Source organism: Carassius gibelio, chromosome B20, assembly GCF_023724105.1.
Source record: "Carassius gibelio isolate Cgi1373 ecotype wild population from Czech Republic chromosome B20, carGib1.2-hapl.c, whole genome shotgun sequence".
Classification (NCBI taxonomy): Eukaryota; Metazoa; Chordata; class Actinopteri; order Cypriniformes; family Cyprinidae; genus Carassius; species Carassius gibelio.
Window position 1 is genome coordinate 28716115 of NC_068415.1, and position 144179 is coordinate 28860293.

The window sequence follows — 144179 nt, forward strand, 5'->3', positions numbered from 1 at the left end:
CCCCAAAAAGATGTGATGTGGTTGAGAATTTGAGATTTGGATTTCCTCAAAAAAAAAAAAAAGAATGAAGCACTTTATTCAGCAGAGATCATAAACATGAGTAAGTCTCTTTTTTTAATTTATATACAGTACGTGGACAGCCTAAATGGATATTACCGCCGCAGCACCATAATTAACTAATTCAGTCGCGTGTTAAAATCATTAGCGAAACTACCGCCAGGTGGCACAAAGGGACGGTTTGCAAAATGAATGTAATTGTAAAATGAGATAAAAGGAGGAAGTAAAACAACAATAACATTATGATATAACATTGTAACATCTTTAAAAAATATTAAAACATTTACTGTGAGTTCATTTCAAAACGTAAGATAGTCTTAGGCTACAGTCTACTCATCAAAAATTTAAAGAAGACCTTTACACAAAGGATCATATGCATGCCATTGTTATTAAACAGTAAATAAATATAAGGCCTGTGTGTGTGTGTGTGTGTGTGTGTGTGTGCGTGTATATATATATATATGTGTGTGTGTGTGTGTGTGTGTGTATATTTGTGATATATATTAGGGCCGGGACTCGATTAAAAAAATTAATCTAATTAATTAGAGGCTTTGTAATTAATTAATCGAAATTAATCGCATTTTAATCGCATATAAATATTTGATCTGAGAACAGTGCTAAGTAATTTTTTTTCACATGGATTTATAGTATACCATTGAATAATGACTGAATACATAAGCTTAAGCAACAAAATATTGTTTATTTTTGTTCAACCAAGTCTAGCAGACCAGTGCAATTTTTGCCATTAAGTGTAGCAATAGCATATTTAGAAACAATTTAGAAATAGTACATTTCGGAAATTCAGGTAGCTTATAGGTGCTGGAACTTTCTGTAAAGTGTTTTTTAAGTAATACACAATACTGTCAATTACATTCAGAACATTGGAAACACTGACTATTAGAAAACTCTGTTGCTTCAGAGGCCATAACATACTAAGTCCAACTCTCAATAACCTTGGCCAAAAAAATAATGAGTTTAACATAAACTGCCAGTTGCACCAACAAAATAATAGCCCACGCTAGCTGCTATATGTTTTGCGTTGAGGTGATACTTGAGGTTCGATCATGTGCTGCGGTGATATGCGAACGCTAGTTGGTGCTTCAGTATAATCGGTCCGCCGAAACTCATCCAGTGAGAAACGTTCCGCGGTGCACAAATAAGTTATTAAAAATGCTTATCATTTTTTTATCATTTTTAATTTATAAACTTGAGATTTTAATGTTCGTTTAAAAGTATTTAAATTCAAGTTTAAAAATAGTTTTTAACTGCTTAAATTATTTCTATATTAATTATTAATATTTGGATTTGTACTTCAATATAATGAGCTCCAAGTTTAAGAATAGCCCCAGACTAGTCTCTCTCTCTCTCTCTCTCTCTCTCTCTTTAACAGCATTAGCTCAGTGAAATACATCTTCCTTCCGTTAGAATGAATGTTTTCCAGCCTTGCTCAATGTTGGGCTCCTGATCAATAAGATGTATTTGCCTCAATCTGATTTAGTAAAGTCAAACCGCAGGCAGTGAAGTTGCGTCAGTGAGCAGAGTCCCGTGCGCTGTGAGGCGGGAGCAGAGGATTCCGCTTGGTCTTAAAGCCTTCCACAAAAATCCATGATCACAAATAACAATGATTTTCATAAAATAATTATTAATTATTTATTGATCATTTGTTTTTCTATTTTCTTATTTACATAATCAAGTCTTAATATATTCCGCGCTCAAGCACATGCATTAAGTTTGCCACAAAGCACATGCAGAAGTAGCCTAATATTTGTGAAAAATTAGACATTTTAATTATTAATAAACAAATGTTTTCTTGTTGGCTGCAACATGAAATTCACAGTGCTGGCGCTCTCCGGCGAGAGAAATGCAACATTCATAGATTGCTGAATGTTGAATATAAATGCGCCCTGCAATTAATGTGCATTAATAATTTTTGCACAAACACTTGAATATGAATATTAATTCACATTTTGCCTATGCATTACAACGTAAATTATTTTTTTTTTTATATGCAATTATCCAAAATAAAACGAAACAAGATTTGTAATGAAGATAAAACAAATAAGAATAAATGCTGGACATCTACCATCACACGTGCAGTGCAAATCTTGCACATATTTTACTGACTGCATTTAAATGCATCTGCATTTAAAAAAAAATAATAATAATAATTAAAAGGGCTCAGTGATAATCGATTTTATTGATTAACTTGAATTTGTAATTTACATCGGTTTGTTTGAATGAAAATCTGTTTTCTTTTTAACATCCACCGACGCACCACTCAGGGCTCCCGAAGTTCTGAGTGGCTCAACCCTCCCCCGTGCGTCTGACAGAGACACGCTGCCAAGCAGAAGATGAGCGGAGCAGTGAGATTCTGACTGGAGCGAGGAGAGGATATTAAGAGTCTGAGCGTCGTGATTTTCACTTGCTCCAAGAGCCTCCATCACGAGTAAAATCATGCCAACGGCCCGTAATATAACTGCATATTCAGCAAGAATTCATGTTAAACATATTTGGTTATGGCTTGATCAGGTTGTAATGACTGCAAGAGTTGAGTGGGATGTTAAAGGCTAAGGAGTTTGACTGTTTCTTTTACTGATTATTTTCGGGTTAAAGCATGATTTAAACAGATACAGCACATTCGCACGCAATCGCTTTAGCAATGATGCATTCAAACAAACGTAATCTTACAGTGCTACTACATTATGAGTAGGCTATTTGATTTTGAAATCTTGAAGAAATTCATCGATCTGTTTAGATAAAATAATTGACAAAAATGTACTGTTATTTTCCTCACAAACTAAATTTTCACATCAGAAAGCAGCAATTAAAGATTTAATGCTTACAATGTTATTAGTTTGGCATGTGATAGGGAAAAAAGTTTACACACAATAGCCTAAGCCACTTTGAAACTCTCCTTTTATTTTTGTTCTTTTTTTAATTATTTTTTTTTCATAGGCTACGTTATGAACATACCATATCAAACATACTAAAATACTTAATGCACGGAGTGAAGGCGGAGCGGTGTTTCTGGTATTAGTGCGCGCAGAGTTGATGCTCTGAGCGCGGAAGGAAGTTGTTGCTGCTCTAGCCACTCTCACAGACTCTGCTGCAGTAAATAATATGATATGACAATGCAGTCAATACAGATATTTAATAAAAACATTAAAAACAAGCAGGGCTGTAACATAACCAATTAAAAAATGCACACCAGGTCTACATCGGACACCAGATGTGTGATCCGACAAAAGACAACAGAACACAGTGATGGATACACTGGACACGATCCCCATCAGTGAACTGATGCCTCATTCTGTTTATGATGAAATGTTCTGACACTGAGTTCAGATGATTTGACACTGTAGTGTTATGTCATCAAGTTTAGACACACTTTTAGCGCAGTGGGGCATGGATGACAACTCTCGCGTCCGGTTTAGACACAGACAGTGACTGCTCTATTTACAAATAAGGTATATAAGAAAAAAAAAAAAAAAACAAACCAGCGGCATAACGAGATGGAAATATAGACTAGAAAATATATTTCCACTTGCTCTGTCCTCCGTCCATGACACTGGCTCACTGCGGAGCTGCCAGGTTTAATCTGAACAGCTCTTAATGCTGAGTGGATGGTTAGATGCATGATGGGCTAGTATAAACAAATAATAAAAAAACATTAATAAAAATAAAGGTCTTTCCAGCATTAGGGTAAAAACATTACAGTTTTTTTATCATCTGGTCTCAGTTATAAATTTATAACTATATTTAAACTTGTTTTGAAAAATTTCTTTGTCATGTGAATATTGATTTTAAAATCAATTTAAATCATAAATCTGATTTTTTTTTTTAGGCCATATGCTATCGTCCACAACTAAAAGCAAGTAAAGAAGGCTCCCTTTAAAATCACTTAAGATGTCAATTAATAAAGTTATTTTTTACATCGTGTGCATTTTGTTGATTATAATGAGAGAACTTGAGTTTAATCGTGAGGACGGTTTATTAATCCGTCCAGTCTTTAGAGTTTCAAAGATTTAGCTAAATCATGCAGGTTTAATTTATTTGTTTCTTATTTTATTCTAATTAGGCATAAATAATGTGAACGAAATTATACAGTGCTTCACATTTAAACATTCAACAATTTCTGTTCAGTTTACAGACAAATGTCTTTTTCCCCAGAAATTATCTGTCAAAATAAAGGACATGTAACGAATAACAAAATTGTATGTTGTTTTATTAAAGGATTTTTAAACTATAAATTAAAATATAGGCATAATATATGAAAATTTTGACATTTATATATTAATCCATGTAGCACTTTTAATGCTCTGATGCAAAGTAAACCATAATTATTTGAGTAATATAACACATAATTCATTTAATATAAATAACACTGCACACCTTTTAAATGTATCAAAACTGAAATATGGTTTAGTACCATGTAGCTTAGAGAAAATATAAGCACAGGCTTAGGCACAGGCTTGATATTTATCCTGCTTGAATTCGTTTTAAGAAATCCACATAACTTCATAAATACCAAACTTTCATCTGTGAACATTGCATATTAAATATATAAAATATGTGAAATATTTTAACTATAGTGTTTTTCTTTCATTTTCCGTGACTGAAGCCGTCAAATGTAACACATCAGCGAGGGAAAACTGACATCTATTTGCGAAAAATGTGCTTTGATGCGCTTGTTTGATAACTCAGTGGTCAAAAACTGCAAATGCACTTCACAGACGCGGCGGCGGTTCGTGCTGCGGTAAAAGGGCCTTTAGGCTGTCCACCTACTCTACTTGTTCCTAGTTTTCACATAATGTGAAAACATTTTAAGCTGTAACAAATGTAACAAAAAATGCTGTTCTCTCAATTTATACCCCCTAAAAAAAACTGGAAAAAATATTTTTCAGCTCTTTTTAACATTAATAATAACAATTATTATTATTAATAACAATAAATGTTTTTTTTTTTTTTTTTTTTTTTATAAAATAAGTTTGTTAAAAGGATTTCTGAAGGATTGTGTGACTGGAGTAATGATGCATAAAATTTAGTTTGAAAGTCAGCTTTGATTGTTTCTAATAAACTGTTCAACTGCACTCCCAAGTGGATATTAAATTATGTTATGGAATAATTAAATATATTCTAAATAAACTACAAACATAAAATTATATAGATTTATTTTGTCCTCACATTCTTTCTTGTAACTCCTCCCTCTCAGTGGCACAGATGACTGAAAGGCTCATTATGCAGCTCATTATGCAGGCCTTTGTCTTCTCAGGTGTAAATCACAATGATATTCATGATAGTTGATGCCTACTCACATATGACTTTTACAAACAAAAAGTGTCTTAGAAAATTTAAATCAATATATTGTTTTCTGTGAGTGAGTAAACAAGATGATTTTAACATAATTTAGAAAGAAAAATTCTAGGCTACAAGCTCCAGTTCTCAAAAGTCCCGCGAACCAACGTTCTGTATGTGTTTTATGGCCTTATTCAAGTGATTTAAAATTTGTAGTTTTTCACTAACCATGCATATTTTTTTTTTCTTCTCAAAAACACAATCATGTACATAAATGCTGCTCACATATTATTATAGCCCAGTTTGTGCAGATTACAGTGAGATTACACTTTTAGATGTTTAGATGCCATTTAGATGTTTAAAAACTGAAAAAAGCACAAATGTCAGGGCATGACAAAACTTCTCCAGGCCCCAAAAATAGCCTTAGTCCTCAGAGGGTTAACTGTACAAACTATATTTTATATCACTTTACCCTAACCCACCTTCTAAACCTACCTGTTTTAGATTTTCAAAAAAAAACTTAATCATTTATTATTTATAAGCTGTTTTCCTAATGGAAACCAAAAAAATGTCCCCACAAGGTTAAAAAGTACTGTTATTGCTATCCTTGTGGCATGGCATAATGTATGGAATACCAGGTACACACACACACACACACACACACAATCTCCTCTGTAGTTGGTATTTTACTTGCAAAACCTTCATGTAATCCTGCATGCACATCAGTTGTCCTGCATGTGGTAGCCATGTAATCACAACATTTTACCCCTGCTTGTGTGCATGATTTCAAACCTCACCCACTGGGTTCTGCTGTGTCACAGAGGCACCTGCTAACCTGCCTCTATTATGCATCAGTCTCCTGAATCGGCTTTAGAAGAACAATAGGACACAGCGTCAGTAAATACACTTTAGACAAATGTTAGAAACCTAGTGTTAGAAACCTCCAGAACTCACTTGAACAGAATGTCCTGTGTCTAGTCAAGTCACCTATTTTTTATTCTTATTATTTTTCAGGACCGGATTGTAGATCTTGAAATGGTAAGCTATTTTGTGTCACTATTTTGTGTATGCTTTTGTTGGTCTGTGTGAACATGGTCTGTGTGAACAGCATCTGAAGCACTGGACCAATGTAATACATGACCCAAGTAATACATAACAACGATGAATGTGAGCCACAGATGCACCCCACCACTGAGTTCGGTTATGAGTACAGTACAGTTTATACACTAAAATGTCCTAAAAGGACTTTGGTACTACTAATGGAAAATATTGTGGCACCGCCAGTATTTTAAGGTTTATGGAATTTTATGCTACCATAGCACTGGTATATTATAATGTACAACCATCTATACTTATCGTCTGTCTATTGTGTCATTATTGCGTGCAGCTTCTAAAAGATAATAATGAACTATACCTTAAGATCAACAGACATGGACTAAAAGACACAAAATGATTATTGCTGAGTCTCAAGAAAGTGGCTCTGACGAAACATTTAATTTACATTAAACAAAAACCTAATACCTAAACTTACTAAAACTAAAATAGTATTCTTCTGGTGCCTTAAAAGCAATTATGAAGTGCAGTTGTTTTAGCTTTGGGAGGCTGATTCATAGATACCCTTTCTGCATTTTGGTGCAGAATGTTCTGTTTGCAAAGTTAAATTGCTGAAATGTTCCACACCTCAGTACACTATTTGCAAAGGCTTAACGATTTCTGTTAAATGTTTGAATTACAAATCATTACTTGGATAAGAAATATGCAGCCGTTTGTTAAAAGTATTGATGCTTGTATTGACTCAGCAGCATTTATGCAGTTTGAAAAATAAGCTATCTGACGCCTACCACATCAATCACTATTATGTGCTACGGCTGGCTGACGAACATTTAATGAGCTCCTGAACTGCTTCAGCCTTTACTCACAGCTCAGATTATTTACATCATTATCCACAATGCTCTGGTGTCCGGAATTGACCTTTGCCTCTTCTAGGTGATACACTCATTTAGATGACTTCCAGCAACAGGGTAGAGATACTGTACTGTATGATTTTAAATATTAAAGACAGAATAATTCCACCTTTTAACACCATTCTTATTTTCTAGAGCACCAGGCTGGCTTTGGATCATCTGGAATCAGTTCCTGAGAAGCTCAGTTTGCTAGAAAACTTCAAGGATCTCGAGGTTGGATCATAAGTGATGTTTTGGTTAAGATTTGACTTCTCTCTATAGTAAATATCATGGTTGGCTTAAATGGTTTCAGGAGTCACAGAAGCAGAGAGAAATGGTGGAGCAACGTTATGTCAAATATAAGGAGATAGTTGGTAACCTACAGCATCAGCTTGAGGAATCTAAGAAGAGGATTCAGGAATACAGGGTATGAATGTTTGAGTGGCGAGGTCCACAGTCCAGTTAAATGTTCTTACTGTGTAAAGTTAGATATTAACTTTCAAATCTTGAATGATCTCTTTCTGTTAATTTTAGGATGAGAAGTTGGATGCAGCCTGTCGAAGTCTTCAGTTTACTAGTCTGTCATCATCTGTACTTAGTCAGAGCAATATCCTGAATGATACCAGTCTGTCTACCCACACATGTGAGTACAAGAGAATAGACGTTGCAGTTAAAAGTTGTTGAAATCATGTTCAAAGGTTGTTGGACAAAAAAAAAAAAATCACTATTTTGATAAGATCTAGTTGATATAGTTATAATTTCTAATTTCGGTCTAATAAATTTAAACAAATGAAAATTTGCATTTAACCTTCACCCTCATAAACTGAAAATGAAATATCTTAAATTAGTCTTGTGACAGAACCAAAATGTCAGAAGTTGGTGGTATTATAGCAGTAAAATTTCACAGTTCTCAATTTCGGTACCATAGCAAAAAGTATAAAATGTAGAATAAATGAAATTAATTAATTATTAATGCTATTCAAGTTTTCAATTCAAGTTTATTTGTATAGCGCTTTTTATAATACAAATCACTGCAAAGCCACTTTACAGAAAATATAGTTTCTACAATATGATTCCACAAAGTGGTGACTGTCAGTTTGTGTGTATATGATAGTAATTGTCTGAAAAATAAATACAAGACGTAGTCAACCAGATGATGAACACTGTTAATAGCAATTATTATATGATGCAGTCACACTTATAACAATATTTGCTTTAGTTATCTATGTTGTTTCAGGGTAAGTATTTTCTGAGGTCTTCTGAGGGGTTGGCATCATCTCTTCTCAGGTGTTCTGGATCCAGATTGGAGATGTAAATCCCGTGGCAAAACAGAGAAACGAGTAGAGACATAATTAGCATAGCTGCTGTTCCAACAAAGTAAAATTTATTTGTTTAACCCAAGCTAAAGAATAGTAATGCAGATTTGATCAGACACAACTGCAGTCACAAATTACGAGATGCATTATTTGAATGCTTTTCGAAAAAGATGTGTTTTTAATCTAGATTTAAATAGAGAGAGTGTGTCTGAACCTCGAGCATTATCAAGAAGGCTATTCCAGAGTTTGGGAGCCAAATGCGAGAAAGCTCTACCTCATTTAGTGGACTTTGCTATCCTAGGAACTAGGGGTGGGCGATAGCTCTATTTAAAATATAATGAGATATTTTTTAAACTCAATATGGATTTTGACACATCGTATATATGGATATATTGTTTATATTTAATTCTGATTTTGCCTCTTTGCTTGTTTATCTTCTCTGTGCTGTGCTCGCCCCTGCCTCCTTGATTTTGTTCCCCCTCCCCTCTCATTGAAAATGCATGATGCTCGCGGTCATTTCAGCATCTGTCGTCTCACTAAATGAGGATGTGAACATATGAACAACATCTCTAGAACTGCACTGAGAGTCCCTTCATGAGCATTTGATCGTTTGATTTAACTAGCGTCATATATCACATCTTAGACTGTAGTATCACAGAACCGTAAAGGTACACCCGTCAAAATAAGAGTTTTTGCCAGAAATCTATTACTATTGTTCAGCAGAATGTACATAGCCTACTACTACTACTATTAAAATGAAATGAACATAATTTAAGGAATAATCACACAACATTTCTTCCATGTTTTATTTTTAATAGTAAATCCCCTTTGTTTACCAAAAAATAAAGATTGCTTAATTTTCAATAATTAAAAGATATATTAAAAGAATGTTTTATGCCTTCATTTAATAACCAGAAAAATGTAAATATACAGAATTTCAGAGGGGGATAAACTTTTCACATAAGGATATTTTAATATTATTATTATTATTATTTTTTTTACAAATTAAGTTGTTTTTATGCATTTACATAATTACACAGGCTAAAACACAGAATTAGGTAACAATAAAACATATGGTGAAGAAAAAAAGAAAACATTTCACAGGGCCCTAATCATGTAATATTTGGGATATTTGTTTTTGCAGTAGGTTTTGGGGAGTTATTTTTTCCTCTAAAGATATCGAGATACATATCGTATATCGAGATATAGCAAAATATCACCAAAAAACTACCAAAAGTCCAGCGTTTTGTGACCTTAGGGAGCATGATGGATTGTAGCGCGGTATAAGGCTAGTTAGGTATGCAGGAAGCTAAACCATTTAGGACCATTTAATTTGTAACTGATACAAAACTTAATAACCGCCAGCTTGAATGGTTTTGGGACATGACTTAAAGATAACGAAGAGTTAATAATACTGAGAAGTGATTCTTCGACTACAGGTAACAACTCTTTCAGTAATTTAGTGGGAACATGATCTAATAAACATGTTGTTGGTTTAGATGCAGTTATAGGTAGGGCTGCAACTAACGATTATTTTGATAATCGGTTAATCTGTCGATTATTTTGACGATTAATCGGTTTATGAACTTATATTTTAGTTTTGCCCATTTTTTCCCCAAGTAAATTATTAATGAAGGGTATTTATCATTCAGCATAGATTTTTAAGAGATTTTAACCATTTCGCATTGTCATATCCTCCTCAAAAATATACCTGGAGTTGTTTTATTATGTGTTAGTAATCCTTTGTCGAACTCTTCTGCAATCAAAACACTGACCCATACTCTAGCAAATTTCACAAGGAGATTTCAAATAATGTTTTCACCCTGGCAGTCCTTAGAGCTCCTAAAGGAGTTTAACATCCTGAACAAAGCTTACTAAGGAATCTTTCAGAACATATTTTCATGAAGAATAAGAATAAAATAATTATATTAATAATAAGAATAATATATTTAAACATTTACCTCTCTCATTCAGACATAAGCTGCACGACTGAATTATGAACTGGTAAACGACAAACTGATCACAGAACATGCTTGTAAAGCTTTAAATGTTAACTGTTAAAAAGCAATGTTATCAGCTTTTACGACTAAACATTTGCAATCAACATTGTACTGGAGAATCTGCACAAATAAAAGTCTTAGTGGCCGTTCACATATCGCGCCTAGGCGTGCCGCTTTCTCCTTCTTTCCAAAGCACTCAGGCAGTTGCGCCTCTGAGGCCGACGACACACTGGATGCGTGGCACAAGCATCTCAGCTGCGTGGCGTGTCTGTTTTTAATTCGGCTCCCATGTTAACAGGTTAGAGCTTGCAGACTGCCTGCGTGAGACGCGCATCTCAGGCGCGGCTCGAGCCACACGGAAAACGTGTGCATGCTAGAAATAGAACCGACGCCTATTTTTCACAAGACATGCACGTGTTGGAAGCGTTTCCAGGCAAAATATAATAGGAAAATATGTTTATATGTCATTTTGTACACAAATACATAATTCACAATATTTTGATATTTGAAAGTCTATATGTTGACAAATTCAGATATAAATGTAATTTAAAAAATAAATAAATCTCGAATTTCAAATATTGCACCTATCAAACATAGTCTATTTTGCCATCAATACTGTTTACGGTGTCCTTTATCAGTAGGCGTAGGTGTAGGTGTGTAACAAAAACGCTCCTAACACGCAGCAGAGAAGCCACGCAGCCAGTGTGTCACCGGCCTGAGGCGCCTGCCTTTGCTAAGCAACCATGACGTGCTCTCTCCATGAAGACGCAGAAATTTCAGCAAAGGATAAATGGATTTGCAGCTCAAAAAATCGCTTGCAGTAGCTCGCTTGCAGTAAAATGGCAATCCATATACAACTAACCTTTTTAAATTTAATGGGGGCAACAGCTTCTAATGTATTGGAGAAAATAGTGCCCATGTTGCCAGTCACTTCGTCTAGTTCATGTGTATTTTTGGGTACACATAGCAGTTGAGATAAATCAGGCAGGTTATTTGCGAATCTGTCTTTGGTGGATTGAACAATAGTTCTGCCCAGATGGTAACGCTGAGCCATATAGTTTAGTGGTTCCCAAACTTTTCCATTCCACGACCCATCTAGACAAATGTAATCTATTTATCGACCCACCAAAATATTTGAGAAAAAAAGAAAAGAAAAGAAAAACGGTTGACATTAAGCCTAATTTTACTTAAAAGTTTGATGACAGAAATGAAGTATTTAAGAAAAATAGCCATTTTATTTTAGAGTACACCTGAGTACACTTTGGCAATTCTTTCTCTAAACAGAGATGATACGTCAAGGAAATATTGCGAACAGTTGTATATTTTGTTATGTGGAAATGTTTAAATCTTGTAGTGTTACAATTAACCCTACGTTTGTGCCCTGCTGTGCTCACCCAGTACTTCTGAAATGCTTTTACAAACTGTTTCCCGAACGAAAACAGTGCAGAGTTCAAACGGACGATAGAATTTAATGAACATGGCCTACCTGAAACCGTTTTAATAACTTTTGAATTTTCTGGTATATGCAGTCTCATGCAGAATATAGTGTATTGAAGTGAGCAAGTTTTTTCTCTTTTAACAATGCAAACCGATTAAACCTTTTAATGACATTGCTCTGAGACCTTCACTGTTATTAAAACTCCTGCACGCCCGCGCTTAAAAAATGTGAAAATTTGAAAATCAAAAATTTGAAAATCACACTAAGGATATTGCAGTTCATTATTAATGATGGTGTTATGAGTGGGTTCCCGGTTCCCGCCTCCTCCATCCCATGATTGTGAAGTTTTTAATGTGTTACACTGGTGCCGAAGCCCGGGAGGAAGGAGGGACGCGCTGCCAAAGGTCCCTCGCTGCTGGGGTGAATCCGCTGTGCCATCGAGCAGGGCGTTAAGAGTCTGCCGCTGAGGATTCTCGAGGCGGTGGGCTGGAGTGAGTTGCCGGGGGGGACGGAAGAGCTCACTCCAGCCCACCGCCTCGATGACTCCTTCGGGAAGGAGGCGGGAACTGGCGGATAATCATACAAAGTTTTAATAACCAAAAAAACACAAAACAGCGTGACAGCCCTTCGCGGACGACTGCCGCGCACAAATAAAAAACAAAGACAAAACCCAGGCCTGGTCCTCTCTCGTCCTTCACTGTCGTCACTCCTCTTTTGTATCCTTCCTATCTCCTTCGTGGTTCTCGAGACCGGTGAGTGTCGCAGGTGTCGCTCATTTCCCAATCACTCCACCGGCCTCGCTCCGTTCCCACGGCTCTCGGCCCCACCCCACTCGTCACATTCATGCTGCCCTAGACTGAACTGTGTGTGTGTGTCATTGAAATGCAAATTTAGCTGCAGCCAAGCGACTTTGTGCGACCCACCTTGTTCCATTCTGTGACCCACAAGTGGGTCTTGACCAACAGTTTGAAAACCCCTGATATAGTTTATATAAGTGATACGCAGCATGCACAATTCAAGGAAATGGTCAGTAACATCATCACTTTGAGGTACGATATCTACACTCACCTAGAGGATTATAAGGAACACCTGTTAAATTTCTTATTAATGCAATTCTCTAATCAACCAATCAAAATTGGACAGTTGAAGACTGGAAAAATGTTGCCGGGTCTGATGAGTCTCGATTTCTGTTGAGACATTCAAATGGTAGAGTCAGAATTTGGCGTAAACAGAATGAGAACATGGATCCATCATGCCTTGTTACCACTGTGCAGGCTGGTGGTGGTGGTGTAATGGTGTTGGGGATGTTTTCTTGGCACACTTTAGTTCCCTCAGTGCCAATTGGGCATCATTTAAATGCCATGCCCTACCTGAGCATTGCTTCTGACCATGTCCATCCCTTTATGACCACCATGTACCCATCCTCTGATGGCTACTTCCAGCACAAAGCTCGAATCATTTTAAATTGGTTTCTTGAATATGGCAATAAGTTCACTGTACTAAAATGGCCCCCACAGTCACCAGATCTCAACCCAATAGAGCATCTTTGGGATGTGGTGGAATGGGAGCTTCATGCCCTGGATGTGCATCCCACAAATCTCCATCAACTGCAAGATGCTATCCTATCAATATGAGCCAACGTTTCTAAAGGTTTGAGAAGAATTCTATATACGGCCTGGTGATCTATACACAGTACCCAGAGCAAGAGATACAATAGATTTATTTTGCATATGTGACAGTGTAACATTAAGCAGAAGTATTTTGAATGAGCCTGTATACTGTTTTCTGGGTAACATTGAGAATATCACTCCTATATCGTTGCAACACCCCCCCCCCCCACTACCAGTCTGACATGGTTATATCAGTAGTTTGGTGGAGTAGACTCATTTAGACCAATATAATGGTTTTAGCCAGATTTCAGTCAAGCAGAGTACATCAAAACTGTTATCTGTGATCATTTAATTTACAATAACTGCTTTGGATGTGAGTGAACTAATGTTTATGAGTCCCCAACCTTTACAAATAGTTTTTGTTCATTTATTTTAAATTGTTTTGGTCACGATAAGATTTTTTCTGAGGCCTACATAAAATTTATACTTTGACCCTACTATTCGGGGGACAGACACAGTCTTAATAGATTGGACAGCGCAAGTGCTGCTATCATTTAACCTTTTGAGCCATACGGTCCCACAGAATTTAGAACGTTTGGTGACGTCACATAACTGTCAAATTCAAACTGTGTTTTAGCGCGTTGTCTGGCGCCGACCAGAGAGAGATGTCCACTGCTCTTGTCATATTATCACAACTATGCAGTGTTATTAAACACATAATGCATATTTTAGGTTTCAGACATTAAAATACACATAAGTACTAGTAAAACAATACATTTAGAGAAAAATACACTTATGTCTATGGAAGCAACGATAACAATCCATTCAAAAATTGTATTTGCAGATGTACTTTATTCATATCAGATAGAAATAGTGTAAGTAACTATAAAGTTCACTCTATTCATCACCCAGTTCATCCGCCACTTATAACTTGTATTCCGGCAGAGATTGCTGAATTTACATACTGTAAATCCGACTGACGGGACTTTCTGAACTGCAGCACGAACAAACATGGCGCGCCCATCTCACATTACAGATCATGATTAAGATCATTTAGAAAGGTTTTTAAATGACAAAACACACTAATTTACTCATATTTATGGATCAGAATATCAGATTGTTCATGACATAGTATGCAAGTTTGTTAATATTTTAAATAAAAAAAGGAAAAACTAAAAAGCGCTTCATCTGCCATTCAGTGTTATTATTGATGCGGTGTGTCACGAGACAAGCCTGACGCGTCGCCATGGAAACAGTAAGGGGAACTTTCTAAAATAACGGTCGTCTAAAAAATACTTACCCTGGGGGGACCGCTGGAATATTTTAAACTCACCACTGAAAAGGTTAAGTGAGCAGAACAAAAGTCATCATAGTAGTTATTTGAGAATTGGCTTACTAGTCATATGGAGCGAAGTGTCCTGGAGATGATGTCTGAGAGGAGTGTCACTCCGACTCTGCTGGGGTGCAGGCCATCAGCACGCAAAAGCCTAGGATTCTCCCAGAAAAGATTCCAATTATTAACAAATAGCAGTTTCTGTTCTTTACACCATGCAATAATCATTCATTTAAATCAACATATCTACTGAACCTTTCGTGTCCTCGTCGATATGTGCGGAGTAGTCCTGACACGATGATTGTAGCCGATGCCATCGTACTGTTGACCTTTCTTCCTGGATAATGGACCATCAGCTTCAACTCAACCTTGCCAAGACAGAATTGCTTGTGATTCCAGCAAACCCATCGTTTCATCACAATTTCACCATCAAGTTAGGCACATCAACCATAACTCCTTCAAAAACAGTTAGAGTTATGATTGATGATCAGCTGACTTTCTCAGACCACATTGCTAAAACTGTCCGATCCTGCAGATTTGCTTTATTCAACATCAAGAAGATCAAGCCCTTTCTTTCGGAACATGCTGCACAACTCCTTGTTCAAGCTCTTGTTCGGTCCATGCTGGACTATTGCAAAGCCCTCTTGGCAGGTCTTCCAGCCAATTCTATCAAACCTTTACAATTAATTCAGAACGCGGCAGCAAGATTAATATTTAATTAGCCAAAAAGAATACACGTCACACCTCTGTTTATCAATTTACACTGGCTTCCCATAGCTGCTCGCATAAAAGTCAAGTAATTGATGTTTGCCTACAAAACTACCACTGGCTCTGCACCCATTTACCTAAATTTGTTACTTCAGACTTATGTGCCCTCTAGAAGCTTGCCTTCTGCAAGTGAACTTGATTGTCGCTTAATTGTGCCATCCCATAGAAGCACAAAGTCACTTTTACGGACTTTTAAATTAAATGTTCCCTCCTGGTGGAATGACCTCCCCAACTCAATCCAAGCAGCTGAGTCCTTCAAGAATCGGCTTAAAACACATCTCTTCCATCTTTATTTGCCCCTTTAACTTTAACACTCACTGTTCTAATTCTATTCTTAAAAGAAAATCTAACTACCTTTGTAATCTTTTTGTATTTTCTTTTCTTTTCATTTATTATACAATTGTGTGTGTGTGTATGTGTGTGTGTGTGTGTAAAGACCAATAATACTAGCTTGCTCTATTCTTTTTTTTATTCTGTTTTCTTTTTATTTATTATATTATTTAAAATCCCATGCTACGTGTACTGTGTTAACCTAACTGAGACTAGTTATAGCACATATATATCATTGCTCTTTTTGTTTTCGATTGCTTCCACTTTCCTCATCTGTAAGTTGCTTTCGATAAAAGTGTCTGCTAAATGAATAAATGTAAATGTAAATATATTATGTGTACTACATTAAGCTAACTGAGACTTGTTATAGCACTTGCAAATGATTTCTCTCGTTGATTTTGAATGCTTCGATTGTTCTAATTTTAAGTCGCTTTGGATGAAAGTGTCTGCTAAATGAATAAATGTAAATGTACTTTGCTATACAGTATGTGTTTATTTATTTATTTATTTATTTTTAATTATTATTATTATTATTATTATTTCAGATTATGTCTGTATTCTGAATACAAATGGGAATATACTAATGCATATAAACAGCAACAATTTTTCGTTACATATCTGTTCCTATCTCTTCACTTACATTTTTTTTCTGTTCTATTTTAAGCTTTACAGAAGCCACTTGCCAGTCCAGATTTGGAATCGAGTCTGACCCAAGAGCACTTTTCTACCTTCAATGGAGCAAACTCTAAACACACAAGCATATAGCACACAGCTGAAACTTTTGGCGGTAAAGATAAACTCATGATAAATACTCATGTATACCTCTGATTTCCACCAGATCCTTAAGCTTCGACTGATTAGATCACTATAACATGCATGAATCCATATATTTAGAAAAATATATGAAATATTTGAATTTCGAATATTTACTGTTATCATTTTCCCTTATATTTGTAACATCAAGGAATGGTTAACAAATTATGTAAACACGTTTTTGTCTTGTTTAGTTTTTTACTATTTACATTTTAGTTTTTTATGTGATGAAATGTGACTGACTGCTTAATTACAGTGCCTTTTTAACTTTTTTATTAGTATTTTTATACTGTTTTATGTAATAAATTAATGCTTTTTTTTACGTCTAAAGAAAAACATCTAAAGGGCACAAGTCTGGAACTGTAAAATAAATGTATGGATGAATCAACTGGATGAATGTGAAACCAATTAAAACATGGTCACTACAGCTACATACCTCTTGCAATCTTTTTTCTCAAGATGCAACAATGGATATGACATATTCTGCTTTCATATTCAGTGCAGATACACCTTTTTACATAATTAATATAAAAGGACACGGTTTCCTTAATTTTAATGCAGGTCGTTCACACTTTAGTTTTATAGATATTTCCAAAAATAGGTATAGAAAGTGGGAGTTTTCAGATAAACAATACACTAAAATAGATTGATGGAAATTGAAATGTGAGAAGAACTAATTATTCATTCTGTTCGTATGAGGTGGTGATTTTTCACCCGACTTTTATTGACATTGTTATGCTAGTAGTTAACAACTTTATTGGCAGGTTATGAGTAACTTTACTGGTAAAATAAGTGTAAGGGCAACCTTGAAGTACTGACATAATTAAGATTAATTGATGTCCAATTGAATTAATGTATAAGATGTCGGCGCTTCCACACGCAGCGGCTTCTCTCTGTCCCGACAGAATGGTGTTTTTGTGTATTTTGTCTTGTGAGTCGCAGTGTTTTTGTACGTCGTCATCACGTCTACCTGTCTGTAAGCGCACATACAGTCGCGAGTTTCTGCTCGATGTCGGCAGAACCACATTTTTTACAGTTAAACTCTGCACACGCGGAACAGCTGCGGGATCTCGGTCTGCTACGGAGGCCTTCACCATCACCGACCCCCACTACTGCATTTCGCCCACAGCGGAGGCGCCACAAGCGGTGTGTGAGGAAGCAGAAGAGGGGTAAGCACGGAGATATCTGGGCTAGGCTAATGGCTAACCCACACAAGCCATCTATCCCCACAATCGCACTGGTTAATGTACGCTCGTTGGACAATAAACTGGACTACATTTGATTACTACGTTCAACTCAGAGGACTGTAAGAGACTGTTGTTCTTTTGTGTTCACGGAAACATGGCTCAGCAACAGCATTTCAGACTGAGTTATTTAGCTCGACCAGCTGACATACTATCGAGCGGACAGAGCTCTCGTCGCGGGACGAAAAATCCGCAACGGCGGGCTTTGTGTTTACATCAATGACGCGTGGTGCCGCAATACTTTTGTGATCAGCAAACACTGCTCACCCCCTGGTGGAGTTTATGATTATTAAGTGCCGGCCGTTCTATCTGCCAAGGGAATATACCGCTATACTGCTCTTTTCGGTGTACATTCCCCCGATCAACATCATCAGCAACAGGAACGACGCACTAAAAGAACTGTAACAGCACATCAATGAGCAGCAGACAGCACATCCCGATGCTTTTCTTATCATAGCTGGGGATTTCAACCATGGTGACTTAAAGAGTGTGTTTCCAAAAATACACCAACACATTAACTTTCCAACACGAGGTAAAATAACATTTTGGGCTTTGTTTACTCCACACAGAGAGGAGCTTACAAAGCCCTCACCTCAGAACTTCAGACCACATCACTGTCATGCTAATGCCTACATACAGACCGCTCATTAAAGTCACCAAACCAGTTCACAAACATATTAAAGTGTGGCCAGAAGGATTTGATCATTGACTTCAGTTTAGCATTCAACACAATCATCCCTCAACAGCTCATTTACATACTGATCCAACTGGGGCTCAACACTCCGCTGTGCAACTGGCTGTTGGACTTTCTGACTGGAAGACCTCAGGCAGTACGGGTCAGCAGCAACACATCCAGCACCATCACACTGAACACTGGGGCCCCCCAAGGGTGTGTGCTGAGCCCCCTCCTCTTCACTCTGCTGACCCATGACTGCACACCGTCACACAACTCCAACCTCTTTATTAAGTTTGCAGATGACACGACTGTGGTGGGTCTCATTAGCAACAAAGATGAGACAAACTACAGGAGCGAGGTGAGTCTCCTGACCGGATGGTGCAGTGACAACAATCTCTCTCTGAACGTAGAAACCCCCCCCCACCTCCACTAATATATAATGGCATGCACCAGTCACTTTTTGCAGCATTGGTCTGCTCACTACCTCATTCAGAATGGAACTGACGTCATTCCACTACCTCATCAGTCAGTTAACTAACTGCTCTTGAGCCCTTTGTCACTTTAAACAGACTTCATAATCCTTTTTTTTTTTTTTTTTTTTTTTTGCCCTAAAAATCTGTTGTTCACTTCATTGATCTTTATTTTTAATTTTATTATGTCTTTTTTTACATTCCCTTATTGTATAGTTGTATCCACATTTTATATATACACTGGGGGTCATGCAATGAGAGTAATGCAATTTCGATTCTCTGTATGTATGTACTGTACATGTGGAAATTGACAATAAAGCAGACTTTACTCGACTTGACTTGATTAAAAAAAGGCAACAAACGAAGTAAGTTAAATACACAACTAAATGAAAACCTACTGAACCATAAATAAGAAAATCATAAGTTTTTTGCCACACGATTGTGCAAATGATGGAAATGACTCTGATCATTTAATTTTATAAAATTTTTTCCCCTCCATTTTGCTCTCAGGTAGATTATTAAATGATTATTAGGCTGCATATAAACTAATGTCAGCCAGGCACTTACCCAAATCCCTTTGCTGTGAAAGACATTGGATGCTGGTTGAAAATAAGGTTTAGTCAAATACATTCAAATATGGATTAGTGATATACAATTGAGTCATATTCAAAAGACTAAAACCTGAATGATGAACCTTTTCTCGTTGGATTTAGTCATTTCAGTTGTCTTTTTTCCTTTTTTTTTGGCTCACTCAGCTGAAAGATATCCTGGAGACATCAAGCTGGTGCTGCAGAGTGGTTTGTGATTTGTAGCTCCACTTTTGTTGAATCTCTTAATATCTTACTATCACCCTCTGTTGTTTAAAGTGATATAATATAACTTAATTCCCACCTTATTTTTGATATAATACATCAAACTAATCAGACTAATTTAATCATTCACTTTTGTTCTAAAGCCGCAAGTGCAGCGCATTAGCATTCGGGTGTTTTCTTCAACTAGAGGCACTTTTAGCCTTGTGAAGTTTAAAGCTGTGGTAGGTAACTTTTGATGCTCTAGCGGTTAATAAACAGAACAGCTTGCGTCTTGCGGAAGAACATCGTAGCCGGAACTACTTCGGAACTACTAGATAAAAATAAGGATTTCTCACACTCTGCTGCTCTATGTTTCACGGAAACTTGACTGAATGATGCCATACCGAACAGCGCGCTCTATCTGCCACACATCACTTGTCCCACCAGAGACCGTAATATATTGGATCACTGTTACACCACAATAAAGGATGCATATCGCTCTGTTACACGTGCAGCTCTGGGATGTTCTGATCACTGTTTGGTTCATCTTATACCGACCTACAGGCAGAAACTAAAACTATAAAAAGATGGACTAATGAAACAGAGCATGATTTACAATCTTGTTTTGACCTCACTGATTGGAGTGTTTTTGAAGCTGCTGCCACCGATCTGGACGAACTCACAGAGACTTTAACATCTTAAATCAGTTTCTACCAGTTTCAATTCCTACCAGGACTCAACTAAACTGCAACAATGAAAAACCGTGGTTCACTGCAAAACTCAGACAGCTCCATCAGGCCAAAGAAGATGCTTAGATGAAGGTGGACAATGTCCTGTATAAACAGGCTAAATACACACTGGAAAAGGAGATCAAAGTGGCAAAGTGGAATTATTCTGGAAAAATAAGGATTCACTTCCAACGACTCCGCATCAGTGTGGAAAAGTCTAAAGGAGATCACCAATTACAAGATACCACCACTGTGGAGAATCAACTACTGGCAGACGATCTGAAAGAGTTTTACTGCAGTTTTGAAAGAAGAACACCCATCACCTGCCCTGAACGCTTCCCCACACAACCGTTCAAACCATTCACAACTCCTGCAACCCACCCTGAACGCCTCTCCAAACAACCATCCACACCATCCACTCCTGCAACCCGCCCTGAACACCTCTACAAACAACCACCCTCACCATTCACAGCTCCTGCATCCCCCCTCTTCCCCACACCTGCTATACAGATAAGCGAGGATGCTGTGCACCAGGTCTTCCAGAAGCAGAAAAGGAAAAAAGCTCCAAGGTTGAAAACTGGTGCTGACCCACCTGAAGGACATCACTGGACCCTTGCTGGATCCTCTTCAGTTTGTTTACAGAGCAAACAGGTCAGTGGACGATGTAGTAAACATTGGACTGCATAATGTTCTGCAACACCTAGTTAGACTGGGGACTTGTGTGAGGATTCTGTTTGTGGACTTTAGCTCGGCCTTTAAAAAGATCATCCCAAACCTCCTCCAGCCCAAACTAACTCAGCTCTCTGTGCCCACCTCCATCTATCAGTGGATCAACAGCTTCCTTACAGACAGGCAGTAGCTAGTGAGGCTGGGAAAATACACATCCAGCACACGTACAATCAGCACCGGGCACAATCTCTCAGTACCTGAAGTGGGACATTCACATTTACTCCATTGTGAAAAAGGCCCAGCAGAGGTTGTACTTCCTTCGCCAGCTGAGGAAGTTTAATCTGCCACAGGAGCTGCTGAAACAGTTCTACTCCACCCATCACTGAATCCATCCTCTGCACCTCAGTAACTGTCTGGTTCAGCTCAACTTCTAAATCTGACCTCAGAAGACTACAGAGGGTAGTCCAGAATTCTGAGAGAATCATCGGTACAACTCTCCTTTCTGTTCAATAACTGTACTTATCCAGAGTGAGCAAAAGGGCTGGCAAAAATTACTCTGGACCCCTCACATCCAGCACACTTCCTCTTTGAACTGTTGCCATCTGGTTGATGCTACAGAGCACTGAGCACCAGAACGACCAGACAAAGGAACAGTTTCTTCCCTCAGGCAATCCATCTCATGAACACTTGATAATAACTGTGGAACACACTACACTATTTATATTTACATACAGATACACTTATTTATCTAACACACATACTTAGTGTACAATTACATTTTTTTGCACATAATATACCTGTACATACATAACTGCTCATTGTAATGTACCTGCCATAAATATATACATACATACATACCTGTCAATTTGTATATTGTCATTCCTTAACTACTTATTTGTATTTTTTGTATTTTTTATTTTTTATTATTTTATTGTGTTTTTTTCTGTCGCTGTCATTGTTGCACTGCGGAGCTTCTGACAGGAAAACAAATTCCCAAAAATGTGAAAATACCTGGAAATAAAGCTCATTCTGATTCTGATACAGTGCATACTGCAACGTAACTCACAACTGATGGCAAGGCAAAAGTATAAGCAATAAAGGACACATCAAAATTTCAACATTGTGAGATAATTATATTATAGGCTATATAATTGTGAGAGTTTGAAACCGAAATGTTCTCATTGGTTTCTAAATTGAACAATCATCTTCTCTGAAGAGTTACTGCATTTGTGTGATGTGACTCAAGGCCAAATCTAATGAAGTGTTTCACAGATTTATTTCCAACTGACACCAACCCCGATTGAGTCCAACACGGCTCATAGTTTTAACCAGAGCGCCACTGTAGACATGAGTATCCTGTATGATGCCAGGATATATATCTCCATTACACTTCACAGCACACCCCTGCCTAATGAGTACCATGTTCAAGTCTACAATGTGCCGCAGACCTATTTGAGGTGTGTTAGGATGCAATGTACTGGTTGATGGGGAAGCTTCATCCCAATGCTGGAACATAACTGTTTCTGGATTGAAACATTTGCAGTCATGAGGTACAGAGCAAAAGCAACTGAGAATTCTCCATGACATATGGCTTGGGCAAGCAGAGATTATCTGAAAGGAGAGTAAATCTGTTAAGGCATGAACTAAGTAACAACAATTATTTATTTGAAGATGACTGTCAACCAATTACCTGGTAAATTTAAATTGTGCCACAGATTGTTTGTAGCTTGGATGGCACATGAATCTCCATACACTCAATGTCTTCTAGCTCAACATAGAAGAGGTCTGTTGAAGACTTTTGCTGCTGAAGGTCCTCAAAGAGCACCCAAGCATTTGGTATGTCCTTCCTTCTAGCTATGATATCATCATATTTTCTCTTCACTGCTGCTCTCACTTTGACAGAACTGCAATTGCTTTTACTACTCCTTTTTCTTTTTTTTCCCTCCGATATCCTTCCCTTTCTCTTTTAAGTCTTTCTTCATATGTTATAGGGTCACCTTTTATTTTGGCCCTATAGACCTGTGACCTTTCTTTTGTTGTCTTAGGTTGCATATTAAAACAGATAAAAATTAAATCAAGTAATATAAAAGTAATATAATTATATATATATAATTTTTCTTAATTTGTTATAGATGAAAATGTTATATCCAACATGTGTTCTGATGTCACTGAACATTTCCATAGAAACCACCTAAACAATCTTTCACACAAACTTGTTAAAGGGACATTACAGTGTTGTGGTGGAAATGACACCAATACTATGCAACAGCTATATTTTGTATAAAAAGTAATATTGATAGTGGTCTCAAATTAAATACTATGTATTTTAATTATTTTAGAAGTGCTTAGTTCAGGTACATTAATAGTTCCCAGATAAGTCATATTTTTAAACTGTACTTTCATTCTTGAAGTTTAAAAGTCTGCATGAGCGACAAGGAGAAAACAGTGATTTTGACCACTTGAAACATGTACAAGTTGAAACAAGTTTATCTCTCTTTGTTGGTGTTGATACATGTGATACATTAATTGTTTCGGTTCTGGTTAAAGTGCCGCCACAGCAGGGCAACTGGGTGATTGGCATGTATACATGATACTTAGTGAGCAAACGGTGCCTGAGACCTCCCCGAGCTCAACAGCGCCCCACAATTTTTTTCAACGTTTATCTGTTCAATAGATTCTCAATAGATTGAGAATAGAATAGCCCTCAATAGACTCAATAGATTGCAGCCTGCCATATATCCATAGAAATAAAAACATATAAAAAATAAATATTGAAAATATAATTAAAGTGCAAAATTAAGACAAATAATTTAAACATGGGTAAAAAGAAACAAAGGGAAACCTGGCCATTAGTTCAAATCTCTGTAACTGTATATTAGGCCTAACGTTACTGCACAATAAAAAGAACACTATCCAACTCTTTATGATGCGTTCACACCAGACGCAAATAATAGAGCAAATAGAGCGTCTGACGTGAGTGCTTTCAATGTTAAGTCAATGCAAAGACGCGAATAGACAACCTCTGGAAATCAGCAAAACACATTTTTAAAAAGACGCTGTCTTTATAAATAAACCGCATATTTGAGTTTAAAACAACTACATTCTCGCATGGAATACTTTTAAAACTACACTTCATAACACGATAACAGTAATATTTAGAAAATTATCAGAATAAAAATGGAGGTTGAAAATGCTGCGTGAACTCAACTGGCAGAAACAACCCCGCCCCCCCCCCCCTCAGACGCGTGACATCGTTTCGAAATTAATTTTACTTCATTTCGAATTAAGCGCATTAACTCAAAATATTCAAGTGTCCAACTATGCGTGCATAACGCAAGTCACGTCTGATGTGAACACAGCATTACCTATTAAGTAGTACAGTGACATGTTAGCATGTGTTGATGTGAGGTGGTTCATAAGATTTAAGTTGCTTGAGGATGTGGATAAAGTCTTTTTTCCTGTGCATAGTGGGCATGTCAAAGAAACATTCTTACCTTTTAATTTCAATTAACGAGACGTGTAGTGCTGGTGACCGGTACTTCCAGTTCGAGAACACCATTAACGCTGACACCGTCTTGTGTTTAGTGGTTGTCAAAACGTGCACCGCCTGCCCAGCCAATCATCATCGGATTTGCAACGGTGTCAGGCAGCTGATATGTAGCCACTAGCCAAAGCATGACACCTTGCGCTTTATTCAACAAAATTGTAGTAACGCGACACTTTACATTCTCAGTAAAGATAATGAGAATTTGAATTTGTATTATGGCAAGAAAAAAGCAGCTAAGTACAGGAAAACGAGTGGCCATCATTACTTTAAGAAATGAAGGTCAGTCAGTCCGAAAAATTGGGAAAACTTTGAAAGTGTCCACAAGTGCAGTCACAAAAACCATCAAGCACTACAAAGAAACTGGCCTACATGCGGACTGCCCCAGGAAAGGAAGACCAAGAGTCAACTCAGAAATCGCAGGTTAACAGCAGCTCAGATTAGAGACCAGGACAATGGCACATGGAGTTCTAGCAGCAGACACATGTCTAATACTACTGTTAAGAGGGGACTGTGTGAATCAGGCCTTCATGGTAGAAGATCTGCTAGGAAACCACTGCTAAAGAAAGGCAACAGCAGAAGAGACTTGTTTGGGCTAAAGAACACAAGGAATGGACATTAGACCAGTGGAAATCTGCTTTGGTCTGTTGAGTCCAAATTTGAGATCTTTGGTTCCAACCACCGTGTTTTGTGCGACGCAGAAAAGGTGAACAGATGGACTCTACATGCCTGGTTCACACCGTGAAGCATGGAGGATGAGGTGTGATGGTGTGGGGGTGCACATCCCTTAGGTTCTGCTTACCTCCACGTGACCCACGATTCCTCTTACCCCTGCCCACAGGTGGGGGATGAGTGCGAATTGCGACTCTAGCCTCCTGTGCCCATCTTTGATCCTCAGATCGAGACTGGCCAGGACCCCTATGTTGTTCGGGCTCGGACCTGGACCTTTGTGGAACGAAGGATCTGAAAGCAGCCGAGTGTGCCTTCGTCTCCCTGAACTTCTCGATCACTGTCTCAACAGAAATACCAATAAGTTTAGAAGGCGAAACTTGAGTATTGAGAAGAAAGCCTTCCTGATGTCTGCCAGATTCATCCACAGACGTCTCTCCGCTGCCACCATGGCTGCCCTAGTCCTATTCGGCTTGGCTATCTGATCAGGAGAAATTCCCTTGCCTCCATCCAGGTCTCTTAGCAAAGCCACTGCTGCTGCATATGCCTTTGCCATCTAAGCCAGATGAATTTATTAGATGGCAAAGAGGGAGCTTAAGAGAGGATGTCTCCCCCGCAGAAATATATTTTTTTAGCTCTTTCTTCAGGGGGCATCCCCTCATAGCCAATTTCGCGCATCACCTCGATGTCGGCAGATTTACTCTAATGCCGAAACCGAGGGATGCGAGAATAAAACTGAATCTTTCATTTCTTTTTGATATCTGTATGGAGATCATGCAGAAATGGAAGGCTCACCTGAGCTGGAGGGCTATGGTCAGAAAGAAAATGCTCATAGAGGGGTTTATTTTATATCTATCTATCTATCTATCTATCTATCTATCTATCTATATATATATATATATATATATATATATATATATATATATATATATATTTTTTTTTTTTTTTTTTTATTTTTTAAAAAAAATTTTTTTTTAATGGCCTTACATCGTCATCTTGGTAGCGCATTTTCATGGCAAGTCCAACTTTGCCATGGCGTGATCCATACCTCTAACAGCTCTACATATGCAGGGCAGGAGATTTGAGAAGGCTCAGCCTCAGCTTCTTCACCATCCTCAAATATCTCCTGCTTTCCCTGGGTAAAAACACAGCAGAGCACTAACCTCAGTATCAGATAGTGTTAAAGATATAACATCATCCTCCCGAGGCTCTCTCTCATCCGCCGCCATTACGAGTGTGAAAGGGAAAATCTCTCTTTAAAACATTCAAACAGATCCACCTGTATTCTTTTTTTCATTTTTTTTCAGAAGAGAGATGAACGAGAGCAGAGCTTTTTTTTTCTTGAAAAAAACACTTTAAACAGAAAAGTAAGTGAAGACGAAGAAGAGAATGACATGTTCTTCCGGTGCCTGTTTATAGTCGTGCCGGTTGTGACATCGGAGGCTGTAGCCAGCCAACAAGTTGGTGTTTTTTCAATGTATGCTTCAGACACTGGTCATGACGAGGTGTTCCCCATAGCGGCCCCTAGTGGACGTAATGTCTTGTTCACTTGAAAGGGAACTATAGACTCTCTCTTTGCTAGCATTTTAGATATGGTTTCTCCTTTATGCTTAAGGAAGATTAGGTAGAACAGCTAGAGAGACACCGTGGTATAATGAGCTCACTCGCACCCTAAATAGAGCATGTCCGGAAAATGGAGCGTAGCTTGAGGAAAATAAAACTAGAGGTATTTCATATTGCTTGGCAGGAAAGTACCATATCCTACATAAAAGCATTAAAAACTAGGTCTGATTACTTTTCGTCTCTTTTAGAAGAAAACAAATATAACCCCAGGAATTTATTTAATACAGTGGCTAATTTAACGAAAAATAAAGCATCAACAGGTGTTGACCTTTCCCAACAGCACAGAATTAATGACTTTATGATCTACTTTAATTCCGAGATCGATACTATTAAAGATAAAATTGTAACCTTCCATCAGCTACAGTATCACATCAGATAGTATGCTATAGATCCCTTAAAGTAAAAATATCCAAAAAATGACCTACACTCATCAAAAGAATGAGAAGAAATAAGGGCGATGATGTCATTAAAAAATGTCGTTATAGTGCTGCAGAGATATCAACCTTAATTAGCATTAGCATTACTAGCCCCGGCCCGACAGGTGTTGTAATATCAGTTTCGGCCATGGGAGGCGGTATGCGGGCAACATAACCACCAGCCAACCTGAAATACACGAATAACTCACACGGCTTGTGGGCGTACTTGAACCTGATGTCAATCATCTGTAAAGTACAGCCCACTACTTCATTTCAGTTCAGGGAAGAGAGCGGAAGGATGAATGAAGCCCTTGGCAAGAGACCAACACCTGCTACAGGGAAACAACCGTGCTCGGAATCACAAATCAAATCCGATAAGAAAAGGAGCCGAACCAGAGTAAACATCGGCACTGCTTTCAATCGCTGGAGACAAATGATGGACCTGAAAGAAATTAGGTTCGACTCCGAACTTGCAACATTTCTTTTGGATTGGTAAGTTAGATGCTGTTAGTATTTCGCTAGAAGTTTGTTTTATACGTTTGTGTATTTTTTTTCGGGAAGTTATAACATAGAAATGTATCGAAGGCTGTTCGATAAACTTGCTAATGTTAGTGATGGCTAACCGTAGCTGCGTTTGATAATTAGCTAGCTATAACTTACCCATTTTTTTATATCATAACTAACCTGCTCTGTCTAGTCTGTTGGTCTCCGTGTCCTCTTTGCTCCGTGGTTTTTCTGTGCGTGAGAAAATTTATGTGTGGCGTGAAAGCATTTGAAAAGAGTAAATTGCGTGTGTCTCATGGTGAATGCTTGAGAGTTGGCAGCTCTGGTTACGTTGGTTGGTGCTAGCTTGGTCAACATCAGCTGTCTGATGTTGACCAATGATGTTGACAGAATGCTGTCTGTCAAATTAATTGAATTCAAATGTGTATATACAACTGGTAAAGGTGAAGGGGAGTAGCTTGAAGATGTCATGTTTCAAAATCACTTGACATCACCCAACGTTCCTCCCCTTACGCTGTTTCTCGTTTGTTACTCTAGAGTAGACCAATTCACTTTATTGAGGCATACTGCCCCCATCTGGTATGGAATGTGGAGTATGACTTGATTTTTTTGCCAGACATGACAGATGGCACCTTTAAGGAGCAATTCCACTCATTCTCTACTAAAGGAGAGGAAGAGTTGTATAAACTTATTAAATCATCTAAACCAGGGATCAAACACACCTTACCATGCTAATCAATGTCTTCAGGAACATTAGAAAATCACAGGTAGGTGAGTTTGATCAAGGTTGGAGCTAAACTCTGCAGCACATTGGCCCTCCAGGACAAGTTTTGAGGAACCCTGATCTAAACCAACAACATTTATGTTAGACCCTATTCCATCTAAGCTCCTAGAAGTCATAGATCCTCTTCTGACTGTTATTAATTTGTCATTGTAATTAGGATATTTCCCCAAAACCTTCAAACGACCTGTTATTTTTATTTATTTTTTATAGTGCTTTTTACAATACAAATCATTATAAAGCAACTTTACAGAAAATTATGTTTCTACAATATTTAGTAGTAGCTTATAAGTGGTGAACATTATTAACAGCAATTATTATATGATGCAGTCGCACTTGTAGCAATATTTGTTAGTTCTGTTTGTTGATTCAGGGTTAGCATCATTTGGGGTCCTCTGAGGGGTCAGCATCATCTCTTCTCAGGTGATCTGGATCCAGACTGGAGCTTGTGTAAATCCTAGTTGACACAGGATGTAAATCCCATGGCAAAACATAGAAACAAATAGAGACACCATTAGCATAGCTGCTGTTCCAACAAAGTAAAAATACATTATACGAATTCTTGGTGAAAGAGATGTGTTTTTAATCTAGATTTAAACAGGGAGAGTGTGTCTGAACCCCGAACATTATCAGGAAGGCTATTCCAGAGTTTGGGAGCCAATTGTGAAAAAGCTCTACTTCCTTTAGGGGACTTTGCTATCCCAGGAACCAACAAAAGTCCAGGGTTTTGTGACCTTAGGGAGCGAGATGGATTGTAACGTGGTATAAGGCTAGTTAGGTATGCAGGAGCTAAACCATTTAGGGCCTTATAGGTAAGTAATGATCATTTGTAACTGATACGGAACTTAATAGGTAGCCAGTGCAGCGACTGTAAAATTGGGGTAATATGATCATATTTTCTTGACCTGGTAAGGACTCTAGCTGCTGCATTTTGAACTACCTATAGCTTGTTTATTGAAGATGCAGGACAACCACATAGAAGTGCATTACAATAGTCCAGTCTAGAGGTCATGAATGTATGAACTAGCTTTTCAGAGAGAGCTGAGGACTTGTGGGGACTCAAGCAGGAACGTGGAAAGCAAGACTGTGAATTGCCCAGCTGTTGTTTGAATTAAGCGAATGCGCAGGTGGCGTGACTTTGTTTTATTTTTGTTGATTAATAAAAAACCCACGAGCCTCAGCTTCCTTCTCTTACATAAGAACTTTATCACACTGGTGCGAAACCCGGGAAGGAAGCAGAATGACACCGCCATGCAAACTCCGTCAGGATCCTCGGGAACACCGTTTGCGGAGATCAACACACTCACCCGGTGCGGGTGATTCCGCTGCTGTCAGGGGAGGCCCAGAAGGCTGCTCAACAACTGCCCATCCAGAACCTCCTGGTTTATGAAGACTTAAAAAGAGCAGTGCTCCAAAGGGTCGGCCTCAGCAGCACCATCAGCGCTTCCGGTCGTAAGAAGTGGCTGAAGTGGGCCGACCCTTTGTCTTAGCCCAGCAGCTCCGGGACTCATGCCGCAAATGGCTGTTGGCCGGAGGAAGCGACGCCGAGACCATCATCAACAAAGTGGTACTGGAGCAGTTTGTCTCGCGACTCCCAAAGAGAACCGCCCAGTGGGTCCAGTGCCACCGGCCGGCTTCGCTGGATCCGGCCATCCAAATGGCGGAGGATCAGCTGGTGCCGTGTTCCGGGGTCGGCGAACCCCTTCCATCTGCCCCCCCCTTTCTTCCCTTTCCTCAAAGCCTGTCCCTTTTCCCTGGACCTGATTCGCGGGGCCACCGAGGGCCGCACCCCGTTAGAGAATGGGGACAGAGCCGGCTGCTGTGTCGCGGGGCCCTGCCAGAGGAATGGTGCCGCTGCGCCGGGAGGGACTCGATGAGCCACCAGCTGCTTCCCCACGTCAATCACCTGACCCACTTCCGGCCACTAGGGTGGCGTGGAGACCTGAGACGGCCTGCTGGTGTTTCGGGGACGACCCACAGGCTGCCTCCGATCAAGCCGGGTTGTACCAAATACCCGTGAGTATTAAGGGGGGTACCTATCAGGCTTTGGTGGATTCAGGGTGTAACAAGACCTCCATCCATCAAAGCCTGATACAATCCGGGGCATTGGATACAGGCCGCATTGTTAAGGTGAGGTGTGTACATGGGGATATAGTGGAATACCCCATAAAAGCCATAGCCATCAAATTTAGGAGACAAAAGCATTACGTGGAGGTGGCCGTTAGTCCACGCATCCACTAATCTTGGGGACCAATTGGCCAGCTTTTGAACAATTATTGGGGTGTTTAACAGTGGATGCCTCTGGGAAGAAGAGAGGGCCGGAGGGCGGGGTGAGCACTCAGGTGGGAGAATCTGTGCCAGGACTCAGTGGGGAAGCTTCAGGGGAACAGAGCGATTTGGCGAGGCTAAACCTTTCCAGTCGCGATGACTTTCCTCTGGAGCAGTCCCAGGATGAGACCCTCAAACATGCATTCGAGCAGGTCTGTTCCATTGATGGGCAGGTCCTCCATCCTGACCGCGCACTCTCTTATTATTAAGGAATGGTTGTATCGAGTGACCCATGACGCTCAGACAAAGGAAGACACAACCCAATTATTAGTACCTCGGAGCCGTCGGGAAATGCTTTTCCAGACGGCGCATTGTAATCCAATGGCAGGGCATTTAGGTATGACAGCCACATTAAATCGTCTAATGACATAATTTTTTTGGCCGAGCATTCACGAGAACGTGCACAGATGGTGTGCGTCTTGTCGGGAATGTCAGTTGGTGAACCCACCGGCCACCCCATGATCAGCACGGGGGCATCGTTTTGCGTTAGTCATAGTGGATTACGCAACACGATATCCCGAAGCAGTGGCACTCTTCAATATCTCAGCAGAGAGTGTGGCGGATACCCTGTTTCATTTAATCTCCCGCGCGGGAATCCCAAAAGAGATTCACACGGACCGTTTATGTCACTCACGTTACACGAATTATACGAATTGTTGGGCATTAACGCGGTACGTACCAGCATCTATCACCCACAAATGGACGGACTGGTCGAACGATTTAAACACACTTTGAAAAGAAGAAGACTCGAAAAATTGGGATAGATGGATAGAACCCCTCTTATTCGCTGTGTGCGAGGTCCCCACAGCCTCCACGGGGTTTTCCTTTTTACAAATACAAGCCTTTCTGAAGATCCAAGATAAAAGAAAAATTGCATCTATAACAGTTCACTGGCATATTAAAAGTGATATTGTCAATATATAATGTAATATTTTTGAGTTATAAGATTTTTTTATAATACTGCTATGTCATAATTATTCAACCCCTATTCAACATTGCTGTTTTTAAATCACTTATTTGCATGTTGGGAAATGAAACAGTCTCAAAACACAATTAAGCCTTTAGAAACTATTAAAAACAGTATTAGCTTGAGCTGTTACACATACTGTTAGCCCATGCATGTGCTGAAGTTGAGTAGCAAAAATGTCAACAGAGATCTCACAAAAGCTAAAGAGAATAAATATTGTATTACTTTAGAAAGACTAAGGCTATATGAAGATTTCCAAGACATTGAAGGTTCCTAGAAACACAGCTCTCAGCCTTATTCCCTAAGTTTAAAGTGTGTTTTACCAGAAAACCTTTGAGGGTGTTGAAGAAAAAGCACAATATCATAAAACGTTTAATTAGAGCAACTGAGAAAAACCTGCAATGTACAGCCAAAGACTTGCAAGATGACCCGATGAAAGGAGGGAAACCATTTCAATGCAGCATGTAAGAAGAACACTAGACAAGTATGGCCTTCATGTTAAAACATCTGGCAGAATACCACTCTTGATCAAGAAGAACAAAAGGCAGACTTGAACATGATAACATTTATTTGGAGCTCTGGAGGAATGTTTATGGGGTGATGTGACCAAACTGCAACTTTTTGGACCCATGGATCAGCGTTATGTCTGCTGCAAAACAGGCAAAGCTCATAAGCAGAAGAACACCATCTCCATCATCAAAATTGGAGGTGGATCAGTCCTGTTATGGGGTTTCTTTACTGTAGCAGGAAGTGGAAATCACGACTGTATGAAGGAAATCATGGATTCTTTGAAGTATTGACAAGAATTGTGATGCCTTTGTTGCAAAGTCTGAAGCTGATGATCAATGGACTTTCCTGCAGGACAGTCATCCCAAAGTACACATCCAAATCTACTACTGCTTGGTTCAGAGATCAGTCATAGAATGTACTTGAGTGACCTGGTCAGTCTCCAGGCTTAATTCTCATTGCAAATATCTGATTGAATTTGAAGAAAGCAGTGGCAATGTGAAAACCAAAGATTATCAGTGATCTGGAATCTTTTTCATGCGAGGAATGGGTCAAGACTGTTGTAGAGAGGTGACAGAAGCTTCTAATCACTTACAGACAGCATTTATTGGTGATTTTAAAGAATAAAAGATTCTGCACAAAGGGGGTTGAATAAATTTGAACATGAATGTTTAGAGCCATCAATGTTCCATTCTCAGAATCACTCAAAATTCTATTAACAAACTTTCTCTAATACTTTACTGATGCATTTGTTGAATTGATTTCATAAAATGTTGTTCACTGCAACAAAATGTCTTGCAGGTCAAGGGGGTTGAATAATTTTGATTGCAACTTTAGTATGAACAGACAGAGGCGACTCGCGGCAAATTTACCACCTCAACCTCCTAAAAAAATGGAGCGAAGAGGAGTCAGTGTTGCTAGCGATGGCGGTGAGCGGAGAGGAAGATCTCTAGCCAAAGGGCGGTCATTAAAGAAAAATCCCTCGGCCTGCCCCTGGGAGGGGATCACCTCTCACCATCACAGCTCACTGACATTGGACACTTACAGTCCGAATTTGCAGACGTGTTTTCGCCTCTACCTGGTCATACTAATCTGATTCAGCACCATATTGAGACGGAGCTGGGAATGGTGGTTCGCAGCCGGCCATATAGACTACCTAAACACAAGAAAAAAGTGGTTCAGACAGAATAAGAAGCGATGCTGGGGTTGGGAGAAATTGAAGAGTCCCACAGTGATTGGGCGAGCCCGATAGTTTTGGTGCCTTAAACGGACGGCTCGGTGCGGTTTTGTGTGGACTATTGCAGGGTGAACGCAGTGTGAAAATGTGATGCTAATCCAATGCCGTAGTTTGACGAGTTGCTCGATCAGTTAGGTACGGCTCGTTTTTACTCTACATTGGACTTAACAAAAGGATATTGGCAGATCCCCTTATCTCCCATGTCCAAAGAAAAAACAGCCTTCACCACGCCGTTTGGATTACACCAATTTGTGACGCTTCCTTTCGGCTTGTTCGGGGCCCCCGCTACGTTCCAGCGTCTCTTGGATCCAGTGCTGCGACCCCATGCTGCATATGCCGCAGCCTACCTGGATGATTTCATCATCTACATATGGAGCATGTGAGGGCTGTCCTCGAGGTGCTGAGACAGGCGGGGCTAACGGCCAACCCGAAGAAGTGTGCGGCTGGGCGGGTGGAGGTTAGGTATCTGGGCTTCCACTTGGGTCACGGGCAGGTTCATCCCCAAATTGACAAGACGGCATCGATTGCGACCTGCCCCAGACCCAACACCAAAAAGGAGGTGAGGCATGGATATCCGGATGACTCCCCGGCCTGAGTCGGGTGGTGGGGGTATGTGGCAAGGGAGGCATGGTTCAGCGAGGTCTGTGACGGGAGAGAGAGTGAAGAGATGAGCGGTGGTAAATGGGTCAAGTGAAGAAAGAGTGACACCTGCTTCTCATTGCGGTGATTGGCGTGGGGAAGCGGTATTTAAGCCGGCCGTTAACCGGTGAGGGCAGAGAGAGCTGAGGACTCGGGGGACTCAAGCAGGAATGTGGAAAGCAAGACTATGAATTGCCCAGCAGTGGTTTGAATTAAGCGAATGCGCAGGTGGAGCGACTTTGTTTTATTTTTGTTGATTAATAAAAAACCCACGAGCCTGAGAAATGCCGACCCTGGTCTCCTTCCTTCTCTTACATAAGAACTTTATCACAAGACCATTCTCCAAGCCAGAGCTCCCTCAACGAGGAAACTGTATGTCCTGAGGTGGAAACTATTCACCTCATGGTGCAGAGAAGACCAGCTTGACCCAGCTAACTGCCCAGTTGGTACAAATCTGGAGTTTCTACAAGCCAGGCTCTCTGCAGGGTTGACCCACTGCACGCTGAAGATGTACGTGGCGGCCATTGCGGCCTACCATGTCCCTCTCGATGGTCAGTCTTTGGGAAGACACCCCTTAGTTACACGTTTCCTAAGCAGTGCGCTGAAGCTGAGATCTCCAGTACGGTCCCGTTTTCTCCCGTTGGACTTGGTTGGAGTGTTAGAGGCTCTTTGCAAATCTCCATTTGAGCCGATTCAAGATATCTCAGACAGACATCTGACCCTTAAAACCACCTTTCTGTTGGCTATTACCTCTCTGAGGAGAGTAGGAGATTTACAGGCCCTCTCAGTGTCCCCTACCTATCTTGATTTTGCACCTGGCATGACCAAAGCATTCATATACCCTTGAGCGGGAAATGTTCCTAAGGTTCCCTCTGTCACACCACAACCTGTAGTGCTGCAGGCCTTTTGTCCTCCTCCCTTTCAGGAGCCCGGCCAAGAGATGCTAAATTGTATGTGTCCAGTTCGAGCGCTGGATGAATACGTCCACAGAGCTGCCCTGTGGAGAAAAATGGACCAATTGCTTGTATGCTACGGTCCCCCCAAAAGGGTCTTTCCTGCTTTTAAGCAGACTATTAGTCATTGGATAGTTGAGACTATCAACGCCACCTATGAGTCCTCTGGTCTTCCCCCACTTTTGGGATCCAAGACTCACTTTACACAGTGTATGGCGGCCTCCAAGGCCTTTCTAGAAGGTGTGTCCATCCTGGACAGCTGCAATGCTGCGGGGTGGTCCACGCCTTCCACTTTTGCAAAGTTCTATGGCTTAGATATGCCAGCCACTTTTAATGTATTAGAGAAAATAGTGCCCATGTTGCCAGTCATTTCGTCTAGTTCATGTGTATTTTGGGAAACAAATAGCAGTTGAGATAGATCAGGCAGGTTATTTGCGAATCTGTCTTTGGTGGCTGGAGCAATAGTTCCGCCCAGACGGTAATGCTGAGACATATAGTTAATAACAGTGATACGCAGCATGCACGATACAAGGAAATGGTCTGTAACATCATCACTTTGAGGTATGATATCTATATCAATAAGATCAATTCCATGCGATATAATTAAATCTAGTGTATGATTAAAATGATGAGTGGGTCCGGTGACATTTTGCTTGACTCCAAAAGTGTTTATTAGGTCAATAAACACAAGTTCTAATGCATCATTTGTTTTATCAATGTGAATATTAAAATCTCCCATGATCAGCACTTTATCAACTGTAACCAGAAGGTCTGAGAGGAAATCTGCAAATTATTTCTCAAGAATTCTTTATAAGTCAGAGCAAGAGATACATTAGATTTATTTTGCATGTCTGACAGTGTAACATTAAGCAGAAGTATTTCAAATGATTTAAACCTGTATCCTGTTTTCTAGGTAACGTTGAGAATATCACTATATATTGTTGCAACACCTCTGCCACGACCAGTCTGCGGGGCTCTTGCTTATAACAGTAGTTTGGTGGAGTCCACTTATTTTGACCAGTATTTTCATTTGGTTTTAGCCAGGTTTCAGTAAAGCAGACTACATCAAAACTATGATCTGTGATCATTTCATTTACAATAACTGCATTGGGTGTGAGTGATCTAATAATTATGAGCCCAAACTTTAAAAATTGTTTTTGTTCATTTACTTTACATTTTTCTGGTTTAATTACGATAAGGTTTTTTCTAGATCCTACATTAAATTGATATTTGACCTCACTATTCAGGGAACAGACACAGTCTTAATAGATTGTACACCGCAAGTACTTTTATCATTTAAGCGGGTGGAACAAAAGTCATCATAATAGTTATTTGAGAATTACTACGGTAGTCACATGGAGCGAAGTATCCTGGAGATGTTGTCAGAGAGCAGCTCCGCTCCGACTCTGCTGGGGTGCAGGCAAAGTGGCAAACCAGAAAAGATTCCAATTATTAACAAATAGCAGTTTCTGTTCTTTACACCATCACAACAACCATTCATTTAAAGCAACAAGTCTGCTGAACCTTTCGTGTCCTCGTCGATACGTGGGCAGTGGTCCTAACTCAATGATTGTCGCCGATCGCCGATATTAAGCCTTTCATTAAAAAAAACTCAACATGACCCCAAAGAAGTAGTTAATTACAGACTTTTCTCAGATCTTCCTTTTCTGTCCAAGATACTAGAAAAGGTAGTGTCCTCACAATTATGTTCCTTCTTAGAGAAAACCGGTATCTGTGAGGATTTGAAGTCAGGATTTAGACCATATCATAGTACTGAGACTCCCCTTATCATCTGATCGTGGTTTTACCAAGACATTGTTTTGCATAGACTAGAAAACCTTGTTGGCATTAGTGGAAGTGCATTAGCATGGTTCAAATACTTATCTGACCGTCAATCATTTTGTAGCAGTGAATGGAAGAGGTATTATATCGATCAAAAATGCAGTAAGTAATTCCTCAAGGAATAGAACTAGGGCTGTTACTTTTCATGCTTTACATGTTACCCTTGGATATCACCAGGAAACATGGTGTTAGCTTTCACTCTATCTTTCAGATCTATATATCTATACTCAGATCTATATTTCTTCACATCCTGGCAAAACATACCAATTTAAAAATCTAATGGAATGCATAATCGATATAAAAAAAATGGAGGATGAGTAATTTCTTACTGTAATTTCTTACTGTAATTTCTTTTCTGGTTTCTTACAACTACACTTAAATAGTGTCTGTGCATTTATCTGCAATCAAATCAACAATATCGTTGTAGATGAAGTGACCCCAACTAAGCAAGCCAGGGCGACAGCGGCAAGGAACCGAAACTCGATCGGTGACAGAATGGAGAAAAAAACCTTGGGAGAAACCAGGCTCAGTTGGGGGGCCAGTTATCCTCTGACCAGACAAAACCAGTAGTTCAATTCCAGGCTGCAGCAAAGTCAGATTGTGCAGAAGAATCATCTGTTTCCTGTGGTCCTCTGAGACAAGGTCTTTTCCTTTACAGAGATGACATCCCTGAATTCAGTGATGAACTGCCTTTAACTGTCATTTTGCATTATGGACACACTGTTTTCCTAATGAATGTTGTTCAGTTGCTTTGACACTATGTATTTTGTTTAAAGCGCTATATAAATAAAGGTGACTTGACTTTACTTGTCACCTAGTCTCGTCAAACTTTACTTCTATTCTTTTACTTTAGTTTCTTTTCCATTGAGAGTTAAAATGCTCTGAGTTAACTTTTTTTTAACGCCGTACCTCCGTGTCCGACCTCGAGTACACATTCAACTACAACCAGCTCACAACTCTGCATCGTCAACCAACGACCACCACGGGCTTTCCAAGATGTCACTTCAACGGCTACTGAACTTCCTTGGAAAACCCCCTTTCCAGCTACAATAATGGGAACTCCCTTTACACAGGCCATGCAAGTAACTTTACCTCCAGACTAAGCTGAACTGGTATATCTAATATAATTTTAACCTAATTGAGGAACTCATTGCGAAGGTTAATTAAGTGACTGATGGCTGTTCATGCCTATGCAATTTCACATATTGCTGTAAACTTGGAATTTCACATTTTTATTTTCTTAAACTGATTCTTTCCTAACTTTCTATCTTCCTACACCTTGTGTGAATGTGTGAGTGCTTGTGCTTATGTGTTAGATTAGTTTGTCTTAGATTTATCTAATACATTTTCTTATTCATATTGAAAAGAGAAGTATCTTGTGTTTTGTGCTTACAAGTTAATGTCTTAAACTACCGATCTTGTTACTGTGTCAATTAATATAGTTTTCCCTATACTTTGGATATTAATATCCAGTGCAGGGTTGATGTTATACGACTTATTCAACGAATCGCTGGCTGTTTCAGTGATCAGCCGTGAAACAGTCATTCAAATGTTCAAATTCCCTTTAAAATCTTAAATGATTCCCTTTAAGCTAAATTGTTTCCCTTACACATTACTGAATTCAGAGATGAACTGCCTTTAAGTGAAAATTTTGTTTACCATCGTAATTTTGCATTAATGACAAACTATTTTCCTCATTAATGCTGTGCAGTTGCTTTGACAAATGCTATATAAATAAAGGTGACTTGACTTGACATCAGACTAATTTTCTTTAATACACAAACACACATACTCAAAGGCTCTGGCAAATTAACTATCTATATTCCTGTATATGTTCCTGTGGTTTAAGTGGTAGAGCATTGCGTTAGCAGCGCAAGGTTGTGGGTTAGATTTCCAGGCAACACATGTTAGGTAAAAACTGTTAGCCTGAATGCACTGTAAGTTGCTTTGGATAAAAGCATCTGCTAAATGCATGAATTGATTTATTATATTCTGCTGCAACAGTTGTACTCAAACCTTATTTATTTATATTTTTTTAAGTCCATTATTATTCATATAAAGTAGTTGAATTGTACTGTGCTGTGAGTTCTTTAGCCTGTTGCATAGAAGCAGCTGTACAGAAGCTGATGCTTGTGGGTGGATACGTTATTACAGTGGACTCCTGCTGGGATAATGCATTTCTGTCACCTAAGCTGAAATCAACAGGGACTGATTTCAGTGCCAGTTTTCAGCTGCAATGCTTGCAGCTTCATTGGGATTCTCATTGGATCCAATCACACTACAGAATGCGAAACCGCAGCTTCTCAGAAAAAAATATGTCACTGTCAATCCTTACTGTGCCATGACAAATCCTTGAATTTGTTTATTTTTTTCCTTCTCCACATCCTTTTCACACTTTCATTTTGTAAGAATTGCAGAACCTCAGACACTTTGATTTTCTGAGACATACAATAGACACAGAGTTTAATAACATACAGACATCTGTTCCCACATCTCACTGAGGGAAAACACCTCTTATATATGCACTGGTTCCTCCTCATTCCCTTCCTGACTCCTCACACCCTCTCCTTCCCCTCAGGTCTCAATCAATCATATACATTTCACAAATCTATTGTTTCAAGCTGTTTTATGTGTTGTCAATATAAATACTTCAGGTGAGACTGGTCACTCTCGCATCAACAGAGAAGGCAAGAATAAACTAAACAAAACCTGTTCTTCTAATGTGGGAGATGTCCCAATAAATATCTTTGGGAACCATTTTTTTTCACCCCTAAATCTGGGTGTGTGACCTTTTGGGTTATGAGACCCTATCTACCAAAAGGTATTTTATGTTTTTCGACTGATTTGAAGATTTCTGTGTTCTGGTCTGAGAATTTGATATCTTGTATTAGGGTGACCATATGCCCCGTTCATACGGGACACATCCCAGCAAGGATTTTAATATTTAATATTAAGGTTTTGGCTATTTGCACTGTGCAGATTGATCGTTGTGTAACATTCATGAGAGCTATAAAGACGGCTTCTTATGCTTTCGAATCGCTTTCACTTGTTTGTTCATTCATTTGACTTGAAGCATTGTGGAGCCCTGTTTTTTTTTTTTTTTTTTTTTGCATAATAGACATTTACCTGACTGTTAATAAATTGTTACATTTTATTTTTTTATTTTTTACTCTGTAATTATTGACTCTAGTAGATTACGCTGTATACTTGTTACCGCATTTCCTGGGTCAGTTTAGTAACTGATTCAAATTCTGTTGAGATGGAGCATAGGGCACATCAACTGTATCTTTAGAGATCTGTCTAACACTAGGTATTACTTCAAGTGTACTTAGATTGTAAAGGCTTATAGGGAATTTCTGTTTAGGTCATCTGGTTGTTGTTTGACCAATCTAAATAGGGTGAGCCTAACCACTGTTTATTGAAATATTACTATAGCTAAGTGTACATGGTAAACCATGGTGTGACCATACCAATACTACTATTAGGGAAAGTAATGTTGGTTGGCTTATATCTATAGTAGTGGTCGTAAACTCTGACTTGTAATAACGTTGCTTTATTCAAGTTTGTACAAATCTATGGGGGATAATTAAAAGTACTTTTAGAATGAGCAAGCAAGCCGTTTGAAGTATTAATCAACTGCCTCTGTCTAATAACCAAGACTGATGAGAATGTGACCGTAAGATATGCTAAGGCCAAAGCAATATTTTTTGGATGAAATGAGCACCCAAATAAATGAGTACAATAATATTAAAGAATAAACAGAATAATCAAATCTCAGAATAATAATAATTCGAAATGGTCAAGCAACCAATTCGTATGACAATCTAAATTCGAGGTCATGTTAAAATGGAGTCAGATTAGATACTAAAATGGATTCAGATTAGAATTAAACTTTTTGATCGATAACTTTGCATGTGAAAAGGCCGAACATGCAGGAAACCTTCAGCCGCCACTAGATATCTTACCTTGGGCCTTACAGTGTTTCATGAGAACGAAAGGCATTATGCCCAGATACAAATTTAGTTTCTATTTTTAAGACAGTCAACTGTCTGCATTAACATACAATCTATGATTACATTGAAAATCAGGAATTTAAAATATTGGGCGAAAATAAAGATTCTGATGTAAAATTAAGAATAATGTAGGATTCTGCACTACTAACTCATTAATAAAATAAAGAAATTTGTGACATTCAACGTGAAATACTTTGACTTCCTTCAAAAGGAAGGAATAAAAACTACTGAAAGTTGTGTAAACTTTGTTTTGTTGATATGGATCGAGTTGGAATGGATTTTGCCTTATAAATTACAAAAATGCACAATAAAATCTTTGACTTTTTTCATTTTAATCTAATCTGCATATTCTGTCTCTGATGATGTCATTCCTGTTTTACTCATTTTCATTCTGGATTTGCATCAGTGCAGTAGGTTGCAGTGACAAGCAGCAGTAAAGGGGTGCTGAGACTACCTGCAATATAGAGCTAAGAAAGAAAACGTATGGCAGATTGTGGATGTACTTTTCATAAGGTTCCATACAGTATACAATAAAATCATATCAGACAAAAGCATAACATTTAATTAGTTCACTCAAAACAAGCTGCTCTTTTCCTTAGAATGTATAAGTTAATATTTCTGCTTTCATCCACTTTTTAGTATTGAAAAAAATTGGATACGCTGCTAAATATCCCATTTTGTTGAAGGAAGCCATACAATTTTTAAACAGCATAAGAGTGAGCAAACAATTATAACATTTTTAATTTTTGAGTGAAATATCCCTTCAGATTGAAGAATTTTTTTTTTTTTTTTTAATACAGCGTTTGTCTTGAGAAGGGGTGGTAAATATTCCTGTTCATAGAGGGTGTCGACCTTTTCAAAGCCACTAGGTCATCTGCTCCATATTTCAGCTGTCATATTCGATTAGCTCGTTCCAAGAAAAGGCTTGTTTGAACATTCTGGAAAAGGAACAATCTTTTGTTCTAGACAAGACAAAATTGTTCTTAGGGGGTGACAGGCCATTTTGGTGTTTAACAACTGCCAGTTTAAAAGTGAGAAAAGACAGAAAGAGAAAAAAAAAACTTGAACAATTAAGCTTTGTTCTGTCATTTTTAATTCTAAATTATATTCATTGTCTTGGTATAAAGTCTGCGAGATCATTGCATTTTGTGTGTGTGTGTGTGTGCAGTTCTCAATGCTTTTTAATTATTTGCCAAAATGCTGAGGTATAAGTTAAAAAATTATCAGAGACTCCAGGGTATGCAAAAAGAAATGTAGAAAAACATTTACCCAAACTTATAATAAATAATTGTTTTATTAATTAATTTAATATGGCTTGCTATTAAAAAGTTTGAAAATGCTTGGTCTATAGCATGGCTCTTTTGACAACACACAATAACTTCAGTTACACTGCATTTTCCATCTTAAAAATATATCTAAATTACAACCTGTGCTCTCATTGTCAAATGTAGAAACATTAATTCATGCGTTCATGACATCAAGGTCAGATTATATTAATGCTATATCGAGTGGTTGTTCTGCACGCTTAAACAAACTCCCGCTAGTAAAAATGCAGCAGCTAGAGTTCTAGTAAGCTAGAACCAGTACGTATGACCATATTAGCCCGGTTCTGTCAACACTGCACTGATTCTCTATGAAAAAAAGGAAAAATTGACAAATATTTATTTCATATGCTTTCATGGCACTTGAAATATAGAGTATAGTACACCAGTCAAATGAACTTTTATGTTTTGATAGTACTTTGCCTTTTTAAGCTCAACAGCAATGATAGGGAAAACATCTATGTATATGCATCTATTTTATTCCATAAAAAAATAACTTGACGACATGAGGCGGTAAGTATATAATAACTGAATTTTCATACTGGGGTGAACTATTTCTCTAGTTAATCTCATCAGTCTGAGATGTCATTACTTAAGTGCTCATAATTGCAGCTTTCCCCAATTTTGGCCAGCACTTGTGAAGCCAACGTTTATTAGTGGCGTTGAGAGCTCATCAAATGCTCCATTTGGGCTCCAGCTGCAATATGATGAGGAAAGATGATTGCATGCTCTCATTTCATTCATCAACATTAGCCACAACACTGATCAGATATAACTTAGTTCACATGACGCACCGGCCATGTATCATTTAATAATGCAGAGGGTCTGTCAAATAAATCAGGAGATAATGAAAGAGGGAATAATATAATAGCCTAATGCTTTGTTTCCACTTGGGAAGTGTTAGATTTCTAAATGACAGTGTGGTCATTAATTTGTTTTTCAGTTACATTCAGAATAGACTTTAAATTCTAATAAAGACACTGATTGCATCATTGATTACTGGTCTACTCTATGGTGTGCCATTAGCTATACAGTCTAAGTAACTTGACCATTTAATGCAGACAAATTTGTAACCCAGTACCTCTTTTTCACCATTCTCTCCAATGTCTCCAAATGATAAATCTTTTTCTGTTCATTACCAGAATCAGATTTATAATATGTTACTAGTACTGTAGTGCTACCTTTAATAGATGCTCTGCAGGAAATGCCTCAAATATTCAGTAGTACCAGTCCACGTTTTCTTTTTTTTTTTCTTTTTTTTTTTGCCTTAACAGTATTTCAAGCATTTTTCCCCATAGGCAGAAATTCTAAAAAAAATTTAAAATAAAAAAAACCCATAAAAATTCCAACTATAAAAAGTATTTACAAACCAAGAAATGAATAATCATTTGCAATTTCAGGATCCAGTGGAATGTTATAAACTTGGGATAAGAAAAAGAAAATTTCACAGTAGCCTTGAAAACAACTGGGAACATTTTATTGCTGGACATAGCTGTCAAAAGTGAAAACAGTAACTGATGAACAGGAAAAAAATAAATAAAATAAAGTAACATAAAATCAGAATTACAGCACACAACTCTTGAGTGCTGTGATGATAAATAAAAGAATAAATATACATGCGAAACAAATGAGAAGTTTGCAACTACTGCCAGCACAAATGCAACAAACCTAGAAGACTGCACGACAACAGCGCAACATGTTGAAAATCATAAATACACAGAATGAGACAAGACACAGACAAAAATTATTAATTGTGAGTTTTTCAGAAATGTGGTGGCAGTATGAATCCAATCCATCATCCACCGTTATTTTATGAGGTCTTGTAACCTTGTTTAAATAGAAAACAACAAACAGTTGTAAAATAACCAGTTACATGGAGCTTTGATTGTGTGGAGAGTGATTTCTACTAGTTAATGTCTTATGGTTTTCAAAAATCTGATTTAACACCATAGAGACAGAATAACATACAATACTCTTGCAGGTACAGTTGGGTCCAAACGTCTGGGACCACAGATGTAAAATTCTTCTGTTTTGAATTTATCAATTTTTTAATTTAGTTGTCATAAAATAATACAGTAACATAAGCAATTTGAATAAAATGTTAGAATTAGTTTGTGTACATAAATGGACGCAGGGAAATCTGACTCTTTGACAGATCTGAAGTTAGACAAATAGGTTATCTAATTAGCAAAACAGAAATTAGTTTAGAACCTTATATTTTTCGTCTTCATTGCTCACAATAAAGTAATATTTATTTTTCTCCCATAAATCCTGAAACCTTCTGTTAATTTCCCTGCTTATATTACATTTTGAATATCAGATTTTCAGTGTTTGCACAGACTTTTGGACTTCACAGGACAAGCTACAGTGAACAAAGTTGTTTGTTCAATTTGTACAGAAAGAGTATGAAAATGTCAAAATCAACTATTATGTACAATAATGATCTACAAAGTACTTCATCTATGATGTAATATAATATGTAAACATATTTATTGTTTGACACAGATGACTGTGAAAACATGAAATATATACTTTGTCTTTCCCAAATAAATTCATATTTCAGCCCTCCTTCAGTCGTCATGCTATGTTCAGTTGATCCATATGTGAGTTGTGTGTGTGTAGCATATGACTTAAGAAGTCAAAACTGAAATAGGGATTCATGAATTTAATGTTGAATGTCTCATTTTCAGTTTGTAAAAGATCGATGCATTTTTAGTTGAATCTGGCTATAGATGACAGAGCTCAATCAGAATATGAAAGTTAAAGTATATTAGTCCTTGACTGATACTGGAAGAAAAGAATGTACTGTAAAAAGGAGGGAAAAAAAGAAACTAAGGAAAAATATGCATGTTAATACAATAAAAAAGAGGTAATTTATCCACATGAAACCCCTGAAACGCATATAAAAAAAACAAACAAACAAACAAAACAAAAAAACATACAATTTGTTTAATGGAACACTTCTCCAGTGTGGGTTAGGAAAGTACTGTTTTATGGCAAATTTTTCAACTTTGCATCTCCAAAACAACATCCTCTGGTTCTCCTCTTTGCAAAGACATCAGTACTACATCACACACATCACATGCATGTCCAAAATCATGACCATTACCCACGATCATCATTTATTTGTACAGGGTTACAACGGACAAGGGCTGCTTTGTTGTTGTTGTTTTTTTTTTTGTTTTTTTTTTTTACACCAAGGATTTTGTACCTCAGAAAGTCACTTGAGGGATAACAATGTAACAATGAGATATTTTACACTGGCATTGTTCCACAACCAGACAGAAAGTTAGGTATCAAGGTCCCCAGAGTCCTATTTGCCTTCTCACTATGCTTACCATATGCTTAAGTGTGCTTCAAATCACATAACTTGGAAATGGGTTCATTTTGACTCAGTGTGTTTGAGTTCTTAAAGGATTTTTGTGTAAAATTGTTGTTTTCTGTTTAAGATTTCTCAGATGTTGTTCTGTGTATGTTTTTTCATTCAGATTTTGTCTTATACATAGTATTCCTTGTCCTTGTCTTTGGGTCTCTTGTTGCTGGCACCCTTAGTGCTGGGATGTTTGTCTTTGACTACTGTGCCATTATTCTGTGCGGAATTGCTGATGTAGTTCCGTGTTTCATCTACCTGATAGGAGCCCTCGTCCCTGTTCCTGTATTTGTACATGGCATAGAGGAGGATGAGGATGCACAGGGCGGCAGCAGAGACAATACCCACCACCATACCCGTAGTGCTGCTGGACTCACGTATTACCTCTGAGGCACCAGGAGGCACTCTCCTGATACCTGGCATGGTGGGCAGAGCACTGGGGATGGTGCGCAACATGGGTTGGGTGATATACGGCCCCCTGGGTTTGGTGCCGTCCATGTCGAAAGATGTGGGGAGTGGTAGTAGCACTATGCCAGGTTGGGGTTTGATCTCACGGTTGTTCATTTTCCCAGCTGGGATGTTAAGAGCAGTCTCAGACGTGACGGGTGATGCCGCTGAGCTCCTGAAGTCAGGCAGAGGCGGGATGGCCGTAGTCCTGCCTGCCTCAGAGGCCTTGCTAGGTTTAAAGTCCTTTACTTCCCACTTGGGCGCAAGAGCTTTGTAGCCACCTTCATAGGTCGACGTGGTCAAGATCTTATCTGTTACCAAGGAGAAGGTGGTGTAAAAATCTTCATCGTCAGTAGAGGGGAGGCTAGAGTCGAAGGCCTCCCCAGAGCCAAACCCCGATATCACCAAGCCATCACCATCATCATCATCACCATCATCATCACAATCATCGCTGCCTTGGTCCGACAAGCAAGGTACCCCCGCCTCAGTGGCAATTGACAGGGACTCTTTTGTGGTCTCAATAATGGTGAGGACAGGGTGAAGGGTCGGGGGAAGGGGGATGAAAGGGGCTCGAGTGGAAACAGGGGGGATGTCTATGGGATCCTCAACTAGAATAGGGATAACTAACTCCCCTCCTGGCAAGCAGAAGAAAAAGAAAGGAAATTAGTGTCCATTCAAATCTGGCTGCTTGTAAACAGGCAACTGTACATGACCAATTAAAGCAAAGCAAGACCATCAGGAAAGAAATATGACAAAAAAAAAAAAATATTTGTCTAAAAGAATGGCCAAAACAAACCAAGAAAGAACTGAAAGAGAAAACAGAAATGTAAAAAATGCAAGGTAAATTTATCAAAAGGCTTGAAGGGACATGCAATATCTTGAGCTTTCTTTTTGGCAAACTCTGTTTAACCGACCTCTACATATAACACCAATCACTCACAATTACTGCACCCCTGCAACTCAGAGTGACTGATGTTCAGCCATGAACATCTTTGTATTGCTATGTGTAGATTTGTAAGCTGAGCAACTGCTCACGTTGTGAATTCATTTAGGAAATTTATGTCTAAGCATCCTGTTGGATCAATGAACCAATGAAGAGCGTAATATATAGAACTCTCCCAAAAAATAAAATTATTGTTATGAGATTTCTAATTTTCTGAGTGGCTTATCAAGACTGTAGAAAAAAAAAAAATCACTTTATTTATGTTCCCTTTCAAGTCTGTCATTCTTGAGATGAAAGCCAATTGCCTTTTGACAGTTCTTATGAAATTGCCACAATGGCACAAGTCACATGACAGTTCAACAACACCTGAATACTTAATCTCACATGTGAGCACTATGTAGTATCATACACGATTCGCATCACTCAATTTAACAGAGACGGTCTAATTTTGAGAACAACAAACACACTGGACTTAGTGAAACAGACTAAATTTTAGTTAAAATTTTAAATCATATGTATAGACTTATAGTAAAATGTATAGATTTGTTCTTGTGTGTGTGTGTGTGTGTGTGTGTGTGTTTGTATATATATATATATATATATATATATATATATATATATATATATATACACACACACACACACACACACACACACACACATAAGTTAAACATTCAGATGTTGGTTGAATCTGCTCAAACTTGAGCCAAGGTGGCTTTGTTGATTACAAACAGAGGACACTATAAAGCAGCACAGGTCTCAAACAACAGAAAGAAAAGGAAAGAAGAAAAGGAAAGAAAAATTAAAATAATGCAAACAATGGTTGATGGTTAGAGCAAAGCACTAGAAACATTCGCAAACCAAATGCAAAGAGAGTCAGAAAGAGTGTAGTAAAGTACATAAAAAGATAATTAGTCAAAAAAAATGAATGAATAAAAAAATACAATAAAATAATAAATAAATAAATGAATGAATAAAGCCCATAAAACAATTCATCTAAAGGTGGAAGCATACAATCAGTTCTGTGACTTACATCAACAAATTGCCCGCATGATTTTGGCAGGAAGAAAACATTTACAATATATTAAGAAAGTTGTGTAAGAATGCGTGAGGAAAGTATGGTTCATCTGTAATTATTTAATTAGGCAATCAAATTATCATCTGATTTTATCATATATTTTTTTTCTAAAACAAGATGATATAGGGAGGCAACGACACATACATTCACACCATGACATGAAAAATAACTTCACCATTCTGCTCATTTGTTCTTTCTTTTGATGAATAAATCCTTTTCTCTGTAAAAGAAAACTGTACATTCTGTTTTTAAAGATGATTTTGCTTTGAAGTATCTACAGATACATATTTTCTTTGTTATTTTTAAAAAATAATTCTTTAATCAATTGAATGACTGTATATACTGTACCACTGCTAAGAGGAGAAGGGGAGGGGCAAAAGAGAGAAAGAAGGAGGGAGAAAGAGAGAGAGAGAAATAAAGAGAGAGAGAAAGAGAGAGAGAGAGGAAAGCCTAGACTAGGTAGGAAATGACATAGATGGAAGTGAACGTGTACGTCAGTTGCCATGTCCATGTAAGGGCGGTACGAAGCGGTCGGGCGGCAATTGAGCTTTGGGCTGTAAGGAAGGGATGGGGATATACAAACAATGAGCATATACATGCCCATCTACCAGATCATATAGCACTCTCAAGACTGACACTCTACAGACCCTAAGCTGCAACTTCTGTCCCATGCAATTTCCCCTTCTTTTTTTTTTTTTTTTTTTTTTACGATTTCATCAATTTAGAGGTCAGATTGGGAAACTGGGAAAAATGTTGATCAGTATTTAACTGACTTTAAACATTTGGAGTAGATAGTGGTGAGGAAATATATATATATATATATATATATTTGTTAATTACGTATATATATATATGCTCAAATGCTTTGAAATATTAACCAAGCTAAACAAGAAGAAAAAAAGAGAGAAAAACTGAACAAGAATCAGTATAGAAATAATAATAAAACAATATACCAATGTAATATTATTTGAACTTGAGGAGAATTCCATCCAAAAACCTGGACCACTTTATTCCTTACTTTATTAAAATATCAAACAGACAGCTCATGGTCATTTTTTATTACTTATATATTTTTAGGTTTGTTTAAAAATCATAAATAGAACTGACTTGAAATGCAAGTGTTTGCTTATTTGTTTGTTTGTTTAATCTAATTAAGCACAAAATGTTTCAAATGCCTCTAGTCAGTATACTGATTCGTGAAAACTATGGAAATACAGCATTTTGAATAGAATTCTCTTTTGAATAATTTTATACAAAAATATTTAGATATACATATACAGTGGATAGATAAATATATACATATATAAATATACACAAACCAGAGGATATATATATGTATACATGTATAAACACAAAAGCAATAAAAACACATAGAAATAACTGACAATTCTCTCACACTATCAAGATTAAAATAATCAGAAAGTACATAGTGAAGTCAAGGGACACTGTACAGTCACCACCTTCACAACTAATAATAACATTATTCGTTTTCTTTTGTTAATCTTTTGTTAGTAGCTTGACAGCACAAAGCAGGGATGTATTTCAGGAAAAAAAGGGAAAATCACTTTTTTTATTTTTTATTTCACTGCAAGGTGATATCGTGCTTTTTAACAAGTTGCATTTAGGGAAAGTAGAATCACAGCACTGCAAGCTGGGATAAGAAGGGCTGAGAACAGGGTCACAAGATATTGGGCAAAAGGCTGTGGGATATTGTACACACCTGTAACAACTTGAATGATACAGGTGAATCAACAAAATCTCAATACAAAGAAAAAGACTTATCTAGCATCTAGCCAATTTAGAATGGAAATATTTGGCAGAGATCATTTTATAACCAACAGCCGTTCGCTCAACATTAATCACAATAAAGAATGGGAATTCCATAAAATGGTATTATAATGGTATTATAAGACAGAACCCATTTAACTGATATACTGAATAACCATAATACATTTACATAAATATATCCATGTAGTACATGTGAGAAAATAATATTTTGTGTGGCTGACCAGTATGGGTTTAATAATAGTTGATGCTGCTACTGATGATCTAGTAAGCTTCTTATAGCAACCAGCAAAAAGTTTACTTTATCACAGCCTTGCTTACTGATTCCCTGGACCATCGTGAGCTAAATTAACTTATTGATTTAAGTGATTTAAAGGCTGCTTTAGATGACTTTAAGATAAAAGCATCTATTAAAACCACAGGCACAAAAATAGCACCACAGTGGACCCCCATGTTTCTTGGTAAATACTTTAATCTTACATTAGCACTTCAACAAGCAATGATAATTTTCACATTGTTTTAGTTCAGCGCAAACATTGTGTGCTTGTCTTAGGGGACTATGTTTGTTTTGCAGAGTGGAGATAGGAGGAAATGTTATTTGGGCTTAGCCCAATTACAAAGCAAACACTTCAACACTGCATTAACCCTCCAGCTCAGATAGATTGCAGTGTTCTCTGCATTTGCTTACAGGAGTTAATTCTTGTAAACAAATCTGAAGGATCACTCTCTTTCTCAGCTGTTAACACTCTCAAAAAAGCAATGTCTTCTGCACAGAACTTTCAGAGTGGAGTTAATTTGAAACGAAATCAACCATAACAGCTGACATTCACAGCAGTGCTCTCTCTCCTGTGCCCCCAACCAAATCTGAGTGTCCTTGGTTTGGATATCCGTGTCTAAACTCCTTGACCATTTTGCATTCGCTGAGTCTTGCCAAACAGTGATGATGCCGCAGGTGTGTGGGGCTAAACCTGCCTGATCCCCTAAAAGAAGAGTCTGTGTGAGCTGGCCCCTGTGGTTCAGAAAGCTCGCCACAGTCAAATCCTTTTGTGGCTGCCGTGCATTGTGCTCAAACTGCAACTGTTGTGGTTCTTCTCCTTCACCTCAGCCTCTGCTTACTCATCACCAGTGTAAGAACTAAAACATGTGGGAAATGAGAAGTGCTGAGGTAAATAGGAGCAGAGGATCTCCACACAGAGATTGGATACAAGAACTGGCTTTTATGACATATCCTCAAAGCATTAGATTGGGCAATCTCTGAGCTCTGCTCTCCTCTTTTACAGTTAATCATGTATGAATTGAAGTAGTGATCTCTTTATCCAGTTTAAATCTAGATTATAGACCTGGTTTACACATAAAGCACATTTATAATATTCAAATCCGTTAAAGGATTTTTAGGCTGCATTAATTAGGACAACTGGATCTGGGAACTCTTCCAATAACACACAATGTACTCGCTACATCATCAGAAGAATGGCATCTACACCAACATTAGTCTGTTTCTTTCTTATTCCGAGGTTGTTGTGGCTAAGACTGAGCCTGGTTTCTCCCAAGGTTTTTTCTTCATTCTGTCACCGATGGAGTTTTGGTTCCTTGCTGCTGTCGCCTCTGACTTAGTTGGGAACACTTAATATGCAGCGATATCGTCATCTTGATTGCACAGCTACTAGGGCTTTGAATCTTTGGGTAGGCAGCGATTCAATTCACAATTTATAGGTTTTCAATTCGATTCAAGAGTGATTTTTGCAAATAGAACGATTCAATGTGATTTGATTCACAATTAAATCGGATTCTGTTTGATTATAACGATTTGATTCTGCATTCTTTAAGTGCATTCATAGTATTATTAAAATGCTTACCCTAAATTCTTTAAATGCTTAATCAGGGGGCAAATTTCACAGCAGCCTTTATGGCCATAGGTTAGAAAAAAAAAGTCCATTGTTAGATGCTAGTTTAATGATGCTATGTCATGACATGGCATACATGTTGTAAAAATGTAGGTAAGCCAAGATAAAAAAAAAAAAAAAGATCTTTAAAAGTAGGCTATTATGTAACAGCTAACATTTTGTCACACCAGGGGCGTAGCCATCATTTCAGAAGTGACAGAAATGTCAAATACAATCATTTTATGTAGGTAGCCTATGTATTATCATAATTATTTTTATTTTATTTTTGACAATGAATTTTCTTCTTTTTTATTACTTTTAATTGGCTGTAAGAAATCAAATACACAGCTTGACAATAATCATTTGTTATCGATAATTTTTTCCTAATGGCAATTTTCTGATTGTTTTATATAGGCTAGTACATTTACTTAGCTATTATTTAAATTTTCTACACAGAATAAGGTAGAAAATATATAGTTTCTTTACTGTAATAAATGATGTCAATTAGCACTGCATCAATTATAAATTTTTATCGCTGTAGAAGAAGCCACGTCATCAGCTGCGTCAGAGACGAACGGTGCGCGAGTGCAATCCTGTGATAGTCACAGGTGGTAAACAGTGGAGCGCTTGAAGGAGAGAAGCGGTTCATGAACACTGTTCAAGGTCTCCAATAATTCATGCGTGTAGTAATTTAATGTATATATTTTGAAAGCATTGAATCCTATAGAAACTATCCATTTAATTTAACTAAAGTAATAAATTTAAGTTTTGTTTTTTTTAAAGTAGCACAATGAAACTTTTGGCGCTTTAACGATTAATAAACAGAAGCACACACATCCCGCGGAAGAACCTTCTAAACAGAGCCACTTCTCTAAGTTTACATCTATCAGTCCCTCCAGAAAAACGCAGATTTTTTTGTGATTGTTGCGGGCAAAAATCCTTGATTTTGTGGCACGTCTCCTTAAAAAATGTGATGGAATATGTGGGATATTTTTGCAATTTTATGCGATGAAATTGCGTGAACTTGCAAAAACTGCGGTTTGATGAAAAAGAGAAAAAAGGTGATTCCCCCAACACCTTTTTCTCACTAGGCTACTACCTTAATGTAAAGAGTAATTTCTTATCACTTCCTATGATAAGCAAGCATACTAAATCACAGAATATTTAAGTTGCAATCTCTTACTGCAACGTAAATTATTTTACATACTACTAATATAATTACAACTGTAAGTTTTTGGTACTGTTCTGTAACAAAAAAGTGCAATCTTACAACTGTAAAGTTGCATCAACTTCTGAATGAAACTACAACAGTGTTAGTAGCCTAGTAAGAAGGGGGTGTTGGGGGAATCACCGTTTCATCAAACCGCAGTTTCCGCAAGTTCTCATAATATAATTTGGCTCCACTGTCATGTAACAAATCGGGAAACTGCTTCGCGCGTTCTTTTGCGCTTATTTTTGTTGGCAAATAAGAATGATTTGCGCGCTTCAAGTTTCACCCTGGTTTCACCGCGGAGTTTGCAGATGATGTTCACGTCATGTAATTATGTCACTTCATAAGGTTCCCATGGCAATAGGGGGAAAATGGCGCTTTACTTGTGTGCATAAATATCTGATTATGCATTAAATCAAGCGATTGCAAAATCGTGTTTTTCTGGAGGGACTGATCTATGGCGATTCACACAGGCATGTGTTACTTAACAGTGGTGAAGACCTGACCAGGCTTCAATAATCCAAACATAAGCACTTATTTTAAGTGTACTGTAGTGATTTGGGATAAGACATAAACTTGGGGTTTGAAGATTAATTCATGATGTACTTGGTCATTATATACATTTTGCATATGTTGAATATAGAAAAAGTTACATAATGCTGCTTTAAGCATAGGGTAAATTTGTTGGCCTTCCCAGTTGTGATGTTTAGTTGCTGTGGTTTTGTTTTCTCTAGTTTGTCTTTCTGAATGTCTCTCACAGGCATATTTTGGCTTGGAGTGTCACAGATTGCTGTAATTTCATCATGTCATATCCCGATGTGACCCAAGGTGTTAAATTAATATCTTCAGCCAGAGGCATGCGACCACTGTCTTCTGCTCAATTTAATGGCCATTAAGCTAAATGTGTCAACTAAACAACCTTAAACTGATCTGAGAGCTGCTTCATAGTGACAGCCGGTCCAATGAGACCTAACTACACTAAAATTCAGCCTGTGTCAGTGGTTCAGTGACCCATTCCTCAGGGTCTCATGTTCTCTGTGCACCTCTTCATGCTTTACCTGATTGATGTCTTGCTTGTTTTTCTATCTCAATCACCTGACAGCATGATGAAACCTTAGGGATCTTACAGCATCTGTTTTACTTTAAAAGACTCTTCCTTCTTGAACTACACTGGTGCCAGCTTTTTCCCCTTTGATTTAAACATCAAGTACTTGGAATTGTGTCAGTTGTGCATGAGTTTGTCTGAGTTTATTTTTAGTCTTCAGGTAAAGTTCACTCCTATGATCTATTCAGGACATAAACATAAACTTAAACTTAACTTATTGGTTATCCTAAAGCTGAAGTATGGATGTCAAAATTGTTTTGTAATATATATATATATATATATATATATATATATATATATATATATATATATATATATATATATATATATATATATATATATATATATATTAATGTGATCCATGTTAAACCATGTATAGGTGATTACTTTTATACACTGTGGTTGTGCTTCTATCAAAATACACATAGTCTCATTGGAAAAACGTTATTTCCTGCTGAAATGAACACTATCTGCAGTAAAAAAACAAACAAAAAAACAAACAAACAAACAAAAAAACAACAAAACATATGATTACAGTGACAGATTATCAGTTAAGCACAATACTATATTATGACCTCAAAAACACTTTTACTATACTGCATGATTTGTAAAATAAAACATTTTGATATTTATTATCACATAATTAAATGCATATGTACGGCTTTCCGTAGTAGTACACTTGTTTGGTAGCTATTCTTGGTACAGCATTGCACTTGCAAGAAGCTACAAATTATTGATTTGCAGAAATGTCACCACAGGCACGTTTTTCCAATGACCCTAGGTTAGTTTCTATGCAGTGTATTTGTTTGAACTTCATGATAATTGTAAAACCGATAATTTATTTGTTTATTTCATATCATGGCAAACTGGCCTCTATCACCACACTTAGAATCACTATAATATTTTATGGTTTCCCCATCTTCAAAAGTCCAACGTAATCCCTGTTTTTGGTATAAATGTTTTTTTTTAGCCTTTTTGTGGAATTCCCATTAGTTCATTTGTGTTTCACAGAATGTGTTTTACAGTGCAAAAATACAAGAAAGAACAACAACGGCAAGGCATCAGACAGATAGAGCAATCAGCATTTAAAGACAAAGACATCAGCACATAGACAGATGATAACAGCACACATGGTCAGCCTGTTAGCAAACTCATGGATGGAGAAGCACAAAAGATGGAGCCAGTAACACACCCATGCAAGAGTCATGACTGAGATCTATCATTGGGGATAAATTATTTTGCAATCAATGCATGCTTCAAATGCGACTCATCAGTAGCAACAAATAGAAAAACAGATATACTTTGTGGCAATAAAAGTCTTTTTATGCCATCTGCATTCAAACAGACATGTCTATGCAGAAAGGCACAGGAAATAAAGATGTAAGATCAGGGATGGAGGGGTGGGGGGAGTGGTCATTCTTTCACACAACTTTCTTGAGACAGAATGAGGTTGCCTACACAAGGCAAAAATAATAATTAAAACATATGATGGCAAGAAAAGATTTTGTTGCCTTTTATTTCCTGTTGTATAGAAATGGCAATGTTTTATTTTAGCCTAATGGCACAAAACATAAAAATGAGGAAGATAATTATTAAAAAAAATTTCTTTCTTTTTTTTCAACCACCAAAATTCCATGCGGCACAAGATGAGGCAAAACAGGAGGATTAATTTTAATCCTGGAAAATGGAAGGATGAGGACACCAAAGAAAAAGTCCCCCAAGAGGGTAAAAATGAGCTAATTCTTGGAAATACAGCAAATAAACCCAAATCACATGAATGGAATGTAAAAGAGCGGATACAGTAGGAAGATGTTTTTCCACATGAAAAGGTTCAACCAAAACAGAACAAAACAGAAAGTATCATGCAAACTGTCCAAGAAATCTGAACTCAAGGTCAGACTGATTATGTGAATTTCTGTGTCAACATGAAATCATGAGTGTGGTGGTTTGTGGCTAAGAGTACTCGTTTCGAATGTCATATGAGAAGAAATGAAAGGTAACACTGGAACTGTCCCTTGGCATACTTCCTGTTGCCATTGAATTTGAGAGGACTTGGGGATGGTTTTAGATTTAACACAGTTAGGGAGAATTTATCCAAAGCATAACTGTCTGCCATCAGGTTTCAAAACTAGTACAGAGTATATCTTTGGATAATGAGCAGAGTGACCTTGTAAGTTTGAGGAAAAATATAAGGTAAAATTAACAAAGAAATAAATAGGGGCCATCTGTAAAGTCAAAGGTAATGACGGACCATATGGATACTAGCTTGCAAGGTAAACGGGTAGGACACGCTTTAAAATGATAAAAACAAAACATTTTTTTTTTTTTTTGCTGGAATTAATTAATATTTTTTTTACAACTGAAAATATAAACTATCAAAGCATGATGCCAGCAAACATGGTTTTAATTGGTGTATTTAGGAGTGGAAGGTAAAAAAAAAAAAACCTAGTCAATGCAGGACATATGATTTGTATAACACAGGGTGTGGTTTGAGGTAAATTCAAGGGCCTTAATTAGTGTTCTGATGACATTTAGAAGCAATTAAAGGCTCTTTGGTTAAGAAGTACCAGTACAGGTCAGCAGGCAGACCATCGAACTTTCATAAACCAAACAAGCCTTGCATCCATAATGGCCTTGTAAGCACTAAAATCAACAGCAGTGTTTCATATACTGCGATGGCTGACAGCAGGAGTCTGACAATTACAGTGAATCCCAAGTTCTCTGAAAATGATGTTTTATCTTAACTATACTAATTAATATGTCATAGTTATACTGCACAAAATTGTTTGTTTAACCTTGAGGAAACAGAGGCTATGTGTGGAGAAACGTGAGCACAGAAATTCGAAGATATCTGTTCTCTATTAGATGTTTTAACTTAAGGCAAGCCTTCAATGTGAGGAAACAAAGGAACAAACAGGAAGGAGGTTTGCTTCTGTTGCAGTTAGTCCGCTACACATCAGAAATCTCTATGCTCGAAGCATTATTATTATTTGATTTCTAAACAACTCAAAATGTATCATCTGTCAAAGATGCACACACACACACGCACACACACACACTGCAAGAAATCCATTGTGTACAGGATTGATACATTTTGAAGCATCAGAGTGAACAACATGGAGTTTGATACTAATTTTGTACTTTTGTCATAAAGTTTGGCTCTCTGTTGATTGCTGAGAGGACAAAATTAGTATATACACACAACCATGTTAGTGATGTTCGGCCCCATATTCAAGTGTAACTCTGAAACAGCCCATTGCTTCCTGGCTCATTTTATTCTTTTACAATATAATTTGCATGTTAAATGATTTAGAGAAATCAGCCCACAGACTTAAATTGAACAGAATTTGGACACATAGATCAAGTCTTAAAACGTATCAATGTCACTGCACAATAAACAACAAAATATCAAAGCAAATGACATTTATTTAAAGAATTATATATATATATATATATATATATATATATATATATATATATATATATATATATATATATATATATATATATATATATAATTATATAAAAATTAAGAAAACTGTATTCCTTTTCTTTCATCTGCAGCAATAATGTTTTTTTTAACCATATCTTGGAAGCAAATATATATATATATATATATATATATATATATATATATATATATATATATATATATATATATATATATATATATGCGCACTATATTAAATGTAATTGCTTGACAGATGCTTTCTTTAAGTCAGATATTTTTTTTTTTACTTTTACCTAAAAGTTTGCAGAAGCCATTTGGTTTGATATTTTATATTTTAACCCAGTAACATACAGACATTTATTGTAACTAAGTGTCCAAATACTATTGTACATCAGTGATATACTTTATATCACTATAGATATATTTTTAACTGCTATAGTTTTTGAGCTTGAAAAAATGCTTTTAGTGACACTTTTGAAGTTACACTGGGTTGTCATGGGGGTGATGCTTTGAGAGGGAGAACTTAAACAGAAGAGACTGAAAGACCAGATTTAAGCAAGCACAACCGTAACACATTCATCCCACCTGTGTGTCCCCCGTCACACTCCTCCAGATCCTCGTCATCGCTAGAACATTCTGCAGAGGACACAATGTCATCTGTTGTCTGCTGGTTCAACCAGAGGTGTGTGGAGAAAAAACAAAAAGAACAAAGGTTTAAGTATAAAGGTTTAAGTCAAATATACCAATACATAAGGTAAAAACAGTGAAAACATATCATTGCAGCAAGAATTATATTTTACTTCTCTCCCTTATTTCTCAAGGGCAGCAGACCGGGGACTTAAATGTCAGGGCTGTTTTTCTATTTGGGTTTATTTATGGTAGCTGACTCTTCATACATCTCCTACCATCTCCAGCTTTTCATGGGCCGTCACAGATCATCACCATCCCTGGACACTCGCCTTTTGCTCGCTCATCAGCACCTTCCTCTAGCCCACAATTCTGATTTATGAACACACTTGTTCCCGCCTTCTCATTCTATCCCAGCCTGGACACTCTGGCAGTGTTGTATTTCACCTCACATGCACACACAGCCTGTTAATCACAGTGGATCGGTGTCTCGATAAAATAAGCCCTGTCACAAAGCAAGGGTTATGAAATCATAGGACTGATTGAGTTTGCAGTGCTCTGTGAGAAAACAGGCTCTAACTATTATTGAGTTTGACAGGCTAATGAAACAGAATTCGGTTCGAGCCTAGGAAAGCGCCTACATACTTTGATACAGAGGATGCTGTAGGGAAAAGTACATTTGTATTAATCTGCTCAAAGTCTGACTGAGAGACACTTGCCACAAAAATACTAAACATGTTTGGGGATGCTGGTATGCTTATGTTACTATCTTAATGTGATCTAGCCAAGTCTCGATCACATTACTACTGATCAATCATATTTTAGGGTAAGAACTACTGCATAGGTAAATATGTCTAAACTTTGTGTCCTAATCTCACTGCTGGCAAAATGTATGGTTTTCCTCTTTGCCAATAAGCTTTTGGGACCCACCTCTTAGAATGTTTTAGATGTTTAAAACGCCTGATTCAGTTCTTATATCAGCATATAAGAACACACTATTCTAGAAAGGAGACAAGCTTGAGGGGAGTTCAGAATGTGTAATTATAAATGCACTGTATATTTTAAATAATTATTTTGAAAGAGCGTGTCTCAAGATGGAGCTGGACGCTGCTGAAAATGATGTTGTAATCAGAAAATCAACAATGAGGTTGTTACTGAATTCTGAATTTAGTACAAAAATCACATCATGCATAATCATTGTCATGGTTTACATTATCAATCATTAGTGGAACTTCAGAGTTCTCATGCACATCCACTAGTAAACATTAATATGTATTAACCTATATGTAGCTAGTGTTGCGAATAGATTTGTTTTATTTTTAAGTTTTTGTGTTTAAGTTTTTTATATACTGTAATATTCTTAAGAAATGTTTTGGGGAAATACATAATATTCTTAACTTTATTCTTACATTAGAAAAGGAGATGAAAACCGAAGTTAAAGATAACTTTTCATGAATCTGGCCCTATGATCTGGATTTGGTATTGGATTTGAGAGTTTAGACTAGAAAAAAGAAATTGGGGGTAGGGGTTAGAATTAAGGATTGGAGGTTTGGAGAGATTATTTGTTAAAATGCGGGTTAGGATTTGGGTTTAAATTTAAAAGATAAACTTTTTGCATTTCTCAGATATTACTTACCTCACCTTTAATTAGGGATATATTTCAAGTTAGAAATTTAAGGTGCTATCATTTAATTAAAAACTTACAGATTTCTAGGAAGGTAACAAAAGCACGTTGTTTTGTATGTGAGAATTTATATTAATATCACTAATATTATCTTCATAATCAGAATCTCAAAATCTGCTTAATTCAGTTATTTTTTTGCAGGTTAGCAGAATGGCGAAAGCTAGACCAGCTAGGACCAGCACAGAAATTAATTCTCAAAAGAAATATCATATTGCTCTTATAATGGTGCTGTATAACAGGATACTGATCCAGCAAAGTGACAGTTAAATGAGATGTGATCCTGTCACATTACCAGCAGATGTGGCATTGACAAACCTCTTCAAGATCAGAGGATCCTCACCTCCCGTAATTCCCTACTGCTGTTCACTACAGTTCACAGCAGAGATTTGACAGATGCGTTCGTGCATGACCAGTCGCAGAATGGTGTCAAAGGACTGGCTAGTCCATGCCCTGACCATGAAATGACTTTCTGCCATACAGAGCACCACAGAGATGACACTAATGTCCCATCTACTGTTTGTGACCACAGCTAAAATATGAGTCCAATACAAAAGCAATTCCAGACTGCCTAGAGTGAACTACTCAGCTACAGAACAACAAAGTGTATCCTATTTAAGTAAAGGGTAGACTTAATAACAGTGTTAATGTACAAGTCTACAATCTAGTAGAACAAACCTCAGATTTCTTTTAAGTTGTGCTGCTTTGCTGTCTGCTCCCTGCAAGGGCTCTATCATAGCTAAAATGGTACATCCTAAGAAACTGATTTAAAACATAGTAACTCTGTACATCATAAAAGTACACATATGGACAGAAATAGTTACTCAAGAAAAGGAAAAGTAATGTTAATAATTACTTGAGTGAGAGTTAAAGTATTCAAATGAAAAGACTCCTCAAGTAGTAAGTTACCAGTTACTTTAGATCTGATTAAGAACGAGCAATATGATGATGTTGGTGAAGTTCATGAATTGTGCAATTACAATAGGAATGTTTTCTCCTCATTATGACCACATGATGTTAGGTGGTATGTCAAAATCGTTATGTACTTCTTCAAAATGTCATTAAATTAAATTTCAGAAGATAAACTGACAGTATAATATCTGTAACCAAAATGAATGTAAAGGAAACTGCTTTGTGGACATAAAACAAACTGAATTCGCAGTAGTCTACTCTTGTGACATACATGACAAAGTTATTTCAAAAAGTAAATGAAATGGGGAGGTATCGGGAATTAGACAGAATTTACAGCCTGCTTGACAATGATGAGCCTGTTTTCACTGTGATATTAAATCTACTCTCTCTGGCTGGCGTACTTTACAAAAAACAATTTCACAGCTGGCTAAATCCAATTTTGTCACAAAATCTCCATGCCATACAAAAAAATTATTTTGGGAGCAAAATATTCCTCATTTTGTGTGGAAATAATTCTCCATTCTTCATTTCCCGATTCTCTTACAGTACCACAAGTCATGAGGGACTAGACACGAGGAGGTCTAGAATGTACAGAGTGCTGATATGATGGAGATGTGCAATGCCATGGCTATGAGCTCATGTCATGTTTAATAACTGTAACGGCCTGTAATAGGAGCACGCTCATGAGTACAGTGTCATCAGTGCAATGCATCAAAAATATTTAATTGTTTCTCTAATGCCAGTGTCTACAAGACGCCAAAACCCAGAAATATGAGTGGGTGGAGGATATGGAACTGTGAATAGCCAGACACTCATGTGTCTCATTTTCACGCAAATTTAGACTGCATTTTTCACATGTTTACTTTCATCTCTACAATGAAAACACTTCCAGAAACAAATATCAGCTCTCACACTACTGCTCTGTCAATCCCAACAAGATAGCCATCTCACTTATTTCGATTGGGTCACTTCTGATCTGCATTATCATGTCAGATCTTGGCTTTGACAGACGGACATGAGAAAAGCTTGTATTACAATGAATCAATGCCGTCAGGCAGTATCCCTGTCAAAGGTCTGCCACAAGTCTTTTTGCTCAAGCCTGTCTTCAGAATGAAATGCATTGTTGTCTGGCTAATGTCACCTTCACCAAGTGTCCTACAGGACTTTGAATATGTAACACTGCACTGCAGACGTGACAAAGCATTGCATTGTATCCTTTAGGAGCCTGGCCAATGTTCCCTGTTTCCAACGAAACACTGTGTATTGAGAACACTAAATAAGTGCAAATAAATCAGAGGCACTGCAGAATTCATTCTTCATTCCTCAACCCTAAACATTTTGAAAAATGTATTTGTTTAATCTTTATTGTTAACCATATTGATGAGAAATGTGATGTATATGTAAAGTGCATAGGCTAATTTAATTCAGTTTGTTATAGTTTTTTCTGCACACACACATACACTACACGTACACATGAACGCTCTTTTCAAACAGAAGCTTGTAAAGCACATGATATCTGTCACAGCATATAATGACTACTAAAAATTACAAATTAGATATATAATTTTATTTCAGATAAAGGGAAAATTAAAAGTGAGTTTAATCCAAGCATCTATAAAAGATCTTAGAATAGTTCTGCATCCTTCTGAAGGCGCTCTGTCTGTGTTCGCGCTGTTGCCATTTAAACATGTTAATTACAAAAACAATGTATTTATGTATTGTAGACGTCATTACCTAGGCAAAGCAAAATTTGCTGAAATATAGGCTACAGTAAGAGCGCCAGCATTGTTGTCCATCAGATGCCTGTCAAAGTTGAGTTTGTTACTATAGCAAGAGTAAAACTGTCATGTTGTTATAATGAGAAAACTTTATAAAAAAATAAATTATAATGCATGGCCACTTAGAACTTCTGTAAAAACAACAACAACAACAACAACAACAAAATAATTAGTTTTATGCATGTGAAGTGCATTTGTGCACCTTCTTTCATACACAGTACATGCCTGTGACTCCACTCAGCACACTCTTATTGTTCCAAGCCATTGCAGGCAGTTTCAAACAGGCCCATTTATCTTCCAGGGCAAAGGAAATGGTCTTTGGCCTTGATCTTTAATCACTCCCCTGCCGCAGTGTGCAAGGTCATCAGAGAAGTGGTGACAAACAGTCGTACAGAACTGCCCTCGTCGAACTGAGACTCACTGACTAAAATTAGAGAGCGACACTGGCCCAACAGGATGTTTCAATTACAGCCCGAGATCAGGACAGGAAAAAATGAAGCGTCCAGTTACTACATGTGGCTCCGTATGTAATGGAGATGCAGAGGGAAAGGGAAATCTGGGAAGAGACACACAGGACAGAGAAGAGGGGGAGAGGGCCAAAGGACACAGATAATTGGAATCTACAAATATTATAGAAAAGTCTGTTAGCCAAGAAGAAGGGATTTCGCTGCTAATGCTGAACTCTAGGTAATTAGCAATTTGAGGCAAATTTCTGAAAAGATTAAAATGGAAGGATAAGCAAATTTTGGAACACTTTGAAGAAATCAACTGCTAAAATAATTTTTTACTCATTACCTCATGTCATTCCAAACCCATATTGTGCAATGTGCAAGATAAGAAAATGCAGAATGTTTTTGGCCTTAATAAGAGATTAAGGCCAAAAAGATGCTCTTTTCCAAACAATGAAAATCAACTCAATCAAACCATAAAAGTAGACCATATAACACATCTTCTTGCTTTTAAATTAATCATGGCACTTCCTTCATGGAAAGCAATTAATTATCTCCTTATTTTTAAGTCAAAATCTAATCATACTTTGTCAAGACAAACACTCAAATCAGGACATGAATGATCTTTTAGTTCTTCTAGAAAAAGCGTCTAATTTATTAGGTTATCTGAGCTGGCATCCATGAGCTTCCAAACCATCGTCCAGACAACAGCCACATTCAGAAAATAAATCATTCTTGAGATGTTTCATTATAGCGTCAGAAAAGGCTGCAGTGTGTTTACCCTGTGCTTATATACTCACTGTCATCTTCTTGCTGGCTAGAGAGACTAAATGTGAGTGGTACTGATTTGAATACTGATCTTGCAGGGAGTCTGAGCTCAAAAGGGCTTTCAGTGAGCACAATGTGGGATTCAGCACACAAAGGCTGCCATACAAATCTACTCCAGCCAAGACCTATACTGAAACTGAGGAACGTTGTCAACAATGATAATTCCATTCATCATAATATAATGAATGTTGAACATATAATAAAATCATGGTTCCTAGAAGTGAAAGATAATACATCATAAATGTCCAAGTGTTCAAAGTTCTGATAATTTGTTTAAAATAATATGAAAAATATATGGAAATAGGAGATCATAATTCATATAAATCAAGAATGAACATGACAAGACTTTTGTGTTTTAGACTATTAGGCATATGAATAAGAGTGAATGTGCACATTTTAAAATAAAATATTATTTTCAAATAGCGTAAATTAATTACTTCATATGAAGAGTTCAGATGCAAAAGCCTCGTTTAAAATTTGATTTTGTTTCTGGTTCTGTTCCACTCAAAATTTCATTTGTTCCTGGTTTTCATTTTCGTTCCTTGAAACGGTTCAGAGCCCTGGTCTAAAATGTAAACTGCAATGGTACTACGCATCTAACTTAATCACTTTTGGGTGCAATACAATGCATTTTGGGGACTGTGTAGTCAGACACTTTTTATTTACAGTTTTTGGTTAAGATAACTAGGTAAAAGGTTGCCTTGATAGTTGAACCACTTCAACTAAAGCATCCAAGTAATTTACCAATACTTTTTACACAAGCTGTTGTATGGGGTTTTGTGTTACATGCTTACATGAATGCTGCTATTTGTTTTTGTAACACCTATAGCTTCTCAGTGTCAGGGTAGCTGAGATAGATTGAGGGAAATGTGTCGTTTATGCAGAGTAGAGGATTGTTGTTTCCCTGGGCCACATGTTCGCACACATCCCCTGCATGCTTTTTTCTAATGAGCCCTTCAACCTGGAAGTCCCCCATCCATCTGCCACCTTCAGGTAATTGGGACCACCAAGCTGTCCCAAGGCACCCAGCATCCATCTCTCTGTGTGCCGCATGAGAAAAAGAGTGGAAAATAAAATTGCCACGTGGATTGCAAACAAGTACCTAGTTTCTGCTGACCTTTACATGATTTTAATGTACATGCGCTCTGTGCTCATCTGCAGGCAACCACTGCTGAGCCATAAGGCAATGTTCAAGGAAGGAAGTTCAGCCTGAAGTGACAACATATAGGTATTGTTGTGTGTGCGAGTTGCTATAAATCAGATACACCTGGAGATCGAATGAGAATGCTCTGAAGTGAAAGCTGTTCAAATGAAAACTTCAAATGTATAAGACGCAGTGGGGCGTTTTATCATACAGTAAATTCTAAATCCTTCATAATCTTTACATCTTACAACTCAATAATCTTTGGCTATGTACATACTGCAGCTCTTCAAAAAAGATAGTGACATACACATTTGCATTAAATGTAGTGTCTAATGAGGTACGGTTAAGGGATCTAGAATATGATCATTCAAAATACGTCATCTGCTTTATAAGTACAAACAAACAGCCAGTATACTAGAAATAAGCATGCAAACAAGCAAATAATTATCAGCCAGTAGTATTCTCTAATATAAAGCTTTACTGAAGAACGTAAACAATGTCTTTTTTCAATACATGACAATCCAACAATGTGATTTTAAAAAGCAATGATCTATTTGGCACAAATACAATTTACATTAGATTCAACATGATTTCAGTTGCAAGCATTGAACTAAATATTCCGCTATAAAAAGAGAACACTTATGCCATGCAACTCAAATCTGTTCTTTTACACAAACTGTAAATCTGTTCTTTCACACAGAGCTTGCTACAGTATTCAGACTTTTCACAACAACTGAGCCACTAAATGACACTAGAAAATCCCAATCTGTTATAGAGTGTGTGAGTTTGTTGTCTTTCCATTTTCACATTACTTTTCTTGACCTCTTTTTTACTTTCATCTCGTTACCATTTCTCTCCTCCCACACACTTAAACAGCAAACAATTAAGTTGTGTCCTGTCAGCTACATTAACTACAGTAATTGGAAGCCATAGTATTTTTCTGTTCAGTGGAAATGATAATTTCCTACTACTACTCTCCTTTAAGTGCACGACTTGGACAATCACACAATGACTACATCCTCAACATACATGTATTTCAAATAGTGGTGATGGAGTAGTCATATAGCATATCTAATGCTTGTGATGCTTGCAGGTTTTATCCGTGACTCACACATCGTTAAAACATCACATAGCTGAAATCACTGGAATTAGTAATTCAGCTTGGAGGCGGATGATGAGAGGTGACGTAAACAGCTAAACGAATTGAAGGCTTAGAGCTGGAATCTGGCATAATGCAACACTAGATAAAGCCCATCATCTGTTCCATAACTGTCAGCAGGTGTCCAACTGCAATGATTAAGGGTGCCTACACACCAAGAATTGTGTCGTATCAGAGAATACTGCAAAATCATTGATTTCAATGAAAATGGTGCACTACAAAGACAACATAACACTAGGACTGGCATTATGATGTTTGCAACTTTTGCTTAACAAACTCAGACACATAAATCCATTGATGGATGAGAAGCAAGCTTAGTTGTGCTTCCGATTCACTGTATTATCTGTTTTCACAGTCTTTCACAATCTATCCATAGATTGCTCCATCAGAGTTTCCTCTAGTCTATACAGTATGTGCCCTAACACATTGACAAGGGGTCTAAAATAAAATTCCAGGACAAAAACCATAGTAAAGGAGAGTTAACAGAGGGAATGTGCCTTTTACCTTCAGGCAAATTTGTCGCTGAGACACCCAGGTTGAGAAAAATACTTACAGCCTAACAACATCTAAGAAAAAAGAATATGCTGGACAACTGCTTGCAGCTGTTAGTATTGATGCGCCTATAATTGCTCCTTTAAGGGCGCTGATTGCACCCTCTGTGAAAAAAAAAAAAAAAAAAAAAAAAAAACCTACCACTACTAAACAACATTTGGTTGTGTGTGCATCTGTTAACATGCTCAGTGTGGTCTTTGGTCATGTCAGCATTTCTACAATGCCTCTTACATCATTGAACAGACAGCGGCCCAGGGCTCAGTGAATAGCCCTTGCTGGAGATGAATGGATCTCTCTCGCTACTCTCTCTCACTCCAGTTTTTCACAAGTTAATCAAACAACTCTGGTAAGAATATTTCATCAAGTATAGTGAGTAATGGCTTCTCCTGCTATTGTTATTTGCACCTCTTGCCACATGTACAGTTTATCTATCTCTGTCGGTGATGAGGGACTCACATGTGATAAATGAACGGAAATAGTTCGGCTAACAGAGTAGATTTCAGAATTAGAGACACACATCCAAACTTTAAATTAAGACAACTGGGTAACAGTGAGGCAGCATAGTCGTGGGTCAAAACACAGCTCTTCTGTTCCGTTCAAAACATTAAACAGGTTCTCCCCACTCAGTGATGCACCTACTGAGAAACTTGATGAAAGTGCTCTAGTTATTGGCGATTCTATTGTACGGAACGTGAATATAGAGACACCAGCCACCATAGTCAAATGTTTACCGGAAGCCAGAGCGCCTGACATCTTGGCAAATTTAAAAGTGCTTGCTAATGCTAAACATAAATACAGTAAGATTGTTATTCATGCCGGCGCTAATGATGTTTGACTTCGCCAGTCAGAGATCACTAAAAATAACTTTAAAGAGGTGTGTGAACTTGCAAGCACGATGTCAGACACTGTAAAATGCTCTGGTCCCTTCCCTGCTTACCGTGATGAGATGCATAGCAGATTGTCATCACTCAATGGCTGGATGTCTAAGTGGTGCCTGCAAAATAACATAGGTTTCATAGACAATTGGACGAGCTGTTGGGGCAGACCTGACCTGTTGAAAAGAGATGGTCTTCATCCCTCCCGGGATGCTGCCGCTCTTCTCTCTAGAAATATGGCACATAGTCTTAGAGCTTATACTTGACTAACTGGGGCCCAGGTCAGGAAGCAGACAGACTGGCTAAACCGACCGTCTGCTAGCTGCCTCACTTTACAGAGGTTAATTCTCAGCATATAGAGACTCTTTCACCTAGATATCACACTATAGAGACTGTGTCTGTTCTCTGAACTAGGAAATACAAAAAACATTCAAACCAATTTAAGAGTAACAATTTAATTGAGGTTCAACAAACAAAAAAACAGATGCAATATGGATAAACAAATGATAAAGATTGGCTTATTGAATATCAGATCCCTTTCTACGAAAATGCTTTTTGTAAATAATATGATCACTGATCATAATCTAAATGTGCTATGTTTGATTGAAACCTGGCTAAAACCTCATGATTACATTATCTTAAATGAGTCCGCCCCCAAGATTACCATTATAAACATGAGCCGCGCCCAAAAGGCAAAGGGGGAGGTGTGTCTTCAATTTATAACAATGTTTTCAGGATTTCTCAGAGGGCAGGCTTCAAGTATAACTCATTTGAAGTAATGGTGCATCATATAACATTATCCAGAGAAACAAATGTTAATGATAAATCCCCTGTTATGTTTGTACTGGCTACTGTATACAGGCCACCAGGGCACCATACATACTTTATTAATGAGTTTGGTGATTTTACATCCGAGGTAGTTCTGGCTGCAGATAAAGTTTTAATAGTTGGTGATTTTAATATCCATGCTGATAATTAAAAAGATGCATTGGGATCAGCATTTATAGACATTCTGAACTCTTTTGGGGTTAGACAACACGTTTCAGGACCAACTCATTGTCGAAATCATACTCTAGATTTAATACTGTCACATGGAATTGATGTTGATGGTGTTGAAATTATGCAGCGAAGTAATGGTATCTCAGATCATTATTTAGTTTTGTGCAAACTTCATATAGCCAAAATTGTAAATTCTACTTCGTTACAAGTATAGTAGAACCATCACTTCTACTACAAAAGACTGGTTTTTAAGTTATCTTACTGATGTATCCAAATTCCTTAGCATATCCAAAACCTCAGAACAACTTGACGATGTAACAGAAACTATGGACTCTCTCTTTTCTAGCATTTTAAATACAGTTGTTCATTTACACTAAAGGAAGGTAAAGGAAACCAGTCTGACACCATGGAATATTGAGCATATTTGCAACCTGAAGAGAGCAGCCCAAAAAATGACTTGATGGCTTGTGGCGAGTGGGGCGGGGCCCAGAGACGTGAGAACAAGGAGGGTCTCGAGTCCCACGTAGGAGATGGAAGGATATAAAACTGGAGCGACGATAGTGAAGGATGAGAGAGGACCAGGCCTGGGCCTTATTTTATGTTTTGCTTTTTATTTGAGTGCAACAGTCGTCCGTGAGGGGCCGGTGCGCTGTTTTGTGTTTATTTTGAATATTAAAATGATGTTTGATTGTGCGCCGGTTCCCGCCTCCTTCTTCCCGATGATTATGGAGTTTTTAATATTATTACATGGCTGCTCTGTCAATTCTTTGTTATCAGTTAGGAACCTAGGTGTGGTATTTGTTAGCAATCTTTCCTTAGAAAGCCACTTTTCTAGCATTTGTAAAACTGCATTTTTCACATCTGAAAAATCTGATTCGATGTAACCGGATCTTTTTGAACCAGTTCACCAAATTGAACTGATTCCTTTTAAATGGTTTGCGTCTGCAATATGCATTAATCCACAAATGACTTAAGCTGTTAACTTTTTTAATGTGGCTGACACTCCCTCTGAGTTCAAACAAACCAATATCCCGGAGTAATTCATTTACTCAAACAGTACACACTGCTGTGAAGAGAGAACTGAAGATGAACACCGAGCCGAGCCAGATAATGAACAATAGATTGAATTGTTCAAGGGTCAAGAACCGGTTGCATCGGTTTTCGGTTCACCAGTACTTCTTTCGGACAGTTCGATTCAATAAACCGGTTGAAGAAAACGGTTCACTGGTTCTTTTGTGCTAATGACGTCATTTGCGATGATTGCCCTTTATTCAAGCCTTCTGTTTACCCGCGTTCATAACACAGAAAGCACAGAATCAGTTCAGAATCAATCACGAATCAGTTCGGTTCAGACGCTCTGTGTGTCAGTCTGCTTCACACTGAATCACACATGCGCAGTATCATCAGCTCCTCGGTTCTCGAATTGGACGCGTCTGACAGAAACGGTTCTTGACTCTAGAATGATTCAATCTGTTATTCGATATCTGGCTTGGCTCGGTGTTCATCTTCAGTTCTCTCTTCCCAGCAGTTCAGTTAGTGTATTGTTTGAGTACATGAATTACTCCGGGATATTGGTTTGTTTGAACTCAGAGGAAGCCACATTAAAAAAGTTAACAGCTTAAGTCATTTGTGGATTTATGCGTATTGGAGAAGCGAACCATTTAAAACAATTCAGTTCGATTTGGTGAACTGGTTCAAAAAGATCCAGTTACATCGAATGATTCAAACCAGATTTCAAAAACTGCTTTGTTTTGAATTTTCTCTCACAACAGACACAGAAGAGAAGACAATGCAGAATGAAGTCGTAGTTTTTGCTATTTTTGGACCAAAATGTATTTTTGATGCATGGAAAAATTCAAACTGACCCTCTGATGTCACATGGACTACTTTGATTATGTTTTTCTTACCTTTCTGGACATGGACAGTATACCATTCACAGAGCTTCAATGGAGGGACTGAGAGCTCTAGGACTAAATCTAAAATATCTTAAACTGTGTTCCAAAGATAAACGGAGGTCTTACTGGTTTGGAACAACATGAGGGTAAGTTATTAATGACATAATTTTGCTATTTGGGTGAACTTACCCTTTAATTAAGCGTGAAATTGCACTACTGTCCCTTTCTGGATCTGCTAATATGATCATACACCTCTTATTTCTCGGACCCTGGGGTGACCTGCAAGGGTGGGTAGTCAGAGGACTGTGCCAAATAGCACCTTACAAGTGTAGCCACTAGACCACAAACCACTCAGAACAGCCCAACATTGGTCACATTCTGGGACCTTCAGGGGTTGGAAAACCTGTCAGCTTTTACAGGTATTTCTCTTTCTGTCTATGCTGACATGCAGCAAGGGAACACTAAAAGTGAGACCTATGGAAAATTAATTTGTGGGCAAAGCATGAATCAAACTGCCTGAGGGCCTAGAAATTGATCTGGGAGAACTTGTCTTAGAAAAAAATACACTTACAACAAGTCCAAAATGGAGATCTTGCTGGAGTGGGGACATTCCTGTAGAAGTATTTATTAAATACAATTTATTAAAAATGCTGTGGTCATAACCTGAATCTCTAATTTTGCTATTAATGTAAGAGTGTCTTACAAAATGTACAAATCAAAGCAGAAAAATATATAGTTCTCATAAAATGAGAGATTTGTTTCATTGAATCTCTTTTATTATGCATAACAGATTAATTTGCTTTCATGAGTGCTCTATAGAACTTCCATTGACCATAATATTGTAGGGAATACATTTTCCTAACCCTAACCTAACCCCAACTAACTCAAGGGGCAACGATTGATAAAAATCAAAGGGTAATGATTGGTTGATCAGAATGGTACAGTCCTTAGCCTTCAACCTAATCCTACATCACTTAATTTTGATGTTATTTCAGGCCCAACAAAAATAATTCAGGAGTATACCTTACTCATCAACACTGTTGGGAACGTTACTTTAAAAAAGCAATTAGTTATAGTTACTCACTACTTGTTTCAAAAAGTAAGAGTTAGTAACTGAATTACTCTATAATAAAAGTAACTCGTTACCAGGGAAAGTAACTATTTGCGTTATTGTAAAAAAAAATAAACAAATATATGTTGCTATATGTCAGAGAATTTTTTTTTTTTCTTTCAGTTTTCACAAGTCAGTTGAAATGAGTAGAACAGACAGGTGTTCGTACACAACTTTCGATATTTATTGCACGTCAACAGACAGCAAGAGTTTTATCCTGCACTTCAAGTATTATCTTTGTAAGAAAAGTGTTTTTGGCCACTAGCTTTGTAGATGCGCGTCACGCATTACATGTACACATTACATGCACGTTCTTGCCTTTGACCACAATGAATTTGAAGTAGTGCTTGTATCTCCACCTTGAAAATGCCAACTTTTCATCGGATTGCTCCTGACTCGCCATTTCTGCTGCTGCTGCAAATCTTTGTGTAGCTGTTGCGTGTGTGTGTGTGTGTTTGGCGCCGCTGGCGCTGCCGCATGTGCCGGCATGTGTGTAAAAACACTGGCTCTGATTGGCTACCATAAAACACGTGACTCTGCCTTAGCCAATCATAATCGCTTATCTCGTTATTAACCCACCTGCTCACTTGCTGTGTGAGCCAGGGTAGCGTTCGGATTGCATAGTTTATTAAATCAATGCATAGTAACGCACCGCATTTAACTTTCAGCAACGTCAACGGCGTTGTAACGACGGGAAAAGTAATTAGTTAGATTACCCCGTTATTGAAAAAATAACGTTGTTACCTAACGCCGTTCTTTTAAACGCCGTTATTCCAAACACTGCTCATCAAAAGCACAGACCAAAACCATGCACTAACATTCATCCATTTAGTCACAGGAATACTGGACTCTATCCCAGCATCTTTAAACATAACAGGTGGGCTGTCCATCACAGGGCTACATGCATACACAATCCACACAGAATGATCTCTTGAGTTGGCCATGACTCAACTGGGGACCTTTTGCTGTGAGGTAACATTTATAACACCTAACACAATATATAAGTAACATTCACTCAGGGCTGTGACCTACTATTTATCATCAGTGTTGCCAAGTCTGCTTATTAAACGCGACTTTGGGCTTGTTTTTCTGTAAAGTCACTTACAAATATTGGTAGTTTTTTGGGCTTGTTTCTAAAGTGTAGTTGCTTATTTGGGCTTGTTCCCAGCTCCATAATAAGTTATCAAGCAGATATTTTCTATATGTTATTTAAACGTAGTTCTAGCCTGTTCTCTCTGTCCCCATACACACAGAGACAGCAGAGTTTTTTAACACCCACATCCTGCTTCTAATTGGCTCTGAGCCAGATGGCAATGAGTACTAGCCAATCAGAGGCAGAGCAGGGCAATCTTTTTTTGGTTAAGAAAACGGCGACAGTGAGTGACGTAAACTTTAAATAAATGCGCGCGAGTTGCGACTGATGGTGACTGACTGGACTATAGGAGAGTTGCTATTATGCAATAATAAACAAATAATTTTTGAATTCAGGATGATATTTATTTGTGTGTGGAAATTTTAATTATCAGATGTTTACTGTTTATATAAAGTACTCGGGTACATCAGTCTATATTTGATATCCCATCAGTTTTGTAATGTTAAAAGGTGGTTTAACTTCCTCTTGTGGTCATTGTCCTGAAGCTCAGGGGGAAAAATAAATAAACTGTACCATGTGTGCAGTTTTGTAAAACTGCGCACAGTTTACCAATCTGTCCACATGGATGTAAATTGACAATCTGTGTGCACGTTTTTATAATTCGCGGGGACAGATTTTAAACTGTGGCTACATATTGTCAATATACATCCAGTTTATTTATTTTTCTCTTCCCAGAACCTGGGGGTTGTGTCCTTAGAAAAAGTCGCTTGTTTTAGGCTTGTTTACACAGGCCTGGTTGCTTATTTGTCTCGCGATATCTGGCAACACTGGTTATCATGTTTAGACATGGAATATGTGATTTTGTGTTCAGCTCCTGTCTTACTGGAAATATAGATGGCCAAAAGGCCAACAAGGATAAAGAGACTTCATGTCCTGAAATTGTCTGCATGTGAGTTTGAGGGCTCTTATCATTAGTTGGGTTGTCAACGCATTGATGAAGTCACGCTGCAGTCAGCACTGACATCAGAGGTTATTATTATGCTGGTTGATCTGTTTAAAGGTGAGGACAGAATAAGTCTTCTTGGCCTGTTGGTGAGCGGTGCCCTAGGGAGAGTTATGGCTTTAATACCAAGACTGCTGCTTCATTTCCCCCCCTTGCATCAATAAAATGGTCACCGTGTTCAGACATTCATTGGCCTCATGCCATACTGTGTTAAAGAAAGCATTCTGGTAGTTGATACTCCACGAGGCATATATTCAATATTTTCTAAACCACCTGATAATGCTAGCTTTGTGTGAAGAACAAACTTAAATAAGATGCTTTTCACTGACAATCTCCCCCTTATTTGGAGCACATAAATGCTGACTTTTTGGTACACTAGTCCCATAAGGTATGATGCTTTTTAATGGCAAACTCCATTGTTCTTGCCATGGCTAAGGCAAAGGGGAACACATGGAAACATGGGACAATTTGATAACTTTAATACTAAGAAACCAGATGGCAAGGGTTTAGACATGAGGTCTCTTAACTTCTCATGTCTTACATGAAAACATAAGTGCAGAATAAACACATATTTACACTGGGTATTCGGCCATCCACACATTTTTGTCTACATCTTTGGTTTCAGGAGACTTAATGGAGAAAATCAATGGATCTTACCTGAATGGTGGGTGGTGAGCGCTGTTTGCGGGTAGTGGTGGTTGACAGGGTGGTGGTGGTCTCGATGAAGGTGGTGGACATCTCTGGTGGCATGGAGGTGGTGCTACGTGAGGGACTTCTGCTGGTGGGAACATCCCCCACCAGTCTCACACTGCCATTTATCTTGATGTTAGCATGACCTTCAGCTGCCATGTTGAGAACCTTCAGGCCATTGTAATAAAGACCAGACAGCTGGCCTTGATATGGTTGCTTGCGGTCATTACCGCCTATTGAGATGGTGGCTTGAGTGTTAAAAATGGTCAGCTGACGACCTGAGGGGAAGACCAGTGAAGGAAGGCACAATCAGAATGATTTTTATTTATTTATTTATATTTTAATTTAGCTAATTGATTAATGTTATCATTAATGGGCTATATTTTAACATCCAAGCATAGTATTAAAAATTCTAAATTATGATTAAGTTTTTTTTCTTTTTCTTTGCCATGTTCACTGTGAGATGCTTCTCATGCAAATGTTTTGGGGAAAATTCCAAATGGTTTTTCATATGGTTAGAAATAGAAATGCAGGCCAATTAAGACTTTAACACATTTACAATTTTATATTACATTGGGCAAGGAAGTGTATGGATTTCATACATTTCAAAGGAATATCATTTTGATTCATGCATGTGGAACCACTAATAGGATTTCAATGTGGTTTTAGACTGTGTTAAAGGGACTTTATAATCATCTTATGTAGTTTAGGCAATGACCTTTAAGCGCATTTAATAATCCAAAGCACTTTAATGGTAAATTTGATAAATGGTCACCCCGCCCTTTCATCCTGTTTTTGAATGAAACTGAAGAGGTGTTGGTCGATTTCATCACCGGCTTCAAACTAAAAAATGTGTTGGTCAGCAAAGTGGCGTTTCACTTCACCACCAATTTGTTGTCTTTGGAAACGCACTGTATTAAAGTTTTTATTATTATTATTATTATTATTCGACCACTATGGAAGATCATTACAAAGAAAATTAAAAACAAACACCCTGACTTTTGTTGAGATTTGGTTTACTAAGTACTTATGCAGTTTTATTCTTTTTTACCAGTCCCTTTAACTGGTCAATGATCTGATGGAAATAACAAAAGAGGATCACAATCCACATAAAAAAAAATAAAAAATAAAAAAATATTACGTAATGGGAAGGGAAGTAAATTATGAACATTTTAGGTTAATTAGTGGCAAAGAATCATCAGACCTGGTTGGACAAAAATCTAACGAAACGACATGACAAGGAGCATATGAACGCAAATTAAAATCAACGAAAGAAACACTGAGTTCTTGTGAGGGTTACCTTTCTCATGTAGCCAATCTTCGACCGGCCGGGTATATTTGAATGGAATTTTCTTATTAGCCATTTGATAACGCTCATTGTCGCTGTTGCCTTTAAAGTTTGAAAGACACATTGCACATTTATACACTGTTTAAGAATGTTTAGCCGTGTTTAAAATGATTTAGGTCTTGTTATCATAGGCAGTTTAGGTTTCATTGTAAGATTTTCTTCAGTTGTAAGATTATAAGGCATTGTTTATTAAACAGTAGCCAACTAAATAAACAGTTTAACACATAATTATTGCAACAAGAATCACACACACCACATTCAGGCTTTAAGACAAAATACAGGCAACCGTTTAAGCGAGACATGCCAACAATTCATTTCAAACTGCATTTCCACTGAGCGTCTGTAACAGGTGATCAACCGCTCAACAATCAAATGAAGTGTGACTGTTTTCCCACTGGATATCATATTCTTTTACATTTCAAGGTGCAAAGGAACTCTTTATGAACTATTAATGTAAGGGAAAGAGAGAAAGTGAGTGAATGCGAAAGAGAGAGAGATAGAAATAAAAAGAGATAATATGTAGAAGCTCTAAACCTGCTGGGAAATAAGGCTTGAGATGACACCGATTTGAGGAAGACACTGCATACAGATGAGATCATTACAGCATGGTGTGAGGCCTGCTGCTGCGGGGTCCCTGGAAACCCTCTGAGGCATTGGGCTGCTTGAATATTTTTGCCATTATTCGTACTTTGTTACACTTCTTCCTCCGACTGGACTGAGGTGTTAGGGCTGTTAGAGTGATTTAACATCTGCAATCTTGGGTATATTTACTGTATGTCACATCCAGCAGCACCAGTTGTAACCAGATCATCGAAGAAAGGTCAAGCTTTTCATATTTCAAGCACATGAACATGATTTAGATGAATGTTGGTCATAGTAAATGAAATGGGATGTCTGTCTTTCAAACTAAAGGATATTAAGCTAATTATTTTTTATACTTTGCATTATAAGTATGATAATACAGTGAACAAGTCATATAGTGCACTATATCATTATGTTTTTATGGTGCTTTTTAAAAGTTTTTTCAAACTCAGCATCTGTACCCACTCACTTCACTGCATGAGAAAGAGCAGCATGAACACTCTTCATGCTGGGTAAGTAAAATTCAACAGGAGGGTAAGTAGATGATTACAGAATTACATTTTTGAGTTCCTATGGATTTCCATGTTCATCAAGTGGGGAGAAAATATACTTTACAGCTGTACTCTGAAGAGCCTGTAATGGTAAAAAGAAGAAGTCAAAAAAAAAAAAAAAAAAAAAAAAAAAAAACCTACAGCTTGAGAGCAAAAAATGCAAATAGGACTTCAAAAGAACAAAGTTACTCAGCACACATCTCACTTAGCTAAATAAGTCACTGAGCGCTGAGTCACAGTGTACCTTTTCAAAACTAGAAAGAGAAAAAGGTGCATAGAATAGGAGTGCTATTCGGAAACACAAAGGTTCTGCAGTGACAGAGATGTGAAATGGATGAGGCCGGTGGCGATTCAAGGCTGTGCTTTTCTTTTGCTTTCCTTTTTAAATACGCAGAAAAAGGGCTTCAAAGTGTGCTGGTTACTGCTTGCTAAGCAGGGGGGATGTGTGCAAGGTAAAGGGGAGAGGGGGGAATAAGCAGCTTCCAGGGTTGACGATGCCTTTGATTCTGATGGGCAGCGCATGCAAGCCTGGGGCTGGAGTGGCTTTTTGGATGGAGGCCTGCATGCTGGAGAGATCCAGGAGAACTTGAGGGTTTGGACATTCATTTTAGACATCAGACACTTTGCCAGTGCTTGATATTTCTTATGTTAAAGTGAATATATTACGATGATCTTTGCAAAGCTATCTAACCTCCAAATAACGTTCAGTGGCTATAGAGAATGGGAAACTGATGTTACAGCACAATGCATTGTGGGAATTTAGGAAATGGGAGTTAGAGAAGAGATTGAAGTGAATGTAAACATTTTATATCATTTTATGTTAACATTATTCAGTGAGAGTAGTTATCATATAAAATGTCTACATTCACTACTGAACTAGGTTTCAAATTAAACTAAAATTTGGTAAGGTAAACTTAAATGTGGCTTTTTGACTATAGATTTATTATACAGTATACTACAAATACAATGATTTGCCTGTGAATGATTGAGCCCATTCATTTTCTTTATTTACTGCATTCTTCTGCTTACTAAGAATCTCTAATAGTAAGAAACCTTGAATTTCATTCAAGGCATTCAAGTGAAGTTATTTATTTGTACATTATTTGCAAAACACTTTTTTTTTCAACTTACTTAATAGATTGACATAATAGTTTTTTTTATTAAATATAATTGACTGTAAATGGTTTTCTGAAAATTACTTATATAAAAAGGTTTGGTTATTTTGTGGTGATTTTTAAATGTTTACACTATGTGCTTCTAAGCATGTCTAAAATATGGCAACCATTACACAGAATGCAACATGCCATGACACAGATTCCCATTCTCTATACCCTGGCTATCATCAGCATCACCCTTATGAGTGAATCTCATGAACATTTGCCCTGATCATATCTCAGTAATAATAATAATAATAATGTATGTCATTATTTATTTGCTGGTGGTTTGCATGAACTTGCTTAACTTCACAACACAATCCTAGAGTGTCTTATCTCATCCATAAAATATCAGAGCAACAGAAGAGCTCTAATCTGTGAGAGATGTCCAACAAGCCAATGGTGTCGGTTTCTCCCATCCATCAGCACATTTGTGTAGGTTTCCCACTAGAACAATATCTGAATCACTCTCTTTAGTTGGCACAGCTTTAATCAAAACAAATGCTGGCATGGTGTCACTATGTCCTCTTTCAGCACTAGAGATTTGCGGTAGGGGGCCATCAGCAGATGCTGAAAGCATACAAACAATGTGCGAAATGAATTATTTTGCCAGTTCATCATGGTCTACTGGTAAGAAGTGAAAAGTTTCTGTTCCTTATTGGGACACAATCTAACCTTGGCTATAAGGCTATATATATATATATATATATATATATATATATATATATATATATATATATATATATATATATATATATTTTTTTTTTTTTTTTTTTTTTTTTTTTTTTTTTTCACATGGGCAATAAATCTGCATATGACTGCCTCTAAGCAGGACATCAATTAATAGTTTTACATTATCACACCATTGCCTTGCTGCTATCACCTGTCTATACAGTTCCAGTCACAAACATCATGCAAACAGCAAGCAACCAGAATAAGTGAATAGAACCCATCCATTATAACTATTCAGTTTTAGACTTAGTCCATGAGATTAAGTCTGCTGGACAAATGGAAGAGTTAACACTAGAACTACCAATGTATTCATTCTGACCATTTCTAAAATGCAAAATGTAACTTTTGAAATAAAACTCCTTAAACTATAATACCCAGACTTTTCCTAAATTTTTATATATTTTATTATTACATTGATACTTTATTTAACTTACAAAACACAAAAGAGTTCTGAGTATTTCTACCCTGAATGGCCAAAACAGTCAAATTGACCATGCGCATTACAGTCAACATATACTTTCTGCTTTTGCCACTTTTTCCCGAGGTTGAAGATGCACGTCACTGTTGCCTTTTGTCCAGAACTTTTGTTCTAGTTGTTTTTATATTCTATTGCTAAGCTAAAATTCCTTTTACTGAAAAAACTGGGTGGATACCTCCAATATTTTTGTTTTAGGAACAGTGACGAAAACAGTGTTTTATCTACAGAAATATTCTGCTTTGGCTCATATTTTTGGGCATTTAGACTTTCAAATACAACATTTTCACTGCAGTGAAAAACTTTGCGGACATAAAACGACATATGCACATCAAGAGTGGTCTACATAGCTCTTACACAAGGGTGAATGCATCATAAAATATGATTGTAATGAATCATTGTAAAAGCTCGAAAGAAGCTTCAAATGTATTATATGACAAAAATGGAATACAGTTCAGTCTAGTATGAATGGTCAGAATGACCATAGAATTCCTGTAGTTCTAGTGTTAAGGAACATTAATTCTAGAAAGCAGACTTAACTTTAACTTCATTAATTGTAGCGTCACCTTCTAAATCTATTGCCAAACAATTACTAATAACATACCCTGATGGAAAGGTTCATAACATTTCCCATGAGGAGCTTGACCTTGCTGCTACATTTAATTTATCTTTTTCTCTGTTTTCTTCAGAGCAGACACAACATGGCCAGAGCCCATCAACTTAAGACAAACTTTCAACTTTGTAATTCCAGCTGAACATTAGTATTCTTAGGTCACATGAATGAATCTTGATTTCATTCAGTTTAATAATAGTGTCTATGTCACAAAATTAACCAACAGTTGACAAATTATTGAATAATGATTAAATGTAGTTTTCAATTTTCTGAGAAACAAGTATGGGGACTTAGCATATTTTCTAAATCTGTAAACATATTACAGTATTTTATGCTTTAGACAAGTCAAAAAACTTACATACAGCATCTTTAACAGCTGCTCAAAAGTATTGCATATTCTAACAAAACTGTATTTCTCTGGTGTCACTCTGGTTAGCCTTGCACTATGATGCTCTGCATCTGACTGCAAAGCAATCCAGCGGGTGGTGAAAACTGCTCAATGGATCACCGGCACCCAGTTAACTTCCACTGAGAACATCTATCATAAGCGCTGTCTAGGCAGGGCAAGGCACATCATCAAGGATGCCTCTCATCCTAACCATAGACTTTTCACCCTCCTTCCAATCTGGCAGGCATTTACATGAGCCTTTGCTCTTGCACTAGCAGGCTCAGGAGCTTCTTCCCCGAGGCTGTGACACTTCTGAACGCCACACCACCAATCTAACCTACACCTTCTCTCTTACTGCACTGGTCACAGTACTTTACACAGATGGATTGCACTACTCATATTTTGCACAGACTGCACATTGTTCAAGCCATTACACTGTAAACTGTCTAAAGTTGTTACAGTACAAAGCACAGTAAACTATTTCTATAAAAATATCATTGCACTACTATTATTTTGCATTGAATACATTGTTTAACAATACTATTGTAAACTCATCCAACTGTATTTACTGCTGCTGTTCATAATGTATATATAATCCTTCATTGCTGCTGTTCATAATGTACATATAATGCCTACATTGCACTCCTATTTATATTCTGTACATACTCTGCTTAATACTGTATATAGCAACTCCACTGTACATTATGTATATCACATCTTCACTTACTATGCACTTAAATGTATATAAAACACTATATTCTTAAACTTCTGGTTAGATGCTAACTGCATTTCATTAGCTCTGTACTTGTAATCTGCAGAATGACAATAAAGTTGAATCTAACCTAATCTAATTGTGCACTTCTTGACTTTAAATATCTTAACTTTTTATTGGTCAAATAGCTTTACATATCTTTAAACATCTTCTTATTGACTGCCATTCAGTGTGCCCCAACAATTCAGGCTTGGTTAAAAAATATGAATAAGCTCAGGAATCATGGCTACCTCAAAATTCTTATCCCATGCCATGGCAACACAGCTGCATGGATCTGATAGCAGTTTATTGAGTGAGGCAGGAACGCAGAGCATCACTGATGTGAAGCACTTCAAGTGCTATTCAGTCTATGAGTTTGAATCCTAGCCTGTAATTACTCAAGAGATGGTGCAGGGACTGAAATCAATAACTTTCAAATTACAAACTGCGTATTATCAGTGTGTGTATGCCTATGAAAAAGAAAGAGAATTCCAAATTTGCAACTGAATGATGGCTAAAGGGAGACAAGGATCTCTCTCTACACACACACACAAAAGATTTTATGAAAATACATTGGTATTTAAATATTGGGTACTTGTCTGATGCAAAGATGTGAGATTTAACGGAGGCCAATATATATCATAATGATTGAATTCATGGGAGCAATAGGTCTTGATGACCTACTACTGGATCTACTGGAGTTTAGCAGTACTATAATGTTTAACCAGAATTAATAAGAGAAACAAACAAACAAGGAACATTTTGTAGTATGTATGCTGTGCACAATATGCTATTTTTTTGCATTTATGGAATACATGAATGGGCATATACGTTTAAAACAGTATACGACCCAAACAGAATGTGTGGAATACTTTATCCTGCTATAGACTGCACACTCAGTATTTACTATTGTGACAAAAGTAGATTTTTCTTTTTCTTCTGGCATAAATATCTAGATAAACTGGATAACTGCTTAATAAATACAGGCTGAATAAGACAAACAATACAGCAAAAAGATCAACAATAAGATCAACAATGTAGCACACTAGCCAGGTACAGCAACTAGAAAGGTAGATGTGTTATGGATGGAAGGAACACACAGATACAACGACATATGCATGTTGACAGATGTAAACTAATTGAATAAGGAAAAAAAACAATTGTTCAGATTTGTCTTTCAGAAGGTTTTTCTGTTTGATGAGTCATGTTAATATGGCAATATATCCTTGCAAATCTTTTGTTGGATATCTTCTTTTCCACTACAAACATTCTCATATCAACAAGGTTATGAAAAATTTGTGGTTTACACTCTGGATACAAATAAAAAACACAAGACTTACAGCGATTCTGCAGATATCCTGCAATCTGTGTAAAAATATCTCCTCATTTAAAATACTGCTATTTGCTACTAGGAATGTCTCCTGAATGAATGTTTCACATAGACTGCATCATTATATCATTACATCATTTCTCTGAGACTAATTTCAAACTGAGTGATGCAACAGCTTCAACAGAAGCCACTATACACCTCCCCTCACAGGTTTATTTTTCAATGTATACATTTTACACGTATACTGTATTTAGCTCTGAGTGGGCTAATAGTCTGTAAGGAAAATGGCATGCTATCTCTGGCTCTTTTTCAGTGTCTTTTTACAGAACTAGTTTGAATAGGGAGCACAGCATTAGCCTATGTCCTTCTGCTTGTCCCCTTCGCCTGATTGTTGGCCTTTCTCACTTTAGAAAGACCTGCTGTTGAATACAGCTTAAGTAAACCTGACGAGAGCTGTTTTCTAATTGGACGAGAAGTGCATGGGCCAGATATCCCATGGAGGGCGCCGAAGCAACAGAGACATCAAAGTGGAGGACACAGAACCCAAATTAATTGAGTGTGAAGGGTTTTTGAGTTTTTTTTTTTTTTGATAGCGTTTGAGGGAAGTATTTCAGCACGCCCTATTTCTCTGTGTAGGAAACGCTTGAGCTTCTATAATAAACCTCTGCTGCATTTGATGAACTCATTTATATTCATCCATCATTGCTGGCTTCCTAAGTCTGGGAGTCATAGATACACAGAGGTCCGGGGCTCATTTTCCCACAGCTGCTGTAGCTGCCACAATACTGCCTTAAACCTGTGCCCCGTTCTTCCCTCTGCCTTTCAAAGCCTCTCAAAAGCAGCTGGCCAGATGTCATGGTGCTAATCGCGGGGACAAAGGCAACAGCTTGGCCTGCCATTGTGCGCAGGCCAGGTGCCCAGGCTTGATTACTCCCACATATGGATGTTTCTAAGGACAATTAAGAAAGCAACGCAAGCCAGGTTGATCGAGAACTAAGTGGCATTTGCTTTCTTCTTTGCTGTGTCCTTTCTCTTCCACACCTTTCCCTCAGCAGAAATGAGATCAGTGTTGTAATTATGAACACCTGTTCCTGATTCAAAAAAAATGCATGCTTTGAAACATGCAGATTATAAATTACATGGGCAGGGAAATTATGTTGTTCCTTGCCTTCCAACCCATGATTTCCTTGGGAGCATATGATATCCAGTGGGTTTAAACAGTAAAAACACACTTCTGTCTGAGAATCTTTGCTTTGGGTAGTTAGCAGGCTGTGTTTATTACCTGATGGAAAGTGCTCGTTGATTGGCCAGTTGTCCACTTGTAAGGTGGCGTTTCCCCCATTCCTTGTGAAGCGCACAACATGATATTTTCCATCGTTAACTTCCGTAGTCATCTCTTTCACGCTTATGTCCACCGTGCCAATGTTGAATGTTACCCCCACCTTTCCTTCTTCCTGGAATAGAAACAACACAAACAATCTCAGCGGAGCTACACAACTTTCAGAAACCTCTGCAATGATGCTGCCAATTAGAGCACACAAACTGATGTGGATGCCAAGACTGCTGCATTTTTATATCCAGTTGATAAGAATGTGCTACCAACAGAAATGTGGGACTTCCACGTAACGTTGACTAATGCGCTTTGTACTGACATACTGCAAATTCACAAACATATGCTCCTCCACCTTTCACATATGTATCCCATATGGCTCCTGTTTGGGGACTCTTCATAACTCTCTGTTGGAGAACTAAGTCCCATTGTTCATGTTTACATAGCTATCATGAAAGGGTTTCAAGGCGTAATTACCTGTCCTCAGTGCATGGCTCAGAGAAAGCCATTTTTCATACAAAATGGAAGGTAAATAAGTACATGGATGTGCTGTACTGAAGTGTGTGATAAATTAATCTGCAACCACACATACCAACTTTCACCGATCCTCAGTGTTTTCTGAGGGCTTCCCAAGACTCTCAGCATGCTCTACTTTCAGTGAACGTAACTTAAGGTCTGCTGGTGAGAGCACAACTACTGCAACTGACAACTGCATGAGTGCATGAGAAGGTGCATGGAATATTTTTCATGAGAGGTGTATGATGAACGTTAATTTTGTGAAGACAGACCAAAAGCCGGAGAAGGCTACATTAAAGGGGTCATATGATGTTATTTTAAAGATCATTATTTTGTGTATTTGGTGTAACAGAATATCTGTACATGCTTTAAAGTAAAAAAGCACACATTATTTTTTAAAATACTTTACATTATTGTAGTTCCTCTGTGCCCCGCCTCTCTAAAATGCGCCTGTCGAGTGGGGCGGGGCCGAGAGCCATGGGAACGGATTCGAGGCCCGTGGAGTGATTTTAAAAATGAGCGCCACCTGCGACAGTGAAGGATGAGAGAGGACCAGGACTGGATTTTATTTTGTGTTTGGCATTGTTTGAGCACAGATGAGCACAACCCAGATTTTGTGGTTATTTTGTTATTTAAGCTTTCATTTAAATGTAACACCCTTCCATAATCACAAGCTTCAGCTTTCAACATAAATATAAAGACATTACATAATGTCCTTAGTATTACCATCAATTCGTATGTATTTGCAGTACGCAAGCCGTGATTAAGAAAGCTAACTCGACTGTGATTAACACTGTCTCTCTCTCACACACACATACACACAACCCAATACTCTACATAGTGCAAAACTCTGCATTTGAACACTCAATAGCAAATACTTAAACTATTCAGAAAACATACTTACAGTAGCTGATTCAGAATAAGCACCAGAAAGTCGTAACTGACCAATTTTTTATTTTTTTTTAAGAAACAGACTTGTAGGGTGAGAAAAAAAGTTGAAAAGCTAACCTCTCCTAGGTTCACAAAACTGCTGTCCATAAAATGGTTTGCAAAAATTCAAACATCTGGGTTGTGCTCATCTGTTGTAAATAAATCTTAATAACCAATGATTCCTCATTGCATCTACTTTTGAAAGGCCAAATAAAGTGCTTTTGCTTTCGCATAGAAACACAGTGTCTCCCTGACATGGCTGCAACAACATTACTGCATTTCCTTAAACCACACTTTCTTTCTTTGCATGAACATTTGTACAGCATTACGCAAATATTTCCACATCGTGACATAGAGATGTGGGGGTGTGTTTGAATGAGTTGTTTTAGGGGTCTGGAACAACCTTATCCTGGAATAAATCATTTTGTGGGAGACTTTGAACTTTGTAACTCTGCAGATCTTATACATGCAAAAATAGCTACATAACACACTAAAGAAAAGGAACAATAGAAATTGCATAATATGACCCCTTTAATATGCACTGTTTGTGCTCTCCATTAGAGCCAAGAAAAGCAGTGCAGTGCACAGCAAGCTGATCTAAGATTCTGTTTAAGCTTTCTGATTCCAGCTATACTATGCCTGGCACAACTTGAGATCTGCAAACTCCTGTAAAGTAATGGCTGGTTGGGCAGTACCATCTGATTATTAGATATCTTAGTATCTTATTTTAGACATTTTCCATTGTGAGGGTTGAAATTATAACAAATGGGAGTGAGTCAGGAGACTTTACAGATTTCTCTGAATCATTTCTTTCTAGCTCACCAGCTCTCTACCACAAGCAACATATGTTCAGTTCTAAAACCTAGAGAGATAACTACAGAGGCAGCATTTTAAGTCCTCATTAATGCATTCTAAGCGAAAATGTTACAAATTAACTTTTGCTGCCTCCTTAGGGTTGCCGTGATTTTGTCAAGTAAGACATGTTCCCGGATCAACATCTTCAGTTGATTCTGGATCAACATTATTGTCCAAAAATATAGACTTAACCCAATCCCTTCCCCTAAACCTAACCCTACCCACAATTTATTCATAAAATCAGTAAGAAATGATAACTGATTAACAAGGGTGTAGAGTGTAAAATAATAAATTGATTCCCAATAATGCTATGTACTATGTACGAGCAACATGCTAATGCCAAACTCTACTGAAATCAGCCCTAAGTCAAATCCTCCAGGAGCACAATTGTGTGACATGGAGTTGCTGCATTAGTTGTTTTCCAAATCACTCACTCTGTAAACAGAATGCAAGTTTTAGTACAGAGCTGGAGTCCTGCTTGGTTCCCTACTTGCATATCCAGGCTGGTTTGACTGACATTTTCAATTACACTGCATTGGCCAACATTACATTGTGTTTTCAGAGAATGGGCTGGTAAAGGTAAATTGTATTCTAAAGAAAAAAAAAAAAAACATTCACAATGATGATAACAATAATGACTCACTATTGTTACATGCTATTATAGTCCATATCAATTGCGATATTCAAGATATAGCACACTAAGACAGCCACACTATATTGCTTTTTTCATTAGAAAGGAAACAGCACACAAGATTGATGCTTGTTGAATGTTGCACTTTCTCTGATATAATACCTGATGTCTCACAGATGGTGGCAAACATTTAGAAGGTTATTGCAGAATTTCACTGCGATGGAGAGCATAATGTCTGGTGTTTCTCCGCCGTGGGTGGTACCAGCGTAGCCAAGGGTGATAAAAGTAATTTGAGTTGCAGCAGGGCCCTGCGATGATGAAGAAGGGCTCGATCTCTCCCACGTGTAATGTTCGCTGACACCAGTAATAAGCTACACAATCCAGTTCTGTCCCTCCGATCAATGGCTCCAACAAAAAGTCAGCCCCAGGCATCAAATCTCTCCCAGAAAGCCTCTATCACTGCACGCAGAATCTTGATCTCTTGGCAAGGGACTAAACCATATGCAACCATCATTAGTATAAACAATTAGTATAAAAGTGTAGTGCAAAGAACAGCTTTCAAACTGTCCCTGTAGGTTTGTATTTACACGGAATCATTTTGCACCAAATGCGTTGCATGTGTTTTAGTACAATCTGGTGATCCCTGTATCAATCTAGGAATAGAAGTCAGCTTCACAAGTTAACCATTTTGTTAAAAAAAATTATTTTATAATGACAAAATCTTAACATACACAAATCAGCACTTGTATCTGTCTGTCACAGATACAATGGATGCAAATTGCTTGCTGAAGTTCATTTCAACAGAGACAAGTAGCAATGAGAAATGCATTATGCTATAATAGGCAAATTATCTGTAATCAATATATTTCAGCAAGTAGATCTGGAATGAAAGCAATCGAGTCCTGGTTTCTTAGTAACCCCTCACCCCCCCCCCCCCCAACCCCTGACTCTGCACCCATTTACATAAATTCATTTCTTCAGACTTATGTGCCCTATAGAAGTTTGTGTTCTGCAAGTGAACATCAGTTTATTGTGCCATCCACTAAAGGCACAAAATCACTTTTATGGACTTTTAAATGAAATGTTCCCTACTGGTGGAATGACCTCGCCAACTCAATCTGAGCAGCTGACTCTTAAGCCAACTTCAAGAATCAGCTAAAAACACATATCTTCCATCTTTATTTGACCCTCTAACTCTAGCACTCTCTATTCTAATGATAAAAAAAAGGAAAAAAACACTAGCATTATAATCATTTATTATTCTATTTTCTTTTAATTTATTATACAATTAACAATCAAAAAATACCTCTAACACTAGCTTGCTATTCATTATATAATGTAAAAAAAATTAAATAAAGAAAAAATAAAGAAAACAAACAGGGTGCACTGTCTGCAGCCTTGGTCTGCTGTGATCTTCATTTAGAAACGTGTCATTAAAATGAACTGTAATTCAGCAAATACTCAACAAAGAGACATGAGAGATATATCTATAGAAAGCTTGACATACTTTTAAACTAAGCCAGTCTTACCAAAAACAAATTTTGTGATAAAATAATCTATATGAAAACAATGCGATGTCCCATCTTTCATGCCTCCCTTCATTATATCTAATGCGGCCACGCCCACGCAGCTGAGCGCGTAATTGATATTATAATGTTCCAAATGAAGTGTAAACGCCCATACCACAGCAAACAAAGCAGTGAGAATTTTATTACATTTTTGTTTTTCATTTTACTGTTCGCTTTGCACTGAGAGGAATAAGAAATAATTTACCCCAAGAAGATGCACTGAGGATTACCTCAGGATTTGAGTTTTGAATTTCCTCAGAAAAAAGAATGAAGCGGTTGATCCAGCAGAGATCAAAAACATAAGTAAATCTTTATTAATCTACTTGTATTATTTTTCAACAGCATGTTCACATTTTTCAAACTATAATTCCTGACTAAATATCTAATCAATTTAAACATTATGAAGTTTCACATCATCAAAATTTTCTACTGTACTACTAGTATAAGTGACCATCAAAATAATGTTAATAATGTAGTTTATCATCTAGTTTATTTGAGAGCACGTAAACAATATACACTTTGGAAATGCTAGTATCCTTTCATATGTCTACTCAGGAGATTCAGAAATGAACAAAAATACTTGTGGCTTTAAGTATCAAACAACCACGCGACCTTTGATGAGGGCATCCAGTATCAAACAGATATCTAATCCTTGTGTATGGATTTACATATGCCATCTACAGTACATGACCTAAGAGTTCAATTTAGCATTAGGTTAGAGCTCATCAAAAAGGTATCATGACACATGCAGATGAATCGATTGAATGAGATTAATTGCTTCTTGCTTGGGTTTGGGCAAAGATCTGCAGGCATATTCCACCATTAATTCTGGAAATGCTAGAGTGATTTTGTGATATTTGGAGAATGACAGGGAACATTTGTAGCATTTGGAAGTCTGCAGGGCCCCCATCGTTGGAGTAAGTGATGACCCTGTCAATACCTTCCTGCACACTTACAGTAATTCCAACATTAATATTACAGACTTAATGGAATAGAAACATGCCTGAAGCAGAGACACACTTTTGCAAAATCATATAAAATAAATATAAATGTGTCTCATTGCAGAGGGATAGATAACACCAACAATGGATTCCGGTATGTTATTATATGGCATATAAATCTACAAACCCGATTCCAAAAAAGTTGGGACATTGTACAAATTGTGAGTAAAAAAGAAATGGGATAATTTACAAACTCATAAACGTACATTTTATTCACAATAGAATATAGAGAACATATCAAATGTGGAAAGTGAGACATTTTGAAATGTCATGCCAAATATTGGCTCATTTTGGATTTTGTGACAGCTACACATTCCAAAAAAGTTGGAACAGGTTGCAATAAGAGTCCGGAAAAGTTAAATGTACATATAAGTAACAGCTGGAGGACCAATTTGCAACTTATTAGGTCAATTGGTAACATGATTGGGTATAAAAAGAGCCTCTCAGAATGGCAGTGTCTCTCAGAAGTCAAGATGGGCAGAGGATCACCAATTCCCCCAATGCTGTGGCGAAAAATAATGGAGCAATATCAGAAAAGAGTTTCTCAAAGAAAAATTGCAATTGCAGTTTGAAGTTATCATCATCTACAGTGCATAATATCATCCAAAGATTCAGAGAATGTGGAACAATCTCTGTGCGTAAGGGTCAAGGATGGAAAACCATACTGGATGCCCATGATCTACAGGCCCTTAGACGGCACTGCATCACATACAGGAATGCTACTGTAATGAAAATCACAACATGGGCTCAGGAATACTTCCAGAAAAATTGTCGGTGAACACAATTACAGTTCGCCGTTGCTGGTTAAAACTCAATGGTCAAATACTGTAGGTCATATAGGTCAAAAAAGAAACCATATTTAAACATGATAAAGAAGCACAGGCATTTTTTTTCTGGGCCAAGACTCATTTAAAATGGACTGTGGCAAAGTTGAAAACTGTTCTGTGGTCAGACGAAAAATTTGAAGTTCTTTTTGGAAAACTGGGACGCCATGTCATCCAGACTAAAGAGGACAAGGACAACCCAAGTTGTTATCAGCGCTCAGTTCAGAAGCCTGCATCTCTGATGGTGTGGGGTTGCATGAGTGCGTGTGGCATGGCAGCTTACACATCTGGAAAGGTTAGAAGGATCCGGGAACTGAAATGGCCAGCCTGCAGTCCAGATCTTTCACCCATAGAAAACATTTGGCGCATCATAAAGAGGAAGATGCGACAAAGAAAACTTAAGACGGTTGAGTAACTACAAGCCTGTATTAGACAATAATGGGACAACATTCCTATTCCAAAACTTTAGCAACTTGTCTCCTCAGTCCCCAGACACTGTTATAAAAAGAAGAGGGGATGCCACACAGTGGTAAACATGGCCTTGTTCCAACGTTTTTGAGACGTGTTGATGCCATGAAATTTAAAATCAATTAATTGATTTCTCTCAAAATTATACATTTGATATGTCATCTATGTTGTATTCTGAATAAAATATTGAAATTTGAAACTTCCACATCATTGCATTATGTTTTTATTCACAATTTGTAAAGTGTACCAACTTTTTTGGAATCTGGTTTGTACTGTACAGAATTGTAATATGGGTTGAGCTCTAATGCTGTCAGTTGAAACATTTATAAATAAGGTACAGTACAGGAATAAAATTCCTATAATACATGACAATCATCCTGCATTTATTTGTATAAATATTCCCTAAAGGATTTACAATCAATATTTAAATTTCTTTTTATAACTCACAGATTAAGAATAAGTTTAACATTTCAAAAGAAATTTAATTTGCAGACTTATTTGGGAAAATTATATTTGACCTTAAGATACAAAGTGAAAAAGGCACGACGTTTGCAGGTGTTAAAGTCATGTCACTCCTGCTAACATGAAAGTGGACATGTTAATAAAGTTTTTCAAACATGTCTTTTTGAATACATGCTAGCAATAACCTAATTAGTTAAGAAATTACATGAATTACTTCCCTCTCCATTCATTATAGACTTCCTCAGCCTCGAACCTCAGCCTTCTCTGCAATCTCTCTGCTACTGATTTCAGTACTCTAAGTGCTTCAAGGCAGATTCTCCTTACCCTGTTCTCTGAGTCAAAGTTGATACATATTCATATTGAGCCCTTGATTAATTTAAACTCAAAACGGGTGCAGACATAGGTAGAAAAAGTCCTGCCAAATCTGAATGTTGATGGCAATGTGCAACTCCTCGTTCCTTGTGCTAAGAGAGACATGGTGAAAATGGCTTTTTCCCTTTAGTATGAAAACAGTCTTGTCTACTTAAACATAATTTACATGATTACATGTATTATATGTTTGATAATTAAAGTTAATTACTGTTTTTAATATGTAGGAGTGTTACCCAGCATTAGCCTTCAACATTTTGCAATAGGAAAAGAGGAGAGAATGTGGAGGGTAAAGGCTTTGTCTCACTATTCGCTCAAAGTCAAACACCCAATCTTCACTTTGATCTTTTTTTCTCTGGGTCAGAGTTATTAAATATTAATCTCGCATTGCCTGTTGTTCCTACTGAATGCAAACAAGAAGACTCCTGAAAATGTTTTTAGCACACTGCAAAGCTAACGAGTATTACTTTATCTTTTTCTTCTTTGCTTAAAGACCCTATGAAATGCCTTGATGAGTTCAGTTCTCTGTGAATAGGATATCCCAAAGACTTTAGCCCTTTTAATAGACAAAATCTGCCTTAACCCCAGGCGAGTGTGATTTCACCAAGTACTGCATGTTCCTGGATCAACATCCGTGTTGATCCTGGAACAACATTCCAAACAACCAATCAGAACTGAGATATAACTTTTCAGAAAATATCTGTTTTAGGCTTACATTCAGGGTTAGGTCTTTGTTAATCAACTATCATTTCCCACTGATTTTAGGAACAAATTATGGGTAGGGTTAGGTTTAGGGGTAGGGATTGAGTTAAGTTTATATTTTTGGACAATAATGTTGATCCAGGATCGTCAGAAAATGTTGATCCAGGAACATGTCTTACTTGGCAAAATCACGTTAACCCCATCTTAATATAGTTCTTGCTGGTATTGCCATAACTGCATCATCTTAAACGACCATTAAAAATAGACCATGTACTACTAAAGACTCTCACTCATGACTGCTAATTACAGTTGTTAAAAATACATTTTGCTTTTATGTGACTCTATTATGTATTACAGCTAAGTTTTGTTGCAAACAACATATATTATAAGTTTGTAGCTCATGATGAAAAAATGAATATAGATAAATAAATAAATAAATATAAATTAAAATAAATCTATATCCAAAATGGTTCCCAGTTCCCATAAGTGAAGGGAATTGCAGATCTGTCCTTGGACGTAATCATTAGTGTATGCTAAATTCAACAGGACCTCCATGGATGATCAGGAAACATCAGATTCTGTATTATAGCTTCTCTGCGATACACCTAACAAACTAATGCCCTTTGCATTCACTAGTGGCATAGCAGCAATTTCAATTACCCTCTCAAATAAATCAAGCCATGTATGCAGCATTGGTTTACGAGCTGCCTGTTACACACTTAAGTGCGAATAGACTAAATGATTTGGCTTTCTATTGAGAAGAGAGCGGCAGCAATGGTGCAGTTATGACCTTGAATGAGATTTCGGTTGACACAGTCATTGTCTCTGTCTTTCTCAATATAAATCAATCACTATAATGTCAACAACCCGGTCACTTTCAAAGCTGACAGCACTGTAGCCACCTCATATTTTATGCTGACTAGTGGATAATGAACAACAAAAAGTGAAAACTGTTACATTACAAAATGAATGCCAAGAAGTCAGAACAGGATATTTTCTTGGGGATGGCTAGACAGGGCCCTCGGGTTACAAAGAAATGTTTTTAAACATAAAAAAATTGTTTGACTAAGTAGTGTTTGACTAAGTAGAGTGTTTTAGTGCAACACAACTGAATACAATTAGTTTACATTTCATTATAATCGAAATGGTGGTGGAATAGAAGTAATAATGAGTGCATTTGACAATTTTCAATGAACAATTCCCCATCTCCAGGCATATTAATAGAAAAGAGTCTCACACTGCAACTAAAGTTCAGCTTGTTCAGTCAGCTCAGCCAGCCTGGTTGACAACACCTTGCCTTCCATCATTCCATCACAATGGATATCTACATAGTTCAAATATTAGTCTACCTTCATTAAATTTTACAGTATATAATGAATTACACGCTAAGATGTGCTTCAAAAACTTTCAACTGAAAAAGTAAACACTGTTTAACATTCAATAAATAAATTAATTGCAACAGTTCATACCTGAAATGTACTCAGAACAAAGGGAAAAAAAGTTTCCATGTGCAAGAATGTGAATATACGCATAAATGCCAGAATGTAAAATTAATTATTTTATGCACATTTAATGTGATACAGATTTATTTTATTAAATGCAAATACACCTGTTTTCTAGTATGCACAGCTTTCACATTTATATGTGCATTAAATTACATTTTGTTCCATACTGTATTTTGTGATCTCATAGAGCAGTACATTTTTGTGCATACATTTGAGAAACATAATCTTAAATGTGACACATGCACCAAATATATGCATGCACATTTTCGATGCTGATGCAAAAAATTGCCTCAATATTTAATCGTGTTGTATTAATAATTTTAATTCCACAATCTTGTATATCTATTGTTCACTATTCAAATTGTCGTGTATGCTTGACAGATCTCTGTGTGTTGTGGTCATAAAGGGATTGTTCTAAATAAACATAATTATTGTAAAGAAAATAAGAGACAGAACAGTGATTGTGATGGGGTTGGCCTAGTTTAAGTCAATAGTGGCCACTGCCATCCTAGCTAGCTACAAAAGCTCTGTAAAGTTCAGTAAGCTCAGATGATGGACGGATAGCTTTGGGTTGCCATGGTAACAGATGTTAGCTCTTTAGATTTAGTATTTTCTTCTGGCAGAATGCATAAACAGATTTACCATCACCTGCTCCTGAAACTTACACTGTAAAAAATTTCTTGTTGTTTTTACAAAAACTTTTTGGCAGCTGTGGTTGCCAGAATAATTTTGTAAAAATACAGAAAACTGTAAACACATTTACGTCAAAAACTGTTAATTTTACAATATAAAGCTGTAATTTACAAACAAGAAAATGTGAATATAAACCAGTAAATTCAACAACACACAAAATTAAATCTGTTTTGTACCTTGAAAATACTGACAACCACCATAATAATAAAGATGGTACTGTATAAGAGAAAGCCACATGAAGTATCAGAGCTCATCACAAGTAGCTTCACCACAAGCAGAAGTATATATTAACATATAGAAGGTGCACATTTATGGAAACACAAAACACCATCATGGTAACACACGTGATACTTAAATAATGCACAAAACTTTCATTAAGCAACAGAAGATGTAACATAAAGCTCAAATGTACATAACTGATAACAAGAACTATTTAAAAACATGATTATTTAAACAAAATACTTTCAAACGTGGAGTGTCACGCAGGGAATTCTGGGAATATCAGTTTACAGTTTTAGACTGTAAATTATACATTGATTTGTTCTTTTTTTACTTCTAAAAGCTGTATAATTAACAGAATTTTACTGTAAATTTACATTAAACGCTTTGTTAGATCTTTTACAGTTTTTCCCTGTATATAGTACGGGAACTTACTGTTAACCTATTATCAGTTTTTTTCCGTAGCGTTTTTACAAAATTTTACAGTTAAAATTACACTTATTTTTTACAGTGTACAGTAAATGAGCAATATCATAGAAGTATTGGAGCAAATCTGGAGTGATTTCTAGACTTTCAGCAACAACCTGCTACTGTTGGGCAATACAGAAAATTGTTGGTATGTAGAGGCAGTAACAGAAAAAAACTGTAGGATAGATGGAGGCTAAACTTCAAGCAATTCCTACATTTAATGCAATGATTAGCGTGACACTAGTGTGTGTGTGTGTGTATAATTAGTTCAAACAATGTGCACCTTACCTTGTTTTGTCCTTTCTTGGAATTTCTAGGCTTATTGTGAATTACTGCAGTTTAAATAGTGTGTTTCCAATTAATCTCTGATTCTATTATTAATTTAATTATCTGACTATATGATTGTTTCTGGTAATTGAACACTTTCATTGTTTGTTCACTGGGGATAGGATGTCACCTAGAGTCACACGCCAAGCGGTATTAAGCTTCTGGAGTTTGGTTTAGTTCTTTCAACCTTACAGTATAGAGCAACATATGCTAGTTAGTGTGGGTTTAGTGCTGGTCTTGCAGATAAACTATCAAGGCCAGCATCAAAGCGTCTTGACCCAGCACGGACATTGTCTTTTCAGCAAGGTATAGCAAGATTTCAGTCCAAAAATGAAGCTCATCCTTGGCAGGAGGGTACCTGAAACCCGCCGTTGCATTGTAAGGATGTTTTCCAGCTATGGAGTCTTACTAAGATGTCAGCCATGCTGATGAAGCACAAAAGGAGCCTTTTCACGCTCCCCAACAGTCCCAGATTTGCTTGCCAAAGCATCAAAAGACTGCAGACACAGGCTGCTGTCTGGCCAGCACTAATCTGTATTAAACTCCAGCGAAATAAACAAATCTTAGGAAAGGGCAGTAATGTAATAGTGGAAGTGATGTGAAAACCAGTTTGCAAGATAAATGGTTCCTTGCTGTCTAAACAAGATGAGAAAATCTTTCATGGAGAAGTCCTCCTGTGATTTGTGATGGTCTCTTTGTCTCAGGTCATAGCACACTAATGCACATTTATTTCTCATATCAAGAGTCTCTAGAGCATGCCAACATAAAAAAAAAAAAAGTTCACAGTAAGAGACCATTACCATATGAAGACCTCATCTAGCTCTGCGTGTAGCCTCCCTCCCTGCTGCGTTGATGAGCATTGCCAATATGTCTGACGCTAATCAATGAATCCTTGTCCAGTTTTTAAGCAATGATCAATGGCTAAAGATGAAAATGAATCCTAAATGAAGCAATGATTAAAACCCAAGGTTACAGACAGAAACCATCTGAAAAAAAAGAAAGGAAAACGGTGGACTATTTGTAATGTGGAAGGACCCCTTGCTGTGAAACAGCCTAGAACAATTTTTAATACAGTCCATCTTAAAAAAAGAAATAAAAAAATATCCCCCATGCTCTGCATCAGAGGAGACAGGGTATTACATTTGGCCAACCAGCCATATGTTCGCTCCGTAAGATGGACAGAGAAGGATCTATCCAACAGAGAAGAGGAAGAATGAATATAAGTAAAATTGTGGGAAAAATAGCAAGTTGAATGTAGGTCGTCTGTCTTCTTTTTGGAATAGCACTACAGCACGATCATTGTGAGTGGCCTAGTTCATTGGTGCACTGGACATTTCAAAATCAAGCTGTCTCAGAAACTTGACTTGCATATTAGGAACACGCACATACCTCTAGCTATCCAATGACCATGAAGCCAGAAGATCAGAAAAGCTTCAAAGAGCGACCCAATGGAAATGACTGTCAACTGTTCTGTAGGCCTGCACAGTTAAAAGCACTTTTTGGATTATACGTGCATGTGACGGATGGTTTTTGATGAGCTCATTGACATTCCTCTGTGGAGTTCACACAATAAAGAGGAACGTTTGAAGTTTTTAAACATGAATTCAGTAAATAGAAACACTTCTAACAGGAACAATCTCCCATGTATATACAGTATATGGAAATATTTACAAATATTCATGGAGTCCTGACCCATAGATCTAACCCTACACATAATCCATATCCTTTGAAGCAGCAATTGCAAATCATGTGATAATTTCAATAAATAACACATGTTTGCAAAAAAATAAATGCATGCTTTAAATTTTAATGTATTGACTGTACATAAATAAAGGAACCTCAGATAACATATCAATGAAAAAAAGTTGATACTAGGGCAGCACAGTGGCTGTCGCCTCACAGCAAAGAGGCCTTTGGTTCAAATAACATTAGTTATGAATTCAATTATAGATAAACACAAGTCAAAAGTTGTATTAAATTTCATTGACTTTTATTTGATCAACCTGTTATACAAGATTCTCTGGAAACTGTTGTTTTCCATGTACTTGCACAGACTATATTCAAGACCTTACTTAAACTCCATAATTTAACCACCCACTCTAATAACTGTTGCAAGCACAATATATTTTTATGGTGTTTTGGTGAGAGAGCACAAAAGGCTAAAATATGGGGTTTAAAAAGACATTTAAACCTAGAAATTAACAAAAAGGTTTAGAATGAATGAATGAATGAATGAATGAATGAATTAATTAATTAATGAATGATCGAATGAATGAATGAATGAACGATGTAATGTGCAACACATAGGACACACCAAATGGTAATACGGTCTAAAATGTAGGTTTACTTTTTAAATTCAGCTTTGTACTTCAAGCTGCAGTCCATAATTTTTTTTTTGGTTAAAAATGATCCACATGACCAGCCAGTGTTCAAAACTATCGCCTTGCTTTAGCCCGATTCACAACGGTAAGCTTATAATATTTTTTTTCTAATTTGAGTGGTATGGCTAGGTTTTCTCGAAATTTGAGCATGGCACTGTGTATAACCTCACGTTTGTAAACCTAAAGAAGTTGTACCGGCTAGTAGGCTAAATCACAAATGAGGATCCTGCAGATGATGGATCGTTTAAAGCCTTTTCTCACAGGAGATGGAATAATTACATTTATCATTTTGATGGTGTATTGTAATTCAGAAAGGATTATGAGTTTATGAAACACATGTGAATGAAATTAAATTATATTACACTTTCAAATGTGCGTCTGATAACAGATAGCCTTGGATTACACAAGATCTTTATTTTAAAAACCAGTTCGAAGGGAGCATAATTTGCTTTTTTGGGTTTAAAGAATTTCTTAAAATGAAATGTGAATGGTATGGCAATTAGAAATTAGATTGGGCTAAACTGAAATTAAACGCTGATGCACGCTTTACACATAGTTACGCAATGCTGATTTTGTATACATTAATAATTTGAGAAAAAAGTTTAACAATAATAATAATTTGCATGGTTTGATGTGATATGAGCTAACCGATCATTACACTTAATCACCATTGGTAGCGCAATTTATTGTAATACACACACATACTCCTCAAAACATTAGATTCATCCATGCTGGAGCCGCGCCGGACCATAACCCACGCTAGGAAGATAATTCTGCACACAGCTGTAATTGCAGGTTTTCAAACAGAGAGAGAAAAAAACATGATTGCAGTTTTAAAATGCTTATTTGATACTATATTGATAGTATACTATAATATGATATTATATTTAAATTATTTATATGATACTAAGCATTTTAATGGAAAAATGTAGAGTAAGTATGTGTAGTCTTTAAATATTGAAGTCTTTAAGTATTTAAATGCACACCACATCAGAATATACTTCAACTAAATATGCAGGTTTGTTTTTCTCAGACATAACAACAATTTTACAGAAATGCTTTAAACTGGTTCAGACAATATGGAATCATTTTCCTTATGCAGTTAAAAATAGGAAAAAGGAGTGATCACATATGCACAGTTGTGATATCTTGATCTCACACACCTCAATGATAAGAAAAAAAGTGTGGGGCTTATTGCTACATGGATTATTTGAGAAATGTGTTAAAAAGATGATGAAAACATTGCCACCCCCTCCCCCCTCCCCACAAATCAATGCTCTGTAGATTATATTTTTGTCAGGCAAATTTTCTCACACAACACTGAAAGATTGATATTTTCAATGAAATGTAACGTTTTAAACGTTTTTATATTTATACTGAAGAACAAAAAAATACTGATTACAATTGGTTTCTATCTCTCTATTTTTTGTTTAAGAAAGATAATCTGGAATTGTTCTAAGATAATACAAACCCATGTCACATTTGTTCTTTAGAGGCCCAGAAACCACATCACAAAACACGCACACACACACACACACACACACACACACACACACACACTTTCTCTTTCTCTCTCTCTCTCTCTCTCTCTCTCTCATTCACACACATATGTTCTGATCAACTTTAACCTCCTCCAGCTTCTGAAATACCTTCTGTTTGTAGCATCTCAAAGGCAATATCCACAGGGCTTATGTCAGCCTACAGTTAGACAATACACAAAAGCCCCTTCAAGGCAAATGCAGCCGTACAGAGGCTGATTGAGCAGAGAACAAAAGCATCTGTGGCAGGCAGTTCTTCCCCAAGTCTGCAGAGACATGAAGGTAGTGAAAGCTCTGAGTGGACTGTGGGCCTTAATGAGTGTCTGGGTTGATGGGTTCCAGTGCTTAATTTGTAAATTGCGAGGTCCCGGAAACAAAGCGGGGTAACGGATCCGGCACGTGATTACAGAAGGGAGATGTAATGGAGGATTTGCGCAATCACATTGGTGGAGCAGTTTAAGTGATTAACAGCGTGCATCAGTTGCTTTTAGGGTCTCTAAGGTCATGAATAACATTGAAATGCCATGCAATAAAAAAAAAAAAAAAAAAAAAAAAAACAGTTTCCAGGCTTGAAAAAGTTTAGAAAAAGATTTTGGGATTTTATTTTACAAATCTCTGTATAATAGAGTTATATTTAATCAGGTCCAAAATTTTGGTGGGGGACTGTGTGTAGCTACATCGAATGGTTTTAATAGTTCCTGCAGCATTTACAATGGGGGAATTCCTGCATTTATTCATCATAGCATCTAGGTTATAATAATCAAATAAATACACACAAACTATAAGATTAAATCAGTCATTCGAAACTACCCTTCGAATTCATGAACTCTCTCAGAGCACGCTTCACATGACTTTCACTCACATTTTGGGACAGCTGACCGAACGGTCATTGTTGCATTGTCACAACAATTTCCCTTACAGTCAGATCCAAAGTTCATGCGTATAAAGGTGCCTTGCGAGTAAGCTATTATATAAGAGTTATTTTTAATAGTTTGTTGAGCTTAAACAAACAAATATACACAACGCAATGTTTGCTGTGGGTGTTGATAAAACAATTCCATGGCACGCTCAACTGAAATGCAGATAGAGAGATCTCATGACATAAATGATTAAGCGCTTATGCACAGGATATTTAAAACGTACAAAAGTATATTGACTAGATGGCAAATAACCTACTTATCTGGTCTTCAAACACTCAAAAAATATTAGCCTTCACAGACACAGTGTTGAGTAAAGAAAATGTTGTACTATTCAAACATCAGTTATTTATGTACACTTTAGTTATTTATATACAGGGTAGATCTTTCTTCTCCGGGCTGTGTGTGGCCGTCAATCTGAATGGAGGCTGGCTGTAGTTACGAGGTTTCGCTGAGAGCTTGAGGATCCAATGGCATTTACTGACAAGCTCTTAATACTAATCATTGGTTCAATATTTGTAAAATACTCTTATTTAAAATAATAATGAATTATAATAGAGATATGAAGTTTGGATATTTTTCCACGACACACCTGACTGGGTTAGGGTATGGCAATTGCCATACTCTGCTATAAGGAAACGCTGCTCCTGGAGGAGGGTGATCTGTCAAAATGATGTGCAGGATTGGATTTAGGAGGTGCAGGATCCGGATCCGGCTTGTTCCAGCACAAATTAAGCACTGATGGGAACTCTACTTAGCTGCGAGAGAGAAGTTCTCAGACATGTATATGCCAGGTATGTGCGAACACATGTGGAGTGGCCGACGGCTGCTACTGAGCCCAGAATGCATTGCACAGAGAATTTAGTTTAATGATGCTCTAAGTGTATTTCTTGGTACAGCATTTTACAGTGAGATCTGCGAGAGCTCCAGGAAAGTACTGTATAGAACGATGGCTGAATAAAATGTGACACAACAGTTGTGTAAGCGCTTCAGAACTGGTCAAGCCAAGCAACACAATGCCACAATGAGTTTTAACATTGTTAGTAAAGCACTGCAAAAAATTACTTAATTGCTGTGCTAAATTAAATAAAACAAGATATACACCGATTAACATTAAACCACTATGCTTACAGGTGAAGTGAAAAATATGTATTATATCGTTACAATGGCAACCTGTCAAAAAGTCGGAGAATATTACACAGTAAATTAACACTCTGTTCTTGAATTTTATGTGTTATAAGCAGGAAAAACTGCAAAGTGGCAATGTCTGAATGACTTTAATTAGGACCAAATAGTGATGGCTAGATGATTGTGTCAGAGGATATCCAAAATGGCAAGTCTTATGGGGTATTCCCAGTATGCAGTGCTTAGTATCTACCAAAAGTGGTTAGTAGCAAGCATGTCTAGTCCGGTCACACAGAAAAGCTACTAAATACTAGCACTGATAGAAAGGTGTCAGAACACATAGTGCTTCTGCAGTTTGCTAAATAGAATGCCCGTTGACGAGCCTTGTCAACCACCAGATGAGCCTACAATGGGCAAATGAGAGTTTGAACTGGACCATGGAGCAATGAAAGAAGGTTGCCTTTTCTGATGAATCATGTTTTCCTTCAGATCAGGTGGATAACTGGGTGTGTGCATTGTTTGACTTGGAAAGATATGGCAGTGGTTTAACCCTAACCATAATTAGTCACACCCGATCCAACTAATCTGAGTCCTTAGGAGTGCTAAAAACTTCCAGGAATGTGTGTTAATAGTTAATTAGCTCTGTAGAACAGTGGTCCTTAAGTGGGTTTGACACATGCACCCAAAGTGAAGAAGGTTATAGGCAGGTGGAGGCAGTGTTATGGTCTGAGCAATGTTTTGCTAGGAAACCTTGGGTCCTGGCATTCATGTGGATGTTACTTTGACACATACCACCTGCCTAAAGACAGTCGCAGACAATACATACACCCCTTCATGGAAATGGCGTTCCCTGATGGCAGTTGCCTTGTCAGGTTAATGTACCCTGCCACATTGAGGAATGGTTTGAGTAACAAGACAAAGAGTTCAAAGTGTTATGAATTCCCAAAATCTCAATCTGACTGAGCATCTATGGGATGTGCTGGACCAGCAAATCTGATTCTTGGAGGGCCTACCTCACAACTTGAAGGAATAAAGCCCATAACACATTATATGATTTTAGCAATCCTATAAAATCACTGCATGTCACACTGTGCGACATGGATCTAATAAAATTGGCTATGACGTGTATAGTCTGTACGCTGACGACACCTATTGACGATTAAGAACAAAGGGTCATCAGCATGCGCTAGTGGTAAACATAAAGAGCATGATAAATCACAATTTAGCAGTTGTATTTTTATGTGTGCTGAAAGAAAGTGGAAGCAGCGAAAGAGGAAGGCATAAGAGCTTGAGGTGAGATGTTTTATGTTTTAGCACCATGTTGTGTTTTTATCATGTCACATTTTTATTGGCTGGTCAATAAATGTGAATCGTAACAGCAAACACACTATGCAATGATCATGATGTATAATAGGCTATCTTTGGTGGAAAGACCGTGACAAAGCCTTCTTTGAACCTTTCTCACTGTATGACACAGGTCCACCAATTGGGAGCCACAATTACAGAAATCAACACGATTGATTCACAATGCCAATATTTCATGACAATGACATAACACGACCACATCATGAGGATTTTCAAAAACTCACTTTGTGGTGTTATCATGTCGACAGCAAAATCTGAGTTTTTGGCTTTTGACATTAGAATTTTTATCCAAGCGACTTACAAATGAGGACAATAGAAGCAATCAAAATCAACAAAAGAGCAATGAGCAAAGTGCTATAACAAGTCTCAGTTAGCTTAACGCAGTACACATAGCAAGGGCTTTTTAAATAATATAATAAATAAAAAGAAAGCATACAGAATATATATAAAAAATAATAATAGAGTGAGCTAGAGTTAGAGTTCTATTTTGCTTTTGTTTATTGTATAATAAATGTAAAGAAAACAGATAGAATACAAAATGATTAAAAAAAAAATTAGTTTGTTTTTCCCCCTTTTTTTTCTTATTTTTTTTTTTTTTAGAATAGAATTAGAATAGAGAGTGCTAGAGTTAGAGGCTCAAATAAAGATGGAAGAGATGTGTTTTTAGCCAATTCTTGAAGATGGCTAAGGACACAGCTGCTTGGATTGAGTTGGGCAGGTCATTCTACCTGGAGGGAACATATTACAAAGTGATTGTGTGCCTCTTTGGGATGGCACAATTAAGTGACGTTAACTTGCAGAATGCAAGCTTCTATAGGCCACATAAATCTGAAGTAATGAATTTAAGTAAAGGGGTGCAGAGCCAGTGGTGGTTTTGTAGGCAAACAACAATGCCTTGAATTTTTTTGTGAGCAGCTATTGGTAGTTAGTGCAAATTGATAAACAAATGATTGAGGTGTGAAGTACATTGTTTTTCCACTTTTTAAAAATGGAATTGGAAAATATCTGTGTACATGTGGAGATGGCTTAACAGACTTCCTGCCAGAATTCATGCATAAGCTTTCATTCCTCCTCTCCTACTGTTTGGTACTAAAGAGTATAACTGTTCATTTATTAAAGACCACTGGCATTAACAAATATTCTGTGATTTATGGTTTTTAGAAGAAAAAATAAATAAATAAATTATAAAATACAATTCCTGAAATGGTCAAACTATGTATACCAGTAATTTCATTCTCACTGAAAACCTTACAAATCTAACATTGTAAATAGTAACGATTAAGAACTTACGGTAACACTTTCTATGAAGCCTGTATTTACAATACATTATAAGGGTATTCTTAAGGCATTACAATAAATGCATAATGCATTATGAATAATGATAACAACAATTATAATACATCATAATACTTTTATTAATATTAATACTTAATATTTGTGGTTATAAGGGTATGATTATTTATAACACACAATGATCACTATATTAAATCTACTTCATTTACAGTATAATGGTCTGCATCATATCTTGACACTGTTCATTTAAGATCTCAACAGTATCTTACTACAACTTGTGAGTGGTTAGATGTTGAGAATTATTTGAGTGTTTCTGTGGAGCTAATGTTAATTATTTGATGTGAGCTTAATACTCCAACTGAAAAAATGCAATGTTTTATATGGTTACATTTTATTTTGATGGTCCCCTTAATCATTTTACTTTAAGCAACTTTGCAACGTCATGTCAACTAACATCTTATTAGAGTATTAGTATGCTCAAGAAAGGTAGAATCTAGTATGGTAGAATAAGCTGACAAACTTGCAAAGTCAGTCTATTTGTTGGTTGAGCATCAAAAATAAATTGTTAGCATATATTTACAGTAGCAGACAAACTAATACTTCATTGACCGCTAGTTGTTATGTAGTTACAGAGTGACTTATCATCAGCTCTCTAAAGGGTACAATCAAAATAATCAAACTGAGGTTACAACAATAGTTCGAAGCAAATGTGTCATATTACACAACTAATGTGAAATCTGATCTTATGGCTGTTTGAGAAAAAAAAAATAAATAATAATAATAATAAAAAAAATAAAAAAAATAATAATATATATATATATATATATATATATATATATATATATATATATATTATTACTACTTACAAATGGTCTTTGACAGCTTTAAGTAGCATCAGTAAAATTGCAAGATATGAGACTTAAAATACATTGTAACTATGAGCAGTAAGTGTTCATTGTGTTATAAATAATTATACTCTTAAAAGCTATAACAGCAAATAAGTACATATTATAGTATATTAAAACTGTTTTATGAAAAGTGTTTGTTTTTTTCTCCAGCAATGAGGATTAGCACATAAACAAGCTCTTTGACACTTGCCTTTTTGATGATTGTGTAGTGTTGGGTGTAGCAGATCACAGCTAAGTAATTTGCTACTGTAATCTAATTACAATTTAGTTTAAAAAGCGCTGTAATTAATTGCATTTTTTTAATCAAAACAAAGTAATTTAACAGACACTGTTTACGGTAAACATTTTCTGCCCTCTATAGTCAAAAAACAAAAAAACAAAAAGCATGCAATGGCTTCTCTATGATCACTAAACTGCAAAATAATCTTCCGAACAGCCAACTAGCTATTCTATTAACTATCTCTGCTTTATATATGTACACTGTGCATAGAATGTGAATGCTATGAATGCAAGGGATACATACAATGACAATGATACAATGACATAGGTTACTAAATTTGCCAAAATGTGTAGTATATACAGAACACACTGTGCAGGTTACTCAAACCCACAGTGCCATATACTAAGTATAACATTGCTTTCACTTTCCATGTTCAGTTAATTGAAAGCTATTACAGTTAAATATATATAAAACAATAAATAATGTAAAATAAATCTTTTTGTTGTTATTTTAATATATTATACAATATACATTACAGAATGTATACCACTAACAACATGCATTACAGCTTGTTAGTAGATAAATAATTGTTTTTAAATGCTACTGCAGTGAGTGCAAAAAGTGTTTAAAGTGTTCATTTCGTAAAGGTTTACAAGGCCCAATGTGTTCATAGCTGATAATATAATACAATAACCCCAACTGTAAGGGTTTTTGAAATAAGGGGAAAATATATATATATATTTTTTTTTTTCTTTCTATTTCTGCATACACTATCCTCCTCCATTTTCACTCTTTTGCTCTCCCATACACACACCAACACACATTCATACACATCTGCAAACAGTGAAATTGTACCATCTCGCACTGAGCTATGAGCAGGAAACAAACAGAGAGAGAGAAACGTGCTGATTCCTGATAGAAAAAATGCCAAAGACTGAAAATAAGACATTGTGTTTCCTTCTTTATCTAAATCCATGAAATAAACATCTAGGAGGAAATATGCAGCCAAAGCCACAGGAAAACAGACAATTAAACGCTACTCTTTGTGACTTGAACCAACCTTTCTTTCTCTCTTTTCTCACACTCTCCTCTGTTCACTCTGAGCATTTGCATTGATTTCAGTAGCCGTCAGAGCTCTGGCATATGATTGACAGGTCCCTTCTCTCCTCACCACTCACACATGATGTTTGGAGTGTCAGATTGTGGGTTCTAAAATTCCCATGACACACTTGCAAAGTGCTTCACGGTCTCAAGGAGTTGGCAAACATCTCTTGTATATGTAAATTCTATAGGTTTTGCTTAGCTTGAGCAGTATGTTATGAAGCCTCTAGATTTTTTTAAATGTATTATTATTTTTAGTGTGTTACCCTAATGGTAAATATGCCTTTTCTCCTGTGCTCTTTCTAAGCCATGTGTGATGGACTCCGAATAATCATATGGCTTGCTGTTATAATATAATATTCTACATTATTATGATGGCTACAGTACATTTGAAATTAAACAGATATTGGTAGTTAAAGTACATTGGTATACTACCATTATATCGCTTAATGAAATGTAAAGTAAACATAGACCAATATGCCATACTGTAATATTTGAAACTCAATCAATCAATCAATCAATCAATCAATCACATCTGACAGCTTTAATTTTATATATACAGTTTCAACTGATTTTTAGCTTTGACATCCTTTGAACATGCACATGATCCGACCAGACTGCAAGACCACACACTTGATGATTCTAAGAATTTCACAGGGACAAGAGATCTATAGAGAAAAACTATATATATATGTCTATGGTCTCCCATGGTCTTCCATGGTTTTAAAATTGGTTAAGATGTGAAAATCGTCTTAATCATCATAAGCTTTATGTTCTTTAGTGCAAGTCTAAAAGGACAGTATTTTTTTTAAAAGAATAGAATTAGAATATAGAGTTCAAGAGTTAGAGACGTATTTTTAGCAATTCTTGAAGATGGCTAAGAACTCAGCTGCTGGGATTGAGTTGGGCAGGTCATTTAACCAGGAGGAAACATTTCATTTTAAAGTCGGTGAAAGTAATTTTTTGCCTTCTTGTTATGCACAATTAAGTGATGTTCACTTGCAGAACGCAAACTTCAAGAGGACACATACGTTTGAAGTAAGGAATTTAGGTAAAGATGTGCAGAGCCAGTGGTGGTTTTCTGGGCAAACATTAATGAGTTGAATTTTATGCGAGCAGCTAATGGAAGCCAGTGCAAATTGATAAACAGAGGTGTGGCATGCATTATTTTCGTCTCATTAAAAATTAATCTTGCTGCTGAATTCTGCATTAATTGTCAAGGTTTGAAAGAACTGGCTTGAAGACCTGCCAAGAGGGCATTGCAATAGTCCAGTGTGGACCGAACAAGAGCTTGAACAAAGAGTTGTTAAGTATGTTCCGAAAGTAAGGGCCTGATCATCTTGATGTTGAATAAAGCAAATCTGCAGAATTTAGCAATGTGGTCTGAGAAAGTCAGCTGATCATCAATCATAACTCCAAGGTTTCTGGCTGATTTTATGTTATGGTTGATGTGCTGGATGGTGAAATTGTGATGAAAAGATGGGATAGATGGAACCACAAGCAGTTCTGTCTTGGCAAGCTTGAGTTGTTGAGATACAAGCAGCAATAGTCAGATCATCAGGATGGAATGAGAGGTAGAGTTGAGTGTCATCAGCCTAGCAGTGATATGAAAAGCCATTTTTCTGACCTTGAAGGACCTATCTGAGAGGTAAGACTCGAGCCACTGGAGTGCGGTTCATGAGATGCCCTTTGCCAATAATGTTGACAGGAGGATCTGGTGGTTAACCGTATCAAAAGCATGGGACAAATACAGCAAAATAGCATTGAAGAATTCGACTGGTTGCTGTCGAGGAGGTTATTCTGTGTTCTGTAAGAAATGCAGAGACTTGGTTGAACACAGCTCGTCCTGGTGTTTTTGCAATGAAAGGAATAAGGGAAACCCATCTGTAGTTCTTTAAAAGAGATGGGTCCAGGGTTGATTTCTGAAGATGAGATGGAATAGGATTAAGCAGACAAGAAGTAGGATGATAAGAAAGGATAAGTTTGGAGACTTCTGCCTTAGAGAGTGAAGATTTGTTTGGTAACATGCTTGAACAAACTAATCAAAATAGAACATTTCTGAGGATTTTTATTGCTGTTTGTTTTCCCCATGCTTGGCAAATCTTGCATACATGAAATATATATGTGTGTGTGTGTGTGTGTGTGTGTGTAAAAATGTGGGAAGGGACGGCCACATAACGACTATTCCTGGCCACACTCCTACTCTAAATTGACACTATAATATACTACTACTGCTAACAACAACAACAACATTATTAAATCAACAACATTATCCAATCCATTTATTCTCTTAACTCTCTGAAGGTATAAAATAGAGAGAGGGCGCCTGTTCCTAAACTCCCGGAAAAGCACTTTTTCACTTCAGAAATCATCAAATACTGAAATACACAAGCAGGTGAGAGTGAGATAGAATAACGCCATATTCAAGCTGATACATTTGGATGGAGCACCCTGTTTGTCTGACATCATGTCTTAAGATGCTCCCTGTGCAGTATATTCAGTAAATATCTGATGTGACTTTAATAGGAAACTCAGAATTAAAGTGGAAAAGTTCAGACAGAGTTAAAAGGGTTGATTGTGACTCTGAGATGTTAAAAGCTCAGCGTTTTTCAATGCATATATGCTGATTACTCATGCACAGAGTTCTCTGTGTCCACGGTGTCCCCCTGTTAACAGGGCTGTGATTATTGTCCATTAACCTGTCGAGGAAAACATTCACTATTATTTGGAACCAAGAGGTCAGGGTTTGGCTGGTGAGCATGGGCATGGGTGAGTTGGCCACTGCTGTTAGATGCTAAATAATATTCAAAAAATGTTAAGAGTCTTTACATTTCAGTTGAGAGACAATGTTTAGATGATTTTTAAACCCTGCCACCACATTTAGTCTTTTTTTGCTGTTGGGCCAAATTATATTGTACCATGTTGGGAGTACCACACAGTAACAACAGCGTGGTGTCACACCCACTCTATTCTAAAATAAATCATCAGAATGAAATCAGACATGTGATAATATCCCTGTTTACAGAAACTGTTAAATTGACTTGGAATTTAAACTCTTTCAATGCCTCATTAGTCCAGCAATGGAACAACTCATTAAGACTTGATTTTCCTGTGGGATTTGGCAATGAAAAAGGAGGCAATGTGAGTAAATTAAAATTCTCACTCTCACAATAAGCAACACCACCCTTGCTTTGTTTAGAAAGAATACTGATTGAGTAATTACTCGGAAATAAGAAACAAATAAAAATTATGGGTGAAATGCATGAGGCCAAAAATAAAATCTGTATTTCAAAAATCACATTCACACTGCAGCTAAACACTGCTGTCATTCTTCTTCTTCATCTTATTTCTGCACACACAGAGTTAAGTTATGTATCATATTTTCAAAATGAATTCCCTCTGTCCCTGAAAAATCAGGTTAGGACAACCAACATTCACATTAAATCTGTAAGTGCAAATTTTGATGCCATCTGTCTTGCTTCACTGTGGTTGTTCCCACCAGCCCTGCAGTCTCAGGGCAACCCACACATTTTGATCAACAGTGTGCATGCTGTTTACAAGCAGCAGCTAACAGAGCATAAACAAAACTCATGGAGTTTTATTATATGACTAACTGCTGGATGATTATGCATATCTTGTTGTTAATGTTAGTTTGGTGTAACATAAACACTATGTGCATCCACAAACCTTGTTTAAATCAGAATCACACAGAATGTTGTCTCAGGGAATTCAATCCCGCAAAAAAAAAAAAAAAAAATGCAGTGCCAATCCCCCAAAGTTTGCAGTTTGTTCTTGGCTAAAGTATCCAGTTCTTTGGATCATCAACATGACTTCCTGAGATGTTCAAGAACTGCATTTCAACAAGTGAAAGGTTAAATGCAATACCCCAATGATCATTTGACTGAGTGAAGAATGTGGTGTTTAGTTAGAGGAATTAGCTGACAAAGAGATCTCACTGTGCTGATTCCCATGATGTCCCACTTCTTCTCAGTCTAAAGCCAGTGATTTAATTTGCACTGAAGCCTCACAGTGGGATGTTGTTAATCTTTAGAATGTGTTTGTGTGTATAGTCTCTTCACATAGGCTCCTATTGCTTGTCCAATCAGAATCCCTTCTGACTGAACTGATGGGATATTGAGTGTTGTGTTTCCTGCTGTGCATTGTTGAGTGGGATTTGATGATGTTATTAGACAGTTCTTCATCATTTGGGTTGGAAAACAGTATGAGCTATGATAACCTGATTATAATTTCCACTTGGATGAACTTAGAATTGATCAAGACTCAAAACACCATACACATCACAAACAAGCAGGTGTAAAGTTTCTCTCTATCTTTTGGCATAGTGGTTCTCAACTGGGGGTATCGGATCTAAAAATGTGCTGTAGATCTGTTCAGACAGAGAGCAAACAACAATGCTGAATGCAAGTGTTGGAAAAGCTACTTTGAAACTTTAGTTATACTACAGTAATTAGATACTTTCCAAGTTAAAGGGGTCATATGATGCAACAGTCTGGGTCTTCTGACTCACAGTCAAGTACGTTTTCGTATTTAAAGAATTTGCCACTGATGATTCAAATGTGAGCAAGCAGTGTAGAATAACGCTTGTTGTTTGTCTTTCTCTGATCACAAATGTAGATATGGTTTTATGTTTACACGGTGCAATATGCAACACAATGCGTAAAAAGATAGTGTAAGTCATTGTAATCAGTAATTTTGTCCCCACTGAATGAAACAAATGCCTCGTTTAGAATGGTTTTATTGGTTTTGTAGCATCGCGCTGGGACACGGCATCATCACAGTATGGTAAGTGGGGGTCACATTTCTGTCACATGCTTGAGGTATTCGGGCCAATCACAATGCACTGGATAGCTGGCCAATCAGAGCACACCTTGCTTTTCAGAATTATGAGCTTTGTAAAAATGTACGTGTTTCCGAAAGGCGAGGCATAGAGGAGAAACTATAATGTACAGTACGTGGAATATATATATATATATTTTTTTTTATACCTTTACCTTTAAACTGCATAAACACATTGCATTACACGAAATACACAAAATAATGTTATCTTTTAAAAACGTCATATGACCCCTTTAATCTAATAAAGCAAAAAATGATTAACATTTTTATTCAATTAAAAACATAGTGATGAAGAGATGAATACATAATTAAATATTTAGCTACTCTATCTCTCTCTCGCTCTCTCTCTCTCTCTCTCTCTCTCTCTCTCTCTCTCTCTCTCTCTCTCTCTCTATATATATATATATATATATATATATATATATATATATAAATACTGCACAAGGACTGTGAATCAATCATTGAGAATCAATCGAGACAAATGGTTAGTAGCTTGGATTAGTAGCTTCACTACTTCATTTTAGATACCTTTTAATTTGTTTAATTAACTGCAAAAACATATAATAAACATATAAAAATATAAAATGCATTACCATATAAACAAGCATTTCATGCGTTTCAGTGTATCTCTTACTAATTCAACAGAAGCATTTCAACTTGAACACACACCATGAGGGCCTTCCATTCACAGGGGATCAAAACAATACATCTTTCATCTTAGTGAGTTACATTTTCTCTCATTTCCTCTTAAAACTGAGATGCCTTGGTTGCTGTTCCTTGAAACAGATGGTCTTTGAGTACATTATCTCTCACAGACACGTTAAAGGAGAAAAAGACTTTCAATCTGTTGAAATCTGGCTTTCTTACAGACATTATCACCATTTTCTTGCATCAGCAGTATTCCCTACAAACACTTCTGTGAATTCCAGAATATTACTGCTTGACTTTGCTGTCTTTGAGGTCACAGGTACACCAAAAGCACCTTTGAAAACGGTTTTTAATAAATGTATCTAATTATAATTCACCCCAACAGTGAACAAGACACCAGACAGCATTCACCTATTTTTGGTCTATAAATTGAAAATTAAATCCAGCATTTCAATGTGCTGTCAGAGAGGCTATTATGATGTGTGATTGTGGGTTACATTTGCATTTTTGCCACAGTTTATGTAGTGATCAAATTATGATATAATGAAGCACTGCAATATATTTGTGTCTTATGTTTCACTAGGGATGAGTACCGAGAACTGGTATTTTTTTTTTTTTTTTTTTAGTTTTGTATTATGTCTCGTGGCTCCAGCTGAAACTCGTGAGACACATTCACATCAAATGTTGATTCGTTATTTCCGCGTATTTTAAAGCCTTCTCGGTTAAACGTTTGATTTGCATGCTGCAACACCAGTCAAATAGCAGCTGATTACTTAGTTATCGTCTGATTGCGCTAATACTATCAAAACAAGATTAACATATAAACACAGTTAATGTCTAAAGTGAAAGTAAGCAGTTTACAGAAAACATATGCGTGCACCTCTTAAAGGGAAAGTAATACACATTCTGCCAAATAGTTGCTGGTCCCCACTGACTGTTTAGTTTCCCACATTCTTCAAAATATATTTGTATGTTCAACAGAAGAAAGAAACTCATTCAGGTTGCCTCACAACTTGAGTGAGTAAATGATGCCACAGTAATTTTTAGGTGAACTATTCCTTTAATGTTAATAAAAAGAAAACACAGAGAAAACAACTTACTGCTCTTGACTAAATAACTTTAATATAGTTGCTAAAGTTCAGAATTATTAAAATAACTTTTTCAAATATTAATGTTTTTAAACATTTTTTTTTGCACCAAATAGTTTCGCTAACAGTATCGATAAAATGTAAACGATACCTATCCCTATGTTTCACAGTGTAATGCGGTAGTCACGATTTTCAGCTCTATTGTATAATTGCCACTATGCCAGCTGTCAAAACTGTTAAACACTATGGGAGACTGGACACTCACGATATGGAGCATGATGTAGTCTCCTAGTCTGGGGGCGCTGTCAATGCGGACCAGAATCCCGTCCTTGATGGTGGTGCTGAAGCCCACCGCCAGTCTATCAGTTCTAGTGCTGGGCCTCTCGTTATTGGGCCATGTGTATGTGATAAGTCCTCCTCCCTTTCCAAAGATGTATGTAGCTCCAGCTGCAGGGAGAAATAGAGAAAGAATAGGGTTATCAGACTTTGATCTTGCATTGTAAATGAACAAGCAGGCAGCAAAAAACTTATGAAAACAATACAATGATGCAGTTACAGGCATAAATTGTCAAAATGTCTCGGAAAGGATTTAATTTAAATTTAATCAGTTCGTCCCCGAAAATGTAAACAGGTGGGGCATAAAATTAGACGTGTCAAAAATATCAGATCTGTGCATTACATCCTTGCATTTTAACAGGCATTTTTTGTTTATGTTGTTAATATTTTCTAAAGAACAATTTTAGCAAGAAAAAATATACCCACTGCTCCTGACTGCAGTTTTACTAGATTTAGAAGACCTAAATAAAAACAGTTAAACTAATTAATCAGCTCTTTGTTGTATGTTTGGCCTATTGCTAGTAATTTGCTTGTGTCTTCATCAATAGAACATTAGCTATTCTTGATGGGGCATGAGATTGCATTGTTGTAGAGTGAGAAAACAACAACAACAACAACAACAATAATAATAATAATAATAATAATAATAATAATAATAATAAATAAATAAACAAACAAACTAGATCTCTGTTGAACCCTAGTAGTGTTTACATATTCAAGGAAATTAATACGTAAAACACATCTGGCTAAATCCTCAGCTTCACAGATCACATGGTGTATTTAAGAACCTTTTAGTATATGTTTCAAATGGTACCTTGGTTACCCTATGATCAGGGTCTTGTTTTATCATTTTGATTCATGCAAAATAAATGAGAAGTTTGTCTGAGATCACTGTGAAACCTTCAATTGGGGGCACTAAACAAGCACATATCTTTTTATGCTAGCTTTAGTGACCTAATTTTCATGGTGACTCTTAAACCTTGGCTGAAGTGTCCAGTCCTTGAGCTGAGCTGTGGGATCAATGCTTGGCCCTCAAGCCTCTTAAATGGGGCTCTATCCAGGGAAAAGCTTGAAGTCGCCCAGAATAAGAAAGAAAAAAAAAACCCCTCAAAATCCTCATACATTATACATGAATCTGCAACCAGAGAACAAAAGCAGGCAGAGAAATAAAATTGAACAATCTTTTTTCAAAGTGCAATTTTACAAAAACAAAAGGGCAAACGAAATAAGCTGGACATTGGCTCCTCAGGAGGTATTCTCATTATGCTTTCAAATCACCTGCATTGCAAAACATAAAACGAGTGGCAACAATCCAAAAAGTTTATTTGAATTATAGCAATTACTGCTCATAAATCATAACCATTTACTAATGTCTGGACAAACATGTAATCAGTTATGCTCAGTAACTGTTAAAACATAAAAACCTTTTGGAATCTATTCCTGGGACCATACTTTAGACAAAATTACAGATGTTCAACATAATGGACAGCAACATAGAAGGTGCCATTTAGACTAGAATTCTAATGGTCACAGAATCTCATAGGTAATAAATCTGGAAAATTCTACATAAACTCTGTAGAAAAATCTACAATGTCCTGTCAGAAAATGTGCAGTACATTCTCTGTTAAAATTACATATAAATCCTTCAACGCTAATACACAACACAATGCAATGCGTAATTCATAATAATGTAAATATATATATATATATATATATATATATATATATATATATATATATATATATATATATATATATATATATATAAAACTGGTAAAACACAACACATTAAATTTTATGTATTTAATATATTAAGAGTAACAGACATATTTTATTTTTCGAGGGACTTTTCTAAGAGTGGATTCCATTAAATTTGTTAAATTTATTTTTATACACTCTACTTTTTGGCCCTTGGATGGGCGACCCAGAGAGATAAAGAGGAAGCTGCCTTTGGGGGATGGTGAAGGCACCTCCACACAAGCCTCCCGTGTTGGGTCCCTGTGGTCCACTAAGCTGCCCACTGTGGGTACGGCTGTGGTTCCGCTGTCCCGCCTGCAAGGTATCTGGGTGCCTGGCTAGTGCTACCACACGTGTCTCGATGTCTTCTGCAGACCATCAGCCTTGGCTATGCGATTCAGTTTGTCTGGCGTCCCCCCAAGTTCGGGTCAGAGTTTTACAGCTCTTATTTCATTGTACCCAAGAAAGGCGGTAGGTTACGGCCAATCTCTGTCCCCCCATGTCTTCACGAAAGTCGCAGAGGTGGCTCTTGTTCCCCTCAGAGAGCAGATTGTTCGCATCCTCAACAATCTCGATAGTATATGGCTTATACTAGCACGGTCTCAGGATCAGTTGTACGAGCAAAGGGACCTGGTGCTCCGACAACTCAGCCTGTTGGGTCTTCGGGTCCACTGGAAAAAGAGCCAACTCTCCCCGATGCAGAGGATCTCTTTTCTTGGAATAGAGTTGGATGTGGTTGAACAGAGAGCATGCCTCACAGAGGAATGTTCACGGTCGTTTCTGACCTGCTTGAATTCAGCACTGGATTCATTGCCGAGTCCCGAGGTTGGCGTGGAAGTGCGGCACCCAGCGGGTCAAAGTTACACAGGCCTGGTGGCAAACCTTCACTCCGTTGTCAGATCTTACATTTCTCCGGGCAGGAGTGGCCCTGAAATGGGTCTGTAGGCATGATGTGGTTTACATACTGTAGATGCCTTCACCACCGGCTGGAGGGCAATGTACAACAGGCATGCAGTGTCAGGGGTATGGACGGGCCCCCATCTGCACTGGCATATCAATACCCTAGAGTTGTTAGCAGTGCGCCTTGGCCTTGAACCGCCTCAAAGTGCATTTGGGAGGCTGGTCCGAATGAACAACAAATCAACCATTGCGTATATCAACGACAAGGTGGTCTGCGCTTCCGTTGCATGTCGCAACTCGCTTGCCCGTACGGTCCAGCTGATTTGGAGATGTTTCAAAGCTGCTCAGGTAGACCTGTTGCCTCACCAGAGACCTCTCACTGCCAGTTGTTCTACAGCTGGCTGCGGGGCCTGCACAAGTATGCATTTCTCCCAGTAAGCTTTCTCGTACAGATACTGTGCAATGTCAGGAAGGGCAAGGAGGAGGTCTTGCTTGTGGCGCTGTATTGGCCCACTTGGACCTGGTTCCCTGAACTAGTGCTCCTCATGACAGTCCCTCCCTGGTGAATTCCTCTGAGGAATGATCTTCTGACTCAGAGACGGGGCACCCTATGGGACTCACGTCCAGACCTCTTCATGTCTGGTCCCTGGATGGGACACGGAGGTTCTAGGTGACTTACCTTAAAAGGTAGCTCTTGCTTGCATTGGCCTCCATCAAGAGGGAATTGTCACCGGCCCGGTCTCTCAGCAAAAACATGGTATGCATTGCACCTGCTGCCTGTTTATGCTCACGCTGTGATCAGCTGTAGCTCGATGCAATATTTGCATGGCAATGTGCATTGGCTCGTTTAGTTTACACTCGAAGTAGACTGGTCTATCGAAGCAATATCCCAATTTATTGTTCATCCGACATGACGTCTCTGTTCCCTCCTTCAGGGAACGAGGGATACCATATGTAACAGATGTTACTGGACAGACACACTTATAACTTACCCATTTAGCCCTACATCTGGAGAGCTTTGTGTTCAAAGGGCAGATGTGAGCTCCTAGAAGTTTTAAACTGCACAGGTTTACTGCATTACTGCATGCACACATGTGAAAGAGCTTTAAAAGCACGTGTTCTGAATGAAATCAAAGATGCCAAAATGCAATCACGCGCAAATGAGCTTCTCAAATACCTCTAATTGTTATTAGTATTATAACATTGCAAAATATTTTGTTAATTTGTTAATTCAATTATGTGTTGGCATTTGTAAAATACGAGCCAAATCGCGTCCCGTATTGACTTGATATGGGATGCATCATTTTACCTTTAAATATTATTAAGTATTTTAAGGGACGGGTGGCAACCGTAGTGTCTGTATATATTTACTTTAGCACTGTAAAGTACCGCTTACTTAATTTGTATCTTTGTTCCATTGTTTTTATTTGATGTTGCTTGTAATTTGTTAATTTGTTCTTATTTTATTGACTGTTTACTTGCTTTTAATGATTTAACTTTATATTAGTTAGACTAGTATCATTTTTCTCTATGACTGTAAATTGGAATGAATAATTATGAAATGTTACTGGTATTAAATGTATAGTTTTATGAAAAGACAAATATCACATTTCAGCCTTTAAATCCATTTGTTAAGAACAGGCATGAGTCAAAATCATGAATTATTATTGTACATATAATGATACATTGTCTGAATTAAAAAAAAAAAAAAAACTGACAAAACTGACAGACAGGCTTTAAATTCACTGTCTGACAGCAGATGGTGCTTATTGAAAAGCAGAAATACAGTACAATACCTGTACACAAAGCAGTGTGTGCTGTGCTATAATAAACACAACTGTAGGCTATTAGGCATTACACATAGGTTAGATGAAAAGAAAATGCCATTGAAACTTTTCTTAAGACTGTCAGTTCCCTTTGGAGACACATTTGTATAAATGCTTATGTTTTGGAACAGCCTTTGACGTCTTAAAATGTTGCCTCTGTAGGCAGCTCACCAGGTTTTGGAACAAAGCAAATGAGATCAAAGAAGCAATTGAGGAATCAACATGTTTGTGAAATTTTTTGGGCACTGTACAGATGGAACAAGACCACAGGTGCACTGGCAGCTTATTGCCACCATTTTCTCCACCATTCATTTGTTATTAAAACTGTAACATCTCATTTGCACATCTGGGCTTGAAGGCCCAGCTGGTTGATATTCCTTAAGGGGAAGAGACATCATGCCAAGTGGATGGGGTTTAAGTCTCAGGAGAAAGAGAGACATATGTGAGTGAGATGAAAGAGAATGCATCGCATAAATACAGTGGCGGACCCTGAGGGGTGTCTAGGGTGGCACTGGACATCCCTGAAATCTGATCTGCCACCCCGGGTGCATCCCCTATAATTACTATTCTACTATTTAATTTTCTTTGTTTAATCGTACTGAAAGAAGCATTTATTTTAGCCGCAAAATCAAGGATGTGATGCGTCTGGTCTAGTGTTCCGCATCGCACTTCATCGTGTCTATTCCCAGCCTCTCGTGTACGCGCTCTTGCGACACACGTTCATTTTCTTAGGGAGTGGAAAACATCGCAGAGCACCGAGGACACAGACAACGAGCTGACAGACATGACACAGCAAAAAACTAAGTCTCAGCATTCAAAATCTTCATTCAAATTTTATTAAGAATTTCAAACAATAAATATGGTTTTGGAGCTCTTTAGTAGCATAACCAGGATCATGCGCTCCTGCTTTGCCTCAAGTTCAAGCAAAGCAGGAGTGCATTCTTATTAGCATGAAGTAAACACTGAAGGAATATCCGATCCATGTTGAAAGATACACTACAACTTACTGAATGTATAGTGTATCATGTAATCACTCAACGCGTGTTTCAACCGTGGAAAGACGGAGAAGGTAATAACAGCGGAAAATCCACTCACTAGTGTCCATAAACTAGTGGAAAAAATGTAATGCAAAAATTACATTTATATATTTACTCATACTTTTTTAAAATAATTAATAAAAATGTATAGATATAATGTTATTATTAAAATGGTCTAATATAAACTTGTATACAAAACAATTGTTAGGGTTCCCTGTATAGTTTAATTTAGAAAAATGTAGAAAGAATAAAGTGTACATTACCATTTTTTTTAAAGAATCCTCTTCTGCTCACCAAGCCTGCATTTACTTGATCCAAAATACAGCTAAAGAATTAATATTGTGAAATATTTTACTAGTTAAAATAACTGCTTTCTATTTGAATGTATTTTAAAATGTAATTTATTCCTGCGATTTCAAAACTGAATTTATATCATCATTACTCCAATCGCATGATCCTTCAAAAATCATGCTAATGATAAAAAGTAATTATTAAGATCATGTTGAAAACAGCTGAGTAGAATTGTTTCAGGTTTCTTTGATGAATAGAAAGTTCAGAAGAGCAGCACTTATCTGAAATAGAAATATTTTTTAACATACACTGATTTTCCGTCATGGACCTCCTGAATTAACTTTGGCCACCCCCTGGCCACCCCAATATAAAACTCTAGCTCCGCCACTGCATAAATATGAGACCTCTGCTGGGCCAACCTGCCTTTTCCCAAACTAATTTGTCTATGCTAGGTCAATTTTATTATATACATTGCATGCTTCAGGCACAGAGTGAAATCCAGACTCTTGAGAAACAAAACCACAGGATCTCACTCAGAATTCTTCAGTGTCTCCAAATGTAGTTCTTGTGAGGATGTACACAGATCTGAAGCTCAGTCTTCAGGAGTTGTCCTCATATACCATGACTTCTCAGTGATGTAGAATGCCATGAAATATTGCTTCCACACTGAACCCCAATGAGCCAATTATTCCACTCAGTGGATTTGCTAAGTAACAAAAGAGACACCATTCAGTCCTAACAACACTATGTTTCTAGCGGACCCTGCACGGGTAGACTTAGCACATGCCTGACACACACAAAAGCTATTTACCAAATTTAATCACATCAAGGCTTTAAGCAATTGCACATGTCCATTTAAATGCTGCCAAATTGGCAGGTAGACTGAGAATTACTTGCGGTGTTGATAGAGTGAGGGAGTGTTTTGCATTTAGGCATTGGTCTTAAGAAAAGGGCTAAAAGTAGTGAGATTGTAATAATGCCACAAATGGACTGTTTTTAATGAATACTGAAAGCTTTTGAAAGTCTGTTGTTTTATGTATGAATTCATTATGGGCAAATTGCATCTTCTGGAGCAATACATACCACAGTTTGTGTCTTCTTAATGGAATTTCAGGCTGGTAAAAACTTCATTAAAAACTTCATTACAGAAATGCACTGATAAAGTGTGATGCGTGGCATTCATTTACAATTAAATATACTAACACAAATTAGTGTGTACACAGGGTTTATGTGTGTGTGTGTGTGTGTGTGTGTGTGTGTTCTTACAATGTGTTTGTTTGATGTATAAAGGTAACTATGAAGATCATGAACTTACTGGACTAAATATTGCTTTCACTGGGTACTGCAAGTACACTTTTTCACATTTTACACCAGTCAGTTAAGATGCCTTTCAATACAGTCTTAAGCCAAATAAGGTCTGCTATAATTTTTGCTGCCTGGTACAAAATTTTTAGATTGTCATGTACTTATTTTACTGTAAAACATCTTGTAATTGTTAAAATAGCTATGACAAAGCAAGCCCAGTCCCAAACGACACAGAAATGGTCTTGCGGCCTTCACGAGTGCTCTTTGTGGATGCACCCCTGAAACACCATTATACCTAGCCTGCACTGGTGCAGACTATTTAGTGAACTATTACCCAACAGTCCATCATGTTGTGGACTCGGAGGAGGATCATAGGAGCTAAAAAATGCCATTTGGGACAAGGCTTTAATTTATGCACATACTACAACCAACCAACCAAACAAAGTACTTGTTGGCTCCAGTCGGCAGAGAATCTACTTGCAATTGTAGGCTCCCCTTTTATTTGAACTGGATGTCAGAACATGAAATAAACTGACACAAAATTGCCAATCAATACTCTCAATCATGACCAAAAATGCCAAACTGTTGGGGCCCTAGTTTAACAATCTAAATGCAAAGTTTAAAGGGCATGGCGGAGCTGCACTCAGGGCATGTCCAAATCCACTCTTGCTATTTTAACGATGGAAAAACAGTTGGGGCACCCGGGAGCATTGGTCTAAATGGGTTGTCCCTATTATCTTCATGAGTAATGGGTGTTTTATATATGAGTTATATATGTATATATGAGTAATATATGTATATTCCAGTTCCTATTATTATATGTATATTCCAGTTCCTATTATTATTATTATTCTTCCTTCTTCCGACTAGGAGTCTATGGCAGCCCATAGAACCGATTGTGGGAAAGTTGTAATGGTTTGACAATCTGATAGAGGACATTGCCAACATTAAGTACACCAATTTTGGTGTGTCAAAGTCATTCCCTCTAGTGCCACCAACTGTCCAAAGTTTCACTTATGCCTTTTGCTTTAATTTGTAATATTTATTTAGTTTTTCTAGTCTTGATTCTGTTGATTGTTTTGTTTGGTTATTCTGAGTTGGTTAAATTTCTTATTTTGCTATTTAAACTTTTATTAGTTAATTTGTTTATATTTTTCCTTGTCTTGAGTTTAATTTGTGTTTTTGTGGAGCTTTGTCCCGTCTAGTCTTGTTCGAGTTCCTGACCTGTCCCTGTGTCCTGACCTGGTTGGACTGCCTGGCCTTTGGTCTGTTTCAGAGTCGGTGGTCAACAAGTGTCTGAGCTCCGCTCTATGGTGCCTTGTGTGGTCTTCTCTATCAGCCTGGTCTTGCTGCCCCCTATGTTGCCAAAATATTCTGCCATTTGTTTTCTGAAGCTTCCCAGTGGCCTTCCCTAGCTGTTTGTTTACTGTGTCCCTGTTGTGGTATCTATTGTGAACTTCACTACCTCTTGTATCAGTCTTCTGTCAATAAACCCTTGTTATATCTCTCTGCAATTGGGTCCTTCTTCCTAGATCCCTGACACAGGTTGCATTCTGATCTCTTTCTAAATATAACTGTGGTTCTGCACGATACCACCAAGGTTAAGAGGGTGGAGGTGTAACAAAGCAAGACAAACGTGTATCGCTTAAAGAAGAAAATGTGCTTCTGCTAGTGTTTAGTTGTTTGCTCATATACCTGCAATGCCCAAATAGCAATTTAACAGTTGAAGAACTGAATCTCCGTGAATGCATGTCCTCGAGGCAGTCCCTCTCATTATGAAAGCATACATGGAAACAGCACATGGAAACACAGATCCATTAGCACATACACTGGTTACATGTTTGGATTCTGCACTACTTGCAAAAAAACCCAGAGTAGGCGCATACACATGTAAACACACACACGCACAATTGGAGCTAGCTGTGATTTTAAATTCTAAGGTGGTATTTCATGGGCTTTCAACAAAGCAATATGTTGGAAGTGCAGAAACTATTCACCGTGTGGTTCAACATACAGTAGAACCATGAACATGAAAACACAGGAGTACAAGAAAATCAGTACAAATGCTCTCTCTCTCCAAAGCGTTGATGTATTTCCTCCTTGTCCAGCATCAAGATCCAGACAATGGTTCATGAGAGGAGTTTTCCAATTTAATATGAGTAGGTCTTTCAGAGACTGACCTATTTGTAATCACTCTTTGTAATCTTGTAATCACCGTTCTTACACCTGTGTGGCCAAGAGCCAAGCCATAACAGAGAGAACACAGCGATACAAGTGAATGTTAAAAAATATGTTTTCTTTAAATTAGGTGGTTTCCAGATAAAAGTTTGTCAAAACATATTGTACATTACTCTAGCAACAGAACAAAAAAGAAGAGACTAATATTTTATTTATTGTAAGGGAAAATATAAGCCCATAGGTACATATTTTAATAAATTATAAGTAATGGGATCAATTAGCTAATTTAGGGAATTCTTCACTGAATTCAGTATTTGAAATTCAGCAAATCATCAGCCTAATCGCACAATCTGTTTTATTTTACCATGCCTTTGCCACAGGCCAGCATCATCTTCACATCAGAAATTGTAATTGTATACTTTCTGTTCATAGACAATGGTCTTTAAGTTGCAAGGATGTCACACAATCAGAAGATAGACATTGGGTGGGAAAATGTACTCTTTGGCTTCTAGTATGGTGAGCTTCATGTGAAATTCATGTGAACTAATATAATCCAGATTAAGCTAATATAACACACAATAACATTTAATAGTTTAATATCTATAATATATATTAAGATATAAGACATAACATTATATATTAATATATATTCCCCCAAAACAGCTAAAACAAATATAAGATATACCATTATATACATATATACACTGTAATTCCACAGACAACTTGACATTCATTAATGCTCATTAATTGACGACCACAAACTGGTCACTCGTAGAATCACGCTACAGACATTTCTTAGAAACTAGTGGACAAATGCATGAACTTGTGTTAATCACATAGCAGAAAAAAGATAAATAAAATAAAACCTTGATGTCAAAGACCCTTTTTACCCTTTGAATGCAAATACAGAAAAAATAAACCACTTCCTTTTTTCATCAGCTAATTTATTTTCATTGTTTGCTTTCTCTGGACACTGGATAATATATATTTGACTGAACAGTTGAATAACAGTGCAGTACATTGCATTTTACCATTAGGTTTGATTATTGCTGATACTCTTTTGCTTTATTTCATTTAGATTTTGATTCAACATTTGTACAACATTGGGTGATAAAAATACTGAGGAAATTGAATGTGATGTGACAAATGACATTTGGAGTCTCTTGCGATCTCTCTCAGGAATATGTCTCTGTAAGCAGGACTAGTGCATGCTCAGGGGTGCACATAAGTGGTGCATATGTGTGCATGCACAACCAAATAAAAATAAATAAATGCGCTCAGTAATAAGTTCAGGCCACTCATTTGGATACAAAATATCTGACAGCTGTTAATCAGTGTTTTAGTTAATATAAGATTTTAATTTGAACATTTCATTCACTGATGCGCTTCACGTTTGGCAGCACTAAAACGGGCAGTGGGCAGACTTGCTGGCAACTGGCCAAAATAAAAGCTTGCTGATATTTGGTTTGAAAATTCCTAAAAAATTGTAATAAAAAAAGAAAGAAAAAAATGTACAATATAAGTAATGTATTGTATTATACAATAGTTGTATTTATATTGTTCACTCTTTTATTTAAAATGCTCTTATGAAAACCAGGCTGAAAAACATTTGTGCACCCTGTGCACGCTGGCAGTTTGCAGGGACAGCATAAAGAAGAGGAGATAAGAGAGTTGTAAAAACGGAATGAGAGAAATCATGGAAAGTAGGTACTACTTTTCAGTTAACCTTTCTCATTGATAAAGACCTCATCAGTGGATGCCTATAAATTCAAGCCAATTAAATTAATTGTTGATTAAGCAGAATGAACAAAGGTGCCTGACTACTCCATGCACTTTTACAGATAGCGAAGGGAAATTTACCACAATGTCTATGTAAAATAATATATGTACTCTACATAGAGCAACATCTATGTTGGTATATGATATTTACTATGATCCATTATTAATTATATTCATAATTCTTTAGTATAATTTATTCAGTACCACAATGTGGTGCTGCCATATTTATCACTGACAAAGTTCCATTTCAGTTAAGATTTTGCCACAGAAAACAGCACACACCAGGGCAGCTTACTAGGTTCTGGTACAGAGCCATTGACATTTAGCCCCCCCACTGGTTCAATCAAAGGATAGAGAACCTCAGAGAATTTCAAGAACAGCTTGATTTGCTATCAGCCCAACAGATAGAGGATGTTGTGTGTGTTTGTGTGTGTGAACAAGAGAATCAGATCTCCATGAAGGCTGTCTTCTGTTTTGCACCAAAACTGCAACAGAATGACGGTTTGCTCAAAGACTTCTTTAAAGTCTCTCTCTCTCTCTCTCACACACACACACACACACACACACACACACACTCCACTATATACACTCCACTCCATATCTCACTCCACCTCTACCACAGCTCTGATACACTCTTTGTTGTTTGTGATCAGATGGATTTTTATTTCAGTTTTCAGTTACCATGCTATTAAGGGACCATGTGATCGTGTAGTTGTTTTGGAATAATAATAATTAAAAAAAAGCACAACTTCAAGTGTGATATTACATTTATACAACAGATCAAAGGGACAAGTGTGTAAGTAACAATGGGGTGTATCTTATGTGAGGAACAATTTCCTTCTGCCATAGGTTCAATTCTCAAGATGACAGTTTACCAGATGAGCCAAAGCCTTTGTTACAATTAGATAATATCACCTTAAAACTAGTTATGCAGGTACACTGAGTTGAAAGTAAAAATCTTGTTGTATGTATGTTGTATTGTATTTAGAATTTCATGAGAGAGAGAGAACTACTGAGGGAGTGTGATTACTTACATCTAATTAACTATAATTTTTTCAATCTTATATTCATAATAAAAAGTGAGTTTGAATGTCCATTGAAGAAAGCTATATCTCTGTCGCAGTATCCTTTCAGAGGTTATGGGAATTTACCATGACAATGTTGGTCAATACACTTGTCGGTTGGGTCTTTCAAGGTGATATTTGGAGTAAAAATAATAGGCTTCATTTATAAAGCGTTTTGATTTGTAAAAAAAATTATTTGACGTGGAAAAGTGCAAAGCATCATGTCAGGGTCTGAGCAGATGTACACACTTTTTTCTTGTTTGAGTACTGCAGGTTTTGAAAATTTAATTTGCTCTTGTAGCTTACTGTTCTAAAAAAAAAAAGGATGATGGCAGGTTATAATATTGGAATATTTGGATATTTAGAAATTGCAAGTGTAAATTCTATTCTATTCTATAGCTCCATCAGAAGCACCATCACACACACATTCATAAGGTACCATGGACCTTAAAACATCATAGTAAACGTGTGTTGGTGCATCAGCATGTGTGGTGACCCTTGGACACAAAGCATCCACTATTAGAAAGAATAACCCATCGAAAGATGGCTGCAAGTGCAATCTCATTCATAATTTAATAATCTCGGGGGAGACACTACTGGCTTCTTGGCATTCCGATGCCTTCCAGCAATGAACAGATTGTGTGTTTGAGAAAACCAGGTATAGAAGGCTGGTATAAAGGAATAACTCCATTATACATATGAATATGTAATCTTGAAGAGATACAATGCAGTGTATACTATAATAAAATTATTATAATAAAATAAATATTTGGAAACCAGTGAAACAAAAGTTGTTTACATATGAAACCTATCTGCTGAAACTTGGTGTTCATCATGGGATATTATCCACTATTTATGAAAAGCAGTAAGCAGTGTGTATACTATGTGCATTACTGTATGTGGATGTTCCACATATAAAGAATACCCACATGACCTACTGCATTTTTTAAACTGTGCAGTACACACCTAAAGCAAACAACTATTTTTTTTCCTCCATTGCATATTTATTTTTAAGATAATGGACATGAATTAAACATGCAACAACATCATAAACAACACAGCACGCTACTGTTTGAAACAACTGTTGTATACTGTATCTTTATGACTTATAAGGCTATCACTTTGAGCTTTTTTTGTAATAAATGTGAGATCAGGATGTAGCTAGCAGACAAACTGATGATACTGGCATGAAATTCTGCCATCAGTGAATACATTCTCAATGGGATAAGAATCTTGACATGACAACTATCTCTTTGTTGGACTCGCATAACTACAATAAGTACTGAATGGGACTGGCCATTGAATGAATTTTATTCTCATTTTTTTGTTTACTTCAAGGGAAAGAGATGACCTTTTTTTGCTTTTACATAAGTGCTTGCCTCTGTCAGCACTATATGTCATGCTAGGTTTGTCTTTGCTAATAATTTTTATGATGACAATGTATGATAATGTATGGTAAGAAGTACCAAACAAACCTGTGTGGCAATATTAATACTAAGACTGCTTCATTATTTTATTGATCAGAAAAGGTCAGATGTAAAAAATGTCAGATGTTTGACTGGGAAACAAGACAAAAACACATTTATTACATATTCATTTAAAGGTTTCAATTAGCAAAAAAAAATGTGATGATCTTAGGCTGGGGAAGTTTCACACCCACGCACGGCATCTCACAACAACTGCTTAAATCTGTGTTGAGCAAAGCTGATTATTTCAACAGTATCCCGGTATGAAATAATGGTGGCCAATGAAAACAACAACAACAAAAACAACAACAACAAAACAAAATCATATTTGTATGAGAAATGAACCCATCTATTCTTTCAGCAAAACCTTTGAAGAACAAGAAATATTACGCTGGTTAAGAGCAGGCTGTATTAATCTTCTCTGTGAGGCTGTGAAGCTATGGCTTGAGCTCTTTCTGTATGATCTTCACAAGTCTTGTTCTGTCCACACGCTTTGATGCCTTCTTGCTGAACATGTGCAATTTAACACACCTAGGGGCTCTTGAGCGTCCTCTATTTATCCATGAGCACTCAGGGAGATGATGAATTTGTTGCAGGGTGAGAGTGAGTGAATTTCCACAAACTCTGATCAGCGGCAGAAGGACATGGACAGACACCAAGGGACACAGCCTTTACCTCTATTCAACCCTTGGTGAATGATTTATAGCCGGTGTGTGTCCTGAATAAATACAATCATCACCTTACATGTAACAGCGGACACACTGGACCCCACACTCCAACGTGCATGAGTATGTATACATACATAAATGAACGTACATACACAAGTGAACACACAAACTGACCTTAATCTATGTCCTAAAAAATTCTCAAAGACAAGTTGTCTGTCCACTTCAAATGTGAAACTGCTGTTTTCTCACACCAAGTATAAAATCTATTGTTTAATTTTTACTTAGAAGAACTGAGATTTTGGACAAGTAAGTTTTTCTAATAGTCTCTGTGTACACTGGAAAAATGTTTTTACTCAGACATTTTGCAAACAATTACAAAAGATTTTTAACTTAAACTCTGCAGACCCGGTACCGGGTCCAAAAATAGCATGCAAAATGTTCGTGTTTCATTTGCAAAGCCTTCCTTATATGGTATCAGCCCATATATGGGTTCATTTGAAAGCTTAGAGAGTATTCTTTATTGGGGTTTTATGATACATAAAGTAGTCAAATTAAGCTAAGAAATATATCCCCCCCCCCCCCATAAATTTTCGTCTAACGATTGCGAATAATTTTTCATAAGCATGTGTATTTAAAATATTTTTCACAAAACAGTCAAGTCATATATTACAAGAAAGCTCTCATTCTCAGAATGTGTGATTGTGTGACAATCACAGATCGAATGATCTTCAACAGAATCGCGATGTAACATTTCTCACCTCATTGCAAATTATTATTTATCCATCTTAGCACCGCTTCAGTCAGCCGCAAATAGCCACACATACCTATATACTCAATATAATCTTTTAGATTAGAATCTCTTCTTTCAAACAAGACCATTTTTATGTTTCTGCGTGCCTCCATTGCTGAGATATAAAGCGTTTTGTACAAGTGCACATACAGGACCAAAACGCTGTGAGATTGACCAGATCTCTAACTCATATTGATGTGCCTAAAAGCCTTTCTTCTGCTATAGACATCTGATCTCTTTATTATAGCTGTCATTCACAAGCCGTGTCCTCCAGTCAGAGGTGCGAATATCAGCACGTAGGCGCAAAAGCGGGGGCAGGGAGAGGACAGTGACTGCCCAGTCCTTCTTCCGCCGGTGTGACACCGACGAAGCGCTGGCCGATGGGAAATTGTGTTTTTGGCTGCTTCAAAACAAAGACCACGCGAGGGGAAACTACAAGCGGGCGAATCGCCGGATTAACAATGCATAATATTCATAATACAAGTTATGGATGACCACCGTCGCCGTGGAGAGGTCAGGACGTAAGCGTATACGCGTGCTACTTGCTTTTATATATTTGATTCTTTATTTTTAAGCGTGGAAGCTCCGCTAACGATAGGCTAATCTGTTTATTTTCATAATTGTGCAGTACTTGACCGCATCTCAGTGAAGGTACAGTAAACAGTACAGTACTGGGTGGATGAACATAAATTTGTTTGTTGACGCTCCGAAGTTAGCGTACATTTTGATTCAAAACAAACAGACAGGATGATAAAATATTAAATATTATATATGATTGAGACAGGCGAGGTCTGCCAATATTTACACCATACAGAATAGACATAAATGAAATGATATGAAGCTGGAGATTGTGGATTCTATTTTAGATTGTGATAGACCAGATATTTTTTTTATAATTTTATGCATGTTGCTAGTGTGTCCTCCAGTCAGAGGTGCGAATATCAGCACGTAGGCGCAAAAGCGGTCAGAGGTGGGGACAGTGACTGCCCAGTCCTTCTTCCGCCGGTGTGACACCGACTTATTCTCTTTCAAAGACTGTTCAGAAAACACACACACAAAAAAAGCACATTGTATTTGAGATGGTTCATTAATGTGAAACAACATAAATAATACTATTTGTCACAAACAGCAGCTTTTTATGTAACTTCTGAGTGTTTTCTGTAAAATAATATACAGATATCACATTATTCCATACTGCAAGTGTGCAAAAGATGACTTCATACTTATTTAGACTAAAATTTTATACAAAAAAGGTATTATTCCTTCCTTCAGTAGGAATAGAATAACTTTTGCATAGATTAGGATAGAAATAAATTTCCTTTTTCTTCTATTAGATAACATGTGCTGGAAACACATGGCATTAGTCTGAAGTTGCTAGGCCCTTCATTACCTGAGCTATACTATTTCAAACTTCAGTTTACACAAATAAAATAAAAAAGCGCCTTGTTTTTTTCCCTATTTATTATAACACAGACAGCATATATTGTCATTTTTATCAATTTCAACAGTGTTTTATATAATTTCAAAGGGTTTCCTTTAAAATGATACCAAATTTCAGGGTTTACACCTTTGCAGGAAAGAATGGGAAGCTTTACAAAGTAGGAAAGAAAATGGAAAAACGGAAATCCCCAAAATAGCATTTGTGCTTAATTATTAAGTAGAAAGACTAGAATCATCTTGCAAAATATAGTCCAGTATGTGTTTGTTTATTTACCCTTCTTGCTTAATGTGTATTACTGCATAAATAGAAACCAAGGAATTAGGATTGCTTTGGATTAGCATTTATTTCATACTAAGCACATAATCTATGTACTGAAGTATCACTCAAAGACTTTATTTGAAGTATCATTATTTTGAAAACTTTATTAGGAGTATCACTTGTGCACAATGCACACTTCTTAATATTGAGCCTAAAATGTGTTTTAATATCACTATTTTAAAGAGGATTATGTGATCTTTGAATAATATCAGTCTTTAAAATCTAAGTAATTAAAGTGCACCTAAAGTATATTTGCAATAGTTTCACTTTAATACAATCAAATATACTTCAATATATCTTTAGCTGGACTACTTCCACACAATAAATTGTATTAAGTACAAAATTAGTTGTTTCAGTTTAGCAGACTTTAAGCATAACAGTTTTGTATGATAAATGTGCAATTGCAGGGCAGTTTTTAATACATACATAAATATGAAAATGGATTTGTAGTATACTTAACATGAAATAATAAATGTACTTCAAATACCTTTTCACTAGGGTACTCAGCTTATTAATAAATGTAGTGTTTTTGGCTAATTTGATAATATATTCAAGTTATTACAAAGTACACTGTAAGGCACAGGAGGAATCAAATATCAGAGAAGCTACAGCCCAGCTATTTCTTTGAAGAAGTATTTAGATTAATTAAAGTACTAAAGTACTAAAGGTACTAAAGAAAAGTTTCAGTGAAACCTGCAAAGTGTCCACCTTTTTGGTAAGATAAAAACAATATGACATAAATTAGTAGCTCTTCACATGATTGCTACCACACAGTTATAACTTGAAAAGTGACACTGTTTTAGCAGAGCTACTGCCACACTGGAAACTGTTGTTAAATTAGTGGTGTCAGTAGTTAGTTAGTCTGCAACACTGATATCATGCTAATACTCTAATCGTGAATTATTGTATCTGCAAACAGACTTATCACCATAGGCTACAGCTATCCAAATTGATCCAAGTATATCCTCCTTGAGATGTCATTGCCCATCTCGACACTCTCCTGGGACACTACGAGGTGTAAACAAAAATAGAGAAGTGAGATGCCACTGGGAGGACAGGTGATTCATCTCCTTGGAAAGCCAATGAACTGGCCTGCAAAGGTCTGCCTGCTATCTGTATTCAATCCTTATCAACAAGAGAGAAATGCTTAATGAGTCTCACAAATTCCTAAAAGCAGCTGATTAAGAGCTTGACAGCGATGATATAAGTGAGGAAGGGAAAGATATTCAGAGACAAGAGGCAATTTGCAGAAGAGACTAAAAAGAGAAACAACCCTGCTAGACCCTTTCCATGCTAGTTCAAGCTGTTTGTTCACAAACATATCCATTACAAGGAATTCTTACTGGGTAAAAGCTTAGTTAATATACAAAATGCAAATTCTATTATAATCTCCTCACCCATTTACTTTACTCAGATCCTTTACTTACAGGTGAATCTCAAACAAAATCATCAAAATTAGACTTAAGACATAAACTACTTCAGTCTGTGTGCACTGAATTTATTTAATACACAAGTTTCACAATTTGAGTTTAATTACTGAAATAAATTAACTTTTCCACAACACTCTAATTTATTGAGATGCAACGGTACATTGTTTCAAACCCTTTGGAGTTTCTTTCTTGGTTTAGCAGAATGTTGGCACAATCGTTTTTTATACAATAAAAGCATTCCTTAGTCTCAAAGTCAATTCATTTATTGTGTAAACTCAAATGTTTAAATCAAAAGTTTGTCACTACTGACACCGTGTATCTAGTGACCATTCTCAATATGACAAGTGCTTATAAGTGCAAAAAGATCTATGGTACAGGGGAGGACTTTTAATTGAGAACAACTAACATTTCCATCTGTTACTCACACAGAAAGTGGGAAAGCCACATGCACTATTTTAAAGGTACCTTTATTGTCCTTTTGGATATATGCTGTCATTAAATGGAAAAGTAAAACTGAATAAAAAATTAAATCTTTTTTTTTTTTTTTTCAAGGACGAAATCATACAGGTTTGACAAGACAGGTGAATGAGTGAATAAGGACTGGATTTAAATTTTTGGGGGACCAGCCATGTTGCTTGTGTTTGACAATGTTCTATAGAAAAAAATGTTGGGATTATTTGTTTTTGACGTCTATAGGAAATCCCAGCCTTGCCAGTCTGCTGGGTCCTGATAGCATTGTAAACTTGTCTTGCAGTGCTCTATCTGTTTCTAACAAAACAGCGAAACAGTGATGTCTTAAAATATGATGGCATGCAAGTTTGGACGTTGCACGATTATTTTCAATCCAGAAATTTTCTTGAACCTTTCTCTACATTTTGTATAAATGCCATGCTGTTTGTTTGCTCATTCATATCCATTCATTTTCCCTCTCTCTCTTTCTCTCTCCTCTACACTTTTGTTGAAGATGTGCTTAGCCTGAACTGATGAGAAATTTCAGGGAGAGCACAGACGCTTTCAGGAGCGGCATGAAAGGCGGTGGAAGAACTGGCATTATGAGTTAGCAACAAGCAAACACCTGCCATGCAAAGCACCGCAATCCCTCCAAATCAGCCAGGACACATAATTGCCTACAGCACACACATGCCAATGAGGTGTTCAAAGTCTGAAAGGGAAAGGTGTACCTATAACACCTGACCTGTGAGATAATATAACATTTATTCAGAAGCACAAACTCATTTTGCAGTCAAATGTTTCCCCAAGCCGTTTGGGAATACCTCCTTTACTCAAAACCAAGTCTGAAAAATATGACAGGCCAAATGGGATTTGCCATTATTGGGTTTAAAGTCTCAGCAGTTAATATTCATACATCAATCAGTCATGGGCTACAACGAAGAGACAGGCTGAATTGGCCACATTAGTATAACTACATTATTTATTATTCTAGAAGAGTCTATTGGAAAATTAAAAAAAAAAAAAAAATTATCAGCTACTGTAGGTGCAATTTAACACTTTTTATCATCACAATTTCTCTAAACACCAAGTCAGTACACAATTTCACATCAGCATAATTTTAAAAGAACCCCACTGTAACTGTTAGAGCTGTTTATTAATAATCTTTAACTAAACAAGCAAATTAATGTTTACACTTTAGACAAACAACCTCGAGTGACAGGACAACAAAGTACACCTTTGAGGGAAATTCAAATTTGCATTTCAAAATGGTCATGCCAAAGCATGTCAACATCATGGTGTGTGTTCTCACAAGTCAAATCTGTGGAAGAGTGAAACAGAAGGGCTGATTTCATGACAGTCCTCAGCTAAAGAGACTAACAGCTTCTGACAGGAAGATGGATCACTTTACTAATGCCTGAACAAATCTATAGGAGAGGATGATAATAGGTATTAAGGCTAATTTATACTTCTGCGTCAAAATTACGCCATAGCTACGCCATAGGTTGTGTGTAGTATGTGCAGGCTGCGGCGTAGCCTGACAAGAATGTCACCTCTCCAAAAATGTGACAACACGTCAAATCTACGCGGACTGCAAGAACTGTGATTGGTCTGCTAGTACCTCTCCCTCCGTATACATTTGAGTAGTGAGTGTGTGTTTTGAACTCTAATATATTTTATTGTTCATTACGTCACTTTGTTGTCCACGACAAACAGTTTTTCTGCCATGGTGCAAGTCCTTGTGGAGATTGAAACAATGCCATCTTCTGCTGTTCCGTTGTCATCTCTCTTTTTTTGTAGTTTTAAATAAATGATCTGTTCTTTAATATCCGTTTGCCGCCGTCATTGCTGCTTCTCCGACAAGCTGCTTCCTCTTCAGCTTTTGCCGTGGTCTGCTGGTTACACAAGCAACATGCCCGTGGACACTGCAGACTAGTGGTTTGCATGTGTACTGCATGTAAATGTGGACAACGGCGCAGAAGTTTAAATGAAGACCGATGCAGATCCTATGGTGTAGAGACTATGACGGTCCTTTTTTGAGCTTGAAATGAGTAACGACTGCACAAAACATGACAACAAAAAGATCATATTGTTTTCTGCTATACCCTACATCGCCTTGATCGACAGTTATTTTTCAAAGCGAGTTAAATCAAAAGCAAATAAAGAGTTTAAATGAAAGATAATAAACTACTTAATGATTAAAAAAGTCTCCCAAAAAGAACAAAGGAAACAGCGCTAGCTTTAGATGATTACATCATCAGCTACTGCAGATGTGCACAGCAGTGTGGGGGTTAAACTAACTAAAAGTAAATAAATAAATAAATAAAATAAATTGTAGTTCCGCTGTTTTCAAACCAGTGTCCTTTAATCAGATTATATAAAATAAGCAAAGCACAGACACCATACTTTTTCTAGAAACAAACAGCTTTATCTTGCCTTTAATATGCATTGACAAACCTTCACAAGCGGCCTCTGCTTTTAATTAAATGGTTGCAGCTATAAATACAAAAGCAGTAAAAGGCAATACAAAGCAATTAACCTCTTCAAAGACCTACGTCTCCTGAAGAAGGGCTATCAAGACTAACTACATTTGCTCATATTAAGGCTAAAAAAACATATTTCGCTTTTGAGAAATCAAAGAACAGTTTGCTCATTTTGCCGTAAGATGCTGCCACTGCTAGCAAGGGATGGGTTCTGAAGTTGCAAATTAATTCAACTGTGAATTTAACAGGTGGAAACTGACAAGACTTTGATAATAACAACAATTACTAGAGCCATGTGATACAATAGAATAGATAGAGCTCCTACTTTAAATCATTTCTACTTTGTGCTTGTCAAACTCAATTTTTACCTACAAAATATGCTACGCTACATTAGATTTCACATTGCATTTAGTCTCCTCAGGCAAAACAAGAAAACAGCCTGAAAACTAACAAAAGCCTCTTCTTACTATTTCTATTAAGTGATTGCTCTAAAACAGTCTGGACAGCATAAAACATGTTTCTATTGATGGCATGGTATAAAAGGATAATTTTAGCTTCTTGAAGAAAAAAAAATCAATAAATCATTAAGTTTACAGGGTTGTCTGCTTGATTGACAGGATGGATGAGGCTGGGGATTAGCATTACTGCTAGTATATCTGGACTACAGTGCTTTAATCAGGAATCTGGATTCTGAATGGAGCTCTGAGTGGCAGTGCACTCAAGAGGATGGTCTCAAACTGTGTATACAAATTAGGCTTTATTTAGGAATGTGTCATTCAACCATGTACTGGAGGACAGAATGCATGGAAGTTTGCTAAAAAACTGTCTTGGAGTTCACACTTGAAGAAGGGTTAGGGTGCAATTGGGTCCACGCTTTAACTTTTGCTCACTTATTTAAGGGGTAAAATTATGCGTTTTTAAGTTTTCCTTTCTCTTTGGAGTGTTACAAGCTGATTGTGCATAGATAAGGTCCCTGAAGTTACAGAGACTAAAGTCTAAAAACCAAAGAGATATTCTGTATCAAGGTTAAGACTCTGCCACGCCCCCCAAAAACGGCTCATTCAAACATGCCCCCACGTCTACGTCACGATGTGGAAATATTTGCGTAATGCCGCAAAAATGTTCACGCAAATAAAGAAGGTCGAGATTCAGTAACTGTAGTTAGTGTTGAAGCAGCCATGTCAGGGAGATGCTGTGTGTTTCCAAATGTAGATGCATTTAGGAATCTTTGAGATTACTTACAACAGACCAGCAACCCATTTTATGGATGACCATTTCGTAAACCTAGAAGAGGAGGTAATTCTGATTTTGCTACAACTATTCGGAGCTTCTGAATCAGCTACTGTAAGTATGTTTTGTTATTATTTTAAGTATTTGCTATTGAGTACTGACTGTTCAAATGCAGAGTTTTGTGTGTGTGTGTGTGTGTGTGAGAGAGAGAGAGAGGGTTCAGTCAGTTGTCTTAACCGTCTGTGGCTTGTGTAGTGCAAACAAATATGGGCTTCATCACTGTGTCTGTCACACGAGTCTGTTACTCATTCTGGCTTGAATTAATGGTAAACCTAAGGACATTATTTACTGTTTTTAAATGTATTTTGAAAGATGAAGCTTACAATTATATGTAAAAGGTTATATGTTGTTTATATGGTGTTCGGCCAATCACAATGCACTATGTCAGTTGGCCAATCAGAGCAGAATGCACTTGGAACCAGAGACTTTATAGAAAACAACATGTTTGAGAGAGGCAGGGATAAGAGGACCTACAATAATGGACAGTATTGGAAAAATAATGTGTTTTTTGAACATTAAAGCATGTGTTTGTATTATTTCCTGTGTATTTGTTTGTGCGTCTCTCTCTCTCTCTCTCTCTCTCTCTCTCTCTCTCTTTCTCTCTCTTTCTCTCTCACCAAGAAAGTGTCACGGTGGTTGGCTTGTACTAGTTTTCTCTAAAAGAGTGTTTTTGTTGTTGTTGTTGTTGACTACATATTCCCATTTATTTGCGCTAAGCATCCTTATTTCTACTTTGACTTTGTTGAATGTCTGTTATTGTTTTGTTTTGTTTTTCTTTTCGCATATTCTGTTACCAACACAGTTACACTCCCAACTCGTCATATATTGACGCTTGGTCAGGACACATTGGCGTCACTTTTTGACGCACAGGGTACTCCTTTAGTGTCATTTTTTGAGGTGCAGGGTCTTCCATTGCTTTAAGTAAGAAACATATTATTGCGTATATGTTGGGGTGTGATTTTTCAATGTAAACAGTCACATCTATTTTATTTATATGAAACTATTTACACATTTCTGAGGAGGTAACCCAACTACCGGCATAATTTATTAAAAATAATATTTATATTACAAGTCTTCTGAGGCTAAATGTTTAATTTGTGACAGGAATAGACGCGATCCCCATTTCAGTCCGCTGTGAAGCTCTTCCAGTGTGCTGTCTCTGTGCGCAAATTAAAAAATGCAGGCAGAAGAAGCCTTACATCAGCCATTGGCTCTTGTGTGTCTCGTGACCGATTATGTAATGCTGTTATGAAATGCCATTGGCTCTTGTGTCTCGTGACCGATTGTGTCATGCTATGGGAGTATCTATGATGTGATGTAAGCGCATTTACAGAGCAGGATCGTTTTATGTCACAGTTTTACCTTTTTTATTGTATTTTTTATCAAATAAATGCTGCCTTGCTAAGAGACTTCATGAAAAAACATTTAAAAACCATAATGCTTCTAAACTTTTGACAAGTACTGTATCTCTCTCTCTTTCTCTCTCTGTTTCATTCACCATCTCAAACTTCCCTAGGGTGCAATTTACCTCCATTTGAAGAAGTTAATTTTATCTGATGAAAGACATTTGACAACACTTTCCAACCCACGAGTAGAAAATCCATCAAATGAATAGCACTTGTACACTGACACATACACATGCACACACTGTTATTCATATAATTATGGGGACATTCCACATACATAATGATTTTTTACTGTATAAATGGTATTTTCTACCACTTTACCCTACCCCTAAACCTAGCCCTCACACATTTTTGAAAAAAAAAAAAAAAATTATAATAATAATGAATACCAGGAACAGACAGACACACACACACACACACACACACACACACACGATCTTTCAACATCCAAGTCTGTTGTTCCATACTGACTGAGTGATATAAAGTGATTAAGGTCTGCCTATAGCTATATAAGCCGTTACGGAAGCACACACCTGAGATCCTGGCTTTGTGCATGGATTTAAACAGCATATTTAATTACCATTACCAATGCAAATTGTCCCTTAAAGCTTTCAGTATGACTTCCCTCTCATAGACAGGCAGCCAGACATTTACGATTGTCTAAAAAAGCCTGTTCAAATAAATCAAAAAATAAGCAAGCAAGCAACCAAGCATGTATGTTAAAGGGTTATTCCTACCATGCAATATATTTGTATTATTGTATTGTATTATAACCAAAGTTTTCAAATAAATAAATATAAATAATAATAATAAATAAATTGGCCAAAGCATATTTAAATGTATGTTATAGAAAGTATAGATAGTTCTAAGTATAGATAATTAACAAGCATATACATGCTTTTAAGTTACAGAGCTCAAAAGCTACTTTAAAACATGATTCAAAAACATGAATGATGATGCTCATGTTTCAGTGACAATTCTTTTTGCCGATTTGAATACTACCGGATTATTGTTATTTTAGAAAAAAAAGAAGAATTAATAAAAAGCTCAGCAAAAGAGACAACAACAAGGGATTCTCTTTTTCTGTCTCTCTCTCTCTCTCTCTCTCTCTGGTGTATATCCCAGGTGCCCTCCAGGCCTGGCATCAGTTATATTGGACATGCTGGACAAGGGTCCAATGTGCCATATGTGTCCTTGGGCCTATTCCCTCATTGGCGTAGCCACCTTTAAGAGGCCATTCCCCAAAGAACATGTCAGAATAAGCACACAACATTTAGCAGTCAGTACTTAGTATTATCCTCTAATGTCCTACAATGTCCTGTAGGCTCACTAGTGTCACTAGGGAGTAACTGTTGAGTTGAGAACAAGGCTACATGTACTGTAGACATCGAAAGAAAAAGGAACTAATGACAGATCATCATCAATTGGCTTATGCCCAGTGGCTGATTAAAAGAAATCGAAGCTACCCTTTTAGTTCATATAGCTACCATTATCTAGCCAACAGTTAATAATTTATATATATATATATATATATATATATATATATATATATATATATATATATATATATATATATAAAAATATATAAGAAAGTAAATTAAGATTAAAATATATACTTTTTTTTTAATTTGCCACTGATTCAACTTCAGAAATGTGGAAGGAAGGATTGAAAAAAAGGAAGGAAAGTGGACACAAATACCGAAACAAATGGATGAAGGATAAATAACTTCAAGAGTCATGAGTGAGAGTATGTGTGAAAATTCTCACTTGACTGGTTACCTCTCTTGCACACCAACTCACCATCCAATAACCCTCTGATTAAGGAATACCGCTACATTAAAACTCATTAGTTATAATCACATGCTGCGAGTCCCTGCTGCTGTCTGCAGAATGAAGACAGATCACTACCTCTCTTCTACAGCCCTCTCTAACACATTCTAAACCACACTGTTCATACAGTAGTTAACTTTAAACAGTATATGCAACGGTCTTTGGTCTATGTTTCTGGATCGACTCTTATGCCTATTTGTGCTTAGAAAAAGGCCAAACCTTAATAGTTTCTAACTCTAAATGTGGTTTATAAGCAAGGTTTATAAGCATAGACACTTATCCAGGAACATATCCTACTACGTCAGGTTAAGGTTCATGAGTTGTCATGTTGAATCCATACATTCTGTACTGGAAGCTATAATGACCCTTCAGAATTTTAAAGGATTGCTTTATGAGGAAATGATTTGTCTACAGTGCGGACATATTAACCTGTGGGCTGTCCTGGCCTGTCTGAATCTTGAAGGTTTGAGTTTCTGGGCTGGCAGACAGCATTGTGAGAGAGCAAGGGTGTCATTGGGGGAGACAGTGTGGCGTCTTGAGCCGTGAAAGATCTTTCCTATGGGGTGTGTAGTAGGATAACCAAGAAGAGGACATTGTTTTATGTCCTCTGTGTGTCCCTACTCTCCAGAACCCAAATCGAGTGAATGAGAAACTCATGCGTGTGTGTGTTTGTGTGTGTGTGTAATTTAAAATAAGTCTTATTACCAAAGTAAAGCTGATATTATTTTTTATTTTATTTTGTGAAACACAATACAAATAATAATTACCTTTCTGACCTCATCTATGAAAATGGAAACATGTTTTACTGTTACATGTGCCCAAACTCCATTAAAAGCACTCACCAAAAACAGAACGTTCATAATTGCATATTTTGCTATTAGCATGTACATGCTGTCTCCAAGGGACAGAGGCAGAGGGAACAATCATTTTGGATGTGACCACTAGTTTGGGGAGAAACATAATGTTGTGGTAGGATAATAGAGAGTGATCATGTAATTTGTAAGTAAATGGTTAAATTCTACGGACACGACACATTTTTCCACAAAGAAGAAACAAGACTGAGGGAGGATTACAGCGTTGTTGGATTCATTTTGTGCTTCAGTGATAATTAGCTGACTAAATTGTGCAGTGTTAATAAGTTGACTGGAAATTAAATTGTTTTGTGCCCATAAACACTAAAGTAACTTAATGTTCTTCCTTGGTCAACACAATAGATTTCTGGAACAAGTGAATTAAATGGCATTTGCCCTGTTAGGCTTTGTGATTACCTACAGTGATTATACATTGTTGCTTTCCCAAACATTTTCTTAAACATAGCTGTCAAGGAGTTGCATTTAAAAAGTTCTTGTTGTCTTGTTGCTTCGGTTTTAATTTTAAAAAATAGTGTATTGTTATATTTTATTAAAATATACACTGAACAAAATTCTAAATGCAACACTTTTGTTTTTGCCTCCATTTTTTCATGAGCTGAACTCAAAGATCTAAGACTTTTTCTATGTACACAAAATTCCAATTTCTCTCAAATATTGTTCACGAATCTGTCTAAATCTGTGTTAGTGAGCACTTCTCCTTGGCCGAGTTTATCCATTCACCTCATAGGTGTGGCAAATCAAGATGCTGATTAGACAGAATTATTATTGCACAGGTGTGCCTTAGGCTGGCTGCAATAAAAGGCCACTCTAAAATGTGCAGTTTTATCACACAGCACGATGCTACAGAGGTCACAAGTTTTGAGGGAGCGTGCCAATGGCATGCTGACTACAGGAATGCACGTTGTGGATCGAGTGGCCCATGGTGGCGGTGGGGTTATGGTATGGACAGGCATATGTCATGGACAACAAACACAGGTGCATTTTATTGATGGCATTTTGAATGCACATAGATACCGTGACAAAATCCTTAGGCCCATTGTTGTGGACGGAGATTTTTTTTTTTTTTTAAACAGAAGAAGGAAAAACACCCGTGTATGTGTGGACATGGCCTAAGTAGTGAGGTCAGTGAAAATTGAAAAATGGTTGGCATGAAAAAGAAAAATGACTGACTACAAAATCCAGACCACCAAAACAAATGTTTATTGTTGAGTCCAGAACCCTGAGTGTCTTTTTATGCATTATTTAATTATTCTTATCAGTCTACTATGACGAACAAGGTAGAACAAGTTTGTATTATGTTGACTTTTATGTGATCTTGTCATAAGCCCCTTTCACACTGCACGTCGGACCCGCAATATTTCCGGAACATTGCCGGGTCGCCTTCTGTGTGAAAGCAACCACGTCCCGGGATTGATTACCGCATTGAACCCGGGTCGGGGACCTAGTAACATTGCGGGGTTCGACCCGGGACGAGCACTGTGTGAACAAAAGCCAGATCTAATTCCGTGTCGAAGTGATGACGCGCGTTATCGTGCGACTCTTTTACCGGCTGTTTTGAAGGAAGATCAACATGCGCAACGAAAACATATGTGCAAACTGTAATGAAGCAGAGATCAGTTAGTTCCTCACTTTCCGCGCTAACGCACATTACACGTCACACGCTGATGTCACGTGTCGTTACGGCATCTTCAAGGGTTGTGTGTGAAAGCACGCACATATCCCGGGTCATCACTGGCAGTGTGAAAGTGAAACATCTAGCGACCCGGGAACAATTGCAGGAACACTTTACCTGTGTATTTGCCGGAATGGCAGTGTGAAAGGGGCTATAGAAAGGTGCCATGAAATTATTGCAGGCACAACCCCCCACCCCCCCCCCATAAGTGATTGCTCGTTCATTTGAAAAACAACCCCAGCAACCTTCCAGTTACCAGCCCTGATCTTTAACCACTACAACCACCTCAGTGGTCTACTGCAACCACATATATCAGAGAGGACTTTGAACAAAGTCCCTCACTACCAGACACTTTGCAGCTGAAATTTTGAAATGAACCACCGCTGGATCAAGGTGTCTCCCAACTATCAGCTAAATAATTGAGTAGATAAGAAGCTAAGTATTTATCTAACCCTCAACTTCACCCAAGACCTTGAGTTCATAAAGACTCAGAAGAGAATACACAGGAGGTTTTGTGGGCTTTCTGTGAGTTGTGCGGTGGATGACAGTCAGTCCTGTTCGCCTTCTGCCCTGCTGAAAGTCATCACATCAAAGATGAGATCATAGTCGGTGTTTAGGCACGATGCGATGCCCCCTCCCTCCAACCCGTTTTGCTAGCAGGGTTTGAATGGGCCAGGCGCAGAGCTCTGATGGGTCCATGTGTTCCGAACGAACTGTCTCCCCTTTTGCTGTCCCTTCCCCTCACGTTCTCTCGCCCCCTGCATTTCAATGAAATGCATAGCATCAGCATGACAGGCCATCTGGAAATCACATACAACCACAGTCTTTTACAACAACGCTAAGATCCACAACGGCAGACCTGTGGCGTTAGCAAATTAGCTGCTGAGTTTTAATCTACTACTTTGGTGTCAATGCTTTTAGGTTTCTGTTAATTGTGCGATAGTTTTTACACACCGCAAGTAATAGAAAGCTTGACAGGATTGAGCTTAGGTTAGATTTTCTTTCTGAAATACAACCAAGTCAGAATATACCCTCCCTGTTTTGAGTGGCTATTAGCGCGGCAGAATGATTTTAGAATCAAATGTGGATTCAGCGAGCATAAAGAGTCACTCGTCCAATACAAATCCTCTTCTCAGTCGTGTGAGAGAGACAGAGTGCTTTTCGATATGATACTCAAAGCACGTGTTGGGAAAACATTGCAATAGATGCTCAGAGATGTTTGGAGCTATTCTGGTACAGCGTGGAATGATCTGTCAGGGGCGATGCATCACTCTTTTTATTAGCTGTGTGTATGTGTGTGCATGTGGGTTTGAGTATAGGAGTGCGCACAATACATGAACGTCTGCTTATGCATATTTGCACGCACATGTTCTGCATGCATCTGATTTGTGCTTTAAGCCATAAAGACGTACAGAGAGCCTTCTGTTGTGAGAGACAGTGGCCGTTGGCTGTTAGAGTGGGACAAACAGAAGCAGACTGCATCGCATTTACTCACAGACAACCCATCCAAAACCCTTTCATCACTGCAGAGGATGAACACACACACATGGTGTAACTTGGTGCATCAGATTCCTTTTTTCAAGTAACAAGTAATGATGGTAAGTGACAAATAAACCTCTACATACCCTTAGAAATAAGGGTATACTTTAGGTGCACAAGCATTGTAGCAGTTGTTGTGAGCATAATGGCCTTTGTAGTGTACTGTATGGTGTCAGTACTGTTCATAGTGTGACAGGATTTTTTCAGCCCAGTTATTTAATGGGATATTGGCAGACATATTAGTCTGCTTGGCATAATGCACATATTGATAATAAAAAATCCTATTTGTAAACCTTTAAAAAGTAATGTGGATTAAAATCTTAAAACTAATGGGCCTTTTTATAATGAATACATTTTTTATAGCTATGCTAACCATTAAATCATTTATTCAAACAATATGTTTAGAATGGATGATTCATTTAAATGTTCATTTAAATTATGAACTGATCATTGAATCATTGACACAAATTAATAATTCAAAACTAGAATCATTGAGGAATGAAAGACTTCAATGTTGAAATGATAGACATAAATACAGCTTTAGCTTCTCTCAAGATGTGTTTTTTTTTTTTTTTTGAGTTACAGACTGGATAATGTCAGCTTGCATATCGCTAAACGATAATTACGATATTATCGCACACCTCTAGTATAGATTTTGAGTAAAAAAATAATTTTTCTTACCAGTGAATAACAAAGTTTTTACAAAACTTTGCACGTGTTTGTGTCTGCTGCTGTGCTATTGCTGCCATTACACAAGAGTATGTGTGAGTGCATCTGTGTTCATGTGAGTCGAAATGCGATCTCCTCACCACTGGCACATCAATAAGCCACTGAATAATCTATGATCTTGCTTCTCGTCATTGATCCAGCCCATCGATCAGGCCTTGAATGCTTTATTCTCCTTCGAGAGCTCTGTAGTCTAAAATTGGCTCTTAAATTTTTTT

General features: G+C 37.2%; 2 protein-coding genes across 4 annotated transcripts in view; one reads left to right on the forward strand and one right to left on the reverse strand.

Moving 5' to 3' along the window:
* LOC127983650 (centrosomal protein of 128 kDa) overlaps positions 1-17334 on the forward strand; it is a 122912-nt gene extending 105578 nt beyond the window's left edge. For 2 of the 3 annotated variants that reach the window (XM_052585859.1, XM_052585861.1), the window contains 5 exons: positions 6367-6390; positions 7452-7529; positions 7609-7722; positions 7830-7938; positions 16755-17334. In XM_052585859.1, coding sequence (XP_052441819.1) covers positions 6367-6390; positions 7452-7529; positions 7609-7722; positions 7830-7938; positions 16755-16855 — 426 coding nt within the window. In that variant the 3' untranslated portion in view covers positions 16856-17334. The remainder of the gene's footprint in view (positions 1-6366; positions 6391-7451; positions 7530-7608; positions 7723-7829; positions 7939-16754) is intronic. The other variant, XM_052585860.1, reaches the window with a different exon arrangement.
* Positions 17335-44280: 26946 nt separating this feature from the next.
* On the reverse strand, positions 44281-117096 carry LOC127983557 (neurexin-3b-beta). The gene is made up of 7 exons (XM_052585745.1): positions 117093-117096; positions 113393-113574; positions 84101-84272; positions 76195-76284; positions 74862-75172; positions 58684-58762; positions 44281-47278 (listed from the first exon to the last, which is right to left on the reverse strand). The coding sequence occupies exons 1-7, from the start codon at positions 117094-117096 to the stop codon at positions 46323-46325; spliced, it is 1794 nt and encodes a 597-aa protein (XP_052441705.1). The 3' UTR covers positions 44281-46322.
* Between the last annotated feature and the right edge of the window lie 27083 nt (positions 117097-144179).

Bases quoted from the DNA above. Each gene is read 5' to 3' on its own strand.
- LOC127983557 (XM_052585745.1), bottom strand. The intron at 76,285-84,100 runs GTAATAAACACA...CAAACTTTAAAG, and splicing joins CAACGAGCACTTTCCATCAG to GCAACAGCGACAATGAGCGT. The intron at 58,763-74,861 runs GTAAGATCCATT...TTGAACCAGCAG, and splicing joins GCTCACCACCCACCATTCAG to ACAACAGATGACATTGTGTC.